Raw genomic sequence first — 133,525 nt, forward strand, 5'->3', positions numbered from 1 at the left:
AGATGAGTAAGACAGCAGACTAAAGGAGGAGAAATGTTAGTGGTCTGGAGTTGGAGAGATGGAAGTTCATATATTAATCCAATATAATCAGTGATATATTTGGACTAAAAATAAAAATTAAAAAATTCTCCCAGTAGCACCTTAGAGACCAACTAAGTTTGTCATAGGTATGAGCTTTCATGTGCATGCACACCTCTTCAAATACACATCTGATGCATGCACACGAAAGCTCATACCTATGCCAAACTTAGTTGGTCTCTAAGGTGCTACTGGAAGGAAATTTTTTTTATTTTTTGTTTGGACTACGTCAGACCAACACGGCTACGTACCTGTAACTTAATATCTGTACTACTGCAGGCTTTTATTTAACTTAAGTCAGGTTTGCACCAGCACTGCAGCTTTATTTTAAATGGTTTGATCCTGCACTGCCACTTGCTAGAAAAACCATTTGGGGAGAAGTGATGCTGCTCATTTGGGGAGAAGCGTTTTCTAGGCTACTAAACTATTGGTTTATTCCACTGAGTTGTATGGGATATCACTGTATAGTCTGTGGCCTCACCTATAGCCTCAGCTACAAACCAACACAAGACCAAAGCAAGGCCCTACATCTTTTTGGCTAGCTGCAGCATTTCCATTCTTCTGGGGCTTCTCCCAGCCTGCAGGATTTCACAGTAAGGACCGCTAAAGACCTCCAAGTCCCAGGCCCCTTTCAGGTAACTACCGTAGGATGCAGGCAGGGCTCTTTGTATTCTACAAACCTATGCAAAATGTAGAATTTGGCACTCAATACAACAGTCAGCATCCCAAGAAGCTTAGTTTTTGCCTTTACTGTATTGGGTTGAACAGGTTTCTAGTCTTGGCTGCAAAAATACATCAGAGGGGGAATTCAGCTTAGCTCTCAAGAGAATTTTCATTACCTTGAAACTTCCCAGAACCAGCAGATTATGCAAAATAGATGCACATTTGCTTTATCTGCATAACAGATTACAGAATTCACCTTTTCTTGATACAAAACTTTTGATGTTTTGTGTTTGCTTTAAATAAAACAAACCCTAGGGCTACATCATCCAGGCCCGTTGTTTTTAAAATGTGGAATCCATCCATACGATTTTTATTCAATTCTTAATACCTTAATATTGCTTCTGTCAGGTGCCTGGACTACTGATCTCCTGTTGAGTTTTATCTTCAGATATCAAGATGACAAATACATTTAATGCCTCCGCTTTTGCTGCATCATGTGTTCCTAGGCTTATAACAATTCAGTACCGTATGTGCCTCACAATGTCTTTGGTAGCTACTGTTTGGTAGCTGTCATTTCTAATGTGTTTAAAATACCTTGCTTTTTACTATTTGTGCATTTCTTTGTGTTCCTGTTAGATCTTTGATTCTTCATCATTTCAACAAAAGCCTACTGTTAGACAAGAGCAGCCTCTGGAGGAAATGATATTATGTTAAAATAACTGACTTGCCACTGCAAAAAGTGGCTTAATCTTCATGTTTGCAAACTTCTAAAACAATTATTTAAAAGGTGAGATCTTTGACAGTGCTAAGAACAAGCAATCAAATACCAACCTACAAAATTTGCTTCTTCCACACCCAGGCAACAACAGGATACTACACAAATTACTCCTGAGTATTACCACTGCTGCACAGTATTGAAGTTAGCTCTGCTGAGGTGATGAAATAATGAACCTGGATAACCATTCACTCTTTTCTTCATCTACTCACTCCAATTAACTTAAAAATTTATGCTTCCAATGTCAAGGTTAAAGGTAAAGGGACCCCTGACCATTAGGTCCAGTCATGACCGACTATGGGGTTGCAGCGCTCATCTCGCGTTATTGGCCGAGGGAGCCAGCGTACAGCTTCCAGGTCATGCGGCCAGCATGACAAATCCGCTTATGGCGAACCAGAGCAGCACATGGAAACGCCGTTTACCTTCCCACTGTAGTGGTACCTATTTATCTACTTGCATTTTGACGTGCTTTCGAACTGCTAGGTTTGCAGAAGCTGGGGCCGAGCAATGGGAGCTCACCCCGTCACGGGGATTTGAACCGCCGACCTTCTGATCAGCAAGCCCTAGGCTCTGTGGTTTAACCCACAGCACTAGCAAGGCAATGCACACCTTTCACTGCTGAAAAAAGAAAAAATGCATTTACAGACGTGCAGCTGAGTGGGAATTTATATTGGTAAGTGGCTATTATATACTGGCCACAGAACATAGCTAACAGAAGCATGTCATCTTATTAAATTTTCCTTGAACGTTTCCGAGCACAGTTCAAAGTGTTGGTGCTGACCTTTAAAGCCCTAAATGGCCTCGGTCCAGTATACCTGAAGGAGCGTCTCCACCCCCATCGTTCTGCCCGGACACTGAGGTCCAGCACTGAGGGCCTTCTGGTGGTTCCCTTGTTGCGAGAAGCCGAGTTGCAGGGAACCAGGCAGAGGGCCTTCTCGGTAGTGGCGCCCGCCCTGTGGAACGCCCTCCCATCAGATGTCAAAGAAAAAAACAGCTACCAGATTTTTAGAAGACATCTGAAGGCAGCCCTGTTTAGGGAGGCTTTTAATGTTTAATAGTTACAGGTAGGTAGCCGTGTTGGTCTGAGTCGAAGCAAAATAAAAAAATTCCTTCAGTAGCACCTTAAAGACCAACTAAGTTTATATTTTGGTATGAGCTTTCGTGTGCATGCACACTTCTTCAGATACACTCAGATACACTTCTTCAGATACACTCTGTGTATCTGAAGAAGTGTGCATGCACACGAAAGCTCATACCAAAATATAAACTTAGTTGGTCTTTAAGGTGCTACTGAAGGAATGTTTAATAGATTATTTTATTTCATTTTTCTGTTGTAAGCCGTCCAGAGTGGCTGGGGAAACCCAGCCAGATGGGCGGGGTATAAATTTATTATTATTATTATTATTATTATTATTATTATTATTATTATTATTATTATTGAAGAGGGAAAGACTTTCCATTTCTCATGGTCAGATCTGATCTGTAATGCAGATGTATTGCATGTCACATGGGTACTCTCTGGGTGTCAGGCTTCTGTTTTGTATCTGGATCTTCCATCTGAGTGGTGACCCCCACCGGTTACTGGAGTCGAATGTTACAAAAGTCAGTAAAAATGCGATACACAGAGAGGGTTGGGCTAGATTTTATTTCAGGTTTACTTTGTGCTACCAGCCTTCTTTGGCAGAGGACAGCAGCATTCATGAGTGTGATACCAACCAGTCAATGCACAACGCAACACACAGCGACAAAAAATGCTGCCAGTGACAACACGTACTATGTGGCCTGCTCAGCTCGCACCAAGCCTGCCTGATTGAGAAACTGGTTCATAGGCAGGAGGTAGCCAATGGGTGGCATTTATCTCTTTATGTGCTCTTGGGAAAACAGGAGGACTTACAGGCCAGAGATCTCTGCTTCTCAGATCTCCCTTTGAGCCTTAGCCCTTTGGCGGGGATTTCCCATTTGCTCTTGGACAGGTTTTCACATTATTCCAGTCAGGGAAGTCTAAAGCTACCCCATCCCAAACATGTGGGAATGGCTCTTCTGCTGTTGGATAACAAAGCTGACTAGCAGCTTCTCATGCGCATGGCGAAAAGGGATACTCCAAGGCATCAGAAGTAAAATCCTCCTTCCACAAGTAACTTAGTCATAACCTGTCCCCCAGTACATCCGCATTTGCCAGTTACGGACACAGCTGTAGGCAGTGGTGTTTCAACCTGCTCTCCGGATTCGTTTCAGGATTGATACCTAACCCTTGGAATGTGAGCTGTGGGTCGCACAACAGCTGCAATCCCCAGTACAATCCCCAAGGAGGGGGAAGGGCCATGGCTCTGTCGTAGCACAACTGCTTTGCATTCAGAAGGTCCCAGGTTCAATCCCTGGCATCTCCAGGCGGGACCGGGAATGTTCCCTACCTGAACACCTGAGGAGCCACTGCCGGTCAGCAATTACAATACTGAACTAGATGGACCAATGAACTGACTCAGCATAAGGCAGCTTCCTGTGCTCCTAATGCACCTTCATCCAAATGTGGCATGGTTGCACTCAGGGCCCACTGAAGCAGACACCCCTTGTTCCTTCCAATGCCAACTCCACCATCACCAACACCACAGCACCCCCTGCAGGAGTAGCATGGAAACCACCTCGGGGAGATCTGTAACTCCTTGGTTTGCGCAGGGGGGAAGGAGCACTTCATCTTATTCTACAGTGAGTCAGGATGTGCATTCCTCTCCTTCAAAACTGCCATCTAAACCGGATCCAGTCACGGAGGGTGGATTGTAATATTGCCGGGGATTCAAGGTGCTTTCAGTCTGCTCGCCGGATAAACCAGATCTCATTGCGGCGGTTAGGGACGCCAGGGTTCTGGTATGCAGCCACCAAGTAGGTTTCGCGAAGCACATTTTCTGTGGAGCCCAGCAACTCCCAGAGAAGGTGAATCTCCCGTAGGATTGTTTCTTCTGTAGTGGTCCCATAAAACACCCTTTACACAAGGTGAACAACAAAACAATTGCCCATAAAGATCTAGTGCTGTAACTGTTTCTCTGCTCACCCATCCCTCTATCCTTCATTATACAGGGCTCCTAATCTTGGAGGCTGGGGGAATTGGAGAGAGCCAGCTTTCTTTCCCGTCTGCATTATAGGATCTCAGAACATCTGTTCTCACTTAGCCACTTTCTTCCCTGCCATGCATTCCCTTTCTCCCAGCTAGGATAAGAACGCTTCCTTCCTTCCTTCCTTCCTTCCTTCCTTCCTTCCTTCCTTCCTTCCTTCCTTCCTTCCTTCCTTCCTTCCTCTATTTAGAGACCTGTGGCACATGAAACATATTCCTAGAATGCATGAGTCAGAGCCCACCTGGAGATAACCCGAAGTGGTGCTCTCTCTTGTATCTGGATGTCGGGGTCCAAGGGGAGAGGGGGGTTAGGTTGAAATTCTTCAGGGAGGTAATAGGCAGTCATGACTTCTTGAAGCAATTCCGTGCCTTCCTTGTTCAGGTGGATCTCGTTGAGCACTGGCACTGTCATCCCCAAATGGCGGCCTAGATAAAAACACACATAAAGACACCAGAGAGTGAAAGAGGAGGATCTGCAGAAACCCAACTCTGGCCTTTCCAGGTCCAGCGGGTTTAGCTGCTGCAGGCTTCCATGTCCCTGCCACGATGACGCTTGCTTCCACATACCTAGGGAGTTCTCCTTGCAGATGTACCGTATTAGTTTCATGAAACCCATAGAGATGCTTTGCTCATATTTAGGTTCTCCTCTGGTAATGCATGCCCATTTCCCAGCTGGGTACTGTCGTTCCTCGTACGCTAGCTCCTCACACTGAACCAAGAAGGAAAAAGAGTTAGTGAGAGCTAGGCACTCAAACAACACAGGGTGGGAATTACGTACTGAAAAAGCTTTGGCACTAGAGGAAAGGGAAGAGGAACTCCCAGTCCATCCTGTGCAAATGAAGTGTTGCATCTCCACTGCCAAATATTAACTAAATTTATATTCCGCTTTCCCTCCAAAAAGCTCAAGGCAGCATACATTGTTCTCCCCACTTTCCGTTTAGACTAACAACCACCCTGTGAGCTAGGTTAGGCTCAAAGTGAGGTTATTGGCAGAGTGGGACTTTGAACCAGGTCTCCCCAGCTTTAGTTCAATATTCTGCACCACTCTGGTTCTTTGCATGGAATAGCCAAACAGAAAGGCTGATAGTGTAGGCCAGATACATCTCAATGTTGTTAAGCAAAAACTGGCATTTACAAAGAGAATAGAGATTTCTCCTTTGTGACAGGTTGTAATACCTTCCAAGTTTTTGGTGTGTTTTTTTTTAGAATCAGCTGCCTTAAAGCACACTCAACACAGCATAAGGTATTAGGATGCTTTTCATTAAATTAATCATTATTGCTTCTCTAAACCACTACAGATAATTGGGAAATTCTTCAAAATATATTTGTCAGGATAATAAACAGTTTATGTCCTATCTACAGAATATACGTTAATAAAAGGTGTCACTGTTTTAACTAATTGTTGCTGAATTAATAATAGCATTAACCTGGAGCTCCACAGCATTGAAAATTGCTTAAATAGTTATTTTGTCAGTTATCACTAGGGTAGGTTTATTATCCCAGCTGTTCCACTAAGACACAAAGCTCATCATTTTATCTTAAGAACATTGTAAAAACAGAGCTCGTAACCACAAGTATAACACAGCCCTAAAGGGTGCAATCTACCCAGGCAAACTAAACAAAAATTACTAAAGACACAAAAATGAATGATTAATGATTAATGTAAGGGTTTTTAAAAAGCAGGAGCCGGTAAATCTGTATGTTTATATTATAGGAGTCAAGTTTGCTAGCTCAAAGGAAAGTGAGAAGGGAGAAAATCCATCAATGCAGGTGGGAAAGAAAGAAAACAACAACTGTATATCCAACTCCTTTTGGTGCAGAAAAAATATAGAAAACAAAACAATGCCTTCAGCAGTCCCAGGAACTATCCTGCACATCTTTGGAGCAACAGCTCTATAGACACATTGGAATGTTTCAGAAGACAGAAGATTCAACTTTTCTAAGGCTTGCATGCAGTTTTGGGTTGGAACAGGACAGAGGGGGGATGAAGTGACTCTTCCATAAAGCATTTGCATGGAATTATTATAGCTAACCAGAAATGAAGAAGAAAACGACAAAGAAAACCCTTCAGAGACCTTACTTCAGGTAGTAAATGTAGACAGTGGCACAATTTAACATCAAAGGCTAGCAGTAGTATAATTGCATCAAAGCTGATAAATACCACTTATATGGCCCTTATTTATGGTCATACAAACTCAGTTCAGATGTAATGACAAACCATGGTTTGATGCTGGTTTGGGATCTTGGAATGAGGCAAACGTTGGTCTGTGAAATGACATGTTTTTGCATTTGGATGAAAACAGGAAAATATGGTTTGACACAAATTAGAAGCTTCTGCTTTTAATCTCACCTTGCGTATGAAGGAATGAGAGAACCCAGAGGGAACACCTACTCATTGTCATAATAATGATTATTGGTTTGTTATTACATCTGAATTGAGTAAAAATGAATATTGGAAAATACCTTATATTTGAAGGATCTAGGTTACTTGCAGGAGCTTGAGGCCACACTCCCACCTCTATGTGCCTGAAAGTCAAGCTGCACTTCAGGAAATGGATGCAGTTTTCTCACGAAAACTGAAAGATGACCTTGCTTTCTGACCTCATACAAATACAGGTCCAAAGAATCAAACAAAAGACAAGGAAGTGCTTGTAGATTGACAAATATAGACTTACTGCTCCTTCAACAACCAGGGGGAAAACAAAAACTACTTAAAAGTAATTCTCCCTCACATGATATTAAAAACAACAGAAGACACTGCAGAAGACCAGGTGGATTGAATTCAATATAGACATCTGTATTGAAGAATCCCAAGGCAGTGCATGCTTTTGTTCCTGTTAGTACTGATATGCAGAGGCTGAGCTAACGTTATGACAATAGGAAGATAATACTAGCAAGATGCCCATCACTGCAATTGGCAGTGGTGGGTGAACAAAAAAGAGGGAGTGTTTGGGAAGGGCACTATGTGAGGGGTAGGCCAGGAGTGGCTAACCTTGTTCAGCTTGAGAAACTCTCTCCAATGGCCACATGCCCAGCGCACAGGCACACACACTCACAACTCAGCAGAAGAGTAGCTGACACAGGCAGGCTGGTGCACATACATTCAGGCAGAAGCATATATTCAGCAAAAAGGTGGGCAGGTAATCAAGTACCCATATCCAAGGAACTTGCCCGAAGGCAGCAACCACCACCACGCCCATGGGCATTTTCTTCACCCACTTCTTCCCTGCAGGGGAGAGGAGATCTGCTATGGTGCTTCCTGCACTATCGTGCCAATGCCCAACAAAAAGCTACGTCTCCAACAATAATGTCACGATTTTGGGGTTGGGGGAAGTAAGCTGTATGTGAGATCCTTCTGACCCCTGAATCCAGCAAGTGTTAAAATATAAACCCTGTGTTGAGGTGATAGCCTGGTGACGGGCTGTTAAGGGAAACAAAGGAAAGGGGCTCTGCGTGAGATGGCAAGTGGGTGAGGCCCCTCCCACAGCTCCTGGTAAGTTAGCAGGACACAGCTAGAGTTTGGAGTTGAGAGTGAAGTGATGCCACCCAAAAAGAAAAGAGTGAAGTGATGCGACCTAGAGGAAAAGCAGCAAGCTGGAGAGATGAGCCAGAGCAATGCTTGAGAGCATGTTGGATTTCTGTTTGGATCCAAGGGGAGAAACAAGAGGCTTTTGCAGTGTTAATGCTGTGAACTGTGCTATCGCAGGCTCAGGCTGTATATAAGTGTAAATAAACCATGTATCATAAAGACGCCAAAGTCTCCACTGTGCCTCATTTGAAAAGGAGACATGAACCCTAGGTGAGCACCTGGAACCCTGGGAACCTGGCACACTAATTTCCTAGAGCTGGCAAAGTGCTCTGCTTGCATTCTGTTGCTCTGTGCTTTGGCTGCTCTTGAGAATGATAGTTAGAGATCTGTATCTCTTCATCAGACACTGGCTGTGCACACACTATAAAGCGCATTCAAAACACATTATTTCCCCTGTAGTTTAACCTAGTTTTCACAATTCCCAGCCACCCTTAACAAACTACCGGTGCCAAGAATTGTTTGAGGGAAAGAATGTGATTTGAATGTCCTTCAAAGGTGTAGCGTGCAAACAGCCATTGGTGCAAAACTACAGGAAGCTCCTGTTGACCTACTTATGCTAATCACTGTGCCATCACCAGCTGTGGTGCGTTCAGCAGAAATCAAGTTATTGTTCCTCTTTGCAGCCTGCCAAGGACATTACAGGCAGCTTTCAACTACATTAATAGTGCACCTGAATGCTGAAACATGCAGTCAGGAGGAGATGTTTTTGGGGTGTTTTTATAAGCCCTGATTCACAGGAAATTGCCAAAAAGTATCTGAAGGCACTTGGGGAAGAACAACAAAGGCAAACAACAACTGAAACTTTTTTAAAGGTGGAGGGTAATTTTGGGTGGTGGGGTTTTTAAGTCACCACTGATTTGCTGCCAAATTGTCAGGAGGTCCCGGTGAGCCATCCCAAAATCTGTGGTAGCCACCCCTGCTATACAGTATGACTACATCTTACACCCATTTAACTTGCACGATTTCAACCATATGCAGTTGAAGACAGGCCTGCCTGGGGTTATCCAGCTCATAAAAAGCCTTTAAACTCTCTGCCTTGCTTGGGAGGAAAGGCCTGGTCAGAGCACCAGTTCTGGGATGCTTGCTTGAGATGTTGTGGGGCCAACTGAGTGGCCATGAGAACTGGCACAAGCATCCCAGAGCCCATGCCTTGAGACTTGCCCAACAAGCAAGGCAAAGAGCTTAAAAACTCTTCCCGTGGTGGGTTACCCTGTGTGAAGGGCTTGTAGAGGATTCTCTCTCCTTCCCCATAACCCACTAGCCACGAGGGCAGGGTTGGTTCCAATGGTTTGGGTACTGTATATGTGGTTTCTCTTTATACACAGAACCTTTAGAAGCAACCCACCTGCGTAAGATTTGACCATACCATATGCACTTACTTAGGAACAAGTCAACTGAATTCAATGAGGCCTACTACTAAGTAGACAAGTATGGAATTCCAGGAAGACAGGTTTTGTACAAGTTCAAAGACGGCAAAAACTTGCATCGGAGTGCTGGGAGAGTCACAGATGCTATTCTGAAGAATGTTGGAGAGGGGAGGGACATATTACATGACTTATACGCTCTTTTCTCCACAATATAACACAAAGCTATGTCAGCCAGGTATATACACATACATTATTTTATTTATGAACAAGTCTGTATATGTGAGAGTGCTCACCTTCTCATGCTGTGATAAAGTAGCGTAGGGCACCGGCTCTCGCGTCTGGTTATGGCGCGCCATTTGCATTATTGGACCTGCCATCTCTAGCAAAACAGAGTGAAGTAGTGGGGAATTCACTTTAAGACTGAAAAATATCTTTAGAAGTTAAAAAAACAAACCCTGTAGAAACCTACATTTTTAAAACAAGCAACCCTCATTAGTATCTATAGGGTACACTATAGATCTAAACATGTAAAAAGGAGACATAACAGCATGGAGAGCCACCAGTAATCTAGCTCCCTACTTTCCAACCAGGCAAGGCCTCTCCCTCCTCCAGTTGCCACTACAGGACTATTCAAGAACCATATTCTCCTACAGGGAGGAGAGAGGTTGATTTTTTTAAAAAAATCATCTGCTTCTTGCAGCTTGTCTTGGTTGTTGTATTATATAGTTTCGATTGATGCCGGTTGTTTTAATGGTGGTATCCAATACACTTGTTCTGTTCACACAAGGTTTTTTGTTTGTACAACGGAACTCCTCCCCTTCTTCTTCCCGGACCCTCCTCAAATCATCTCCAGAAGGCTGGAGGAAAAATCCCAGAACAGATTTAAGGAGCATGTGAGGATAAAATCGGTCTGAAGGGCCCTCCAACCAGTGGTGGAGGAAGGGGGCTGCGATAGGAGCAGGCCACCCCAGGTGTCACCACTGAGGGGAGGTGACAAAATGCTGGGCGGCACTTACTGCGGGGCCTACAGCGCGCCTGAGCCACGCGTCTCTCCTGGGAGAGACAAAATGGCTTGGGCGTGTGCAGGCTCCGCCCTGCCCAAACGGTCTGCCAGCTTGCCTCCCCTCAGCTATAGGGTGGCTGAGTGGGAGGAGGCAAGCAGACTCCAGAGGCCTCGTGGTGCACCCCGCCCCTGGGTGCGCCGCCCCAGGTGCCCAAGCAGCTTCTTCCGCCACTGCCTCCAACCCTCAGGGTGTTGGGGGTGGGTGTCTGCAAGGGAGAGGAAAAGAAAACACCATTGCATGAGTGGAAGTTTGTTGCACTAGTAGAACAGCAGCACTGGAGGCAACCCACAATTTGTGTGGAGAGCCCATGTACACATACAGTCTTTTAAGGACAAGGAGAACTTTAACTTTTTAGTTTAGAGGAGAAACTGGATTTGCACAACGCTGAGTGTCTTGTGTCAATCACAGAGCCACCTGTTGCTCCTCCTTCCCAGAGTCAGGCTGTGCACAGCACTGATTGGTTCACTTGCCTGTGTCACAAAGCACCCTGCTCTCCTCTACTGCAGCACATTTCAAAATGTAAATAATTTGTTTTAAAAGCCCTTTTTTTAAAAAAAAAGCACCAAACAAAGCATTAGAGCAGATAAGCATGAAAGCTGCTTGGGACCTGTCCACACCAGAGTTTACTATGTGCTTGCAACTGTTGGCATTCCCATTTAAATTGCATAGCCCCCTAAAACACTACCAATCTCAATGGTTTTCCTCTGTAAATTTGGGTTTACCTGATATGGGGATAATCCATTAAAATGGGAGAAATTGGGCTCCAAATCACCTCACTTAGAGATGCAGGCTATTTGTTCTGCTCTTTTGGGGTGGGTGGATCAGTCATCACTTTCTGCTATTCACCTTTTCAAGGCTTTCATTTTTTTCCCCCAAGTGTGTGATGAGACTTTATAATTGCTTGGCTGCAAGTATGCCCTTACTTGGCAAAACAGAAGCAATAAATTAGAAGTTGGGAACAAACAGAAAAATGGAGTGCCTACTGGTATGAACAGGATAGACTGAAAGGGCTCCTAACATACAAATTCAAATACATGTGGCTATCATGTCTAATTCAAATGATGGTGGGAGTGGATTAACAGCTAAATAAAGCTCAAATGTGGACAAGCCCTTGGTGTGTGTGCATGCATGCTAGAGAACAAAAAATGAAATGCGGAAACAGTTTTGAACTAGACTGCTAGAGGCTGTGCATGTGAAGGCAGAAGGTCAAAGGCAAGTAGAAGCAGACCTCGCCTTGCAGATTAAAAATCTACTTCCTCCTCTCTTTGGAGGTGCAGCCTAAAATTGCAACTGGAATGCAAATTCATACCTTGGGGGAGAGACACTTGGTGAGTGCTGGCTACTGTCTCCCAATGAGAAAACAGCCTGTTCTGTTCCTCCCCATCTATTGGTTCATCCTCTTCATCAAGGACCTCATCATCCAGTTCATTCAGTTCCTCAAGTGTAATACGAGCCATAGTAACACTGTAGCTCCTGCAAAAAATGCAACAGAAAATTCTATACAGTACCTTGAGCAGTTTGAGTAATGTCATCACTGCATCTAGAGGGGAAGTGCTATAGGCACAGGATACCATTTTCTTGAGTGCTCTTAAGACATTTCCCATTGCCACAAAGGTTTGGGGCAACCTAGGGTTGTATTCAACGAAGTTGTCCTGCCCATCTTCCCACTGACATGCAAATTTATTTATTGGACAGGTTTAAAAAACGAAACACAATGGGAGCAGTGCGGGGCAAGGGGAGGGAAGTCACAAAAATATGATTTCCCATGTGTGACCAGTTTTCAGACATACTGATTTTGGAAGTAAAATAAAAAAATTCCTTCAGTAGCACCTTAAAGACCAACTAAGTTTTTATTTTGGTATGAGCTTTCGTGTGCATGCACACTTCTTCAGATGGTATCTGAAGAAGTGTGCATGCACACGAAAGCTCATACCAAAATAAAAACTTAGTTGGTCTTTAAGGTGCTACTGAAGGAATTTTTTTATTTTACTTCGATCCAGACCAACACGGCTACCTACCTGTAACCTGATTTTGGAAGTGTTTACATGCAAGTAAGTTACATATGAACTTATGCTGTCTACTCAGGAGTAATTACCATTAATTCCATGAGAATAACTCAAATATTATCAAATTGCAGCCTTTCATTCTCTTATTGAATAGAAAAAGTATTTAAGATTCAATGACCAAAGAAGCCCCCAGTATTCAATACAATATGTGAATAAATTATTTATATACTGCTGTAGTTTATCTATGTAGATGGTTTATCGTTGAAATGCCTCCCAACAAAATATTAAAAACACAACAAAACATCAACCATTACAAACTTCCCTGTAGAAGGTTGCCTTCAGATGTCTTCTAAAAGTTGTGTAGTTCCTTACTTGACATCTGATGGGAGAGCGTTCCACAGGGAAGGTGCCACTGCCGAGAAGACTCTCTGCCTAGTTCCTTGTAACTTTACTTCTCAGCGCTGGACCTCTGTGTCCGGGCTGAATAATGGGGGTGGAGATGTTCCTTCAGATGTACAGGCCAAGGCTGTATATGGCTTCACATGGAGCAATCATATGCATGTTTAGTTTGAAATGTTCTGCTGACTGCTGTTCATACTCCCAGGTAAGCAAAGGATGTTGAGGTTTTTTCACTGTGTGAGTACGTGCATCTGGTCATAGAATCATAGAATCGTAGAGTTGGAAGAGACCACAAGGGCCATCCAGTCCAACCCCCTGCCAAGCAGGAAACACCATCAAAGCATTCTTGACATATGCCTGTCAAGCCTCTGCTTAAAGACCTCCAAAGAAGGAGACTCCACCACACTCCTTGGCAGCAAATTCCACTGCCAAACAGCTCTTACTGTCAGGAAGTTCTTCCTAATGTTTAGGTGGAATCTTATTTCTTGAAGTTTGAATCCATTGCTCCGTGTCCGCTTCTCTGGAGCAGCAGAAAACAATATTTCTCCCTCCTCCATATGACATCCTTTCATATATTTGAACATGGCTATCATATCACCCCTTAACCTTCTCTTCTCCAGGCTAAACATACCCAGCTCCCTAAGCCGTTCCTCATAAGGCATCGTTTCCAGGTCTTTGACCATTTTGGTTGCCCTCTTCTGGACACGTTCCAGCTTGTCAGTATCCTTCTTGAACTGTGGTGCCCACATAACAATTAAGAGCCGACAACATGCCCAGAAAGTGATTCAGCAATCTCCAGGGCTGGATAATTTGCCTAGTGATAGATAGAGCCTTAGCAACAGCTTGGTGATTGGGTCAGTAACCCTATTAGACTAAGGGTGAATTTGTGGGTTTTTGTGGAGAGTTGGTGGTGTGTTTCTGATGTGGTTATTGTGTTGTAGAGAGATAGAGAGAAGTACTGATCTATGTACTGTTTGTTGTTTTGTTCTTGTAAATAAAGCTGTATATAGTTACACAGTACTAGTGGCAGTGAGTTCCTGTGTTCCTGAAACTTGCCTTCATCTTGCAACCAAGAAGTTTCCGCTGTGCCTGCGCTACTCTGCTGAGTTCAACTGGTATAGTTGGCTTTTAAGCCAGGTTCAGCCTTGCCGGTCTTTAACAAAGGATTGCACCCTTAATGATCCTTAATTTATTTACATGTAACGTGCAAGTAGCTTCCTAAAGTAGTATTTCATGGGTCTACTCAAGGAACAAGGCATTAATATGTATACTGTGCATAACAATTTCCCATCATTTCATGTCTATTTTACTTGTATGTAGTAAACAATGATAAAATTTTTGAAACTGCTTGGCTAGACTATTAATGCATTCAGCCATTGCCACTAGTTAATTTATGAAATGGAAAATGAGGTAGAAAAATAATTATCCGTTTTGGTTTCAAGCCAGTTTGCTAGTGGAGTTTGTATGTACAGTACAGTATGTGCTACAAACAAACATAAATGAAATATATTTATATTTTACTTGAATAACTCATCTCATATACAGTAGACGTTATCTGTCATTCACACTGGGTTGCATCAGAACGAGGTTATTTGCACTTAGGTACCATTAAAAGAATGTTAAAAGTTAGACATCTCTTAAATTCTCATTACTTCAATAGGACTCAAATACAACTACTCTGGCTCCAACCCGCTGTTAGGAATTCTTTAGCATTTATAACTGTACACTTCTCCAAATTATTTTGAAACTTCTACAGCTATTGCCACCTCATAATAAACCATATTTTAAAAACAAATTGTTACTGTGTCATCACAGATTTATTAGTATCTTGTCATCACAGCATCCTAACCAGTAACTACACCCAGTCAAAGCAAGGATCCTTGAGGAACCTCCCTTTAGAATTTACTACAGTATTATACCTATTTATTTTTAAAATTCAGATAATGACCAATAAAAGGTCACCCTTTCTCTGCTTTGACCCTTAAGATAAGGTTTTCTTCACTTTACTCTGAGCTCCTACGGTTAGGTATAGCTTCATTAGAAAAGTTATCTTGCCTAATGGTCTGTATAAAACAGTAGATCCAAGATCCACCTTTTGCCCACTTGTGTCTTGAGAGTCAGACAACAGTGCACCATTGAAAGAAATGGAGCAGAGTTACAGTATAGGAAGGTATTAGTCAGAAATACAACTGGCACCATATTTTCCCTGGTATCCATCACCTTCATCATCAATAGGAAGATTCAGGAGATGCAGCTTTCATTTGCAGTCTAGCAATGCAGTGATGGGGAAAACACCTGTTGAATTTCCAGCCATGTGGCAACTACAGGTAAAAATGGGAAGGTTTTTTTTTTTTTACTGACATGCCATCAAAAGGGCAGGCTGTTCTGTCAAGATAGGGGGACTGGAACTGGAGATGGGTGCAGGGTCACAAAGCCTGAGGTGCAAGTAGATGGGTTGTACTGATTGGGATATGGAGCATAAAAAGAAGGTGGGGGTTGGGAAGACATGCAAGAGAGCTTCTCTTGGGCAACAGCTGGAGCCTATGCAGGTGTATATGTTGGGGACAGTGTTTTCTTCTTTTAAAATATTTTTTTAAATTCATATTACGTTGAGACACTATGCAGCAAAAACCATTATACATCTAATATCCTTGCTTTGCATGCAAAACAAAAACAAAAAACCACAATCCCAAATAAAATAAGGAAAAAATAAAACCAAGAAGGAAATGACCTACAAACGGGGTGGGGTGGGGCAGAGTAACAAAAGCACTATAATACCATGAATTAAAAGCACTGTCATGTGTTTCAGAAACACATAAAAGGCCCACCTCTCAATAAATTTGTTTCCTTAGAATCATAAAATTGCATAGTTGGAAGGGACCACGAGCCTCATCTAGCCCAACCCCTTTATTTAGCATTGCGTTTATTTCCTATGTAGCTTTTTGTAGTGTGTTTTCTAGCAGATTTAAAAAACCCTGTGTTATTGCATTGCTGATTACCTTTCTTATCATTCTATTTTTTTATATCCCACCTTTCCCCCGACTCAAGGCGGCTTACAGATAGAATCTGCTAAAAAAGAAACGCGGGGGAAGAAACTAAAAAACAACCACCCCTCTCTAAAAAGCAATTGAATACGTTGAAAAAACAACGCCACGGGACTCCCGCATTCGCAATTTCCTCCACTCTGTGCACCGCACGGGACCCGTGTTTCGAACTCGGGAGCGTCTGAACAATTCAAGTAAGCCAATGAAGGAGTGAACAATAATATATGAACGAAAGAATGAGGCGAAAGAAGCCGCTCCTGAGGGGACGAAGACCGCAGGCAACTGCCACCCTCAGGAATGGCAGCCAGACGGTGGGAGGGGGAGAACCTGACCCTTAAACTCCGCCCCCGCCCAAACCGCCAATCAACTTCAGGGGAAGAAGCGCGCGCAGCTCCCAAGCCAGGAATAGAGGAGGGGGTCTCAGGCCCACTCCCCTATTGGGTAGGGGAAAGGAGAAGGAAAAGGGGGGCGAAGCCCTTACCTGTCACTTCCTGCTTTCTCCGGCCGACCCGGAAGCTATTCCTGCCCGCCGAATGAAAAAGAGGCGGGAGGCCGAGCGCTAGTCGAGTCCCTGTGTGGGGTGGGGGTGGGAGGAAGGGAAGGGCAAAGGGGCGGGGCTCCGGGTGACGTCTGCGAGGCGGCTTTTCCACCCACCTCCTCTCAACCGCACAACTTTCAAGGGGAAAGGACTTAGGGGTGGTTCTCCTCCAACCGCGATTTCCGGTTTCCATTTGCAGCGGGTGGAAGGCTTCAATGTTCGTGCGGGACAAAAGCGGCGGAATCATAGAATGGTTAGGAGACGGACCCCCAAGGGTCCTCTAGCCCAGGCACCCCCAACCTGCGGCCCTCCAGATTTTTGGCCTACAACTCCCATGATCCCTAGGTAACAGGACCAGTGGTCAGGGATGATGGGAATTGTAGTCCAAAAATCTGGGTGCCTGCTCTACTCCAACCCCCCTGCAAGAAGTTTAAATGATGGATGTGTTTTTGATTATTATTATTTTTAAGTCAGGTGCGGGAACGTACGGAAGCCGAGTCGAACCATTGGTCCGTGGGCATGTCAGTATTTTCGAAAGGCGCGGACGCGGTTAGGGCTTTCGAGCGAGGATTCCTCCCAGCCCCGCCTGGAGATGCGAGGATCGAACCAGAGACCTTCTGCACGCAACACAGTTGCTTTACTAGTGAACCACGCAGGGTTCCCAGGTGTGAGTTTCCTTTCTCCTTGCAGTTATTCGAAGTAAGCGCCGCATCTGTCTCGGAAAGCGGCGCAAATGACCTCAGTCAATGGAGGATGTTTCCCACGTGCAACTGGCACGCGTCCCGTCGGGCTCCTGTGTTTGTTTTCCACTGCTTCGGGAGGAGTAGAACATTAGGTTGAGATACAGGAAGCGAAGTACGGCATTGCCTACTGATTTTCTACCTGTTGCCTACACCTTGAAAGCCCCAGTGCTGCATTTTACCGGAAAGCCATTTTAAAGGCTAAAAGAAACAGAATTGTAGAGTTGGAAGGACCATTTAGTCCAACCCACACTGTTGTTTTTTAGTGGAGTGGGGGGAGTGCAGAATCATTTATCACTCAGCAGGACTACACCTCAATGTATTCCTTCCAGTAGCACCTTAGAGTCCAGCTAAGTTTGTTATTGGTATGAGCTTTCCATCTGAAGAAGTGTGCATGCACATGAAAGCTCATACCAATAACAAACTTAGTTGGTCTCTAAGGTGCTACTGGAAGGAATTTTTAAATTTTGTTTCAACTACAGCAGGCAAACACGGCTACCTACCTGTAACACCTCAATGCATGAAAACTGTGTTTGTGCAGTTATGGAATGCTTTCTCCAACCTTACCATTGTTGCCACAAGGTCATTTTTGTTTTCCTAGGCATTAAGGCAACACCGATTATTTCATATTGTACAGTACTGGTAGGTCTGTTTCTAATATGTTTTAAGTCGTATCATTGTCTTCTTTGGGTTGACTCCTTTAAGTAGAGAGCAGTGCGTAAATTTTATAAGCATAAATCTACTGCATGCTGCTGGTGGGTCAGAACCTTGTCCCCCACCCCACCCCGTGGGCCAAGTTGAGCAGGGGTGGGTGGGTGGGGCTGCCCACATGTCAATCACTTTATATTACCATAGCATCAGGTGGTCCGTTTTTTGCTTGCGTGGTTTGAACTAAAATAAAAAAATTCCTTCCTTCCTTCTAGCACCTTAAAGACCAACTAAGTTTTTATTTTGGTATGAGCTTTCGTGTGCATGCACACAGTGGTTTGAACTGTGTGGGTTTAAATATCTGCTGGTGCTTCAGAGCGCCATGTATGGCACTATCCAAGCACCAATACAAGGCTGGTTTATTTATTTTTAACATTTGTGTAACCCTTTAATTAAAAGACCACAGTGCTTTCAAAGAGGCATGTATGGCTCTGTAGAAGCATCAACTATAAGCTGCATTAGATGCCATACAAGCCCTGGGCTTTGCAGGTGCTGCTGACCAGTGGTGCCTCCAAACCCCCCTTTTGACCTAGCCATGTCTTCACTTACATCATACATGACATCAGATGTGAGGCAGGTGGGTGTGACTTGCTTCAAAATGGCATTGCAGGTCAAATAGGCCTGATTTCCCCACCCAGATGAACGAATGGTCTGACTTGGTGTAAGAGACCTTTGTGCATTCAAACCACACTTATTTTGAATAAGAGGCGAGGTGATGTGCTCTTTTAACACCCCACCCACCCCAATAACGTTTCTGACCCTGTACAACAATTCATGCTCATTTCTGAGAGACAACGGCTCTCCCCCCCTAGTTTCATTGCCACTGTCGTCGCACGTGGCCAGATGTAAAACCCAAGGTGGAAGTGTTTCGACAGCAAGATCTGCTCCGGAGACGCTTGGCAAAAATGGCTTCTGTGATCGTTTTTAATTATTAAATTAAAACAACAACAATCGGAAGTAAATCATGGGTAGTAACACAGGGCTAGTGGCAGGTCATTCCTGCAGTTATTTCCATTGCTCTGCACTACAGTGGCTCATGCTAAGGCAGACACAGGCGATGCCAGAGGCTAGAGTGGGAACAAGACTTGTGGAGTGGAGTGTATACATACCGAATCTCTGTGAAGTAGATGCCTGTCTCTTTGTGTCCCTTTAAGTAAGTGGGCAGAGTGTATGTATGGACTAGATGAATGGGAGAGAGAGGGGGGGGGTGATTCCAGCCCTGTCTACTGCTGTCATGAGGTCCTGAATAAATGCAGCCCTCGAGGGAGCAAAGAGGTTTTCCACCTCTGCTTTGGTTAGGCAAAGTTAATCCCCCACAAAATTGGCTAACTAGCCATCATATTTCCATGTCCCATCCTGTCTGCTGCTGCAGTACAACCCCCAGACACAAGAATACTCATTTGGCAAAAGCCTAGCCCTAGAAGGCTGCAGGGGGTGGGGTGGAGACAGATGGGGGACATATACTGTGAAAAAATAGATGGTACTGGGGACTATCTGGGTCAGGCACCGAAGGAATGAGCAAGCCAGCTTGAGAGCATGGACGAGAGCATCTCAGCAATGCTACCTGGTGGAAAGGATGCGCACTAAGGGAGAGGCTGAGACTCTGTGCCCAAAGTTCAGCAAGGCAGCGGGTCAAGCAAGAGATACTGGAACTTGATTCTGTGCAATCGGTAAAACACAGCTTGCAAACATGGGGGTGGATGCATTCACCAAAGCTGCTATTCCACAGCAGGTGAAGGAGGGAACTCCCCTATCCGGTCTGGCAATGGTCCCATGTGGGTTAGCGTTTTCCAATGACAGGACACACTTCTCTTCCATTGTAGTGATATCGACACAAGAGGCAATAATGAGCATTCTAACATGTGAGGATGTTACAGATGAAGTATCCAAAACGGCGATCAACTTGAGATGTAGTATCGGTACGGTGAAGCAGTCAACATTTGAGACGGGGTGCGGTGTCAATAATGTGGTAGGTTCAGTTAGAGGTGACCAAGGAAGTGTGAGAAGGGAGATCCACACTGCTTGCACTGAGGCCTCTCGTCTCAGCCCGAAGACCCTGGGAATCCTAAAAAAGTAAACCCAGTTTCACTTGCATATTCCAATCTTGTATTCGTTAAGACCAAGAGCTTGTGTTAAAACATGAAAACTAATCAGCAAGTGTTCAGATTTCTCTCAATACGGTACGGCATGTTTGCCTTGGGAGATGCAAACTACACCAGTCATGTTGCAGAAGTAATAATTAAGGCACCCCACAGTGATGATTCAGAAGTTAAGAGGGGGAAATCCTTGCCTCACACTTGATTTCCAGCTTACCCAGGGGAAGTTCGCAAATGCTTCAGACACATACATACTTCCAGATCTGTGACCTGGTTTGCATGTAACGCTAAGCCAAACCATGGCTTGACATGAACACGTGAGTGTGTGGGCTCCCGGAGAGAAGAATGTTCCCACTTTGCTCCTCCTCTAGTCCTGCTGCTGTGAGGACAAAGCATCAGCTCAGGTTCAGATGATGCACTAAACCAAGCCATGGTTTACTTCTCAGCAGCAGCATGGCCAGAAGAACAAAATGGCCTAGATCTGCTCTCTGGGAGCTTGCATGATTGATGAGCCAAAGTTTGGCTTAGAATCATAGAATCATAGAGTTGGAAGAGACCACAAGGGCCATCCAGTCCAACCCCCTGCCAAGCAGGAAACACCATCAAAGCATTCTTGACATATGCCTGTCAATCCTCTGCTTAAAGACCTCCAAAGAAGGAGACTCTACCACACTTCTTGGCAGCAAATTCCACTGTCGAACAGCTCTTACTGTCAGGAAGTTCTTCCTAATGAATTAGGTGCGAACTGAACTACTATGTTTCCTCCTGCACTTAATCCAGACTATATCCCTTACACATTTTGACACGTTATGCTTATCACCTTAGCTGATCTAACTCTCTTTCCCTGCACCTGAATATTTTTTGTGTGTGTCCAGTGACAGAAGGAGTGAAAATAACCTGTAGCTAATGCTATTTTGGGAACATAGCAAATGGTGCTCTCACCTGGAAGGAATCCTCACTGGATTTATTCAGGTAGTTCAGTGATGCTGCCCGTTTCATGCTAAAAAAATAAAAAAAATAAAGATGTTTCCATAGCACTGGCTCCAGGCATACACTTTTCATTGATCTGTGAATACTTTGGGCAAGAAATCCTGACGAAACTTTTCCCACTCTATGTCTTAGAGATACAGAGACTATCCCTTTGCCATATGTCAAATTAGATATTAGTGTCCTCAACATGCTGATGATACCCAGCTCCGACTCAGGAGATGCTGTGCAAGCCCTAGCCCAGTGCCTGGACTCAGCGGTGGGCTGGATAAGTGCCAAAAAACTGAGTCTGAACTCTTCCAAAATAGAGGCGCTGTGGGTGAGCAGTTCCTGAGTCCACCAAACTGGAAAGGTGCCGACTTTGGGTAGGGTCAGACAACTCTTGAAAAGGTAGGTTGGGGGGCACTCCTGGATCAATCTCTATCAATAAATTCTCAAAGTGACCTCCATAGCTAGAGGTGCCCTTTACCAGCTTCCTTTCCCAGATGAAAGGAAGTTTGGAGTAGATACTTTTCTCATGCAACGTAAAGTGTCTTTCACCAAAGGGTAATGCAAGGTGGTACAGCCATTAAAAATGACTGGAGATGGTTCAGTTGAACATTTCCAAGCCTGGGACAACGTCTCGGCCTTGCATGTTCCCTCCTGCACCCCTACTCATGCACAGTGATTCTCTCTCTCCTCTCCTTGTTTGAGGCAATCCACAGTTTACCATTCAATCCTAACCAGCAAACTATGGTACAGCCAATTTAAAAAGTTAAGGTTCTGCAGTCTTTAAGAAAGCAGGGTGTGCAGGTCTAGAGATGGCAGCTACTGTGTTTCTCCAAAAATAATACACGGTCTTATATTTATTTTTCCTTTAAAAAAACCACTGTCTTATTTTCAGGGGATGTCTTATTTTCTTCCTCCTCCTGCTGCGGCTGGCATTGCTGCTGCGCCTATCACTATGTCTTATTTTCAGGGTATGGCTTATATTTCTTGAATGCTTAAAAATCCTGCTACGGCTTATTTTATGGCTACGGCTTATTTTCGGAGAAACAGGGTAGCTAGAAGCAACAGCCACAGTAAGTTTATCTTACCATGGATTTTTGTTACCTTCTCTGAGAGCCTTTTACGAAAAAGGGCGCAGTACAAATGCCTTGGACGCGGGTGGAGCTGTGGGTTAAACCACAGAGCCTAGGGCTTGCCAATCAGAAGGTCAGCAGTTTGGATCCCCGCGACGGGGTGAGCTCCCGTTGCTCTGTCCCTGCTACTGCCAACCTAGCAGTTTGAAAGCACGCAGTGCAAGTAGATAAATAGGTACCGCTCCGGCGGGAAGGTAAACCCAGAAGCGGCTTAGTCATGCTGGCCACATGACCTGGAAGCTGTACGCCAGCTCCCTCGGTCAGTAAAGCGAGATGAGCGCCGCAACCCCAGAGTCATCCGCGACTGGATCTAACGGTCAGAGGTCCCTTTACCTTTACTTAAATGCTTTAAGCAAACAAATATGCAAGCCTCTTACTTGGTGTTCCTTGGCTCCAGCGGGCCATTCCCCTGCAGTTTCTTGACCAGCATTTCACTGCTTCTCCTTATTACATCCCGAATCTTCCCTAGAGAACCGCTGCGTCGAAGGGCACCAGTGCCATCCTGGACAGGAAGACAACAAATGGCAACAATTGGTGAGATGGCGCGTGAACAGTGATCCGTCCAGAGAGCAGAAGGAAACGGCTCCATGTGATTTGGAGTCAGAACTTAACGGCAACCTGTTAGTACAGAGGTAGAGGAGCTCTCCCTTTTCCTGTCTGGCAACAATAGTGCCAGTATTTGGTGGCCTACACCAAAACTAGCCTATGCAAATGCACATCAGATTTGGAGGTATATACAGTGGAACCTTGGTTCTTGAATGGCTTAGTTGACAAACAAATCGGCTCTGGAATGCCGGAAACCCGGAAGTAAGTGTTCCAGTTTTTGAACATTTTTCAGAAGCCGAAAGTCCAACATGGCTTCTGCTTAAGTGCAGGAAGCTCCTGCAGCCAATCGGAAGCCCCGCCTTGTTTTTCGAACGGTTTCAGGAGTCGAACGGACTTCCAGAACGGATTAACTTCGAGAACCAAGGTACATTCTAAGCAGAGGTGGGACACCCATGCATTGTGGGTGGGACACCCAGCACGGCCCATAGTCAGGGGTGACAGGAATAACAGGGCCACACATTTCCCATCTCTGATTTGAAGAAAAGCATGGTAGAGGTTTTCTGGGACTGTCCCAACTTCAGGTTGCAATTGGGGGCTGCACATGTGAACACTTCCCCGTGAAAGGGGAGAAAACTAGTAAAAGATTTGGCCTGGTTTTCCCCTTCACATCCTATTCCATGTTTTCATTCTGGGGGGGGGGGGAATAAATTGATTTCCCCACCAGCAACCTGATACAGCAAAATGTTGTACTTGTTGGTGCAGAACTCACAGTCACTTACGGACCCATTGTTAAAACCGTGTTTATGGAAGACAATCTTACTCGGCTACGAGTGATCGCCAAAGAAGGAAGAAGAAGAAGACAGCACAATGCAAAAAAACGCTGGGTGTGTAAAACTGAACTTCGCTTGCATACTGAAGAGCACACTCTTTTTAAGAGAGTTCCTTCTTCCCAACAGACAAATGCATCATTTGCACACAACAGAGGCTGGCATATGCTCTCGCTGCCATGAATCCACGCCTAGATAAACACAAACAATGGGCATTGTCCACATATAGGCCTGGGAACAAACGGGAAAGCAGTGCGTGTCTTGTGTGTGAGTGAGAGACATTTATTGAAGTTATGGCCGAGTTGCGAAAATTAACATGGGCATTGTTTGACATGACCACCCAGCTATCGCAGCATCGCTAAGTCCTCACAGCCATGCATAGCCACTGTGTGAGCAAGAAATTACGCCCACCGCTGCTCTCAATTTCTCTCGTGCAAAACAGATTCAGTGATGGGAACGGTCAGCAAAATAAATGTTACCTAGAAGGTCTTATTCTGGAATGGTATGTTACTTAAAACAGAATTGTTGTCATGGCTGTTACAATTTACTACCTGCCCTTCATCCTAACGTGTCCCAGGGCAGGTTACAATTAAAACACAACATCACCATATAGACCACATCTCTAATGTGAGCACTTTGTGCCAGGAAAGATGGTCACTCAGAACATCCACACATGTAGAAAAAGGAACACACACACACACACACACACACACACACACACACACACATCAAAGACGTTGGAGGGAATATAGTAAAGTTTAGATCGTCACATGCTCAGAAGCTACAGTCCTCCTCCCATGCAGCTAGAACTACGAAGCCACGTTCTTGAGAGGGTGTCATGCAGGAAATAGGTGTGTGTTGCACGCTGAAGGAAGACTATTAGAAGAGGCATGCTGGAGCACACCAACGGTCTATCTAGTCTGTTTTCTATAAAGGCTAGCCAAATGTTTCCGTGGGGCAGGACACTGATTTATTACTATTGGGGGCGGGGGGGGGGAGAGGGCAAGAGGCTGTTGCCTGCCATTTTCCTTTTACCCTATGGGCAATCAGCACTGTCAAAACCACCAAGTCATACTTGCTGCATGCAAAGATCCAGGCAAACATCTCTACATTTTCCACTCCTGTGAGAGTCAAGATTACTTTCTTCGGTGAAAGTTTGTGACTCACTGACTGGAATCCAAACTTCAAACCAGTTCAGCAAGAAGCTGCAGGATATGAATAGCCTTGATCTTCTAGATCAGGCATCCCCAAACTGCGGCCCTCCAGATGTTTTGGCCTACAACTCCCATGATCCCTAGCTAACAGGACCAGTGGTCAGGAATGATGGGAATTGTAGTCCGAAAACAGCTGGAGGCACAAGGTTGGGAAACACTGATCTAGATCACTGGTGTGGCCATGTGGCTGGAAGATTCAAGGACGAAGAAACATTTAAACATTTCAGCATAGCTGCCAAGTTTTCCCTTTTCTCGCGAGGAAGCCTATTCAGCATAAGGGAAAATCCCTTTAAAAAAGGGATAACTTGGCAGCTATGCATTTCAGTCTAGTATAGTACAGTACAGTATAGTGTCGTTTTATTTACTTGGTTGGTTTGTAGAATACGGATAGACATCTTTTCAAAGTCACCACTGCTAGTTGTTGTTTCTGTTTGTATTACTTATCAGGGGGGGGGGGGGAATGGTGTGGCACAAGCAATTTTTTATTCTGAATGTGTACCCCCGAGAAAAAGGTTTGAGAACCACGGATCTAGATCTATTAGTCATGGAAATATATATATTTCCAAAGGTCTCCTGCCTCTTAATAGTCCCTATTCCGAACCTAATTTCTCTACCCCAAATTAACCCTTGTAATGGTCCTGATTTTCATGCATTTGTGTCCTTGATTTGCCTGGTAACTAGAGTGGTAACCAGAAAATATGTCCATTGTTTGCCAGCTGAAAGCAGAATTAATTAGATCTCTTAATGAAGGAGGTTGGGGAAGGGGGCAGAATTCTAGCCTCATTTTAATGCAAGAGACTAAATATCAAGCTTGCTTGGTGGGGGAGGGAAGCCAGCAGTTCTTTCCTGCTAGCCCCCCCCCCGCCCCGCCCCCAAGCTCACAATCCGCACCTCTGGGAAGTGGGAACAAAGCCTATGGGAAATGGTTCTAAGAGCTATCTATGTTTAGCCTAGAGGAGAGACAGTTAAGGAGTGACATGATAGCTGTCTTCAAACATCTGAAGATATGTCATGCGGAAGGTGGAGCAGGCTTGTTCTCCCTTGCCCAGAGGGCAGGACTGTAATTGCTGGGTGAAAAGTAGACTTCAGCTGAACAGCAGGTGAAAATTCCTAATGGCCTTTTCAACTCCATGACTCCCACTTCTCCCTCCCATGTCCCACTTTGCATCTGTTACATCTGCAAGCACAGAGGGACCACCGTCTGTATGCTTCCTCGGTGGTGGCAATGCTGCCACCTGAAATGGGTGACTTGGGAGCCGTTTACCCCTTTCACCAGGTCCCTGACAGCACTGCGCAAGGGGGCAGTGGGAAATTACAAAGGCAGCTCTGAGCCGCCTGGTGCAGAATCTGTAGATCCATGTTTTCCAACCTTGGGTCTCCAGCTGTTTTTGGACTACAACTCCCATCATCCCTGACCACTGGTCCTGCTAGCTAAGGATGATGGGAGTTGTAGTCCAAAAACAGCTGGAGACCCCAGGTTGGGAAACACTGCTGTAGATAGTGATTCAAGGAGAGGTGGCTCTCGTGTAGGAAGTGGCCGTTACACAATCTGGTCAAACCACTGTATTGTTGCAACTTAGGGCCCTGACGTAATTTAAGAATACTGACCCAAGATGTGCAGAAATGTAGTTTGCGGTTGCCCTAAGACAGGGGTTGCCAACACGGCGCCCACGGGCAGCAGGGCATCGTGTGGCATCTGCAAAAGGTCCCAGTAAATATCCCCTCAAAAATCCACAACGCACTGTTCCTGCGCAGTTCTTGTTTGCACTGCTTCCTCTCCTACAGTGAATGTGCCCCCTTAAATATGCCTATGTTACAAGATTGGACATCAACCCTCCCTTCCGTTCTAAACACAGGAGAGGTGCAAAAAATGTCTGTTATCGAGTATTGGCTGATGCAAGTGCCTTTTCCCCACTGATGGTGAGGGGGAAGACGCCTGCAAAATTTGGTGTACCTGTCTCTCGACTCTTCACTGTGTGGCAGCCATTTTGTGTTATGCCACAACCGCCATTTTGTGTCATGTCACAAACGCACCTGCGTGGCAGCCATTTTGCGGAATCTCATTTTTAATTACGTGTTTTTTATTTTTGCATTTTTATGCCGTGAACCGTCCTGAGATCCTCGGATGAAGGGAAGTATTCGAATTTAACAATAAAATAAATACTGTAAAAGAAACTGGTTCTCACAACACTTTCTCAAATTACCAAACGTGTCCAATGGCCCAAAAAGTTTGGCAACCCCCGGCCTACGTTCTGCTGCAAGTATGGCATGGAAGAGATGCATGAAGATGCCCTAGCACAGGGATGGGAATCTTCAGGTGCTTCTAAACACCATCCCTGGCCATGCTGGCTGGGACTGATGGGCATTGACTCAGCATCATTTTGAGGGCCACATACTTTACAACCCTGCTGTAGCTTATAGGAGGCTCCACAGCAGAGTTTATGCCACAGAATGTTTTCCCCCCCTGGCTATGGACACCTGCTAGGCTGCACTGCAGATTCTCTGGAAAGCTGGATCTTTTGTTGAAGTCTTCACCAACTATGTAACTTAGTGTGGACATCAACACCTATAAATGCCAAAGGAGGTGTTTGTGGGCTGGGTCAGGACCATAGCTGCCAAGTCTCCCGTATTCCCCGGGAAATCCCCATTTTCTAGCTGTTCCTAGCTGAAAAAATGGATTTTTTTGTTTTCCCCCGGTTTATTCTGTCGCGGCGCCCATTTTGGAACTGGGCGGAGCATGCTCAGAAGCGACTTTTGATACTGCTCTGCCCAGTTCCAAAATGGCTGCAGTGCGACTTCTGGCGCGACGGCCATTTTGGAACTGGGCAAAGCAGCATCAAAAGTCGCTTCTGAGCATGCTCCGCCCAGTTCCAAAATGGCGGCAGCACTACTTCCGGTCTGCTACTTCCGGCTGCTCCCTTATTTCTCCGACAGCAACTTGGCAGGTATGGTCAGGACTTGATACCACTCATGGGAACTTTTTTGTGTGAGTATTAACACACAGAGTAGCAGGCTATAGTTTGGATAGTTGTTGGAAGGTCTGGAAACAAATGGGAGTAGGTGCTGGAGTTGTGAAAAAACAGTTATCTTGGTCAGATCCTTACCTTCAGAAGGCAGTGATCTACCAACCCCCCCACTCCCTCACTCATGTACTTTCCCGCTAAATAGATCTGTTAGGTTGGTCCAGTCCTATAAACTGGATTCCAAACTCTCTGCAGAATATTCCCACAAATTTGGGCACTCCCACTGGCTTTATTGCCCACAGCCATTCAGCCAGTAACTCCCAGGCACCCCCTCCAATTGTTTCAGGAGGGGAAGGCCCCTGCTATAGAGAGGGCAAAGGAAGCTCAGGAAAGATGCAACCCGTTTCTTGACCTGCTATGCCACAGCAAACGAATCTTTCTTTTCGTTGCCATTGTAGAGGGTGAATGGTCCCCATGGTTGTACAAGAAGAGGTATTGTTTTTTGCTATAAGTACACTCCGTGACCATTACTTGTAAGTTCCTGGAGTTCTGTAACATTTCATGGGGGGCTCAGTTTTGTCCCAATTATTTGGAATTGGTTTCAGTCTTTCTTCTGCAGCTGTGTTTGGCCTTGAGAATACCCATGTATATACATCAGATGCTGGGGGAAACCAGGAGAAGCAAAGTGCTACATAGGCTGGCACAGCTAACATTTCATTGAGGAAAGGGGGCTGGAGGGTCTTGACACCAGAGTTTTGCCCTGCTCAAGGAAACTCTAGTCTAGCACAATTCTCATGCGACACAGGAGGCATGGGACCGTTCATCGGCACATTTAAGGATTTACACACAAGAGCTGATCTTTTCCAGCTTTATAGCCCAAGAGAAGTCAGGTGTTTGTTTTTTGCCCACAAGAGTTCCATCTGGCTTTTACATGCAAACCTCTTAAGTACTCGGATTAGAAGCACATAATTTCATTAAATCCTTCCGCAATGTTTGAGCTAGCTGCCAGTGTAGCTCACGTTAGCTTCATGTTGATTTTCCATCTCTGCTCTACTGAACTAACAATTGTATGCCTCTCGACTCAGAAGTGAGGTCCACCGGGTTCAAGTGGGTTATACCCACTTAGCATGCACTTGGAACGCTACTGAAAGCTGCAATCCTATGCTCACTTACTTAGGAGCAAGTCCCATTGAGGTCAATGGCATTGTACTTCTGAGTAGAAGTAGGATTACACTGTGAGGCTACGGGGAAATTGGCGAAGTTTATTATATATTATTTGTATCCATGTAGCAGGTGGCTTCAAAAGATGATTAGACAAAATCATGGAGGATAAATCTATCAATAGCTACTAGATGCAATAGCTATGATCTGTCTCCACAGCAGGAGGCAGTAATCCTTCTGAATACCAATTGCTGGTAAAAAAAAAAAAACAGGAAGAGAGAGTGCCCTTGTGTTTGGGTCCTGCTTGTCGGTTTCCCACAGGAATCTGACTGGCCACTGTGAAAACAGGATGCTGGACTAGATGGGCCATTGGCCTGAATCAAAAGGATGCTTCAGATTTCCTTAGGGTTGCCAGACTCAAGGACAGGACTTCTGTGCCTTCAATTGCCCTGCTCTCTTTTGATTCTGGAAACCTTTAAGAGAAACCAGCAGACCCGTTGCTTGGAAATTAAACAAAGGGTCTGCTGGTTTCTCTTTAAGGTTTCCAGACTCAAAAGAGAGCAGGGCAATTAAAGGCACAGAAGTCCTGTCCGAGTCTGGCAACCCTAGATTTCCTCCTAGGTACTATATGGGTCACCTTATGAGTTGAGCTAAGGGGACCATTTCCATGGGATGGCAAGCCAACCAGATGTTGGCATCAAACAGGAATATGTATTAAGCAGAGAATAAAGAATTGGGATTCATCTGAAAAGGGACAGAATTGAAAGCAGAACAGGAACTTCAGAGCTTCCCACAATCACAGGTATGTTCAAGCAAAGGTCACACAGGGATCATCCACACTTACGTACCTTTTGCCACACGCTTTCTAGGCCCAGGTCCACGCTATAAAGTGCATGATTTCTTTGTTTGATATAAAGTCCATTTCTTTGTTTTTGCCCTGGCACTTTTACCATGAAAACCCGCTCTTTATTGCCAAAATGGAACAAACGGCAATTCAGTTCCGATTTAGTGGTAAAGAGCATGCATTTGCAGGGAAAGCACCAGGGCAAAACACACACAAAACACACACTGTGCCTAGAAACACAGCACAAAAGGAAGTCTGGATGAGCCCAAAATCTCAGTTCTGTTCTAACATAATATAACTGCATTCCTAAAGAATTGTTAACTGCAACTTACTTGCCTTAGACCTAATTAAAGACAAAAACAAACCCGGGCTTTTCTTATGCCCTTATGATGCCAGCTACTTTTAAAGGTCAACATTATCAGCCTCTGGAATACTAGATATAAACATAGTAAATAAAATCAAGAATGCTTGTTCTTTAGGCAGTGGCAGTCAAATGTGTTGCACATCCCCAAGATTTCCCCGCCGTTTCACCTACCAAAATGCAAAAAATTCTACACTCCCACCCCCCAAATTGGCTTGCCAATTTTAATGTTTTTGATAGGATATTTCACATATGATGCTTCTCCCATCATCACAACTCTGTGGTAGGAAAAACTTTCCTGGTTGAACCCTACCATCAACCTTAGGTCAAGAGAATATACAACTTTACTTCTTTACCATGCCTTGTGTTTTTAGAAGAGCAGACAAGAAATGTTTTACTGATGAGCTGATCCAACTCGGTGTTCCCATCACGAACATTATTAAAAAATGCAACTAATATATCCCAGTTCTCCTAAGGGAGGAAGACTCATTCTTTTTTCCTTTGGCGGGTGAAGCGTTTGGGTGCCTGAAAACATTTGAGCAGCTTTGCTTTGCTTTATACACCCCAAATATTTTTGCTTTCTTGCGCTGCTGGTGTACAGTGATGCCCGGGAAGCCACAAGGACAGGCAGGGTAAACTTGGAGGCAGAGAGAGAGAGAGAGAGAATATAGTGCAGGAAAGTGGGAATGAAACCAGGTCCACTGCTGAATTGCACGCATGCTGCTGTCCTGCAGCAACAATTCATATTTTATTATCCCTATAAATGCCTGAAGCAGCATTTTCCCTTCGAGGTGTAGATTCTCAGACCCACTGAACCTCAGGCTGTATGGGTAAGCAATAATTCTGAACAACAACAAAAAACAGGTCTTCTTAAAGCTCCCGTTTCCCCCTTCTGTTTGACTTTGTACACGGTGGCTACCGCACAGGGAATTAGCAAATCCTTTCCACTCAGTTGCTTCATAATAGTCAGTCAATCAGTCAGTGTCACACACACACACACACACACACACACACACACACACACACTTCATTCATACTTTACACATGTACCTAAGGCCAGTTTGCTGCCTGCTTTTTACAACGGAGCATTTGCAGCGCGTGGAAGCCTATAAAGATTTGCCCTCGGAGGAAAGAGACAGCAATGCTCTTAAAAGAATGAGAAGCGTGGCGGCACGACGAAGAGAGTCACAGAGAAGAAGGGGATCAGGTCCTTCTGCCTTTAATTGGAGGTAAATCAGTTCACAACATTAAAGGAAAGCACCGAGTATGCGCCAAAGGCAGAAAGTAGAACACACTTTTAGCCCCCCCCAGCTAGTGCTATTTTTTTTAAAGGCTTGTGGAGAGCCCCAGTGCAAGGCAAAACGCAGAGCTGGGCAGAGAACTGATTATGGCTCCATCGCTCTAAGGGGAGGCCATGGAAGCAGCTTCCCAGGACGGGCTCCAGAGGCAACTTCCCAGCATCCTGGGACAGACTTCACCTCCCCACTGGGTGCAGGGCAGAACCACAACCATGTGTAAAAGAAGCATCAATAGGTTCTTAGCAACGGCAGCCTGCGCTGCCTCTGGGTGGGTTGGTTACACCTCTCCCTACCGGCTCCCTTTGTGGGGAGGCAACTTGCCCCAGACATGCATTACGCTGCCCCTTTTCAGAAGCAGGCAGGCAAAAAAGCAAAAAAAGTTCTGCTGTGGCTGCAAAGGACTTCCCAAAAGGAGCCCCGAGAGGCATTTAGGCCCAAGAGCCTTCAAACTGCCCTGCCACACAGCTCCAGCCGAGAGCATCCTTTCCAGGTCAGGCTCTCCCTCGACCTGCATCCTGCCTCCAGCAGCTCCAGAAAGAACAGCACAGGTGAATGACCACATACTCTTGTGATTCAGTTCCAGCCCTCTACGGTTATGGGCAGCTGGAGCGAAAAGGGTGCATATGCCTTACCTAACACCTAGCCCTAATTCTAATTTATAAACGTTATCTAGTCGCAGTCTTCTTTTAATGCCAGCTATACTCACGAGAACAGCAAATCACATCAAAAACAGCCACAAAAGCTATGCATGGGTAGGAGAGCTGAAGGGGGGAAAAAATCCCCTCGCACCTGCATGCCTTGGAGGAGGATCAAAGCGCCTGACTCCCCTTCAGAAAAATAAAGGAGTTATATGTTCAGCACCAGTGCAAGTGATGAATTAACAGTCTCCCTTAGAAACCAGAGCCCAGGAAATTCCAGCGCCCAGATTTCCCTCCTGGCATTGCATCAGGGGTGAAGAACTTCAGCCTGTGGGGCAAATACGGCCTGCCAGGCTTTCCCACTTGGCCAATCGGCTTCCCCCTCAAGTCCTACTCCCCACCTTCTCCACAACCCCATTTCCACTGCTTTCTCAGATGCTCGCTGCAGATTGGTTGAGCAGCGCAAGTGGGAGGGGGATTGCAGGGAAGTTAGGTTTCAACCACCCCTCCCCACACAACCCTGTTGCTCGTCTGTGTGAAACAGCTGAGAAGCGGGGGAACCAGGCCCACTGAGCTGGCAACGTAAAAGGGAGCTTGCTCTCTCCCTGCAACACTCGCCGAGTGTGTGGAAATGCATGAATGCTGTGTGTGTGTGTGTGTGTGTGTGTGTGTGTGTCCTTGCTCTGTCCAATTTGGATTTGGCCCTGACTGATACTGGCCATGTAGGTTTCCATGATGTAATATGGGCCAAAAAAATAAAATAAATGCTCTGCATGCAAAGGGGACTTCTCTCCAACACTTCCCCAGACTTTGCTTTCTACTCAACAAATCCCTTCCAGTATTCTCTCCAACAATGTGCCCTTTTCCCACAGTCTACATTTAAACCCCCACTTCATTAAAAAATGAAAAAATAAATTCCGGCAACACACTGCAAGTCCCGCTGTATGCCCCAGTTCCCAAGGGAACTCTCTCTCTCCTCCTCTTCCTCCTCCTCACCCCAAATGGCTCTCTCAGCTCTCTACAAAGCTACATCCTCATGCATTCAGTGGCATGTCTGCCACCAAGGCTGAAATCTTACCTACCTGGGAACAAGTGCCAATGCACAGTGAGACGCGCTTCCAAATAATAAACATGTAGGACTGCATGTCTCTCCCACACTTCCACTGTACACTTCCATGCCCCAACCCGAAATTCCCTTCCCCATCCCTTAAAATATGCCCCATCACTATTGCCGCCTTAAAACCGAGGCCTTTTATTTCTGCCTGCCTCTGCTCCTTGCTGTCTTGCATGCAAGAGCCTTAGATCTCAGCCTTGTAGAAAAGGATGTGCAGTTCCAACCCTCTCTCCCACTTGCCTAGCCAGGCTTCTAAAATAAGCAGCAGCTACAATTGCTACTAACACACCCATTTGGTGTGGGTTTCAGGGTGGATTTTTGTGTGTGTGTGTGTGTGTGTGTGTGTGTGTGTGTGTGTGTTTGTGTGTGACATTTGGCTGGGACCTTGCGATCTCCAGTGTCAAACCACAGCAAGGTTAAAACTTTTACATTCATGGCAATAAATTAAAGAGATGCAAAAAGGCAGTTCCGTTTTGCCACCCCACCCACCGCACAACAAGAGGAGCGGCAATGAACCAGAGGCAGTTAAGTCACCCTTGTCTGCGATTATCCCTCCTGTTGTGAGGAAATGTTCCTGAGTTCAGAGTCCTAGAGAGGCTGTTTCTTCTGAAATGCAGGCGTCTTGTAGTGCTAGACTGGCAGGGGAAGTCCAGACCAAAAGTCTAATCAGAGGGGGCCAGTACTGGGTAGGCCATGAAAATGCCAGCCATGACTGTTGCAGCCCCTCTAGCCTGCCCTCCTCCAATGTCTCCATGCCATACAGGAGGCGGACTATGCCCAGCTCATTTAAAATAAGGTCCTCATTAGGAAGTCACATCTTATGCTTCTGCCTCTCACACTTTTGCCCTGGCATGTCCATCAGTATTTTTATTTTCATACAATGTGCCCCATTTCTCTTTCTTTACCCTGCAAGAATAGGCTAAGAGGATCCATCAGCAAGGAGAATGGACACGAGCCTGAAGCTTCTTCCATCTCCACCTGGACAGGCCCAATCCCTATGAGAAGGTGGCTGCAAGGTCTTTACCTGCGGGCATACAAATGCCATTTAGGCATCTCGGACATGACCAGATGAACAGGAAAGGAAAACAGAGCACGGAACAAGGATGGGGGTTATTGGACTACAACTCCCATCATCCCTGACCCCTGGCCCATGAAGGCTGGGGAATGCAACAACATCAGGAGGGCCACACACTCCTCATCCCTGTCACAGAGTACAATTGCCCATCTCCCTAACTTTTCCAGCCATCCAAAGCTAGGGGTGAGAAACACACATATCCCAATGTCTAACCCACCATCTGCTCTGGCTTCAATGGAAAGGGGAGGGGGAAGGTGGGGTGGGGGGAGAGCTAAAATGGGAAGCAGAAAAATCTGAGTTATGCTAGAAGGCAAGGAGATGCATGGTGGGAGATGGCGGAAAGAAGCCAGGAGGAGGAGGAGGGCAGAGAGATGGGCAGCAAGGACCTCTTCAGACTGGAGAAGACCTTCGTTGAGGGTCCCCGTTAAGCCACAGGAAAGAGAACGGAGGAAGTCACAAGGAGTTCTGCCAAAGTCCTGCACTGGTGGAGGGGAAGGGGTAGGGCAAAATGGCGGATTCGTGAAGTTTCTTCCTGCTCTCTCTTGCCGGTTGACATGGTAGCGGTAGAAACAGGGTGCAGCCAGCTGGACGTTCCTCTGCGGGTGCCGTTCCACTCCTCGGTGCCCGCCGGGTTGGGGTTGGGGACTGCTGTGGAGTCCTTGCCAAGGAGAGCAGGAACGGTGGAAGGAGTGGGGGGGGGAGTTTGGCGGCTTGGAGGAAGAAAGCCAGAAGGGGTGGCACACAAACATCCGGGCGATTGTAGTGAAGGGGTGGGGTGGGGTTTGTGTGTGTGGTGGTGGGGAAGGAGTCTCAGGAGGCATTTAAGCCTAGTGCACAGAGAGGAGAAAGACAAAAATTTACAAGGCCATAGTGAGGATGCACAACAACCCCAAACGAAAAGAAGATACAAGCCAACGGGAGGGAAGGGAGATACAAGCCAACGGTACAAGCATGGGGAGCAAACGACTGCAGGCTGGTGGGGGGGGGGGGGGAATCACACAGCTGCCCTTTATTGGTGGATGAGGTGCAAGGGATTTCCTTGGGCAGCATGTGATTGGCTAAAGGGTGCTTTGAAATACTCACGGCATAGGGCTTTGCTTAGTCATGGGACCTCGGGGGAGTAACCAGGCCCTTTGCCAACCCTGCCATCCTCTGAAAGTTTTGGACTACAACACCCATCAGCCAGTATTGTAGTCCAAAACATTCAGAGGATGGCAGGGTTGGAGAAGACAGCCTAGTCAGTGCAAGGAAGAGCACTAGATCGCAGTTGCATAAATGAAGTCTCCCTCAGTCTTTCCGACATCTTTTGCTATTGCCAGCCTAATATTGAAGGGTGGGAGGGTTTAGAGGGGAAAGGAAAGGAGGGGGAGTGGCAATTACGAAAGGACATATTCCGTTTCTCAAAGAAAGTTCGTCCTGAGAATTCTGGGAAGCAGTCTAGGGCACACGCTCGGCTCATGAGGGATGGTGGGCAGGCTCGCAAAGCCTCACATTTGTTCCACGTAAACCGAGCACGTAATTTCAGTGAGCACGTTTTAGGAGGCAACTGGTGGCAGTGGGAAGTTCCCTGTCTTCCGGAAGAGTTTGCCTCACTGATCGTCTCAGCGAGGAATTCAAGGAAGCTCAATTCTCCCCGGAGTACAGTTTGAACTGAAAAGAAGTATGGCAGTAGCAGGGCTTGGTGCCTTATCTCAGTCAGTCAGTCAGTCAGTTGTTTTTAAGACTCTGGGGAATTTGGGCAGCTGCAAGTTTCAGCCCTTTTCTGGAGTGGCTCCTTAGGCTCTCCACCAATAGCTCTCAGATGACCCTGCCTCCATTCAGCTGGAGAAGGAAGTTCTATCTGATCTTACCTTCCAAGTTCCGGACTGCAGAATCCGGGACCGGCAGCCATTTGACACCGGAAGTTGCGTCAACGTAACTTCCGGTGTCGACTTGCCCTTCTATGGGCACCAAAATGGCCGGCGGCGGCTTCGAAATTCGCTTGTACGCATGTCAGGAAGTGCGCTGACGCAACTTCCGGTGTCGCTCCGCCCATCTATGGGTACCAAAAATGGCCGCCGCCAACACCGGAGGTCGCGTCTACGCACTTCCGGACATGCGTAGATGTGACTTTTGAAGCTAGTGGCGGCCATTTTTGGTGCCCATAGAAGGGCAAACAGGAAAGAAAAAAAATGGCCGCCAGCAGGAGAAAATAACGGAGAAAAACGGGAGACAAAGTGATACGGGGGACCACCGGGAAAATGTAAGTAAAAAAGGGGTTTTCCCGGGGAAAACGGGGTACTTGGCAGCTATGTATCTGATCCATGTCACTGGCAATCCTTTAAGGCTCAAGCAAGCTGATCCACCATCTCGAGCATTTAAAGCAGGGTTTCCCAAACTTGGGTCTTCCATTGTTTTTGGACTGCAGTTCCCATCATCCCTGAACGCTGGTCCTGCTAGCTAGGGATGATGGGAGTTGTAGTCTAGGAACAGCTGGAGACTCATGTTTGGGAAACCCCGGCCTAAAGAAACATGCAATGAGCGAGGGGAGGGTTTGTAGCATAAGGGTGTGGCCTGCGCAGCAAGAAGAGCGTTCAAGAATATAGAAATACTACTGCAATGCAGGCTCACAGTACAGACATGACTACAGAGGAAACCAGCACCTGAATTACCGACTCTTCCTCGGGGATGAAGCCCACCCTAAGCCCTGGAGATAGCTATATAAAAGATGGGGAGGGGGATAGGCAGTCCTTTCTTCCAGGAGGTGGAATAGATCAGAACAGCCTTCCCCAAGCTGATGCCCTCCAGAAGTTGCTGTACTGGAGTCCTTGTCATCCCCAATGTTTAGCCATGCAGGCTGAGGTTGATGGGAGTTGGGAGTCTGACAACGTCTGGGGGGGCACCAGGTTGGGGAAGCCAGCCTCAGAACAAAGGGTAGCCCCAGTCATAGCTTGCAAGGGACACTAGCCTAGGAATGAAGACAAACGCAACATTTGAAGAGCAGAAGGAAGTGGTTTGAAAGCGCCCTTTCCAGGCTAAATACAAAACGTACCGCTGAAAAGCTGGTGCCCAAGTTGTGGAGGAACTGGTCCTCATGACATTCTATTTATTTATTTATTATTTATTATTTAATTTATATACCACCTTCATCTTCCAGGGATCTCAAAATTCATCCACCCACCTCTGCCTACAATTCCTGGAACGGTTTTGGAACTCTTTTTTTAAAATATTGGTTTGTGGGTTTTTTTTTGTTAAACGAAGAATACATAAATGTATATATGGCAAGGTGGGTGGGGAGAGAGGAAGATGAGAACTTTTGCTAATTCTTCCTTCCACTTGCAACCCCCTGTATTTCCTGAAAATCTGCGGTGGAATCTCCGGACCAAAATGGTGCTGGAGGATACAGGGCTAAGGGGGGGATTGGCAAACAATTAACCCCCCCCCACCCAGTCCAGTGGAAGCCTCCACCAGATCGCAAGACCCCCTGCATTTGAGGAGGTGGTAGGCTCTCCCTCTGCATGAAGTCTGAGAAGAAGGGAAGGCTGATCAGGTGTTCGTTCAGCTAGCTAGACTGTACGTCCACAATGCAAGCTGCAAATCACAAAGCTAGAATCGCATGGTGGGTGGAGGGGGCCTGTGACTGCTCTTAAAATACCACGTCTGTCTTCACTCCAAGAGGGAAGTGTCATTCTCTGAGAAAGTAAAGAACGAGGACTTAGGGTTAGGGAGTTCTATGCACTCCTTCCCCCCAAGTTTCTATGGGGTCCTCACATTCTCTTACGGTTTTTGTTCACGTACTGCCTTTTAGGTACAATCCACAATCAAGATTGCAAGACACCTTGGCGCTGATTGGCTGTCATGGCAATTTGCCTGCGATAGATGGGTGGGGGGGATGGAGAGGCACATGCAAGCAAGCGAACAGCTGCAGAGAGGATGGAGAGTTAGTGAGCGATGGAGAGAGTGCAAGTTAAATGTAACCAAAGCATTAAAACAATGGGTTGGCAAGTCCCCTCCTCGTCCTTTATCTAGGTCAAATTCCTTGCTGCTAAACTGCATCTTATGGAGAAACCCAAAGGAACAAACAAACATGCTTAAAGGCTGCATCAAGGCAATCTTCGCATCCTCACACACCTTCCCCAACTCAAGAGTGGGGACGAAACGCACTTCTCCCTGAGCCAAGGAGAGACAACACGTCTAAGAACCAGTCTTCAAGGGGGGAAAGGGGAACCCAAAACCAAAACCAGGGAAAGAGTCAAGATGCTTTTCGTCAAGGCTCATATTCTTCCACCAAAACTCACTCGTTACATGGACATAGTAATGTTGCCACTAGCTGAAATCTCTTAGGATCCTGCTACTCGCCGGAGACGATGTCCCACCAGTCCGCCCAGCCCCAAGGCTCCCAAACACTCTGCTAGGAAACAGGCTGCGTATAGGAAGAAGCCAACTCTTCTCGTTGATAAAAGACCAATCCAGGGGTCAACAAAGGAGGAGGAGGAGGGCAGAGAAGGAGGGTACCTGCTCTAACTCATACTCGCCTACAGAAAATGCAGTTGTCGTGCGTGTGTGGCCTCTTGCAACTTTGAGGTAGATTCATTCCAGTGCCTCTTGGCATGTCCTTCAGATGCTGTGCGCACGCACACACGCACGCACACACACGCACACACACACGCCATACCCCATAAACATCCATTTTCCTGGAGGGCGGCAGCCCTAGGACCCTAACCGAACCAAAGCCCCTTAAGCTCTTCCTCCGAGAGTGATGCCATTTTATGGGAAGCAAAACAACCTTCTCTCCCTCCCCGCCCCTTGTCCCTCCAACAGATCAGGGGAGAGCAGCACCGTAGGATGTTAGTAGAGGAGATCAAAGCACCTACGATCAGTGGCTTGTGCTCTTTCCTCCGCCCACCACCCACCTGAAAAACTGGGGACGGGAGATACTAAGTTCCGAGTTTCAGTGGGGAGAACTAAGGCGGAAAGAGCTCCCTCCCTGAGTCTGGCTACCCGGCAATAAGAGGAGCAGGCAGGGAGCATGCAAGAGGATGGATGGAGGTGGGCATGCCACGACAGGCCATCAGCTCCCCGAGATGGCAGGGGCAGCAATTGGCGGACAAAAAAGAAACAACAGCTCTGGCTAGAGTTTGCTGCCCTCTGCCTCTCTCGGCCGGGCTAGGCAGGTCTTGATGGTGGACTTGTACTTACCCCATTCCATTCCACGCCCATACTCACTTCCTCGCTACCATCTGTGGCGCTCTCATACTTGACGCTGCCCCCCAGGCTGTCTCGGCTCCTCCGCCTCTCGGAGCCGTCGCCCTCTTTCAGAATCTCTACCACCTTGGTCTGGTTAATGGGGTCAATGCCCTGCAAGGGGACAAGCACAAAACAGAGAGACAAGGGGGGTTTGGGGGTGGGCAGAGCCCCTCAAACATTTCCTAGAGACGTACAACACTGCCTTGCTTCCTGGCTATTAACACGCCAAAAGGTCATGTGTGTTTATTTTTTTTCCTGGTGGCAATTTTGCGTGGAGACAGGAAGGTGTTCAGGAAGGGAATTGGAAAGAATATAGAGCTGCCCTTTCGCTTCCTGGATCCCACCACTGTACGCATGCCAAATTCTGCACCAAGACACTGGCCACGTCTGCAGAATCAGATCTTGGCTTCCTAAGCCAAAATATGGCTGAGCAGCACACAGCCCCTTTATTCCCGCTTCGTTCCTCCCTTCGCATGAGTGAGTAACTCGACTTTTCAGTTAACATCTGAACTAAGAAACTATAGTTAATGGCTTCAACACAAGTTGGGACATTAATTTAACTTTAAATTATGGCTTCATAGTCTGGCTTGCTTGGAAGCCGCTAATCATGAACGGTCTTCAACTAAACTATCCCGTCAGTGCAAGGATTACCACTACCACTGCAGGATTCTTCTCCCCTCTGCATCTCCTCCTTCTAGTGCACCATGTACCACCCCCCCAAAAAAAATCTGCTCCAGAGTACTGGGGGAACCCCTAGAACAGATTCAGGGCATTTAAAGAGGTGCAGGGGAAGGAGATGGATAAAGTCCCATTGCCCAAGCAGAAATCCTTGCAGCTTTTGAACTATCTACTTAGTGCTATGCTGAATACAACCCCATCTCCCACCTCGGTTTAGATGTACTGGGAAGCTATAGCTGACTAAGTCTTCCTGGCTTGCTCGTTGGCTTGTGTGAAGGGAGGGGAAGAGGACGAACAGAGGAGGAGCAAAGGTGGCTTCATGCACCTTCTGTATATCTTGACTTTCTAGGAACGTACAAAAACAGTCCTCCAGGATCAGACCAAAGGTCACGAGGTCGCCTACATGGCACTTGCAGGCACCCATGTGCCGCGCAGGGTTTTTTGGGTGCCCTCAAGGTCTGCTCCCCAGTCCTTCCGCTCATTGAAAATTCTACTGCAGCTAATAGAATTTGTACCCACGACTGTTGCTCTGGTTTGCAAATGTGCCCGGGGGCCCAGAATGTTTGGTGACCCTGAAGTCCAATCCTATCTCCTATAGTGACCAAACAGATATCCCTGGAAAACCCACAAGCAGGAAAAGAGGGAAATAGCTTTCGTCTACTATTTCCCCCAGGAAGCTAAGCTGAGATTTGGTTTTGTGAACATGGCTGTTGCACGGCTTGTATGGATTGCGCGCGCACACGCACGCACACACACACACACACAATCAAGCAATTATGCATATATTTTCCCAACATACATCTTTCCCCTCAACTTTTGTTATTCAGGGGTGGGGCATGGAGCAATGGAACAGTAACAAAACTCTCTTCCTCCATCACTACATAAGCTTCACCAGACATTGCCCACACTTCCATAGCCATAACGGCTAAAAACTTGCATTTTTTAAAAAATAAAATGAAGCCCAATGTTCTCCGGATGCTAAATTCCACATTCATCTAAATGATCCAGTTGTGAAATACACTGAGCTTAGCTCAGCTCCTGGCAACAAAGGACTAGGGCATCAGGATGAGGCCATCAAAAACATCCAAAATAAACCCGGATAAAAATAAATATATATATACAAGGAGTTCCTGAAACTCTTCCATTTCATCCCTTCAAGCAACTATGTGGCCTGGGCAAAATTCTATATAAATTCATTGCAGTCCAACCAGCTGGACAGATCTACAATAATGTTCTAAAGCTCATTTTCTGATTAAGCAGAACTTGTCCAAACGAGTCATCAAGCACTTGACAGGCAATCAATGCATTTAGGCAATCGAATCTTGGACTGAGATATGAACGAGCTCCGTGCACCCGCACACAGCTGTTCTACTCCTTCAAGTAAGGATGCCACAGTTAGCTTCCCATTATGTCCAAACTAGGAACTATGGCTAATGGCTTCCCAACAAGCCAACATTGCAAAGCCATGAACCGTAGCTTCATGTTCTGGCTTGGTTTTGGAAGCCATTAACCATCGTTCCCTGTACAGACATAAAGGGAAATTATGGATAATTACAATTACCCGATTTGCTTTCCTGTAAGGAAGCAAAGCAGCTGCTTACAATTGCATGAAGCTCATTCATACTGTGGCTTAATAAGACAAGATTTTATTGCTTGAACCCAGAGAATGTCAAGGAAATTATTTCTGCTGGATTCTATAACCTGCTGCGATTTCTTTTGCTGATGAAGTGGAAGGATCCTGGGAAAAAAAAAAACATATCGAGCTGCGACATTCCAGCAAAAGCCACACTGACAAACAACTGGCCACACCACCTCAATCAACACCAGCATGGAATTTTATAAGGGCAATTTACATATTTGATGATAGCCAGTGGTTTAGGCTCCACCGTATAAGCCTTAAATTGCCTGGCAAATCTAAAAATCAGATGAAACACTCATCTTTCGCTTTCTTCTCCCTAGAGTTCCCTTTACACACGAAGTTGTCTGTGGGGTGGGTGTTGGCCTTACCTGTCTCCGGGATCGCACTGCACACTCTTCCAGTGTTTCCGCAGCCTCTAGCTTCCCCTGACGCCTGTACAGTGCGCCCAGGTTTCGCAGAGTGGTGTTCACTGTGGGGCTAAGGAGAAAGAGAAACACTGAAGCCAGCTGTCCTTGTTTACCATGGCAATATCTTGAATACTGAGCCGCCCTTGTCTACACCATAGCTGTCAAGTTCTCCCCCTTTTTTAAGGGAAATTCCCTTATGCTGAATAGGCCTCCTCGCGAGAAAAGGGAAAACTTGACAGCTATGGTCTACACACCTCCCACTTCCCATGACACTGAGATTGCTTGGCTGAACGGTTAAAGGTAAAGGTAAAGGGACCCCTGACCATTAGGTCCAGTCGTGACCGATTCGATAAATACGACCTATTTATCTACTTGCATTTTGATGTGCTTTCGAACTGCTAGGTTGGCAGGAGCTGGGACCGAGCAACGGGAGCTCACCGTCGCAGGGATTTGAACCGCCGACCTTCTGATCGGCAAGCCCTAGGCTCTGTGGTTTAACCCATGGTTAAAGGTAAAGGGACCCCTGACCATTAGGTCCAGTCGTGACCGATTCTGGGGTTGCGGCGCTCATCTCACATTATTGGCCAAGGGAGCCGGCGTACAGCTTCCAGGTCGTGTGGCCAGCATGACAAAGCCGCTTCTGGGGAACCAGAGCAGCACACGGAAACACCATTTACCTTCCCGCTGTAGTGGTACCTATATATCTACTTGCACTCTGACGTGCTTTCAAACTGCTAGGTTGGCAGGAGCTGGGACCGAGCAACGGGAGCTCACCCCGTCGCAGGGATTCGAACCGCCGACCTTCTGATCAGCAAGCCCTTAGACTCTGTGGTTTAACCCACGGTTACTACCCAGCAATTACACAGAAAACCACCGCACAAGGAAAGAGGTACTTGCCCCTTGCTATGAGGCCCTAAATGGGCATATTCATATTAGCAGCAGAAGTAGAAAGCTAAAAAACAAATAAAACGGGTGGGATCCGAAACTACAGGAGGCTTTTGGATCCAGTGGGTACTTCTGCTAAAGGAAAAGAAGTGACTCTTGCTGATTTGCCCCCTTCCTCCCCACCTCAATACGACTTTGCATCCTGTTCTAAAGTGTCCCCCAAGAAGGTGCTGTGAAGGCGGGGCGGGGGGAGAACAGGAAAATAACAACCTCCCATTAGTAAAGCCACCCACTGGATCAAAAGCCGTAACAGGAGCACTTGGGCAACAATTCCATTCAACTCGCGGCTTCCGGTTTGTTTATGGAGGGAAATTGCGGCGCAGAACGGATTGTCTGCCTAAAAGACTACCGTTACCGGGCTACTGGGGCGACAGAAGTGCGTGCCAGGGTTAGACACCCCCCCTTAAAAAGCCCCACGGACAAGGGGGGTCTTGAGGGGACCAGCTGAGCGAGAAGCTGCTTGAGTTCTCTCACGGTGCTATCGCAGCTCCAAAAAGTCGAAACCACGAATTGCCACCTGAAGCAGCAGACTTTCTGAATTAAGGTACTTATTGCCAAACTTTCTGATTTCAAAACTGAAGAATTGGTGTTTAAGTTTAATTCGGCAAAGACAGAACCTAAAAAGGAAGTCAACTTCTGAAAGACAGACCCTGCAGCATGGACTGGTGAATGAGATCAAAGGCATTTGGAAACACATCCATCTGTTGTTACTTTTTAAGCTGCGCTTAGTTAACTTTTAGCGATCCATTTCTCTGTTGGATACAAAGAATCGAGCTGTTGTCTTCTTCAACTCTTAAACGGAACTTATATGAATGGACTGGAGCAGGGGTCAGCAACCTTTTTCAGCTGTGGGCCGGTCCACTGTCCCTCAGACCATGTGGTGGGCTGGACTGTATTTTGAAAAATATATATGAACGAATTCCTATGCATTTTAAATAAAAGGACACATTCTACTCATGTAAAAACACGCTGATTCCTGGACCGTCTGTGGACCGGATTGAGAAGGCGATTGGGCCATATCCAGCCCACGGGCCTTAGGTTGCCTACCCCTGGACTGGAGTATCCTCAGTTTTTATGAATGGCAAAGCTACTTTTATGAATGAAAGTGGTTTAAAGACTGGGGGGGAAATTAAAATAAATTTAAAAGGACCCTGGATATTGCAAAAAAACCTACTGAAGTTCAACAGGATAACACTCTTCCATAACTGAGAGAAATCTCAGGGAGGAAGAGTGCCTGGGAGAGTGGGAGCAGGGACGGAAAAAATACTATAAATGAGCAGGGCCATATATTGGAATTACAACTGAGGAGAGTATTATATTTTGGATTATAAATACCATTCGGATTACGAATAACATTTGGATTAGAAATACAATTTGGATTACAATTTTAATTTTCATCTGAAGAATATTGGATCCCAGGCAACAGTTGGAGAACTTTGGAATATAATATACTATGAGAGTTCTTAAAAGCATCAACCATCACTAAAGGAAACAAACCAGAAGTGGAAGCTGGGGGAAGCCCAGGAGGGGAGGGAAGAAGTGATGTAACACAATTGCTATTGATATGAGATGTATGTAATGATAGAAAAAGAAAAGCTAATAAAAAATTAATTAAAAAAAAGTAACAATTCCATTCAACCCTTTGAGTCGCAGAAGGGGTGGGAGGTTTTCACTGGTAGCACCAGTGTTGTGGAAAACTCTTCCCGATAAAATATGAAGCCCCATCAGTATTGGCGTACCACCGGCTCCTCTCCAAACAAGGGACCTCCTGTTTCGATTGCTGTTTTATTGTTGTATTGTTTTAATGGACCTGCACATTTTCATTGGGGATTATTAATACATATTTAATATTTTGATGAAATTGTTCTATTGTGCTCTTCAGTTATGTGTGTTTATTTATCTATAACTAAGCTTAATACTTTTAAATCACTTAGAAGCCACCTTGGCAAGTAAGCGGCATATTAACTAATAATTGAAATAACAGTAACAAATAACTCCTGAAAACAACTTACCTGCTGACTTTGCATGCCTTGTACCAGCCACCATACTCTGCATAAGCAATGTTTTCTCTGTGCTTGCTCTGGAAAGAGGGATTGGGGAGGGGGGGGAGGAGAGAGAAAAGAGAAGACTTTGTTAGAATAGTTAAAGCACCAGTGCACAAAAGACCATGGCTAGTTTGTTTGCCTCTGCTTGCATGCCTAGCAGGGATAAAAATATATAAGCTTGTTTGGTCCCAGTTACCTTGCCGCCATGTCAGCTCCAATATTGGTATGCTTTGAGATTATATACATATAGACCACTACCATTTAGAACAGGTGTGAAGAGCCTTTGGCCTGCCTGGATTACAACTCTCATCAGCCCCAGCAAGCAACACTGCCCAATGGCCAGGGATGATAGGAATTGTAGTTCAGCAACATTTTGAAGGGCCAAAGGTTCCGCACTTCCGGGTTTAGAATGACACCACTGTCCCCTAAAAACTGGAGAATGAAATAACAGATTCTGGGAAGACTCAAGTATGTAATTAAGGCAGCTCTGCAAAGATACCAAAGACAGCTTTGATCATAAAAAAAAGGAATTTAGTGAGCTTGCTTGTCTATTACAGGCTTAAGCTAAGTAGCACAGGGCTTGCTACATTTTTTTTTTTAAAAAAAAGGGGGCGGCTGTCCCAGCTTATGCATAGAAAAACATATTGTTAAGGTGGACATGGAGCAATAGATTCAAGCTACAAGAAAGAAGATTCCACCTAAACATTAGGAAGAACTTCCTGACAGTAAGAGCTGTTCGGCAGTGGAATTTGCTGCCAAGGAGTGTGGTGGAGTCTCCTTCTTTGGAGGTCTTGACAGCCACATGTCAGGAATGCTTTGATGGTGTTTCCTGCTTTGCAGGGGGTTGGACTGGATGGCCCTTGTGGTCTCTTCCAACTCTATGATTCTATATCTGTTTCAGCCAAAAGAGATGAAATGGTGACGCAATGCCTGGGACTTTGGAGTTCACAGGTCTGCAAACAAGGACACAAGCCTAAGTACATAAAGATGCTGGCACAGCAAAAGGTAGTGTAAGAGATCTTGTAAGAGCTTAATAAAAGTTAATTCCCTTAACAAGCAACTAAAATCCTTATTAAGCAGAAGAAAGAGCCAGTCTCACATTTCTCTTCAAATACCTGAAGAGGGCAAAGACTTGTTATCTGCTGCCCCAGAAGGCAGGGCTAGCTAGATCTGATGGGCTGAAAGTTACAGGAGGGGGAGATTTGGATTCGACATTAAGAGATGCTTCTTGAAGGTAAGTACAGTTCCAATTATGTGTGTGTGTGCCTTTTCCCTTTCAGTTTCTGAATTTCCCGAACAGAGCAAGGGATTCGGCTAGGTCAGGCCCAAACAACCGTCTCCGACTCTACAGTTTCTCAGAGCGCTACTTGAATGTGTGGCCAGAAACTGAAAGCCACTTTGTCTGGTCCGCTCCCTCTCCCAGGAACAAAATTCCTGTCTTCTAACAACTTCCCACCGGAACTGTGCCCAACCGTTTTATTTATTTTTTAACCATTTTTCTGGGGGTGTCAGCCAAGGAACAGTAGGCCGATTCAGGCATTAAGTTCCCTAGGCTTAGAAAAACTTCCTATTGGTTAAAAAAAGTACCATAGTTGCTTTTAAATCACTTTGGAAGAGTTCCCCCTCCAGAAAATTCCCTGGCAGGCCTGCTATCTGGGGGATTCCTAAACGGTCATGCCTCAGGCTAATGCTGACAAGGCTTTAAGCCCTGCATTTGTGTGTGTGGGGGGGGGGAGTAGCTTAATGCATGCCAGGGCTCCATTCCAGCAAGGCTGGGTGACAAGCAATCCTGTTTCGAGCCCTGTGTTACCAGGTCAAAGCGAGAGGACTTGGTAGTCCTCAGTAAAGGTAAAGGTAAAGGGACCCCTGACCATTAGGTCCAGTCGTGACCGACTCTGGGGTTGCGTGCTCATCTCGCATTATTGGCCGAGGGAGCCGGCGTATAGCTTCCAGGTCATGTGGCCAGCATGACAAAGCCACTTCTGGCAAACCAGAGCAGCACATGGAAACGCCGTTTACCTTCCCGCTGTAGCGGTTCCTATTTATCTACTTGCATTTTGACGTGCTTTCGAACTGCTAGGTTGGCAGAAGCTGGGACCAAGCAACGGGAGCTCACCCCGTCACAGGGATTCGAACCGCCGACCTTCTGATCAGCAAGCCCTAGGCTCAGTGGTTTAACCACAGCGCCACCTGGGTCCCTCAGTAGGGCTATTCAAAATGTGGGCTCCTCATTACGGAGACAAACAGGATGTCCAGAACAGGGTTTTAATTGTGCTGCGTTTCACCCAAGTCTAAAAATCGCAATTAGGTTGCTATGGGGAGCTGCATTACTGCCACTGTGAAGGGTGAGGACTCTGCTTCTGCCCTCCTTAAGAAGGTACTGTATTCAATTCAAACCTTTGGCCCTCCAATGACGTTCTGAAGATGGCAGTCTAGGGTAGCAGGAGACCATCAATGGCTATTAACCTCTAGCACAGGCTCCCACAGCTTTTCCATATAAACTGTGCTGGATGTCTCAGGCACTTCTGACCTACTTCAAGCACAATAGCTCCGATGGACACCAGTGCCCCACATAGCTGCATCATTCTGTACAAAGACCTGGCAGACTTAGCAGCCAAGAACGGTCCATCCAGAATATTTTTTGTTTTTGTTTTAAAGGGCAATATGAATTTAGTTGTTCCTACCCAGGGGCTACCCCACAAATGGGAGACTTTTGACCCTCCGGTGTTGTTGGACTACAATTCCCATCCCATCATCCTTGACCACTGGGCATGGCACCTTAGATTGATGAAAGCAGGCGTTCAATAACATCTTGATGGCCACAGTTTCCCGCCCCTCCCTTAGCCTGTTCCTTAGCGGCGTTCCCTTAGTATTACAATGAAGACTATCTATTCCCACCTCCCAGGATCAGTATGCACATTCACTTGGGAGCAAGTGATCCCACAGTATTCAAGGAAGCCTGCTTTGAGAAAACATGCACGAGGCTGATCTGTATGGATGAAGCAATGTTACGTGGATAAAAATAAGACAAAAGAAAAATGGGGAAAAAAAGGAATGCTCTAGCAAGATGGGTTTAATGCTTTTTAATAGCATGGCAAAGAAACCGAGAGTGCCAGTAAAATATGACATCATGGGGAATGGAAACCAAGTACAATACTGAAGAGGAGCTGCTTAGTCCAACAACAACATATGATCTCACTCCTCTGCATTGGTTGCAAAAATCTTCTGTTTTGCCATTCTGGAAAGCTTCAGTTCACTTCTGCATTCAAAGAAAAGCTTATTTAGCTTATCTGTTAAAAGCTTTTAACTGGAAAGTCCCCAGGTCACTGACTGTCCCCAAGTCAGCCACTGACTTACTCTTGACTGCCCCTTCTCAATCTGCTCCCCCCCCCAAACGCTATGGGGATACTGTTTTGACCTGCCCAGAAAGGTTGGTGATTACTGTGATAGCATGTATAACTTTGAACATAAATGGGCTGGGAGACACTTCTGAAATACTAAGTATTATTCAGAAAGTTTTCCCTAGAAAGCAAGATGAATGTTGGTATCTGTTTAGATATACAGGTGTTTTTAAGAGCCGTAGCTCAGTGGCAGAAGATCTGCTTTGCATGCCGAAGGTCTCAAGTTCAATCCCCAGCATCTCTAAGTAAGGCTGCGAGTGCCCCCTGTATGCAACTCTGGAGGACCAAAGGTCTGATTCTGTATAAGGCAGCTTCCTATGTTCCCACAAACGACAGAACCTTTACACATATCCCTTTGCTGTCCGTTTTGACCCACTTTGTGTCTTCCAATTCTCACTCTTTTTAAGAGGCAATGGGGCTTGCTACTTACAGACCTCTGCTTGTAATGCCGAGTACTGCAATGTGCGGAGAGGGGTGCTTGCAAACATGCAGGGCCACATGGCGGGCATGTACCAGGAAGTCTCTATCAGTCACAGTTCACATGGGTTGTCCACAATCAGCTTTATTTGATTTACAATTTTCATTCCTATTTGGGGACAGACCCCAGCTCCGTGACAAGAGCATATCCTTTGCCTGCAGAAGGATCCACATTCAATGCTGGAACCTCTAGTTAAAAGGATCAAGTAGCAGGTGATGGGGAAAATCTCAGTGATGGAGCACTTGATTCACCTGCAGAAGGCCCAGGTTTCAACTGCTGACATCTCCAGGTAGGGCTTGGAAGATTCCCTGTCCGAAACCCTGGAGAGACAATACAGAGCTAGATGCACCCAATGTCTGACCCAGAATAAGGCAGCATCCTATGATCCTATGATGGAGAGCCATTGCCCATCAGACGAGAACACAGATGAACCAATAGGAAGCTCCCTAGTCACAAGAATGCTTCAAGTGTGAACTGGGCCTTAGTGACTTGCTTAACTAGATTCTTGCTGCATTAAGGAACTGGGGAGGGAAATGGTCTGAGCCTGATTGCTCCACCTTTTTCCAGCTGCTCCCCGCTCAACGCGCTGGAGTGAAACTCTGCTAGAGGAGGCCAAAGCAGCCACAGTAGTGAAAGGGCAGTCCACTGAAGGAAGACCATGCAGGAAAGAGTCAGGTGGGATTAGAGTACCAAGGCTCCAGGTTTGGGAACAAAACCTGCCCCACTCATTTGGTTCCTGTCCGGAACTGAAGAAGGCATGGAATATTTAAATCATGTTCACAAGTACTTGACAGGGAAGTGTTGCATTGCAGTGTTTTTTCAAGCATGTGATGAGAAACAGAAAAGGAAATAAAATTACATGGGATTAAAAGGATCAGCAGACAGATCGCCGATAGGGCAATGAAGAGGACCTAAATCTGTACCCTTAGCTTCTTGATAAAGATTCTGGTTAACAGAAGAGGCAGTTTGGCCAGTGGTGACCAGTTGGCTCATTTGAGCCCATGATCCAGGTGAAATCCAATTAAAAGATGCCCAGCTGGGGTTTTTTTCCAGGGGAAAATTTGTCCCAAGTGGCTCTTGATTTCAGCCACTTCCTGACATGAGATCATAGCAGGGTCAGATTTTGTTAGCCAACAATATTCAAGGCAGCACATAAACACACAGTTGTGACTTCGAGATCATCCAGTAAGAGCAGCAAAAATTCTTCAGCGAAGAAAGGCTGGCTCAGAACCTGAGAAACAGCACCCTTCTCACTCATTCTAAGCCATTCTATTCCACAGGAGGACATTCGGCAAGCTTGGTAGTGATAAGAGTGCCAATACCCTACTTATTTTTTGTTGTGACATGGCTCATGTTCAAGTGAAACAGCCCGAGACACTAAAGCCCGGGAAGCAGGCATCGGCCATCAGGTCAGGTTTGTAAAAATGGGAGAGAAATTAAGAAAAAGAAAACCAGGAGGGTTTTGCTCAACTGAATTCCAGCATGGAAAGTGCGATGGAGCTTTTGTATTCCTGCTTGTGAAGTTCTGTGCTGTGTTCAGCACCTTAGCCCAGAATGTTTCAGAAGCATGTGAAGTCTTTGCAATTTATCTAGTTTCCAAAGCAGCCATGAGTTCACTGCACCATGAGCTGGAACATGTCCCCTAAGTATCTTGGGCTTGCTGCAGCTCTAATAGGCAGTGGTTTCCCCACACATCCTGGTTTCTAAGACTGGGAAATCTAAAGCAGAAGGTGATGGTGCAGAAGACTATAGCGTCTTCCTATTACCCTTCCTCTTAAGCCTTGGGGCTGAAGGAGCTACTTTTTCCTGATCAGTCAACTGGGCTTTCCAAATGACCAAAATTCTGAGGCTTGAGATTTATTTTTCTAAAAAACATTCTGGTTCTGCAGTCTGCGGCCCAGAAACCTGCTGAAATCCCTTCATCTTCCACTCTCCAGTTCGTCCTAAGGAGTGCACTATAACAAAGAGAAAACATGCAAGGCACAGGAAAAACAGGGCAATCATTTCCAACTCTCCTGCCCCAGAAAGCTGCTATGTAGTCTGAGTAGCAACCCCTTATTCCTACTGCCCCCGTGACACATTAACACTCTACAACCCAACAAAACACGCTGCACTCAGCCCTCCTCTGCAGCTACCAGTCAGCAGGTTTGGCACCATCAGAGAGATCCACTCTTAAGGCAAAGAGAGGATGCTGCAATTTCTGGAGCTCTTCCCAATGCAGGACAGAAGAACAGGAGAAACTCAGGTGTGCTCTCACCCACCAGAATAAATGTTCTCGCACTCACCTTGCTCATCTCCTCTCTTTCTTCCGCATGCATCCATATCGGCTTGTGCTCGTCTGCAGGATAAAATACAAAAGGGGTTAAAGCAAAGCAAAGCAAAGCAAAACAAAACACCCTGTTGGTATTTCAAAAGGAATGCTACTCTGTCCCATGGTACAGTCGAGAAAGGAAGAAGCTTAAACTTTTGGATCTGTTTGCTTATTTTCTTTGGAGGAAATGGTTTTTGTCAGCCGGGCCATGAAAATAAATAGGCAATGCAAAGAGTACTGTTGGAGGAGGGGAGAGGCACCTAGGCTCCAGCCTGCGCCAGTGGCGTTGAGGGAGGGGGGCACAAGGGCGGCTGCCCCAGGCACAAACTTGTTAGGGGCGCAAAATGTCAACACCTAGTGCTGTCTCAATACGGCTGTGCACTTCCGGCACTGGGCTCCTTTGAAAATGGTTTCCCCATATGAACCAGGAAGTGACCTCTTCCAGACAATGGAACGACTCTTTTCTTATCTCCGTGGCTGCGATTTCCTGGGTGGCATGGACGCAGTTTGGCAGTTGAATATGCATGCGTACTCCCTCCCACCATGTGGTCCTGGGCACAGGCAACCCACGATACACCACTGGCCTGCACACCCCCACCAAGCTCCTCCTATAAATCCTGGCTGCCCTCCTCGCTCTTTGCTGTCCGTACCATCCACAGAGCCAAATTCCTTCACATGGGCCCGGGTGAGGATCTCCTTGTAGAGGACCTCTGCTTCCTTATATTTGCCTTGTTTCAGGTAACAGGAGGCCTGGTAAAGAGGACAGGAATGACAATCTTTAAAATGCAGCACAGGCAGCCGCCGATCCTCATGCGCAATACCCACCCCACCCCCTTTTCACCACCCAGTGGACTCACCAAATTGTTCTTTGTTTTGGCCACATTTGGGTCGTCAGGCCCCAGGCGCGACTCATAAATCTCCAATGCCCGGCAGTAGTAATATTCTACCTCTTCATACTTTCCCTGATTCTGGCAGAGCAAAGCCAAGTTATTTAACTGTTTGGCCACATCCGGATGATCTTTGCCTAGAACCTGAAAAGGAGGCAAACAAACAGAAAAGGCTAGTTAAGAAGAAAAGAAGCAAATCTGGGAATATGGCAGGATCCTTTTACTTCTGTGGGGGTGGGGAGTGGTCCATGGAAAGTCATTTGGAGCTTCAGCTCTGGCAGAAATAGCTCCTTCTGTATCATATTTGACACCTGCCTCTCCCTAGGCATTGTTCTGAATCCACGTGGACCCACGCTTTGCATGCAGAAGGTGCCAGTTTCAATCCCTGGCATCTCCAGGTAGGGCAGGGAAAGATGCCTGCATGAAACCCTGGAGAGCTGCTGCCGGTCAGTGCAGACAATACTAAGCTAGACAGACCATTCTAGACTGACTCGGGAAACTTCCTATCTAACACACATGCTCCCCTTTCCTGAGTAGCATTGAAGACGGTTGCAGACACTCAGGCCCTTTCTTCTCCAGAGGGGAGGGAATTTACCTTTTCCCGGATTTCCAGTGCTCGCTTGCATAATGGTTCTGCCTCCTTGTATTTCCCCCTTTTGCCGTAGAGAACAGCCAAGTTATTCAGGGTTGCTGCAACCTGTAGAGAAACATAAGCAGATCTACATTAGAGCCATGGAAGAACTATAGAAAGCAGAAAGAAAGAAAGAAAGAAAGAAAGAAAGAAAGAAAGAAAGAAAGAAAGGACCTATTAAGCAAGATTCCTTTAAACACCAGTATCTTGCAATAATAATAATAATAATAATAATAATAATAATAATAATAATAATAATTTATTATTTATACTCCGCCCATCTGGCTGGGTTTCCCCAGCCACTCTGGGCAGCTTACAACAGAAAAATGAAATAAAATAATCTATTAAACAGTAAAAGCTTCCCTAAACAGGGCTGCCTTCAAATGTCTTCTAAAAATCTGGTAGCAGGATTTCTCTTTGACATCTGGTGGGAGGGCGTTCCACAGGGCGGGCGCCACTATCGAGAAGGCCCTTTGCCTAGTTCCCTGCAACTTGGCTTCTCGCAGCGAGAGAACCGCCAGAAGGCCCTCGGAGCTGGACCTCAGTGTCCGGGCAGAATGATGGAGGTGGAGACGCTCCTTCAGGTATACTGGACCGAGGCCATTTAGGGCTTTAAAGGTCAGCACCAACACTTTGAACTGTGCTCGGAAACATACTGGGAGCCAATGTAGATCTTTCAAGACCGGTGTTATGTGGTCTCGGCGGCCGCTCCCAGTCACCAGTCTAGCTGCCGCATTCTGGATTAGTTGTAGTTTCCGGGTAGCCCCACGTAGAGCGCATTGCAGTAGTCCAAGTGGGAGATAACTTGCAACCATCCATGGCAAAGATGGTCCAATATTTTTACAGCAGAATGGCCTAGTTCAGGGACTAATTCGCTCACCTTACTTGTCTGATCTCCTTGTTCGGCTTTTGCAGTAAAAAGAACCCCCCTCTTGAGTTATCTAGCCCTGACTTTGCCACCAAACCCTTCCGAAGGGTCAGCTGACCATGTAACGTGACACTCCTGCAAGTCCCCTTGGCCACATGACTGGCTTACAACTCCCCCCCCCCCTGCCCAGAACTTCCTTCCCATCAAAGTCCGGGGAAACGGCTACTTACTGCAGGGTGGTCCTTGCCAAGCGTCTTCTCCCTGATGGACAGCGCATCGTTCAGAAGGTGAGCTGCCTCCTTGTATTTGTTCTGATCCCTGCAGCACAAAGTGAGGCACATATTGAGCAATACCGGAGGGACAGAGATCGTATCACACAAGACCCAGGGAGGTTCTTCCTCCTTCGCCACACAACTTTCCACAGTTAAGTTCACAGCACTGAGTTTCACTGTCCTGGACAACTGTTCCGTAGTCACACAAGGGGGGGGGGGAAACCAAGAAAGCCCTGTTCCTTCCAAAGCAAGTGAGTGAAAAATGGCAAAAACAGGATATTTATTGGGACTTTTGTGTGACTTTTGCAGCTGCTGTTAAAGTTGCAAAACAATGATGCACGGGACGGTGCAATGGAGAACTTCTGAAACAACAATGGGGTGCTAGCTCTGCCCAAGGCATGATGGAGAACAGCAACAACCGGGACAAGATAGGCATAACATTTTACAAGGACAGGAAGAAACATCACGGACGGAATAATTGCCACACACAGGAAGAACAAGGATATAGTTTGGATGCTTCACCTGTAGCTTTATAAATCATTTAATGTGTCAATACAAAGGGAAGTCGTTAAAATGGCACTTGTTGTATTTTGACTGGCGTGTAATTGAAATTAGTAAGTGTCAGGGATGGAGTGACTACTCGAGTAACGACCTTCCACATGCTTGTCTTTCAGACGTTTTTATTGGTGCACATTATTTACAGTGTAACGAACTACTGATTCCATGTCTACCCGCTCGAGTCAGATTCCTGCACTGCCCCTCTCCGTGTTCTGGACCAGCATAAAAGCCTCGGAACTGAGAAGCGCCTCCCTTTCCTCCTCCTCCTCAATTCCAGCGTCGGGGGGACGGGTCTTCTTTCTGGCTCATTCCTGTCCTCTCTGTCCGCCTCCCTTTCTTCCTGCCTATGGAGGAGGGGCTCTTGGATGCTGCCAGAGCCCTGGCACTCCCTCTCCGTTTCCTGACTCCCTCCATCAGACCCTTCGCTCTCATGACTGCTGGGAGACGGGCTGCTTCGGATGAAAGGGGGTGGTTCTCTATAAGCCCTCCCCCTTACAGTAAGATTTTGTAATGCAGAAATAAAGTAAATCATCAAACCATCAATTCTAGCATGTGGGGGCCCGCCTAAATTCTATAATTTGCCATCTGAATGACTAGTATTAATAATTGTATTATAATTTGGCATTGTTATAGTGAGGCTATTGGATTATTGTAATTGAAAACTAATAAAAATTGTTATTTTAAAAAAAGTGAGTGTCCGCCATTCCCCTCCTCCTCTCACCTGTATACTAAGGCCAAGATGTTGAGCATAGTGGCCACGTCAGGGTGGTCGTGGCCCGAAGTCTTCTCCAAGTCCTCCAGCGCCTGCTTGCAGAGGGGAACAGCCACTTCGTAGCGTCCCTGGGAAGCGTACTGGATCACCAGGTTGTGGAGTGTGCGCAGGCGCGCTGGGATCTCGTAGCCACCTTGCTGGGCGGCTGCCGCTGCACTGCTGTGCGGATGAGGCACTGCAAACGTAAGATCGCATTAATCGAGGATAGAGGAGGCAGCTCGCAATGCCATGAGGGCTATGACCCATTCCTACTGGCTAAGCACTGTCTCAAACCAACTGCTGGAAGATAGGTACAAAAAGGTAGCTTTATGACTCTTCCTTTCATCCGTCCTCTGTGCACAGTTGCCCCGGCACATGCTCACTTGACCGCTTTGATCTGCCGAACCAGCACTTTTATAAGTGCTGCATAATGCTTGTTTTGCACTTGCAAGGAATCTATTATACACTCAGGAACTCCCTGCCCATTGATATTAGGCAGGCGCCTTTGCTGTATTGTTCTTAGCGTCTGCAAAAAAACCTCTTCGCTTAGGCAAGCATACCCAGACACATGCAATTTTGACATGTGTTTTAAAATGGGATTTTTTTCTATTATACACATTTTAAACAAACGAACAAACTGCTGGCTTTCCTTGCATTTTGAAAGCTTGTTTTTAAACACCTGATCTTAATGCAAATTTTATATCGTCTTACGCAACCACTGCTTAATGGTTTTGATGAGGAAGTGGTATGCAAATCCTGCTGGTTAAATAAATGAATAATAAAATAAGGGAAGAATGCAACCTACACCCTTGGCCCTGGTCCTCTTCCTCATTTGGAAACAAGTCATCCAAGGAATCTTTTGTGGAATCGCCTTCTTTCTCCTCCTGAGACATTGATGGGGGGAAAGAAACAAAGAAAAAAAAGGGGAAAGGAAAGCATGAGTGCTTAATATTTCGCTTAAGTAATTAAGCTTAAGCTTAACCAAGCAAGCCCACTCAAAGGTTCTCTTCCCCAGCAAGAGAAGACCAACCTAGTTACTGTAGCTGGGGCAAGCTGCGTCTATCTCATTCACCCAGACAAACTCAAATTGCTAGCTGCTCTATCATCAGGACCTCTTGGAAAGACCATCGCTACGAGACTTTCATGCAGAAAGAGCTCAACGTCGAGACACAGGCATCTTCCCCCACCCCAAAATGTTCCGGGCGCTCACCGATGGGGACACATCCTCATCGTATTTCTTCAGCTGGTTCATGAACTCAAGGTGCTTCTTTTCCTCCTCAAGCTGCGCCACTGTTTGCTCGCTGCGCTGCAGCTTCTGCTGGGTGTTTGCTAACTCGTCCCGCAGCCACTGGTTCTCCTGGCATAGCCGGCGCACCTGGGCCCGCAGCTTCTGCTTCTCAGATTCCACCGCGTTCAGGTGGTTTGACAAAGCCATCATCACCTGGCCCCAAGGGAAGCAAGAAGAGACATTCACCTTTGCCTAACGCAGAGGTGGGGAAAACCTTTCTCGACCCTGAAAGGCTGCGTTTCCTTCAGGGTAACCTTTGGGTGGTGGGGACAGGGGGCAAATAACAGTGGGAGGCGGAGCCAGAGGCAAAAGTGGGTGGAGCAATGGCTGTAAATGTGACCGTTGTACAGCATGCTAGCTTCTAAGCACACCCACCCGCCAATACACACACCCCTCTCTTGCTTGGCTGGAGGGAAGAGAGTCATTATCAGAGCTCAGGGACATATTCTAGCCAGGCAAAAACACATGGCCATGAACAGTTCAGAGGACCAGTTAAAGAGGCCCGAAGGGGCGCATGTGGGTCCCTTCACAGGCCTGAGTCTCCACACCCCTGGCCTGGCCTAATGCGAGAATAGTGCCCCCCTGCGAGGTCCCTCGTCAATGGCAGTTTCCATGTTGCTCTATCCAAAAGCCTCTTGGCTGGCCTGACTTAAAGTTCCCCATCTCAGTAAAAAGAAAAAGAAAAACTACTACAGGAGATTCCAAAGCCTGCAGGAAGTATAAGTCAGAGTGAAAGGTGCCCAGCTGATCACCTAGCCCAAGTCCTTGCCTCAGATTAAAATATGCAATGCTTGGGTTCAACAAGTTGGGATGATCGTCCGTCATGGAAACTTTGAGGTTCCGATTGGACTAGTTCTATGATTCGATGAAGCTGTGGTCTTGGGGGGGGGGGAGGGCGCAAATATGGCCCCTTAAGGAGAAGCAAGGCTGCTGTGTAAGACTGATGTGTAAGAGGAAAGTGGTGGTGGTGGGGGGGGAGAGACAAAGTTGGAACCGTACACAAGACAACCATGCCAGGCAGGCCACTCCAGCTGCTTGCCCAGCTGTATTCTTCCAAGACAAAGCAGAGGGTTGTGGGACAGGGGTGGCTAACTTGGAAGTCCAGCAAAATGTGGAGGGCCTGTCCACCTCTTTGGGTCCCTTATTTGTCAAGGAGGAAGGGATGGGCAGAGAGCCCAGGGCAGAGGAATAATAATTCCTAATCTCCATTTCCCGTAATTTATGCAGATTAGCTGAGTATCAGGTTTGCCTCTCTGAGGGCTGTGCTAAAACTGTTACGATTTTGCATCTATAGAAGCTGATCCGTTGACTTTTATATGCTGGTGTACATACATGTTTAATGAATGAGTAATAAAAATCTGAATGAATGTATACTTGGCTTATTTTGCAAAAGTTACCACTTTTGCTAAATCATGGGGAGCAGAAAGGATCCACTTTAAGCAAGGAACAGAAATCCAGAAAACACACACACACACACACACACACACACACACACACACACACACACCTGCCCTGCAAAGTCAAGACTTCAGCAACTTCACCAGAATTTCACACAAAGTTTCAAGCCTATCCTGACAACCAGAAGGCTAGAAACTTGCATTCTTAAAAAAAAGAAAAGCTACAAAAGCTTATACATGTTGAATTTTATGCCCAAAGCTGCCATTATCCTGTACAAGAGTGGCAGAGTCCTGCCTACACTCAAACATGTTTGGCAAGCATGATTTCACAGAGCCAGCCAAGGCAATTGTATTTGACAACCTTTTTAAACAATGATTTCCCATACAGTCATACCTTGGAAGTCGAACAGAGTCCCATTCTGGAAGTCCATTCGACTTCCAAAACGTTTGGAAACCAAAGCGCAGCGTCCGACTGGCTGCAGGAAGCTCCCGGAAGCTGCGGAAGCCCCGTCAGACGTTTGGCTTCCAAAAATAGTTCTCAAACCGGAAGAGTCACTTCCAGGTTTGCGGCATTCGGGAACCAAAACATTTGAGAACTAAGCTGTTCCAAAATCAAGGTACAACTGTATTTCCCTTACTTTGATGGACCCATATGCCACTCCAAGACACCCCAATGGGCTGCCCCTTACCTGAGCCTCTCCGAGTCCCAGCTCAATCATCTCCACTGACTTGCGCAGCAGGTTGGCCTTCTCATGCACTAAGTTGGCTTCCTCGTCCTTCTTCAGACACTTGATGGTCTCTAGCAGGCTGTGCAAGATCGAGTTGTGCTCATTCTTCAGGGCTTCCAGCCCCTGCATCACTAGTTTGGTGTTGGAGATGATCTCCTCTTGGCTGAGCTTGTCCATCTTCTCTTCTCTGGGATATACCATCGTGGACATAGTCATTCGCAGCTACGATCCCCACCTACGGAAGGAAACAAGGCTGCTCACTTGGACAGGTCAGATCCTGAAACGTTTAAAGCAACAGCTGCACACAGCTGATCCCATAGAGAGAGAGAGAGGTCTTATTCCCACTTAGCCTTATCACCTGGAGAGAGAGAGAGAGAGAGAAGGAAATTCCCACAACACCTCGCGGCTCTGTGTCCTTGCATAAAGAAGAACACGGCATGTCATTGGTAGGCGCAACTTGGGTACGGTTGATGGCGACGTCAAAGCTGCTACCACCCCCACACCCTTGGGAATAAAGAAAGCTGATTTAGCTGCCATTTAAGAGCACAGGAGGAAGCACAGAGAGCACACCTCCAGCCCCAGAGGTCACATAAATCCAGCACGGAACGGGATGAAATAGGGACACATAGATTACAGTATGGCCACCGAAAGAGAATGAGACATTAAGTTGCTATTTCTTTCTCCTCACAACGGAAAGCCTCAACAGCTCAAGAAATGCAAGTGTATCTTCCAGAGAACTAGGAGGACATAATGTTTTGACGGTCTGATTCCGGACTCAACTCCATAGAAGAAAACAACGGGGAATCCCACTCTCAGAACTGACGAGGAGGGTTCTGGAGTAAGTGGGGGAAAGGAAGAAGAGAAGGTGCTGTATAATTGCTCACAGCTCCTCCAAGCATGTTGACAAGTCAAGCCTTCCTAATTTCCGACCTGAGACTCTGGGAACGAGGTTTTCTCTATGCATCCCTCTCCCACCCACACCCCCTCCTTTGCATTTCCACGGCTGAGTTTTCCCAGGATCCAGCTCTCGAAACGGCACTGTACAAATTGCTAGCCATTGCAGACAGGCGAGAAGAAAGAAGGCGCCGCCAATGCTTTCTTGAAACCTGCAGCGGGGCTGAAACAAACGAGCCAGAAACATACAGCTTTGACAGCGAAAAAGCCGCCCGCCCTCACTAACGCGTACATACACATTTGCCATCCGGCAGTGCAAAGCTAAGCGAAAGTTTCCCTAGGAAAAACGAGAGAGAGTTGCAGATTATACAGAGCCGACATTTCTCCCCAGCCATACGGAAACTTTTCCTGTTTTGTTGTTGTTGAAAAGAAGACGCCAAGATCCGGTTACTGCTCCTTTGCCAAGCAGTTGTTGTTGTTGTTTAGTCGTTTAGTCGTGTCCGACTCTTCGTGACCCCATGGACCATAGCACGCCAGGCACTCCTGTCTTCCACTGCCTCCCGCAGTTTGGTCAAACTCATGTTGGTAGCTTCGAGAATACTGTCCAACCATCTTGTCCTCTGACGTCCCCTTCTCCTAGTGCCCTCAATCTTTCCCAACATCAGGGTCTTTTCCAAGGATTCTTCTCTTCTCATGAGGTGGCCAAAGTATTGGAGCCTCAGCTTCACGATCTGTCCTTCCAGGGAGCACTCAGGGCTGATTTCCTTAAGAATGGATAGGTTTGATCTTCTTGCAGTCCATGGGACTCTCAAGAGTCTCCTCCAGCACCATAATTCAAAAGCATCAATTCTTCGGCGATCAGCCTTCTTTATGGTCCAGCTCTCACTTCCATACATCACTACTGGAAAAACCATAGCTTTAACTATACGGACCTTTGTCGGCAAGGTGATGTCTCTGCTTTTTAAGATGCTGTCTAGGTTTGTCATTGCTTTTCTCCCAAGAAGCAGGCGTCTTTTAATTTCGTGACTGCTGTCACCATCTGCAGTGATCAAGGAGCCCAAGAAGGTAAAATCTCTCACTGCCTCCATTTCTTCCCCTTCTATTTGCCAGGAGGTGATGGGACCAGTGGCCATGATCTTGGTTTTTTTGATGTTGAGCTTCAGACCATATTTTGCGCTCTCCTCTTTTACCCTCATTAAAAGGTTCTTTAATTCCTCCTCGCTTTCTGCCATCAAGGTTGTGTCATCTGCATATCTGAGGTTGTTGATATTTCTTCCGGCAATCTTAATTCCGGCTTGGGATTCATCTAGTCCAGCCTTTCGCATGATGAATTCTGCATATAAGTTAAATAAGCAGGGAGACAATATACAACCTTGTCGTACTCCTTTCCCAATTTTGAACCACTCAGTTGTTCCATATCCAGTTCTAACTGTAGCTTCTTGTCCCACATAGAGATTTCTCAGGAGACAGATGAGGTGATCAGGCACTCCCATTTCTTTAAGAACTTGCCATAGTTTGCTGTGGTCGACACAGTCAAAGGCTTTTGCATAGTCAATGAAGCAGAAGTAGACGTTTTTCTGGAACTCTCTAGCTTTCTCCATAATCCAGCGCATGTTTGCTATTTGGTCTCTGGTTCCTCTGCCCTTTCGAAATCCAGCTTGCACTTCTGGGAGTTCTCGGTCCACATACTGCCTAAGCCTGCCTTGTAGAATTTTAAGCATAACCTTGCTAGCGTGTGAAATGAGCGCAATTGTGCGGTAGTTGGAGCATTCTTTGGCACTGCCCTTCTTTGGAATTGGGATGTAGACTGATCTTCTCCAATCCTCTGGCCATTGCTGAGTTTTCCAAACTTGCTGGCATATTGGGTGTAGCACCTTAACAGCATCATCTTTTAAAATTTTAAATAGTTCAGCTGGAATATCATCACTTCCACTGGCCTTGTTATTAGCAATGCTTTCTAAGGCCCATTTGACTTCACTCTCCAAGATGTCTGGCTCAAGGTCAGCAACCACACTACCTGGGGTGTACGAAACCTCCATGTCTTTCTGGTATAATTCCTCTGTGTATTCTTGCCACCTCTTCTTGATGTCTTCTGCTTCTGTTAGGTCCTTACCACTTTTGTCCTTGATTATGGTAATCTTTGTACGAAATGTTCCTTTCATATCTCCAATTTTCTTGAACAGATCTCTGGTTTTCCCCATTCTATTGTTTTCCTCTATTTTTTTGCATTGCTCATTTAAGAAGACCCTCTTGTCTCTCCTTGCTGTTTTTTGGAAATCTGCATTCAGTTTCCTGTATCTTTCCCTATCTCCCTTGCATTTTGCTTGCCTCCTCTCCTCCGCTATTTGTAAGGCCTCGTTGGACAGCCATTTTGCTTTCTTGCATTTCCTTTTCCTTGGGATGGTTTTCGTTGCTGCCTCCTGTATAATGTTACGAGCCTCCATCCATAGTTCTTCAGGCACTCTGTCCACCAAATCTAAATCCTTAAACCTGTTCCTCACTTCCACTGTGTATTCATAAGGGATTTGATTCAGATTGTATCTTACTGGCCCAGTGGTTTTTCCTACTTTCTTCAGTTTAAGCTGGAATTTTGCTATAAGAAGCTGATGATCTGAGTTACAGTCAGCTCCAGGTCTTGTTTTTGCTGATTGTATAGAGCTTCTCCATCTTTGGCTGCAGAGAATATAATCAATCTGATTTCGATGCTGCCCATTTGGTGATATCCATGTGTAGAGTCGTCTCTTGTGTTGTTGGAAGAGAGTGTTTGTGATGACCAGCTTGTTCTCTTGACAGAACTCTATTAGCCTTTGCCCTGCTTCATTTTGAACTCCAAGGCCAAACTTGCCAGTTGTTCCTTTTATCTCTTGATTCCCTACTTTAGCATTCCAATCCCCTGTAATGAGAAGAACATCCTTCTTTGGTGTCATTTCTAGAAGGTGTTGTAGGTCTTCATAGAATTGGTCAATTTCACTTTCTTCAGCTCCGGTAGTTGGTGCATAAACTTGGATTACTGTGATGTTAAAAGGTCTGCCTTGGATTCGTATCGAGATCATTCTGTCATTTTTGAGATTGCATCCCATTACAGCTTTTGCCACTCTTTTGTTGCCAGTTACCTGGGCTCAAATCCTCTCTCAAAAAGATGCGCAGCAGCAATCCGATCTGCTCCACCCGCCCACCCAGCCGGCAGGTCTCCTTCCTTACGCCATGGACCCAGAGGCTTCCACAGGAAGGGGGCTTACCTCATCGGAGCAGCTGTTGCCGGTGGCAGCGCTTGCTGCAGAGACAAGACGGAAACCTGGGCTTGTGTGACCCTCCTTGGCAAGAGGCCAGGCTCTTACGCTACCCAGACAAGGCGGAGTAAGAGAGGGAGAGGAGAGAGGGAGGAGGCTATCAGCAGATCTGCCTTTGTTCTCAGTCTGGTTCCACCTCTCTCTCTCTCTCTCTCTCTCTCTGGGTGTGGGTGTTCTCCCTGGGATCTTTGCTAGGCAATTGTCCCGCCTCCCTGTGTTTGCCCAGAAAGTCCCACTAAAAGAAACCACCCAGTGCCAGGGCAATGGGTGTCTCTCTCCCAGTACAGCTGCCCTTGATCCCTGCTGCTCCCAAGGTGGGAAAAGGTCCGACCCTCAAACCTAGGTCCTCCTCGCAGCCATACAGACCGGGAGCAGGAAGAACAAAGAAGGAAGGGAAGGGGGAAGAGGAAAGAGTGGCGAGAGCCCTAGTTTGCTTTTCCAAGTCAGAAAGGGGGACTGAGAGCGAAGGAGGGATGCTCAGGCTGCTACAGGGGGGGGGGGAGAGAAAAGCAGGATATGTATGTTCTACCAGCAGGGTGACCAGGGTGTACAGTTTTTTGCTGGAAGGGGAAAGGGCAAAGAAGAGAAAACATTTTTGTGCTATGGTGGGGAGCCTATTTTTGTAAACTACTTTGAGGTTTTGGCATTATTTATTTATTTGGCCAGCGGTTTATACATTTTTCTAAAATAAAATAAATACAAGGGGAAGAATGCAGTTATCACACTTTCGTTGTAACGGGTGGATGGGAGGGTTGGGGATGCTGTTGGCATTTCGGTGCTATTTAAGCGGTAAGCTGTGTGGAGCATATCATAAACAGCTAATAAAAACAACTTTAAAAAGTAAGGAGTACAGTATCCTCAAGGTCTGCCCCAAGTAAGAAGCTCCCCCCCTTTCCAAATTCAGACCTACAGCACCTTCAGCTCCACACATTAAAGCTTAATATGGTCCCCTTTAAAAATAAAAATAAAATAAAAAGATTTTTAATTTCAAGTAATAAAACATACCCATCCAAGGAAAGGAGAGCTTAGAAGTAGTACTGAAAGGAAAGGAAAACAGCAGCTGAGGGTTGTACTTTTAGATGTTCCAAGAAAGGCAATCAAATGAAAGTATCTTTCCATAAGGTTCCATGAGCAGAAAGATGAAAACTATGTGTGATTGTCTTAACAAAGTCATTAAAGGGCTACTAAGTTGTATAGAAAGTGTGAGTCTCCTCCCCAACTCTGATTGTTATTCCTTTTGTGAAATGGTTAATATGTTCATAAGCAAGATGTTCCATACTTGTGAAACCCAGGCTTCAGAAATAATTGCATTTCAAGTTCTCTCATTTTTTGCAATCACTGATCTAGCATACCGTAGTTACAGGTAGGTAGCCGTGTTGGTCTGAGTCGAAACAAAATTTAAAAATTGCTTCAGTAGCACCATAAAGACCAACTAAGTTTTTATTTTGGTATGAGCTTTCGTGTATCTGAAGAAGTGTGCATGCACACGAAAGCTCATACCAAAATAAAAACTTAGTTGGTCTTTATGGTGCTACTGAACGAATTTTTTAATTTTGATCTAGCATGGTCCCTTATTTTTAGGGTACTGGGAAGCTTTCTAAACACAGTTCGCAATCCTGTCAATACAAAGCATTTTTGTTGAGCACAATCTAGTCCAGGCATCCCCAAACTTCGGCCCTCCAGATGTTTTGGACTACAATTCCTATCTTCCCCGACCACTGGTCCTGTTAGCTAGGGATCATGGGAGTTGTAGGCCAAAACATCTGGAGGGCCGCAGTTTGGGGTTGCTGGATCTAGTCCCAAGGATGTTTAAAGAGCCAAACTCTGCAGCTTAACTGAGTTGTGCATTATTATATAGATCATAAAGATTACAGAATTATAGAGTCCAACCCCCTGCAATGCTGAAATCTTTTGCGCAATGTGGGGCTCAAACCCACAACCCTGAAATTAAGAGTCCCATGCTCTACTGAGCTATCTCACATCTGCAAACGTCTACAGTAGAACTTTTCCACATATCCAAGACAAAGAGAGGGGCTCCCCAGCACACTTAACTATGAAGATATCTAGGCAAAAGTGCATGTGTATGTGTACCTTAAACTTGCACTTCAGCTTTCTCCATAAACAGAGCCAGAAGGGATCACAAAATAATTCACAAAACAGGTAAAACAAAAATGTGTAATCAGAGAGGAGGAGAAAATACAACTAGAGTAAATTGAAATATCATCAGGTAATCACACAGAATGCCTGTCTATGTTAAAAGACATCTAACTTTCCTTCGAAAAAACTGGAAGGCCTGGCCTGGGCAGGCTATCTTAGGGAGGATGTTCCAGAACTGTTGGGGCCACCACCAAGGAGGCTCGGCTGTGTGTCTTTGCTATTTCCACCTCTTGGACAGATGGGATAGACAGGAGCAGGAAGGTGTGTAAGAGAAGACAGAATTAAGAGAAGGAAATACAAAAGAAAAAGTACAAATGCTACAGGACTCTACAGAAGGATGGAAACAGAAGATTCCATCCTCACCCTCTTACTGCAACAGACTAGGCCCTCTTCATAAGTCACTCTAAACAATAGTTAAAATTAAACTACTGTATGGTTTAACGCGACCAAGAGACACGCTGGTGCGGACTGCTCAAAAGTTATTGAATAGTTCCTCCCCTGGCAAGGAAACAAACCAAGAGTTTGTTCACGTGTAATGCAAAGCCAGCCTCTGGTTTGCTTCCTCCGCAGGCACGACAAATGGTTAGCAGGGGGAGGAGATACTGGGAACTGCTAAGCAGTGTGCCCTAGTGCACTGTTAGTCACGTTAAGTCATAGTTTAATTTTAACAATGTTTTAATACGATGCATAAACCATTTGTCTTCTCTGATTTTTGTAATGTATTTTCAGAAACGTATTCTTTTCCCTCCTAGCTCCAACAACTTTACCTCCTCGCTTTCTGCTGTGGGTACTTTCTTTGGCCTACCTCAGGGGTCAGCAGACTATATTTTTTGGGGGGTGGGGTGGGAAATGAACGAATTCCTATGCCCCACAAATAACCCAGAGATGCATTTTAAATAAAAGGACACATTCTACTCATGTAAAAACATGCTGATTCCCGGACCGTCTGCGGGCCGGATTTAGAAGGCGATTGGGCCGGATCCAGCCCCCGGGCCTTAGTTTGCCTACCCATGGCCTACCTGTTCTGCAGCCTTGTTGCAGTCACTGTACTCCAACACCCAACTTCTCTTTTCACGTAAGACTGGCAGGAATTAATTCCCCTTGCAGAAACAAGACATTTGACTTTTCCCCTGACTCCCGGCTATCTGGTAATAGAAGCCAATGCACAACACAAAAATTCCCAAGGATAGTAAGAGAATAACATCTCGCTTCTAGCTTTGGGGAAATCTGAAGATAAGCTTCAAGCTGGAACCTGCTCAGTAGCAAGCTGTGTCCATGACAGAAGGCCTTAGAACAGGGGGCAGCAACCTTCTTTTTCAGCCATGGACAGGTCCACCGTCTCTCAGACCATGTGGTACGCCGGACTATATTGGGGGGGGGGAGGGAATTAACGAAGTTCTATGCCCCACAAAAAACCCAGAGATGCATTTTAAATAAAAGGACACATTCTACTCATGTAAAAACATGCTAATTCCCGGACTGTCTGCGGGCCGGATTTAGAAGGTGATTGGGCCGGATCCAGGCCCCAGGCCTTAGTCTGCCTATCCCTGCCTTAGAAGGAGCAGAATATTTTCCTTTCTCTTTTAGCCTGTCTGGAAGGAACTTTTTTAATATATAAAATTAATTTAATGGTCCTTTTATATTCACTTCTATAGCAGTTTCCCTTTTTTATCTCCTTCCTTTCTAGTCCTGGTTTATTTCAAATAATAATAATAATAAATCTTAACCTTATACAGTGGTACCTCGGTTTATGAACACAATTGGTTCCAGAAGTCTGTTCATAAACTGAAGCGAACTTTCCCATTGAAAATAATGGAAATTGGATTAAACCATTCCAGACGGGTCCGCGGAGTACTCAACCTGAAGCGTTCTTAACCTGAAGCATGGGTGTAATTGGTTCTGGAAGTCTGTTCATAAACTGAAGCATTCATAAACTGAAGCAAACTTTCCCATTGAAAGTAATGGAAAGTGAATTAATCCATTCCAGATGGGTCCGTGGCGTTCGTAAACCGAAAATTCGTAAACCGAGGTGTTCATAAACCGAGGTTCCACTGTATCTCACTTTATAATTTCCTTCAACACCTCCTGTGGCTCTTTTCCCTCGGAGGAGGGAGACTTTTCTTCTCTCCCTTGATTTTTCCTGTCTCCCACGCACCTTTACTCAGCATGCACGGAGTAGCTGGTGCTAGCGTTGGTCCAACCCAAATGCTATGGCATGGCCAGAGAACAGGACAGGCAGGTGAAGTGGGAAGGAGGCCCACCTGAAGGTGGTCCAGGGCCCATTGGCGCCTTCCCTGCCCCCTTAATCTCAAAAGTACCATACTTTTCCGTGTATAACACGCCCCCGTGTATAAAACGCCACCCATTTTGGGGGACTCAAAATTAAGAAAATAGGGGGGAATTGCCCAGAGTTGTTGAGCTTTTCTTGGGGAGGACTGACCACAGTTGTTGAGCTTTTTTGGGGGGGAGGGGGTTGCAGAAAACCACTCACCCGCCTGACCAACACTTCCTATCGGACGCGACCACTTGCAGCCGGCAGCCGCAAATCGACAAAAACCGTTGTGGCGGCAACGAATCACCCGCACTACCGCCGCTGACAACCTCCTGCTCGTGGAGTCAGCCAATCACCAGTCACCACTCTGCACTACCCATGTACCTCGATTTACGAATGACTCCACAACTGAATTTTTCAACTTACGAATGGGGCAAATGGCCGCACGCTTATGAATTTCTCGACATCCGAATGGAAACCGCGACGGTTTTAGGTAGGGTTTTTTCAACTTATGAATTTTTAGATGGGGTTGCTTCGACTTACGAATTTTTCCATTTCCAATGCATTCCTATGGGAAATCATGTTTCCAATGGCGCTTTTCGACTTACAGATTTTTCGACCTACAAAGGTGCCTTCGAAACGGATTAAATTCGTAAGTTGAGGCACCACTGTATAAGGCGACCCCAAAAAAATATAGTCTAATCTAATACATGGAAAAATACGGTATTTTTCTTGAGGCTGGGTACACCAGCGAGGTCATTCCCACAGCACTGAATAAGCGATAAGTGGCACAGGAATAAAACACAGATGCTATATATATGCAGCTTTGTTATCCATGAAAACCTTTCAATGAAAATATTTTTTAAAGTGGCACAGAACCAGCTTGTTGTTGTTTAGTCGTTTAGTCGTGTCCGACTCTTCGTGACCCCATGGACCAGAGCACGCCAGGCACTCCTGTCTTCCACTGCCTCCCGCAGTTTGGTCAAACTCATGTTCGTAGCTTCGAGAACATTGTCCAACCATGTCATCCGCTGTTGTCCCCTTCTTCTAGTGCCAGAACCAGCTAAACACCCTTTAATTGGATCCCCAGATCCAATCAAACCCACTTTGGTTACCAATTTTGTATCAAAAACACTCGCCCCCAGGGAGAACAAACCAGGAAATTTGACGCTTCTATAACAACTTCTGCTTTCTTCTCATCTCGGATGTTTCCCAAGGTTACAAAAATAAATACTTGGGGGGGGGGGGAGCACCAGAATAGCAGGCAGATGGTCACCCTCCCCTATCCAAATGGGCTTGTCACAGCAATACTGTGGCCATTTAGTCATGCCTACTAAATCCTCAGGCATCTCCGGTTTGAATAAGCTCATCAATACTTACTTCTAGCAAAGACAACAGATGAGTTCCTACATAGCTCTGCGCCCTGCGGCTAGCAATTCTGGGATTTGACTCATCATAGCTGTAAGGTGTGGGATGGAAAAGGTTTGCACAAAGCAGCTCTATCAGCTCTCCTAAACTAGACGCTCCATAAAAACTCCTGGGTTCTCTGGCTCTGTGCTTCCAGATATAAATTGGCCAGGGAAGGCAAGCCGGGGGGGGGGGGAATGGTAAGTTGTACACTGGGAATCTAGTGACATACTCATTGTCCTTTAAATAATCTTTCTTTTGCTATATGGAAGGGGGAAGCATTTCACGTAGGCAAGCTAAGAGGCAGAGGGTGTGTGTTTGAAGTTGGAGGGGGGGGGAACCCACCATGATATCCCATGAACAAAACACTTATAAGATCAGCATCACAGTCTTAAACGTACAACTGCCTCCAACTCATTTGCCTGGCTCACAAAATACCGGGGGTGGGGGGTGGGATGCGTGGCTGCAAAGGGGCGGCAAAGTTATCTCAGGTCTCCTCTCTGAATTTTCCACTCTGGTGAAACCAACAACTGCTAAAACTCTGCCCTGTAAGAGATTCAACTACAGTACTTTGTCTTACAAGGCTGAAGCGCCCATCCAGGGAGGCTGCCTGTTGCATCTCTGCACGATTTGCTGCTCTGGACCTGCCTCCTTCAAACCACTGTCCTCTGAGGGAAGCCGCTTCTGCTGCCGCATCTCTGCATTAGGAGTGAGGGGATAATTAACCACCCTCAGAGGTTGCCTGTTGCATCTCTGTGCAAGTCATTGCTCTGGGCGTGTCTTATACATCCAGGGGGCGTGTCCAGAGCAAGTGAAGTGGAGAAAGGCAAGGGGTAGGCTTTTCTGAGGGCAGGTATTCCTTACTCTTCCTCCTAACAAGCTTTATGTTTAGAGCGTGGAAGCGCGATGTCCATTGAGTTTTAACCACCACCACCCCGCTCTCCAGCCTGATCTCTAGCTTAAAAAAACCTGCTGGATCATCTAATTAATGATGGATCTCCTTTATCCATGGAGATAACATCGGCCAAACTATGTTCATTTGCTTATCCAGCCTTGCAACATTCACTCCTCAATAAACATTTTGCGCCAACAAGTACTCTAAAGGGCAAAGTACACCCCTTCCCAGCAGTGTTATATTTCTAGAAAAAGGGGTGCTGGAACTCATCGTGAATGCCTCCCTTGTTCTCTTATAATGGCAATGGCACCCACCTGAGAGGTGCGGGAACTGAGTTCCAGCTGAAAAAAAGCCCTGCTTCTAAGGAAGGAGATTAAAACATGCATCTAAGTGGCTTCAGAATGCTTTGCTTACTGAAATGTGACAGGGATGGAATCTACACACATATAAAAACTACTCTGAAAAGGCTTTTTTAAAAGTGTTTTTAAAAAAGGCATTGAATTTTCTATAAGGCTCACAATCGCCATCTAGTGTCACATTGTATATTGCACTTTAAACACACTTAAAACCTTTTATTGGCTGCTGCAGAGCTGCATAATGCTTCTAATACATTTCCTCATGCACCAGGAGAGCAATCCATTGGGAACAGGCAACATGAAACATTCCCAATTCACAACCTGTCCAGAAATCAACCCACACAATCAGGCTGGTCATAACAGGGAAAACCCACGAGCCCTTGACCACTAGTTACTTGGAAATAGTTTATTCAGCATCCATTTCCCTCACTGGAAGACGGGAGTCTCTTACCTTTCCCCAGGACTACAGCTTACAAGAGGGATGGGGAACTTGTGGCCTTCAGATGTTGCAGAATTGCAACTCCCACTATACTAGGCCACTTGTCATGCTGGCTGGGGCTGATGGGAACAGGAATTCAACAACATCTGGAGGGCCAACGGCTCCTCACCTCTGCTTTTGAGAGCTAGAATTCCTGCACTGCAGAGGGTTGGGCTAGATGAGCTTCGTGGTCCCTTCCAACTCTATGATTCAAGATTCAAGTATAGATGGTGGGGGGGAACAGGGGAAAATATTAGATTGTGTCCACATTTCTTCAAACAGCTACTGCTTCTAAGACATATGGATTTCAACTTTATACTGGGAATGTGGTTAGCTTCTGCAAAATCCACAAGCGCTCCTCCATTCTTGTCTCTGATACATTAGGATCTTGCTTACTAAGGGATGAGACAATAAATATGTCAGCCTTCTAGGTACAGTTGTTGTAAAATAGTAGTTATCATAGCACTTTTCATCTGCAACATGCTTTGCCATTTTTATGTATGCCCATCTCACAATTCTGCAGGGGAGCTCAGTATCCCTCCCATTTTATGAATGGGGAAGTGAGCCTGAGAAACAGCGACTTGCCCAAGAGGCCATGCAAAGTCTGAAGCAGATTGGCATCTGAACCCTGGAGCTTCCAGACTGAAATCAAACCCACCGTCTATTGCAGCGCACTGGACTTCAGGCTCTGTAAGATGACTAGCATGCACTAATCCTGTACCTTATTCTGCATTCCCAGAGGCTGATGCAGAAGTGCCGAGTCCCACCGCACCGGATAATCGAGTTTTATCTTCCGAGAAACTACAGCAGGTTTAACCAAGGCGCCAGCAATAAATGGACAAGTACTTTAAGAGAGGAGGGAGAACGCCCTTGGGTTGATGTGCCTCCCTAGCGCATCGCCAAATCCCCAACACTGGTAGGCCACATCTATAATTCACACTGAAAACCAAGCTTTGCCTTCCACCTATTAGCTCAGAGTTGTTGCTCTCCAGGAGCTTCACGCCAGCTGCTGCCCTCTGCTTTGTCTTGCGATGCAGGCAGCACAACCCCACCCCACCCCACCCTGCATTACTCGCCAATAGAGCTGCTGAAATGGTCCTTGTTAAACATGGGCTTCAGCTTCCTGCTCTCGCCCAGAGGGGCTCCATCTGAATACAAATAAACAAAATAAAATAAGCTTGCCGTTTTTACCAGTAAGAACGGACAGCACTCTGATCTTTGTCCTTCAGCTCCCGAAAGTGGAACACCCCCCCCCCAAACCCAACAGAGCAACTTACGCTGCGAAGAAGCCGGTTTCCACAGAAGCCTCCTCGGGCCAAGTGATGCTACAGAAACTGCACGGCGTTAGTTATTAGCAGTACACACAGAGAGAGACAGCAGCATTTGATGCTCTGAGTTCCCTCTCCACCAGAGGCAGAGTTACTATGCAGTTTGGTGGTGACCCACCCACTGCAGCAGCAGCAGCAGCAGAGATGCAGCCAGACTGCCGAGGAGCAAATGCTCTCCTGCAAGCACAGAAAGATTCACACCTGAGACATTGGTCCATAGGAAGTGATGGAAATACAAAGGAACACATCCTGCAGCCAGAGCAAGCGAGCTCTTCAATACTGTACGGCGCACCCTGATTTCTTCTCACCCACCAGTAAGTTGCAGGCTTACTGTACTGCCATTATGTTGGGCTACTGCTCAGAGCTCCTTGGAGGAACAATGAGATCATAGAATCATAGAATCATAGAGTTGGAAGAGACCACAAGGGCCATCCAGTCCAACCCCCTGCCAAGCAGGAAACCTTGGCAGCAAATTCCACTGCCGAACAGCTCTTACTGTCAGGAAGTTCTTCCTAATGTTTAGGTGGAATCTTCTTTCTTGTAGTTTGAATCCATTGCTCCGTGTCCGCTTCTCTGGAGCAGCAGAAAACAATCTTTCTCCCTCCTCCATATGACATCCTTTCATATATTTGAACATGGCTATCATATCACCCCTTAACCTTCTCTTCTCCAGGCTAAACATACCCAGCTCCCTAAGCCGTTCCTCATAAGGCATCGTTTCCAGGCCTTTGACCATTTTGGTTGCCCTCCTCTGGACACGTTCCAGCTTGTCAGTTTCCTTCTTGAACTGTGGTGCCCAGAACTGGACACAGTATTCCAGGTGAGGTCTGACCAGAGCGAAATACAGTGGTACTATTACTTCCCTAGATCTAGATGCTATACTCCTATTGATGCAGCCCAGAATTGCATTGGCTTTTTTAGCTGCTGCCTCACACTGCTGACTCATGTCAAGTTTGTGGTCTACCAAGACTCCTAGATCCTTTTCACATGTACTGCTCTCAAGCCAGGAGATTCTGGGCATGGTGTGAGAGCACATGATGCAGCCACCCTGCTGAAGCTAAAGCAGTTCTTCCTACTAAGGGTTCAGGATCACAGCCTTACTAAGCAGTCAGGCTATCCCAATTCTGAACACATTTTCCTGGAAGTAAGTGCTGCTGATTTCAATGCAACTTACCGATGGAGGGGGGTCATAGCTGTACCTAACTACTCCATACTTGCAGCAAAACAAACCTACAAACAAGAGCGGCTTCTGCTAAGCATCTAAAACATAATGGGTGGCCTTCCAATATCCAGGGAATAGCATGTCTTCATTTGAACCTTCCTGCCCATGTTGATCTTCAAAAAACAAAGGTCCAGATTTAGAAAATCGTGGACCACCAAGGTTAACAAAAAGAAACAAGGCCTGTTTTAGGGACTGTACTCCTGACTGGAAAGCCTTTGTCCAGGATAATCCATTAAAGGCTCATTCTTGATGGCCTTTGGTGGAGGACTAGATCAAGATTTGAGGAGATTCTCTCTAGTTCTACTCATTGATTTTATAGCCATATATATTTTCAAGACACTGTTAGGCGCCTTGTGGTGTTATAAGAAAAAAAAACTGCTCCTTTTCCTTCATGGGGTATCCAAGAGCCCGTATAGAGTCCTTAAATAGGTTCACTATCAGAAGGAGAAAATAACACAGGCCAACCAGAGAATATTGAGAAGCATAGCAGCTTAATAAGCCTGATCTTTATTAAACTATTGCAACAGGGTCCCCCACTCACCCCACGAAGGGAGGGAGGAGAGGAACCCTGAGCAATGGTGTGCAAGTCCTTATATAGACTTTTGAAATTGCCCATCCTGTAGCTTAAGACCCCCCCCCCCAAGCATCATACATACATCACAGAAGGAGGCGGTCTCCAACAGAAATACATCACAGGGGGCGGTCTACCACAGAAATCCTGTTTGTTAGGATACCTGACAATGGTCACTGATTGCTCCACCTGGGCAGCCTGGCCATTCCTTCTGAGATCCTAAATACTTTGTTCCTGAATCCAGGCTCACCCTATTCATACACAAATACGCCCTTAAGACAGGATTTGAGCAAAGAATGGCTTTCCCATTTTCTTCCTCACTGCAGAGAATGTTTGAGGTCACTGGAAAAGTCAAAATGGTTTCAGGATTGCTCTCCTGTACTATTTCAGATGTGGTTTATATTCTTATGCACATGTTTGCCTTGTAAATTTATGAACATAAGATTTATATATATATGAGACCTTAGAATTCCTATAACACCATTTGTCAGGGGGTTGTTGTGGCTACTCTCGAGTAAAGACGCTCCAGTCCGCGCTGTCTTTAAGAGTCTTATTGTGCATACTATTTACAGTGCAGAGATAAGCAGAAAACATGACCACCTAGTCACTTTCAGAACCCGGCAATGGCTTCCGTCTGCTTCTGGGCCAGCATAAAAGCCTGGGCACCCCGAAACGCTGCCCCTTAGCCCTACGTGTAGGCATGCGCCTCAATTCAGGCCCCAGAAGAAGACGTCTCCCCTCTTGCTGGCTGGGGCGGCGCCTGGGCTCCGGCGTCTCGCTGAGCCCCTCGTCCGCTGTCCCTCGACCAGAGCAGTGCCAAGGCTGTGACGCGTCTCTGAGCCCTTCCTGCCCGCTCTGTTCCCCAGAGCGTAGCCAGGGCTCGGACGCCTCACTGAGCCCTCCCTCCATTCCTCATTCCCTCCTCCTGACTATCGCTGGGTGAAATGCTGGTCAGGATGGGGGGGGGGAGGTTCCCTGTAGGGAGTCCCCCTGACAACTATGTTCCTAAATCATGAGTCAAAATAGAAAAGTATAGCCTACAGTGAAGCACCAGGCCCATCTTTTAATGGCATGTCAAGACACACCACCCTTGTCAACTGCTACCCTCCAACATGCCTGTCTTCAAAGGGAAGACAGGCATGCCAGGCTCCCTAATACATATTTACCCCATCTGAGTTAACAGGAGAGCCAAAACGTTAAAACAGGTACTGGGTGGGGCTGGTGCAAGATAAGCACTTACCATAAAACTCAAGTACAAGGCAGCCTTGTCTCCTGCTTTCTATCAAGAGAGAAGAAAAACAAGGCTTTTCACTCCATGGCTAGGTAAATATTAACTCTGCTCTCCCGTTCCAAGGTGGTTTAATTATAGCCGCACCCAATGGAGATCTGTGGTCGCTTACAGCCACTGGGACTCTGTGAAGCCGCATGGAAGACGTCATGGGATATTAAATGTTAAACAGGGCGGCTTGCTGAGCGAAATGAAAATCGGCATGCAGAAGGAAAGAGTGAATAGAGGAAGCACTTCATACAGCTTGAACAGAACTATACTTGTCTAATAAGAACGTAAGGAGAGTCTGCCGGATCAGGCCAATGGCCCATCTTGTCCAGCATCCAGTAGCCTGTGGGAAACCAGGGAGCAGACCATGAGTACTGTACAAAGCACACTCGCCCTTCATGTGGTTTCCAGCAACTGGTATTCAGAAGCATTGCTGCCTGCAGTTGTGGAGCTGCAACACTGCCATCATAGCTAGTTTTCATGGATAACCCTGTATCAAGGTGGCAGGGCTTCCTTAAAAAGAAATAAAGCAAACCGCAATATTTTTCTTCTTGCGTAACGATTAACTGCATGGCTATCAAAATTCACATTGTTAAATAAAAATTGGCCCTCTGCTCATCCAGGAAGCCAACTCCAATATTTGGACCACATAAGTGAAACTTTCCCCTATGAAAATAATAGTGTCATTTTAATTTTTCTATATACCCTGGCTCCTACTTTTCAGTCAAAATTCACTCAAGAGGCTTCTAACAATTAAGGGCTATCACAAAATAATACATGACCCCGGAGGGGGGGGGAGGGAGACTGGTAGAAAGAGGAGAAAGATGGAGGGTGTTTGGGACAAATCTCACTTCAGGTTTCTATGTTTCCTGCATTTAGTGTGTCCCACTTGCCTTGCCATGCCTTGCTTGATTAGTTTATTCATCCATTTTAAAATATCCTGGACACTCACAATCAAGAGTTTGATTGGGTTCTGCCTCCCTCACCCCAACACACACTTTACTGTTTTTGGATGTCACGCTAAACCAGAGTTTAGTGTCACAAGAATGAACCAATTAACCTTGGGCACAAAGTCTTGGGCTCTAGGCATCCTGCCCCATTAAGAAAAGCCTGTCTGGAGCTACTGCCCATAACATGAACTCGGCTTAGTACCAACAATTGTCCAGGGGCAAAGTTTTCTTTAAAAGGGATCCCCCCCAAAAAAAATCCCATTCCTTTCTGAACTTTTAAAACCCTCTAAAGTCAAGGTTATTCCATCATGAAATAAAGATTATTTTTAATTATGTAGAATAAGGTTGTATATGTTTAATTTTTTGGGTAAATAAATTCCATTAATCCATTCACAATGTCATGCTCTTCCAGAGGTTTTTGTAAGATTATTGGGCAGTTTCTCTGCCTACAAGATATCATCACAGATGCTTGGTTTACTTTTGCAGTTCTCAAAACTGAATTTGACTCAACAGAGATCACATGCTTCTTATTCACAGCAAAAATGTTATAACATGAACAGAGTTGAGAAAAAGACCTTAATCCTATTGTTCTACAAACCTATGAATACAGAAACAACCCCTTCAGTGCTAAGTTTTAAGAAATTCAGTGAATAGAATAGAAACAATATTTTTCTGATTGTTTGGAGTGGACAGTATTTAAGTTTTTCATGTGTAGGCTGGGCTGACAGTCTAAGTTTCTTAAAATATATATATTTTGTTTTTGTTTAGCCAAATTAGTTAACAAATATTGATGTTTGTTTAAGCAAATAACATATGCTGTAATGTTATTGTTTCAGTTGAATAAATCTATTTAAATTGTTATTATTAAGGTAATGATTATTTTTCTCCTTCCTAAGTACAACAGTAAAGTTGTCCAAATATGAATGATTAACCTATTAAACTGGGGATAAAAAACTAATATGAAAAGTTGTTATTCTAAAAATCTTCATCTACTTGCATATTAAAGTTATACCAGCAAGAATTAGTCTTTATGTAGAAAACTGTGATTTAAATCAAGCCTTACTGACTAGTGATTTAAATCAAATCCCCCCTGCCGCAAACTCCGTCTTTCCTCACCCCTGGTAGGGATAGGTTCCTCAGCAAGACAGCCTGGCCCCGCGTGGGTCTGTGAGCGTGGGAAGCACCGGGTAACTTGGGGATGTGGAGGCGGGGCGGGGGCGCGAAACTAGAGAACTCCGATTATAACTCTGATTAGAAACCTGCCTCAGCTAAGGAACTTCGTCAAAACTCCGCCTCCGCCATGCTGCACCACACCCGGAGGGAAATGTGGGGGTGGGGATCGCCGGAGGGATCCTTGCACCACGGCACCAGATAAGCTTAAGACGGCCCTGAAGGTAGCCCACCTAGGAGAAAGAACACTCTGATCCTAAACCTCCACTATGTTGCAGGATATCTTCAGGAGCAAAAAAAGGCTAAAGAGTAAACCCCTACACCAGGCACCCCCAAACTTCGGCCCTCCAGATGTTTTGGACTACAATTCCCATCATCCCTGACCACTGGTCCTGTTAGCTAGGGATCATGGGAGTTGTAGGCCAAAACATCTGGAGGGCCGCAGTTTGGGGGTGCCTGCCCTACACAAATCTGGAGTGGAGTCCCTAAGACGGTTGGATGGCGCCTTGCATGACTTCTTTGGGCAACTCCTGCAACCAAGCTGATGCCAAATGTATTGCTCTGCTTTCCTTTTGACCGTATCATTCTGCAGGAGGGACTCTGTCCCAGATTTTATCTTGTGAACAGACCTGGTGAAGGGTGGTATATAGATCTAATAAAATAATCCTATATAATAAAGTCCAAGTGTCCCTGCGTCCAGTTGTCCCGTGTGTCCCTGGGTTACTGCACATGGGCCCCAGGGACACAGGGATTGGACAGCAGAGACTGGACGCACACACGCGTGCTCTCCCCCCCCCCCACCTACCGTTTCCCTGCGGCTGTCAACCGCCGCTCCTGGCTGGACTGAGCGTTGGTGGGGGGGGGAGCGAGAACGTGTGTGCGTCCAGCAAGGACAGGTCCCGGGGTTCGGAGAAGCGCTGCGCAAGCGCTTCTCCGAACCCCGGGATGCCTCCTTCCTGTCCGCAGCTTGGGGAGAGGAACGGAGGAGGAGAAAGCAGCGCTTTCTTCTCCTCCGTTCCTGTCCTCCTGCCGCCGTCAGCAAGGACAGGTCCCAGGGTTCGGAGAAGCGCTGCGCAAGCGCTTCTCCGAACCCCAGGATGTTCTAGCGCCCGTTATTGAACGGGCTGAAATACACTAGTAATAAATAATCAGTGAGGCCGAGTGGGGGTCTTGATGTTTGTGCAGCCCAGGACCTCCATACACACTGTCCAGACCTGCACCCCAGAGAAGTCACTTCAGTGCTGAGAACACAGCATTTTGATTTTACCCACGGAGTTGCCCTCCATTGCATCTTGAGACAAATGCCAACAACATTTACTCTTTGAACAAGAGACACATGCAGGTTTTAAATCCTTGGCTTCTCATACCCATGGCTGTTTCAAGACAATCTCATACGAACTCTGGTCTTCGGATGCAAGCAATCTACTTCGGCCACTTCACAAATACTGATTTCTCCCCCCTTCTCACTATGAAGCACTGCTCCTATGTCAACAGATAGCACAAGCGAAAATCCCTCTGCTTCCTCTCTCAAGATCTTTCTTGACACAGTCTATTAGGAGAGTTCGAAACAGGGGTGGCTGTGTTCAGACCAATGCTGCGAATCCCCCAGAGGTACAAAGGGCTAATTTGTTGTTAGTGTCTGAGTTGAACATTTTCCACACATCAATACCCCTGCTGACAGTGCAGATCTCACAGGCCCAGATGCAGATAATATGCCTCCACTCCATACAGAATAACAGAGGTACTGTTTTAGGTAGGAATTGGCGTGAAGATGCTACTATCGCAGAGTAAACCTACATCAAATTAGACCTATTAAAACATTCAAGTCTGTTTACAGCAAAGCAATCTATACAACTGACACTCACACATCCAAAAAAAAACCCCACATCAGGAACACGTCCTTTAACAGTGATATTCTTCTGGTGTAATTTTATTTAAAGGTAAAGGGACCCCTGACCATTAGGTCCAGTCGTGACCGACTCTGGGGTTGCGCGCTCATCTCGCATTATTGGCCGAGGGAGCCGGCGTACAGCTTCCAGGTCATGTGGCCAGCGTGACAAAGCCGCTTCTGGCAAACCAGAGCAGCACATGGAAACGCCGTTTACCTTCCCGCTGTAGCGGTTCCTATTTATCTACTTGCATTTTGACATGCTTTCGAACTGCTAGGTTGGCAGGAGCTGGGACCGAGCAACGGGAGCTCACCCCGTCACAGGGATTCGAACCTCCGACCTTGTGGTCAGCAAGCCCTAGGCTCAGTGGTTTAACCACAGCGCCACCTGGGTCCCATAGTAATTTTATTTAAGCAAGCACAAATACAGAGACAGAGCCAAAGCGGAAGGATATATACCAGAGGATTCTTGCATGACAATCTGCAGGAGTCTGCAGCAATTTGCAATAGCCAGCAATATATGAAGTGGGGGCAGCTTTTCAGCTGCAATGAGGACAACCCTACTGTGGCATGCCCCCATTCAGTTGCCTACCGTTCTTCAGGGAGCTAGTTAAGGCAACAGGATATTGCTATACAAGCTGCAGAGATCCACAGTTTTGAAAGGCAAAGGCACAGCAGCTGGATTGGCAAGCAATACAAAGGAACAACAAACAAGGAAGAACCAAGAGATATAATTAGTCGGAAGAGCAGCAGCCCAGGTCTAATACACGTTAGCAGCAGCTAGTGAAATACGTTATGGAAGGCAATACACAATAGTCACCAAGGAGCGGCATCTTTTCTGGTGGCCGCCCATGGAAGGCAGAGAAACAACATGCTGCTTGTCAATGGCCAGCAGCACCCTGTGATTATGTCAGTGGCCATGTTGGGTGCTGCTGGCCAGCAAAACAAAGCAGCAACAGGATGATCAGTGCATTTCTTCCTACACACACACACACACACACACACACATTTATTTTTTAAAGTCCCTCAACCAGCTGCTGCCACAAAACTGGGAGGCAGGAAAGCAATAGGTGAGCTCTGTGATTTCCCACCCCCACCCCAACGCACACATTATTTTTAAACTTTGCCTACTGCTCCAGGTGGCTGGCCAGCAGCAAAATAAAAACAAATTAAGAGTGGATGCTGAACTTTCTCCTACACGACTCCACACAATGCACACTTTCCAAAAACTACTCCATAGCTAGAGCAGCTGTTTAAATTCCTGGAGAACAGGCGAAGTTCCAGCAGACTGGAGGAGGGCAAATGTTGTCCCTATTTTCAAAAAGGGGGAAAGAGAGGACCCAAACAATTACCGCCCAGTCAGCCTGACATCAATACCAGGAAAGATTCTAGAGCAGATCATCAAGCAAACAGTCTGTGAGCACCTAGAAAGAAACTCTGCGATCACTAAAAGTCAGCATGGGTTTCTGAAAAATAGGTCATGTCAGACTAATCTGATCTCATTTTTTGACAGAATTACAAGCCTGGTAGATGAAGGGAACGCTGTGGGTGTAGCCTATCTTGATTTCAGCAAGGGCCTTGACAAGGTGCCCCATGATATTCTTGTAAAGAAGCTGGTAAAATGTGGGCTAGACAATGCTACCATTCAGTGGATTTGTAACTGGCTTACTGACCGAACCCAAAGGGTGCTCATCAATGGCTCCTCCTCATCCTGGAGAGTAGTGACTAGTGGGGTGCCACAGGGTTCTGTCTTGGGCCCAATCTTATTCAACATCTTTATCAATGACTTAGATGATGGGCTTGAGGGCATCCTGAGCAAGTTTGCAGACGACACCAAATTGGGAGGGGTGGCTAATACCCCAGAGGACAGGATCACACTTCAAAATGACTTTAACAGATTAGACAACTGGGCCAAAGCAAACAAGATGGATTTTAACAAGGAGAAATGTAAGGTACTACACTTGGGCAAAAAAAAAAAAATGAAAGGCACAAATACAGGATGGGTGATACCTGACTTGAGAGCAGTACATGTGAAAAGGCTCTAGGAGTCTTGGTAGACCACAAACTTAACATGAATCAGCAGTGTGATGCAGCAGCTAAAAAAGCCAATGCAATTCTGGGCTGCATCAATAGGAGTATAGCATCTAGATCAAGGGAAGTAATAGTACCACTGTATTCTGCTCTGGTCAGACCTCACCTGGAGTACTGTGTCCAGTTCTGAGCACCACAGTTCAAGAAGGATACTGACAAGCTGGAACATGTCCAGAAGAGGGCAACCAAAATGGTCAAAGGCCTGGAAACTATGCCTTATGAGGAACGGCTTAGGGAGCTGGGTATGTTTAGCCTGGAGAAGAGAAGGTTAAGGGGTGATATGATAGCCATGTTCAAATATATGAAAGGATGTCATATGGAGGAGGGAGAAAGATTGTTTTCTGCCGCTCCAGAGAAGCGTACACGGAGCAATGGATTCAAACTTCAAGAAAGAAGATTCCACCTAAACATTAGGAAGAACTTCCTGACAGTAAGAGCTGTTCGGCAGTGGAATTTGCTGCCAAGGAGTGTGGTGGAGTCTCCTTCTTTGGAGGTCTTTAAGCAGAGGCTTGACAGGCATATGTCAAGAATGCTTTGATGGTGTTTCCTGCTTGGCTGGGGGTTGGACTGGATGGCCCTTGTGGTCTCTTCCAACTCTATGATTCTATGATTGTTGCTCAATGAGACCAGTGGGCAGTAAAGCAAAGAGGACGCAAATGGGCCCGGCACGTCTCTCCCCCTGCCTTTCAATAAGCCCTTCCATGGGCAGTAAAGCAAAAAGAAGACAAATGGGCACAACCATACTTAGTTCCCCCCTTTTCAAAAAGTCCAAGGGCTGATGGGAGTTGTAGTTCATCTGGAGAGCACCAGGCTGGCAAAGGGTGAGCTAGTGTCCATGGAAAGATTTTTCTCTGTAGAGTGTTACTTTGTTTTGTTCTCTCCCCTTTCTAAGATCACTTCTCCTTCAGTCTCCTTTTGTACCTCCCCTAGCAACTGCCCAGGCCTCCTTGGGAAGGTCGCCTTTTGCAAACATGAATTTACAGCAGTCTGATTGCTTTGTGCTTGTGCAACCATTTAACCAGCAGACTAGAGAGTGCCTCCAATGATGAAGCTGCCACTGTATATGAAAGCACTTTCCCAAACTCCCCACAGCTGAATCATCCCTTTTTCCTACTGAATTAAATGTTAGAACTCCACTCTTCTAGCCAACAGGGCTCATGTTTAGCGTGTGGGAGACTTGAAACTGGGTACTGTTGCCTAGCACATCTGTAAGGATTTCTGAAACTAGGAAATATAAAATGCAATTCAGTGTCTGCACACAGAAGTGAGCCTCACTGAGTTACTCCCGGGTAAATGCATACAGAATTGCAGCTTATGGGACAGTCTCTCCTTCATCAACTTCGGGAAGGACTAGAGATTCTAGTTTTTATCGCTTATTATTAATATTATGTTGGGGAGCTGCCCAGAGTGGCTGGGGAAACCCAGTCAAATGAGCAGGGTATAAATATTAAATTATTACTAAATTATTCTTTTACAACTTCAGCACCACTAACCTCTGCATTCTCCGCACTCCGAAAGACGGCGTTTTCCTGAACCTTCATTCAGCACCAAACTACTTGCACTTTAATCCTTTTAATTACATGCCATTGTACCTGGTACGTGCTCAAGACAATTTAGCCATGGATAATCTTAGTATATAGCCCTATCGTTGCTTCTTAGTATAGGAAGATTAAGACCCGGACAAATTAATTGCTCTCAAATAAGACAGGATAGTTTCTTCAGGGAGAAAGATCCTTAGGCAATGACCAGTCATCTAGTTGGAGAAAGGAGAGGGAATACTCATTTTTGAAGGAGGGAACACAAGCAAGTTACTCTAGGGCTGGAGATCTAAAGGAAAATGGGCTCCATGTCGTAGTCAAGGAATTGCACTCAAGCCAAGGGAAGATCAGCTTGGCCCCATCTATTTGTTAGAAAAGGAACAACTGCAAAGTGCTTGCCAGTAATGACAGGGTGGAAGGCAGGGAGGCCAACAGCAAGTGGAGCCAGAGACATTGGTAGGCACAGCCAATGGATTCTAGTTTTGTACCCATCTTCCTCCTTAGAATCATAGAATCAGAGTTGGAAGAGACCACAAGGGCCATCCAGTCCAACCCCCTGCCAAGCAGGAAACTGATCCTTGCTAAGATCAACAACAGCAACATTGACACTAAGGGAGAAGCTGATTGCTTGTGCTACCCCTGGACTGCTTAGAACAGGGATGGCCAAATTTGGCCCTCCAGCTGTTTTGGGGCTACCACTCCCATCATTCCTAGTTAACAGGACCAGTGGTCAGGGATGGTGGGAATTGTAATCCCAAAACAGCTGGAGGGTCAAGTTTGGCCATCACTAGCTTAGAGGAAAGAAGTCAGCCAAGTTGGGACTGACTGAAGGCAAACTGAAATTGGCATGCTACCGTAGCCTCCACTGGGGCTTGCCTTCCCTTCTTTGCAAGAAAGAGCATCCAGCTCCCACTGCCAGTTGTCCCTGGGACTACAGAACCAGGGTAAAGGACACTCTGGTCCCATCCGGCAGCCACAAAAACACCAGCAAGGGGAAGATCAGCTGGGCCTGAACTGAATATAGATACCCATACATAGCTTACGACTTCATTCTGGCCTTGAAGAACTAATCTCTATCTTTTTCTTACACTCCTCTTTTCTTGTGCATCTTGTTTTTTCAGTAGCGAGCCTGATGAGAGCCTGTTTCTTATGCCTTTCTGAGCTGCTTTGGAGACAATTATCTGAAGAGCAGGAATGGGAAGAATGTAAGGAATAACCTAACAAACCCTTCCCAGTGGGATATTCAGTGTGATGAGCACTTGGTTAATTTTGCTTTTACTGTAAATCAGAAGTTACTTATAGATGTACTTTTAACTACTAGTAGACGACAGTTAGAAACACATACAGGATTATTCCTTTGTTTGAGGTTGGGGTTTAAAAGTTTGCCCTGTGTCAGACAAGATTGAAGGCTGCTGTCCAATTGATTAAAACATGCCTATATTGAACATGTCTTGATTCGTTGTCCAAACCATTTATCGTTACTGTCCAAGAAAAGTTAGCTTGGGAATGTTTTCGAATAGATCACATGAAAGTAGAAATCGGTATAATGCAAAATGACAGTGGATCTATGATTAAGTCATAGCCAGCGTCATTTCACTGTGCTCAAAGTGCTTCATGTTCTTTTCTTTTTTTACACAGAAAAGGTGTTCTGCACACACAAATTCTCCAACCTACAGTTTTAATCTGAGATAAAAGAATAGAACTATCCTAAATAGGATAGATTGGCACGTGTGCTGGAACAACTGCATCAAGGTAAGTATTTCGATCACTACAACAATAATGTTTTTGGATGTGTACAAAGTGTCTAAGAATTGTCAAGCAACTTCTGCTACATTCATCCTTTGTCTGAGAAACATGAACTCTTCATACATATTGCTAACATGTGTTTATGAAGCTTACTCCAAGACAGATCATTGACCCAGCTAGACAACTACCAGCCATGCTAAGGCTGCCACCCTAGGCAATTCTTAAGTCTGACTTCAGGCTAAACACATAGCATTGTGCTGCAAGAGGACCAACTTCCTTAGACCCTTTGAAGGAAGTGCCAGCAATTTGACCTGAGGTCCTTCTGCACCCGGTTTGCATGTGCTCTGTTACTGATCCTCTCTCCAAAAACTACAAAGCAAGGAAGACAGGCAACCACCTTGCTATCTTTCCTATTGCTAAGTGAAATGTGAAATGTTTTCCCTGTGTGCTTTTGCAATACAGTACCAGGTTTCTGGGGTTTTTAAAAATTAAAAACGCACACAGAAAAAGACATGATACCAAAATAATACTCTTTAAAAAGGAGGGGGAAATACATACGCCAGCAGGGCAAAGACTTAACAAGACCTGATGTCCATGTTACAAAGGCAAAAAGAGGCCAACAAACTGCAAAATATCCAGATGTTAATATACCACCCCATAAGTGAACAAAAGTGTTATGTTTTGTGTGGTTGGGGTTTTTTTAGGGCAAAATGTCATGTCTTTTGAAGCCATTCACCAACTGTTAAATGGCTTCAGGTGAACATCATTTAGGGACAATTCATATTCTGCAATACTAGATTTTGTTTAAAATTGGGCTCCTTCATCTTTATTTGTACTCCCTGAAGCAACCTTTTGAAAATATTGTTGAATTACCAAAGCACAAACAGGACATTGATTTTGCCATCAAATGGTACATTTATCACTTCATCAGTAAATATAAGCAACCAAGCACTATCCTTTCAGAAAATAAATTCCGGCTGCCAAACTGTTCTCCCTGTCTTTCCTAGCCAAGTATCATCTTCTGATTAGAAGTTTAAAAACAATAGAGGCAGTGCTTTTTTTCCTAGGGGGACACAGGGGAACGATATAAAATGGAGATTTTCTTGAGTCGAAATGAGAGTAGCCCTAAACGTTTATTTTTAAATAGAAAAAAACACTCAATAGAGGCACCAACACAAAGCACTTACTCTTTAGGACAGTGAAGGGCAACCTTTTGAACTTGGTATGTCAAAATTCGCCAAAAAACCGAGCATAACTTGGGTGGTGTGTCACTTCAGAAAAAAAACCCCATAATTTCACGATATTTATAGTTTAAATAACAAAAATGTATAATTGAAAAACTAATTATTTAACCAAACCAAAAACCCCTTATTTATCAGAAAGTGCCCAGATTTGTTAAGCTTTTTTGGGGGAGCTGCTAACCAAAGTTTTGGAGGTTTTTTTGGGGTGTGTGTGCAAAAGTTGCTTTGCTTTTTTGGGGTGGATGCCCCAAAGCTGCTGTGCTTTTTTTGGGGGGGGGGGAGAGAACAGAAATAAATGACGAATAATACCTTCGCTGGAACTAACATGCAGCACCAACATAGTCTGCCAAAGCGCAAAAAAAACCCAGCACAGAACGGGTTAAAAACCGAACACTGTTACACCCAATCATAGTCTGCCAAAGCGCCAGGAAAAAACAGCACAGAAAGGGTTAAAAACCAATCTCTGGCTACCAGCAACAACAACAACAAAAAAGGATTCGGGTTTTAACAGTGGAGATAAGCTGTAGCGGAGACAAGCTCTAGCGGAGACAAGCTGTAGGAGGAGCGGGAGAACAAATGGGGGAAAACAAAACAAAACAGCGTGACTGGGCCGAGGGGGCGCGTGCCAGCAGTGAGGGCTCTGCGTGTCACGTCTGACACGCGTGTCATAGGTTCGCCATCACTGCTTTAGGAGAAGCATGAGCCAGGTGAGGGTGAAGCATCACCACCTGGCTGGCCACAGTGTGAGGCTCTTAATCATGTGGCCCTTTGGCACAACTGATCGTGATTCATGTTCAATATATCTATCTGCAGAAATTCTAAATACACTAAAAAGCTGTGGTAGATGGATGTTCCCAGTGCAGATCCAGTGCACCTAATAATTTAGAGAGAAGACTTGTTCAAGTAAAGCGAGACCAACTAGTTCACTCAGACATGCAACACACGTAGCTAGGTACATCTAACTCTGCCAAGCATTGCAGCAGTAACTCAGGTCACATTTTGCTTCCCCAACATAGAATTTGGGGAGCTGTAGTTTGTTAAGGGTGCTGGGAATTGCAGCTCTGCGAGGGATAAACAAGTTTCCAGGATTGTTTGGGGAAAGCCATATGCTATAAATGTGCTTGAATGTATGTTGCGGGTGTGACCTCAGTCCTTTGAAAAAGAAATGCCTAAAGTCGCATCAAATAATCCATTAAATTCCCTGTTGCATGAGGCCACAGCCCACAGCCGCACGGTGAGATAGCATCATGATTATAAATAGCAGGTCAGTGCCACATACACAGCAGACCTTGAAACTAAGAACAAGCATGCCAGCTCCTCCCATAGTTTCCCAGAGCTGGTTTCAGAGTTCAAAACAGCATCAGACATCTGAATGATTAACAAGAGGATGACAGGAACCCAGCAGCCTATTTAGGTGGGAGTTGAGGAAAAAGCACAAGGCAACAGAGAGCCCAGACAGTCCTAAATTCTTTGTAAAAACGGGACAGGAATTGGAAAGTGGTAGCACCATGACAGAATGTTGCATCAGAGGACTTTTAACCACATCCCAGCTAAGCAAAACATGCCACATGTATTAAATAGTTCTCTGGCATTAAAAAAAGAAGACGAAAAGAAAATGGGTAAGGAAGACTCTTGTGAGAATGAAACATCCTTGCTCCACGGTTCCTAAAGAAAGGCAGAACTCGGTAGCCGCGGCTGCTCCCAAATCAGGAATCTCAAACCCATCGTCGGCTAAGGCAGCTGCCACTCTTCATTGCATAATCCTAAACATGTTTATGGGAAGTACAAGACCCTCTGACTTTAGTGTGACGTATGACTGCAGCCAAGTCAGTCCGATTTTACGCAAATAAATCCACGCTGATAGGGGCAGCCTTGAATCATGAGGAGGAGATAACACCACAACAGAGAATAAACGGCCGCAATAAAAGAAATAAGCCTTGTGGCTCCCACTGCCAAAGCAAACCTGGTATCTGCCCCAGCAGCTGCAATGAACCAATTTTCCTGGTCAGGTCAGGAAGCAACTTGTGATCAGTGAAGACTAAGCCCAAATAGGAGATTGAGATAGGGAGAAAAGCCTTTTCCCCTGGCAGCCTACACAACTGCTGTCAGTAAAGGAGTGGCAGGAATCCTGGGCATCTGCCCTTCTATCTTCTATTAGCCTGGAGCAGAGTCTTTTGCTTTGCCAGCACAGCAGAGAGCCACAGCCCTACAGAAGCCAAAAACAAACAAACTGCAACAACCTTTTGCAAGTGAGTCAGGCATGAGCCATTGGCAACGAGGGGAAGAAAGAACACGACAGACGCATCTGAGATACCGCCAGCTTGGAAATCGGGGCTGAAGCAGTGACAGGGCTCGATCCCAGCAACCGTGTTTCACGGCCAGCACTCAACCTTGGAACGTAGGGACAGACAGCAGTGCTCCTGAGCATGTGCAAAGTTTGATCGCCTTGCCCCTAAGGTTGGTGGGTGGGGGGGAGAAGGTGAAAGCAGACTACCCTTCTGAGGCCTACCCCCCCCCTTTGGGGCAGGACCACCCTGCTGCCAAGAGAGCAACAATAACACTCTGCCAGAGACTGGAAGGGGGCATATCATCCATTATGAAAACCAATCGCCGTATTCCAAAGAGGCAGAAAGAAAGGCAACGAAAGCTCCTACCTGCTGCTTTTTCAGGGACAGCCTCGTAGGATGGATGGCTAGCCACGCATGCGCAAATGGCTCGCGCTATCACTCCCTCGCCGCCGCTCCCCCCCCTCCGCCCGTCCAACGAGGCGGCGCCGCCGGCCGTTCCCGACTGGAAGGAAAAACAATCCTCATTCTAAGCTCCTCCCAATCCTGCCGCGGCCCCTTTAAATCCAACATGGCGCAGGACGCGCTTGGGGAGATCCTCCCTATCTCTATGGGCGTGGGGAGGGGGCGGGGCGTTTTCAGTCAGGTGACCGCGAAGACCCCCCCCCCAACCCGTCAAGCCTCGCCAGTTGAGTTTCGTTCGCAGAAACGAGGGAAAGGAGGAGTCTCTGCCCTGTGTTGTCCATTCAGACGTTCGCTTCGTTGCTTTGTCCCCCTATTTCCAAGGCCTTTCCAAATCCCTTCACTTTTTAATTTTTAAAATAATTTTTTTATTTATACTTTTCAAATTTATACATTTCATTAGTTTTACAATCAATACAGTATTTCAAAATTTGACTTCCTTCCCCCTCTTTCTGCGGCTCCTAAAATTTATTTTTTTAATATCTTCTTCATATCCAAATTCATTTAACTTGCTCATTAACTTGCTCAGAGTAAATATACACTCTTATAAAACTGCAGGTTATTACATTAATCCTGCCAATGTTTTTAACTGTTTGCCATTTATCTGTAAATATTCAATAAACCATTTCCATTATTTTATAAAAAAAGTTTGTTTACTTGATTTCTTATACTTCTGGTAAGTTTTGCCATTTCTGCAAATTCCGTAAGTTTTTGTATCCACCCTTTCCTGAGACTTTTGCTTCTTTCCACTTTTGGGCAAGTAACATTCTTGCTGCTGTAGTAGCATACATAAATACAGTAAATTTCTATACAATTTAGGTAGTTCTGTCCCCATAATGCCCATAACTTTAAAAAAAAGAAATGAAAAATGATGTTATTTATTTATTTATTTTATTTATTTATTTATATTATTATTATTATTATTATTTATAATGATTTATTTTCAAGAATGCAAAGCAAGGATGTAAGGAAAATGAAATAAACCACCACGGCAAGAGGAGCTGGTGAATAAGCAATAAGCGTTCTCACATAGTTTTCCAAAATTATCTCCCTTGAATGAAAAGGGCACTCTACCCCTTCACTAGATTGATAATCATATAGTTTTATTATTTTAATAATATTTTTAAAATAATGACAATAATGTACTACTCTTGCACGTATGTATATGGAGCTTGAGGCGGTGTGTGTGGTTCTTTCCGTCTTAGCTTACCCTCACAACAGCCAGGTGAGATACCGTAGGCCAGGCAGAGAGAGAGAGAGAGATAATGGAGATATTGTAATGGAGGTACAAAAATTTGGATCACTATAAAAGATGCAGAAGGAAAGACCCACAAAGGGGAAGAGGGAAGTCCAGGAGATTCTTTGGAATCTTGTTCTTATATAGTATGTTGTTGTGTGAATGTAAATTTTAATATGTGTTAGGGAATTTTATAGGGGGGGGGCACCCAAACGAGGCTTCATTTGGGAATCAAGATTGGCACTGTTATAAGGGGCAGGGTAAGAGGAATTTGCCCCCATGCATTACGAGACTACCAATGTACAGAGAGGGGACAGTTTAGCCAGAGAGAAGCCATTTTCTTGACTTCATGGTTCAAAAGTCAAGAGAAGCCTATTCTGCCGTATCAAGGTAAATTAATCCCCTGCTGACCCAGACAGTTCCTCCAGACCTCTTGGAAAACACACGCACCCTTTTACATAACCCATTGCTAAATCCTGTCTCACACCCACATGGAAACTTGCATAATCGCACCTCCAGCCAGATAACCAAAAACGATAACGATCACCCATTCTCGGAACTTCCACCCTCCCAAATCCCCGCCTGAGGTGCCCTCCCTTGTACTTTTCATGACCCAGATTCAGCTGAACCATGGACCTTTTTAAGATATATATATTTATCCCTAATAAACTATTCCGTTGTTCCTTTAGTAATGTTATGGTGTCCTCTATCATGTTACCCGATGCATCTCCCTATTCTCTACTCTGTATGAAACTGTATCTATTTACGAAACCGCAATAATATAACCTTGCACTGATACCTTGAACCTTTCTATCAAATTGTACCTGTTTAAAAAATCCTGCCATCCTGAAGAATTAATTGTTTGACTCTACTATTTGCAAAGGTTTCCACTTATGCACCCTTCTAAGCTTTTAGTTCGTTGTCCTTGATAAAATGTTATAAGCTGTCAAACATCGCTCTGAACTGTGAACGTTTTACCGCTGTTAGAATTGTATCCTCTCTGTGTATTATTAGTTACTGTATAATATCTTCTTCTTCTTTAACTTTAAGTGTAGTCTTTTCTCTCTATTGCAAACGTTGAATATTTGTATAAACTTTGTTGCAAGTTAATAGGCACCTCTGTGGCACAACATATTTTACGGACTGTTTCCACTTCTTCTTGATACCACACTGCCACCTAGCCAGTCTAAAAGAGCACGACTCAAATACACACTTTCAGTGAGAACAACAATTTTATTTGATAAACAGGTGTTATCAACAATCTTCCCACATCCGCAGAGTCTTCCTGTCAAACAATAAGGAGACATGCATAATCATTACCTGGACTATCACCATGATATCTTACATCAAGAATTCCATCAACCCCTTTGTCCTCTCGCGATTACCCCCTCCCAGAACCCATTTCCCCACCTTTTATGCAATTCTGTACTATTGGAAATGAAACCTATAAATTTGTGAAGCTTCCTTTGTTCGGGGTCCCTTCACTTCAACTTGCTTGTGTGGACGGATCGCTATTGCAATAGCTTTATTATTTAATTAATAAAGTACCTTGCTTCGTACGTCCTGGTTTGGCCTCTGTTATTTGGTAGGCAGGAGACGCTCAAACTTCGTCTGCCTGCCAGGATACCTGGACTCTTCCTGGGTCAAGGATCCACTTAATTCTAGGACCGTGTAGCTCTGCAAATTTTTACAACAGTTTGGCGACCACTTCGGGGACCCAGTTTTGCCTTGAGCTCCGGGTTCACTGAGGAAGGGGAGCCCAGCGCGCCCTTGCCTCTTTTGCAGGGGGGTAAACCAACCTCAGGACCCGAGGCGCTTGGTAGTAATTGAGAGTCCAAGCGGGACCCCCAGGACGAAGCAACGTTTAAAGGGACAAGGCTGTTTTTCTTCAGGAACCAGTGGGAAGCTGGAGACAACGGGATTCGACTGAAAGGATCGGTCGTGAGTATTAAAAGGGGACACGCGGTGGGCTGATTACTGCAGCAACTACAATTCTAAAACTTCACTCTTCACTGTTCTCTCCTTTTCTGTTTCTTATCTTGGGCTCTAGTTGCAGCTAAGCTGTAAAGGCATAAGGGATAAAGAAGAATTAGAGCCTTTGGGATCCGTCCTTTCGTTAAACGAAATACCCAGAAGGACGGACCCAGCTCGCTCCTGCCAATCTGCGCAGGAGTTCTGAGCAATCTACCCAACCTTTTTTCCGTATTCCTCTGCTCTTAATCTTCGGGTGAAGCCGCCCCTAGACACCCCCGATCCCCACCGGGAAGTGACGGGGTTGTTCTAGATCGCAAGGTCACCCGTTCTTTTCAAAAAACCTTCCTTCCAAGGCTAACCACCCGGCATTGCGTGGGCAAGCGTCCAGGGCAGGTAGTCTTTCTATTAGATTGTAAGAGGCAGGAAAGTTGCTGCAGGACCCTAGGCAATTGATGACCAGAAGGGGGTCCTTAGGTATCTAGCTGCACCAGGCCGCCTAGTAGTTAGTGCACGCGAACGGCAGGCAGGAACACCACAAGGACGTGGGGGTGAGTCATAGACTCGGGAAGTTAAGAGTGTCCAGGAACAGGGTCGGGGACCCAGAACTGCAGTATAAAGAGCCAGAATAAACATGGGTGCGCATAATTCAAAGGAATTCCTGTCCCAGACTCCCAGCCGTGGCAAAGCTCAATGGAAGCTTCGCCAAAGTGGGGACTCTGAGGATGAAAGCCCATTACAATTCATATTCGAACATTGGCATGAATTACCTGGGGTGGAAAAACTTGACAAAAATCGGCTAAAAAGACTCTGTCAGAAAGACTGGATCCGCGTCACTGCGGACCATCCAGAGGGGGAAAAATGGATCCCGAGAGGTTCCCTTAATGCCCAGCGAATCTCTGCACTAAGAATAACACTGGAAGACCAATACCCCTTGCAAATTCGATATCTCAACTTATTTGAAAAGGCAAAAATCCTTCTTAAAGGGACTGAAGGTCCAACAGCCCCACAAATGCCAGTAATAACGGAAAGGAGTTCAAGACCCCCACCGTACCAGGAAACAATTATAGAAGAGCCGGTAGACCAGCTCTGCAGCCCTGCCGAAGCCCCGGCACCATCTCCTTCTAACGCAAACAGACAACGGGAGGCTGAGGTCCAAGACTCCCGGAGTGCAGTGGAGGGCGGATCTGTAACTCCTGCCATGCCTAGTCTAAGTCCAGCACCTCAGGGCAACCTCGAAGCCCGAATTCCTGCTGAAGTACCCCCCCAGCTAAGTCCTGTTGCTAGCAGAACTCGTAGTCGTGACCCAGAAACCAATTTAGTGGAGCAACTAGTGACAGTTTTATCGGAATTAAAGGGATCGTCCACAAAGGAAAGAGACCCCATAGAAAAGGAACCAGAGGCTACCGAGAAAACCCAGGGACAATATCCCTTAAGGTCAGTCCCAGTTTCAGATGGGACGAACTTCGTCTATTCCCATGTTCCCTTTTTAACCTCAGACCTACTGAATTGGGCTCAGCAGATGTCGACCTTAAAAGACAATCCTGACATGTGCTATCGTAAAATTGCCATTATTTTTTCTACTCATAATCCCTCCTGGGCAGACGTACACATGCTCCTGAATGGTCTTTTTAATGAGCCCGAACGGGAGGAGATTTTAGAGAAAGCAACAGAAGCCCTAAAATTACCTGATGTCCAACTCAATAAACCTGCAGGGATCGAGCCTCTAACTGCAGCCCAACTTAGAACCGAACCAGAATGGGACTATAACACCACGCCTGGGATTTGGTATCTGAAGGCGTTTCGAAAAGCCATCTTACATGGGATAAGGCTCGCGGGAAAAAAATCTACAAATTGGACTAAGATCAGGGAGGTAACCCAAGAACCTGATGAAACTCCCACCGCCTTCTATACCAGGCTAATAACCGCCTTTCGAACATGGGGGGGGATCGATCCTGATACCCCAGACAACCAAGTAGTGGTGAAAAGCTTCTTTAAAGACCAAGCTTGTCCAGACATCAGAAAATTCCTCTCCCTCCAAGTAGCCTATGAAGGGAAACCCATGAGTGAGATCCTCGGGCTTGCGAAAACCATTTATGATGGAAGGGATGAGAAAAAGAAAAAGGAGGCAAGGAAGGAAAAGGAGGACGATGCTAGAGTCCTCGCCTTGGCTTTGAGTGCAGCCAGTACCGCATATAACCCCCAACCTAGTTACCCCTTCAGAAATTCAAAGGCTCCCACACAACCTAGAGGGATGAACGCACATGCAAATCGACAAGCCTCTCCTTACCAAAGGGCTAACAATGTCCAGCATCGAGAGACCACCTCTCAATGCTTTTTCTGCAATCAAATAGGGCATTTCAAGCGAAATTGTCCATTATTCTTAAATACCGTGGCACCAAAACCAGCTCTAGGGATGGGATCCAATGCAGCACAAAACCCTAACCCGATAGCGCCAAACCCTTTCCAGAATCAGCGCCCATTCCAACTACCGCTGGAATTTAACCAGGAGCAAATGCAACCCACTCTTAATTCAGAGACTAACCAATGACAATTAAACGGGGATCCTTCAAACCTTGCCCTGGTATGCCCGACAATTGCCTTATCAGCCCATGACCCCATATGCACAATCACCATAGATGGCCATGAGTATCAGTGTTTACTAGATACAGGGGCAACTTTCTCAACTTTAAACGACAGTCATCTGAGGTCCAGTCAGCAAAAACAACGTATAATGGGCATTGATGGGATCCCCAGGACATGCGCTCTTTCAGAGCCAGCGAAAGTAACGATAGGGCCCCTGACTGCTGAGCACTCATTTCTACTGACCCCGAGCCCTGTCAACCTACTAGGGCGAGACCTACTATGTAAATTACAGGCAACTATAACTTGCAGCACTGAGGGTATCTACCTCCACATGCCAGAAGAGGCGGCAGTCTCCTTTCAAGGCATTTTAAAGGAAGAAAACCTGACTGATTTAGAAATACCAACCCCTCTGATTGACAAGGTACCAGTTCACCTATGGGGAAATACTAATACCTCTGTGGGACTCTTAAAATCGGCAGATCCCGTTGTTATTAAATACCGCACTGATGTCCCATACCCCTCCATCAAACAGTACCCCTTGCCGCAGGAGGCAATAGAAGGATTGAGGCCAATGATACAGGATTTTATGGATCAAGGCATCCTTGTTCCCTGCGTCAGCCCATGCAATAGTCCACTCCTGCCGGTACGCAAGCCATCACCCCCGGGTGCCCCAGTTAAATACAGGCTTGTCCAAGACCTCAGAATTATCAACAACTTTGTGATACCCCGCCACGCCATCACCGCCAACCCTAATACAATTTTGACCGGAATCCCACCAGATAGTACATATTTCAGTGTCATTGATTTATGCTCCGCCTTCTTTTCCATAAGAGTGCATGAGAAAAGCCAATTTCTGTTCGCCTTTACGTGGGAAAAAGGACAGCTGACTTGGACTAGACTCCCACAGGGATATGTAGAGAGCCCAACAATTTTTGCTTGTGCATTGCATAGGGACCTACAAGACCTCTCCTTTCCTGCTGGCTCCTCCCTTTTAATATATGTAGATGACTTGATAATTTGCTCCACCTCCGCAACTAATTGCCACATGGACACCGTCCATCTACTAACCGCCCTTGCCGACAAGGGCCACAAGGTCTCACCAAAAAAACTACAATATTGCCAAACTGAAGTAAAATACTTGGGCCACATAATTGGCCACGGAACAAGAGCTTTGACAACTGAAAGAGTAGATGCTATAGCTAAGGTTCCCCTGCCAAAGACCAAGAAACAGCTCCGCGGGTTTCTAGGAATGAGCGGATTTTGCAGGTCATGGATCCCAGGGTATGGAGAATTAACCAAACCCCTTGTAAAGATGACTAATAAGGACGAACCAGAACCCCTTGAATGGTCCAAAGAAAGCCTACAAAATTTTGAAACTATCAAAAGGGAACTGAGGTCCGCTCCAGCCTTAGGATTGCCAGACTACCGTCTCCCCTTTTCGCTGTTCGTGCATGAACAGAAAGGGGTAGCCTCCGGAGTTCTGACACAAACCTTCAGAGGCCAGGAACGTCCTGTCGCCTACTACAGTATTCAATTAGACCCGGTAGCTAAGGGGACTGTAGGTTGCCTCAGGGCAATTGCTGCCGCTGCGGAATTAGTGGACAGAGCCCTAGAAATCGTTCAAAATCAAGAACTAATCCTAAATGTACCACATGCTGTAGCCACCTTGTTAAACTTACGAAACTGTCAACATTTTAGTAACGAACGACTAAATCAGTACGAAGCTGCCCTGCTCACACCATCCAACGTGCGCATTAAAAGAGTCAATACCCTAAATCCAGCCACCCTACTGCCTCTGCCCGACGACGGGACCCCCCATCACGATTGCACCTTAGCAGTCCGCTTGGCCGAAAGGCCACGGGAAGATTTAGACCACCTTCCCTTGGAAAACCCAGATATCTCAATCTTTACAGATGGAAGTTCCAAGGTCGTGGCTGGAACAAGACAAACTGGGTACGCTGTGGTAACACACGACACCATCCTAGAAGCTGCACCTATAAACCCGCGCTACAGTGCGCAGGCAGCTGAGCTTATTGCCCTTATCAGAGCTTGCGAATTGAGTGAAGGCAAGCGCGTAAATATCTATACTGATTCCAAATATTGTTTCGGACTGGTACACGCTACGGGTACCCTCTGGAAACAGAGGGGATTCCTAACAGCTGCAGGAACACAAATCTCTCACGCACCGCTAGTGAAAAGACTAATGGACTCCATACATTTCCCGAAGGCCATCTCAGTAATACACTGCAAAGCACACACAAATGGCACGGACTTTGTCTCCTTAGGGAATAGTATTGCGGACGCCGCTGCCCAGAAGGCAGCGGCCATGAGAGGGGAAATGTATGAAAATGAATTTCAAGCCATCTTAGTTCCAGCCGATGTAGACTTCAATCGAATGTATCGCACCGCTAGTGTAGAAGAAATAAGCTCATGGCAACAACTGGGGGCACACCAAAGGGACAATGCGTGGGTTTTGCCGGACGGACGTCTAGCAATGCCTAAAGCCTGGGTACCCCGCCACCTCCGGGTTTTACACAATTTCACACACTGGGGAGCAAACCGCCTAGCAGACAGCATCCTTAGGCATTGGTATGCCCCAGGTGCACACCAATTTGCGAAGGCAGTATCCAAAAATTGCACCATCTGCGCCGGATTCAACCCAAAACAAGAACCACGCAAACCACCAGGGTCTAGACCTTGGGCATATATACCCTTTGAAAGCCTACAACTAGATTTTGCAGAACTCCCGAACTGTATGGGGTTTAAACAATTACTTGTCATAACAGACCGACTTTCAGGTTGGCCAGAAGCTTTTCCATGCAAACGAGCAAATGCTCAAACCGTTGCCAAAATCCTCATGCAGGAAATAATTCCCAGATACGGAGTTCCACGTCGATTAGACTCTGACCGTGGGACACATTTCGCTGCAGAGGTAGTTCAGTCTGTCACCAAGGCATTTGGAATTAAATGGGAACTCCACACCCCGTACCATCCGGCCTCTTCAGGTCAGACGGAGCGGATGAATGGACTTATAAAAACCCAATTGGGAAAAATCTGTAAGGCTACCGGGCTAAAATGGATAAATGCTCTTCCGTTAGTCCTACATAATATTCGTAGCCAGCCGAGAGGACTCTTGAAACTATCTCCCTATGAACTCCTGTTCGCCAGACCCTCCCCGACTCATACCACCCAACTCCCCGTCTCTGAGCTAGAGACTGGGGAAAACGAACTGACTGTATATGTTACACAATTACAACGACAACTAAAGAAACTACACCATTATGCAGCGACCTGTCAGAATGTTCCCCTTGATGTCGATGCTCACTCCTTCACGCCTGGACAGTGGATTTGGGTTAAAACTTACAGGCGAGCCACCTTACAACCCCAGTGGGAAGGACCCTACCAGATTCTCCTGACGACCCCAACTGCAATCAAGGTCTCTGAACGTTCTGCCTGGATTCATCACACCTTCTGTAAGTCCGCACCAAACCCCAACGACCTGGGTGACGTTGCAAGGACCTCCCCATCTTCCATCAACTCCACCGAAGACACCGTCCCACTCGACAATCCCGCGCCAGCCATCGAATCCCCCCAAGACCCTCCCGAGGAACCCACCTCGATCCCAATAACAGCCAAGGAAGGTGACCAAGGAGACCTGGAGAAGTGGATGTCAAAGATCCTTGTAGTACCTGAACCAGACGACCCAGATCATCCACCCATACGAATGCAGTTCCGGAAACAGAAATGCCACGACACCGGGAGCGGGACCTGAAACCCCAGTTTTTGTTTTACCTTCCCTTTCTCATACCACCTTCCCAAAACCCAACCCAGTTTTCCCACCCTCCTCCCTTATCTTTCTCAAACCCAAAAACCACCACCCCCTCCCTTCCCTAACTGTATCGTGTCTGTCGAGTTCTTTCTTTATTTTTATACAGATTTTCGCCTCTGCCAACCCGTGAGATGGACCGGACCCTGCTCCTGGGATACTGTCTCGCCTTCATCACCTACGTCGCAGCCCAGCAGCTCAATTGTGGAGAAAATCCTTCTGAGTTCTTCTTCCTGGATCATCGGACCGTCGACTCCTCTGACCCTACTTCCTTGAACAACCTTGGAGACTTCAAATTCTGCCTTCCCGGAACTAAGAGGTGGCTACCACATGCCTTTCGACCCCAACTGCGAGGCACCCAAACCTGGGAATTACTTATAAGGTCTGCCTCCTTCTCTATATTGGGACGTGCTTTCTTTACCCTTGACCATTCCTGGAACCGGTTAACTTGCCACAATGGAACTTCTCATCAGACCCAATGGGGCACCACTATTAAGACTTTTGACCCCGCAGAACAAGGACAAGGACTTTGGGGGGAATACACGGACTCTATGCATTATGACTTTTGGACTTATGGATTCATGTGTACCAATCCATCCACTGCTACGACCATTCAAGGTATCTGCGTTCGAAAATTTTGTTGTATATGGGACATAGGGACGGCATCAACCTGGGAAGGAAATAGGTATGTCGAGGGATGGTTACACTCAGTTGGAGGTGGGGCTAGTACGGAATGGGACCATGTAGGACCCCAGAAATGCGGGGGAGTCTCAACTGACCTACACTTACTCCACCGACAGGACCCTTTACAGCCCCTCGGCACTGCCCCTAGAAACGTCAACCTTACAGGACTTCCCTTGCCCCCGCGCATTTCCGATATCTCTGCATGGCAAAGTAATACGTACGTCCAGCTCCTTCAGCGGGCCGCCCATGCCACGAATTTAACTGACTGCTGGATCTGCACCCATATCCCATCCCACATAGAGCAGGGAGTGCCTTTCGTTGCAAACCCCCTCACCCTCCAACAGTATAAGAGTACCTACCTCCTGAACCGGAACCTTACTTTCTTAAAGCCCACTTCACAGTATATATACCTGAGTGGTGAGTCCCAAGGACCCATTTGTAGAGAATTTACAGGAACTGGAAGCCATGTGGGTTCTAGCAAATGCCCCGTTACGATCTTAATAAACCCCGGAGAGGACCTCACCTTAGTCAGGAATCACACGCATTCCCGTTCTTACCCTGATCTCAAGTCTGCCCTGACAGCCGTCTTGTTCCCGTTCATTCAAGAATCACCCATTGACGGTCTCATAGAAGCCTTTAGCACCGGACGAATTGGGAAACCCCTCAGCGGGCTATTCTGGCTCTGTTCCTCCCGAGGTTATACGTGGGTCAGTATTCACATGAGAGGATCCTGCTTCCTCGGCCACATACACCCAGGGTTCCGGGTAACCCAGGACTTACCTACCGGCCGCTTGAGAAACAGGAGGTCCCCGACTACCCCGTTAAAACCTAAGGCAAAGGCAGAGACCTGGCTCCGCGCAGTGTTCCCAGCCTATGGGGCTTTCTCGAACCATATGGACATCTTAAAACTAACGGATATTTTGTTGCGGTTCATCAATGAATCTGAGGCCGCCACGCTAGCAGTGTTAACAGAACTCACTCAGGTCCGATCCCTCTCTATTCAGAACCGCTTGGCTCTTGATCTCCTCCTGTCAGCGCAGGGCGGGACCTGTAAGCTCATCGGGGCGGAGTGCTGTATGTATGTATCCGATCAGACCCTGAATATAACAGCACACCTCCGAGCCATCGATTCCCTAACAAAAGATCTCCACGAGGTGCAGAATGAAGGGGTCTCAGACTGGGATATCTGGTCGTGGCTTCCCAATGCCTCCTGGCTCAGGGAAATCGTGAAAGGCACCCTTTTTCTAGCTCTATCTTTGATCCTCCTCCTTACCTCCCTTTGCTGTTGCCTCCAATGTTTCCCGGCTATGTTAACTCCCCGCAGACAAAAGCCCTCCCCAACCTCCTTTCAAGCTCCGTTATGTCCTTCCCCTGAGTTCCCCGAGATAGTACCGATGTTCCACCTTGGGAGTGGGGAGTACATTACCCCGGTGTGCGGAAATAATTTTTAATTACTTAAAAATTAATCCGCAGAGAGGGGAAATGTTATAAGGGGCAGGGTAAGAGGAATTTGCCCCCATGCATTACGAGACTACCAATGTACAGAGAGGGGACAGTTTAGCCAGAGAGAAGCCATTTTCTTGACTTCATGGTTCAAAAGTCAAGAGAAGCCTATTCTGCCGTATCAAGGTAAATTAATCCCCTGCTGACCCAGACAGTTCCTCCAGACCTCTTGGAAAACACACGCACCCTTTTACATAACCCATTGCTAAATCCTGTCTCACACCCACATGGAAACTTGCATAATCGCACCTCCAGCCAGATAACCAAAAACGATAACGATCACCCATTCTCGGAACTTCCACCCTCCCAAATCCCCGCCTGAGGTGCCCTCCCTTGTACTTTTCATGACCCAGATTCAGCTGAACCATGGACCTTTTTAAGATATATATATTTATCCCTAATAAACTATTCCGTTGTTCCTTTAGTAATGTTATGGTGTCCTCTATCATGTTACCCAATGCATCTCCCTATTCTCTACTCTGTATGAAACTGTATCTATTTACGAAACCGCAATAATATAACCTTGCACTGATACCTTGAACCTTTCTATCAAATTGTACCTGTTTAAAAAATCCTGCCATCCTGAAGAATTAATTGTTTGACTCTACTATTTGCAAAGGTTTCCACTTATGCACCCTTCTAAGCTTTTAGTTCGTTGTCCTTGATAAAATGTTATAAGCTGTCAAACATCGCTCTGAACTGTGAACGTTTTACCGCTGTTAGAATTGTATCCTCTCTGTGTATTATTAGTTACTGTATAATATCTTCTTCTTCTTTAACTTTAAGTGTAGTCTTTTCTCTCTATTGCAAACGTTGAATATTTGTATAAACTTTGTTGCAAGTTAATAGGCACCTCTGTGGCACAACATATTTTACGGACTGTTTCCACTTCTTCTTGATACCACACTGCCACCTAGCCAGTCTAAAAGAGCACGACTCAAATACACACTTTCAGTGAGAACAACAATTTTATTTGATAAACAGGTGTTATCAACAATCTTCCCACATCCGCAGAGTCTTCCTGTCAAACAATAAGGAGACATGCATAATCATTACCTGGACTATCACCATGATATCTTACATCAAGAATTCCATCAACCCCTTTGTCCTCTCGCGATTACCCCCTCCCAGAACCCATTTCCCCACCTTTTATGCAATTCTGTACTATTGGAAATGAAACCTATAAATTTGTGAAGCTTCCTTTGTTCGGGGTCCCTTCACTTCAACTTGCTTGTGTGGACGGATCGCTATTGCAATAGCTTTATTATTTAATTAATAAAGTACCTTGCTTCGTACGTCCTGGTTTGGCCTCTGTTATTTGGTAGGCAGGAGACGCTCAAACTTCGTCTGCCTGCCAGGATACCTGGACTCTTCCTGGGTCAAGGATCCACTTAATTCTAGGACCGTGTAGCTCTGCAAATTTTTACAACAGCACTAATGCCCTCAAGGGGACCCCATTTGATCCTACAACACCACTCTAGTATCGCACCAACACGAACCCCTCAAGATCAAGCCCTGAGTAATAAAGGCTCCCTTTCCTACCCTTTCTCTGTTGCCTGAGACTCTATGTAACCATATTTCTTTATGAATGAATACAGTGTATCTTTATTTCTAAATGAAACCTCCTTTTTGCGACTCTGGCCAAGGGCTCTCAGGGATGCAGGGAACAGCCATAATCCCTTAAGCAAGAGGTCAGGTAGCCAGGGTGGTGCTCCTCTGCATATCCATAATCCATTCAGGTACCATCTCCTGCCATTCCCAACCCTCCGAAGCCAGAGGCAATACACACAACTGGACCCATTGTTTCCCCCCACCAGGTACTCAAGGATCCCTTCCCAGATACTTACTGGTACTTGCTTAACAATGTCCTGGGACATCCTTATGCTAATCCTGCTTACCTCCTGTTTACCTGTATGCTAATGCCCCTTGCACCTTCCCCTTTTCTGACGTTTTACCCTGTCACAAGTGATGTATGTATGATGCTTTCGATGTGCATTATGGGATGGTGGTGGGAAGTTTTAAAAGTTCTTGCAGCCCTGTTCACAGTGTTCAGTCTGGCATTGAACCTGCTGCGCAGTAATAAACCTTGCTGTTTGCTCCGGATCATGGCTGGACTCCTTCCTTTTATACTCCGCAACGACCACAGGCCCTTGCCTGATGAGCTGGGTGGCTGAGCATTCTCGCACCCAGAATTTTGCCCTAACAATATGGAAAATCAAATAAATTTAGAAAAGAGAGAGAGTATGCTTCCTGGCTGTGGGTGGTGGTGGGGTTGAACCTGGGCCTCCTTAGCCCTAACCTAGGCATGCTAACAACTGCGGTACACCACGCAGTCTCTCCAGGATCAGTTACAGGTAGGTAGCTGTGTTGGTCTGAGTAGTCAAAACAAAAAAAATCCTTCCAGTAGCAAACTTAGTTGGTCTCTAAGGTGCTACTGGAAGGAATTTTTTAATTTTGTTTCTCCAGGATCAGCCCTCAAGACCTTGCCAATCATCCTGAAAAGTTGCTTCTTGGGCTTGTCGGTTTCATCCCAAGCCATAGCTGCCAAGTTATCCCTTTTTTAAAGGGATTTTCCCTTATGCTGAATAGGCTTCCTCGCGAGTAAAGGGAAAACTTGGCAGCTATGTCCCAAGCCTCGTAACCTTTCCGAGGTAGCAGCATTCATCAGGTGAATGCTTTCCTTGCACGGAGCTGGGGGAAAGTTTCGCCTTCAGAGTTTCTGCCTGCGTGTCCAGCAGCTTTAAAAGCGCAGGAGCTCAGCTGCGTGATATGCAACTTTGGCAATCCAAGTCTCCTACATGAAAAAATGAAGCAAGAGACATCATTCAGAGCCTAGCTTTTCATTAGGTTTATAGAGCGATTGAAGTGTTACCTTTACGTACCGTACTATTGTGTTGTTGTTGTTATTTGCAAAATAATAAGTGTGAAACAAGGATTTCTGAGTCCTGTCCGCAGCAGTATTAAAGCAGTACTAAAGTGGCCCTCCAGATGCTGTTGGACTACAACTCCCAGCCTCCTTCACGCGGAACCTGCAGCCCAACCAGCACCTGCAGGACCCCGTTCTTCCCCACCCCTTTTATGGATTCTCGACCCCTCCTACGTCAAAGCTCCGCCCAGGACCGGCGCGCGCATGCTCCGTGGGCTCCGGAAGGCAGAATGGAGGCGCAGGACTAGGGACCTAAGTCCGGGTGAGTGGAGGCGGCCTTAATGTCTTCTCATTCCCGGTGTCACGTTGAGCATGGCCATAATGCCTGCCTGAAAAACATTCCGTTCCGGGGTGGGATATAGTTTCCTGGAAAGCTTTGTTAGTTAGACCCCTGCAGCTGCCGGAGACGTTTCTCTGCAAAAGCCCTTGGAAGTTTTCTTGGAAGTAAGGGCTGCTGAAACCAGACTGGGTTAGGATCGGGGTCCAGTGGTGCAAGCCCGGCCTATACATACGGTACCTACTCGGAGGTAAGACCCGTTAAACTCAACGGGACTTACGACCAGGCAAGTGTGGGCGGAGAGGACTGCCGCCTAGGTGCGTTTCTTGCAATTAAGGCTGCTGTCCGGTTACTCAGAGTAGTCCCATTTAAATTAATGGACCTAACTTAGCCATTTTCATTGACTTCAATGGGAGGGATGGCTCAGTCAGTAGAGCACGAGACTTTATCTATACTATGAGAAAAAACTTGGCTGAATTGCTACCCTACGCATCTCAGAACAGTGTTTTTCCTTTAATCATCAGGTAGAATTCGAGGGGAATAATAAAGACTTGTGATGCTCCCCTCTCCCCCAGATGAGGCAATTACTGTTCCTGTGCTGTCCTAGAAACTGTTTGCTAACAGTGTTATTCAGAAGGAACCATTGAGTTCAGTGAGGGTTTCTCAAGTGGGTCTAGGATTGCAGCCTAAGAATGGGAGTGCAAGCACTATGACACTCTTCCCATCACCACTGATAAATTTTCATGTGATTCAAAGCAATTTCACACACACTGCATGTTGATTACATCCTGTTTTATACATTGAAGTGCTTTCCTTAGAGAGAAACCTCACAATTTGCCGTACAACACCAGGGATAATGCTTTGGAACAGGCATCCCCAAACTTCGGCGCTCCAGATGTTTTTGACTACAGTTCCCATCACCCCTGACCACTGGTCCTGTTAATTAGGGATCATGGGAGTTGTAGGCCAAAACATCTAGATGGCTGCAATTTGGGGATGCCTGCTTTGGAATAAGATGGATCCAAGATTCTCCCCAGTTCTAGTTATCTCTGTTTTGGTGACATAATGTGTACAGCAAGCATAGGGAACCTGTGGCCTCCAGACATTGGACTATAACTCCCACCATCCCTGCTGAATTTGACACCATCTGAATGGCCACAGGTTCCCCCTTCTTGGAGTAGTGCCAATTAGTACCTGGGAAAGCTGGGTTTAGATCAGGGGTCAGCAAACTTCTTCAGCAGGGGACCGGTCCACTGTCCCTCAGACCTTGTGGGGGGCTGGACTATATTTTGAAAAAAATATGAACGAATTCCTATGCCTCACAAATAACCCAGAGATGCATTTTAAATAAAAGGACACATTCTACTAATGTAAAAACATACTGATTCCCGGACCGTCCGTGGGCCAGATTTAGAAGGTGATTGGGCTGCATCCGGCCCCTGGGCCTTAGTTAGGAGACCCCTGGTTTAGATCCTGTATCACTAAGTGACCTTGGGCCAATCACCACCTCTCCCCCTAAAGAAGAGTGGATTGGATTTTATTATTTTTACAGAACAAATAAAATAATAAATGGTTGTTTTCAGCTTCCCCCCTGGAAGTAGTGGCACTTATCCCAGCAAAGCTTCCTGTCTCTTTTGTGTTAATGATTTTTATTTCTTATGCAGGGCCGGCTCTAGGTAGACCCCCGGTGGTGCGGTGCGCCAGGGCGCCCGACCTCCTTGAGACTGTCCTGTTCTTATGTCACTTCATGTGTATCCGTCAACTAATAATACTTCTGTTCTTCCCCACCTCTGCAGCAGGAACAGGTGTTACTGATAATGGCTGTATCTCGCTTGATCCGGAGCTTTGGGTCCCTGCTGTTGTCCTCAAGCCCTCGTCTCCCCCAGGTACAGAAGCCACATTGATCAATTCCTTATCTTTTTCCACTGTGCGTGTATTATTGCATGCACTGTGTATATAGAATGTCCTCTCTCTAGATAGAATTTTGCCGTGGACCTTGCAGTGCAATTAAACTTTCTTGTTTTCCTGACACCGGGGCCTTAAATTAAGCTTGGAATTATCAGGGCTCAGCCTAGAAACCAATTCCATTTTTGTTGTTGCTGTTTGTTTTAGGATTTGATCAAATGACACACGCAGGTATAATAAGGAAAAATTCTTATGAGCATTTGTTTTCTGCTCTACTGAGTAATGACAACCAATACCCCTCCCCCCAAAAAAAATCTGAAAGTAGGGATAACAGTGTTTGGCTTGGATGTTGTGACATCTAATAATAATAATAATAATAATAATAATAATCTCAGTCCCAGCCCCCCTTCCACTGTAGAAATGTTAAGCACCTGCCTGCTGTGCACCACAAACTTTTAAAGTGTTTTTGACTCTGTGTTTTGCCGGAATCCCGCAACAACTGCTGCATTTTTAACATGTTGCAGCGGGAGAATTTTTCAGATCTTTGCTGATAAGATTGCCACTGCATTTTAAGGCCGCAATTCCAAAGCACACAATAGACAGCGAAGGATTGCAAGATTATGGGCTAGATTGGGGTTGCCAACCTTTTAAAGACCATGGGCACATTCAGACAGAAAATGGACACAGAACAAGCCTTAAAGCACATAGAGCTGAAAGAGGAAGTGGGGGGGGGCACTCTTCCAACTTCCTCCTTCAGCTCTATGTACTTTACAAAGGAGGAAAAGAGAGTCATTCTCACCACCTCAGGACCGAGGGGGCAGTGATTGTGGAGGACAAAGATGTTTTGTGGGCATTAAGGGAGACTTCTGGCGTAGATCTAATTCAAACACACCCTGAACATAGGAATCAGGGTAGAAAATTCAGTTCATGATGCTTGATTTCCACCTTTCCTAGATACCTGCACCTCCCAAGCCCACCTGCCTTGCTGGCCTTGTCCACGCATACCGTGAAATCAACACCTCTGCTGTTGTATCTACCAACAATCCACTGTGGAAATGCAGGATCAAGTATACCACAAAGCCCATCGGCATGAAAAAGACAGGAGGGCGAGACCACACAGGTATGTCTGCAGCCCCTCACAGCTGGACTGCACTCAAGTGAGCGAAGGCAATCTCCTCTGTCAGGAGAGACCAAGTAGGAAAAAAAGCCAAGTCTTCTGGTGCCATTCTCCTATGGCAAGGGAATTTATTTTTAAAAAACAACAACACAGTTTTTATTTTAAATCTTTAGACTACATTAAGGCACGTGTGGGCAACCTTTCTTCTGTTGAGGGCCATATTCTCTCAAGGACAACTTGTTAGGGGCCGAATACTGGCAGCAAGATGGGAATATGCTAACTAGGCTTTAGGAAGGAGGTAGGAGGACTCTAGGACCGTGCCAGAGCCCTCACTCCTTCTCAAAACCAGACGCATCATTGGGAAGGCAGTGGAAGTCCAACAATGACTCTGAGAATGAGATGCTGGATTAGATGGGCTATTGGCCTGATCCAATCTGGACACCTTTTGGTTTCTGTTTCTAATCCTCAAATTAATTCCTGCTTCCCCCCACCCCACCAAGTATGTATCAACCACCATGAGGACTAAAAACTTGCTTTTTCAAACCTGGAAGCTTTTAGTCTTGTTTCAGGTTTTACCTTTAGCCAAGACCTGATTTCTGACCACTTTCATAGAAGTAGGGGGGTTGCTGGGAAGCTTGGTCCAGTATTTTTATCTCTTCATTTGACTGCAATGTGTGATGCTTAATGAGCTCCGTGTCCGTCACAAGGTCGTATCCGGGTGCATAGAATTGGAGGCGGGCATAAGCAGCGCTACCGCATGATTGATTTCCGAAGGTTGAATTATGAAGCTGGACAAGAGCCTGGTTTCTTTGAGGAGAAAGTGGTTCAGGTGCGGTATGACCCATGCAGGTGAGTAGCAGTCACATGGCCTGGAGACTACGGGTTGCTGTTTTTCTTTTTGATACTTGGGAATGAGGCTGACAGCTTGAGCTGACCATGCCCTCTTTGTGTCTCTTTGTTATTGCCCACGGCAGATCTGCAGACATAGCTCTTGTGGCTGGAGGGAAGAGAAGGAGGTGGATCATTGCGACAGAAAACATGCAGGCTGGTGACATTCTCAAAACTTCAGGACAAATTGGCAGGATGGCAGGTAAATCTGGAGTATGGTGTCCTGTTCTGGGTGCCACGTTTTAAGAAGGACATTGACCAGCTGGGTAACGCAGGTGGCGAGGGCTCTGAAAAAAAACAAGGCCCACAAATAGTTCTTAGGCCCACGAATAGTTCTTAAGAGCTGACTAGGAGAAGAAAAGGTTTCAGAGGAGATAGGGTAGCTATCTTTAAATATTTGAAGGGCTGTTTTGCAGAAGACGGGAGCAGGCTCAATCTCTGTTGTTCCAGCGCGTAGGGCTGGAACTAATGTGTGGAAATTGCAGGGAAGCAGATTTCCTAACAATAATAACTGATAGTGGGACAGGCGGTGGATCCATCTGCACCATACATTTAAAGTAGTATAATCTCACTTTAATGGTTACGGCTTCCACCAAAGAATCCTGGGAACTGTAGTTTTTTAAGGGTGCCTAAAGTTATTAAAAAGCAGAGACATCACCTTGCTGACAAAGGTCCGTATAGTTAAAGCTATGGTTTTCCCAGTAGTGATGTATGGAAGTGAGAGCTGGACCATGAAGAAGGCTGATCGCCAAAGAATTTATGCTTTTGAATTATGGTGCTGGAGGAGACTCTTGAGAGTCCCATGGACTGCAAGAAAATCAAACCTATCCATTCTGAAGGAAATCAGCCCTGTGTGCTCACTGGAAGGACAGATTGTGAAGCTGAGGCTCCAATACTTTGGCCACCTCATGAGAAGAGAAGACTCCCTGGAAAAGACCCTGGAAAAGACCCTTCTTCAGATACACTTCCGTTTCAGTGTATCTGAAGAAGTGTGCATGCACACGAAAGCTCATACCAATGACAAACTTAGTTGGTCTCTAAGGTGCTACTGGAAGGGCCTTTTGAGTGGTGGCACCAATATTGTGCACGACATTCCTTGTGCTTGTCCATCTGCCGAAGGAGGACAGACTGAGGCCGCGCACTGGGCTCACCCCTCGAGTTCTGTATGCTGCCTTGGGCCATAGTTCTACTAGGAGTTTTTGTGCCTTGGCTGTTTTCGGTGTGAATATGGTGGGGGGATTTATTTATTTATTTGTCTTTCAGTGTCGGCTAACGAAGGAGATGCCTATCCAGTTGGGGCTCTGCCAGTAGGGACCCTGATCAACAATTTAGAGAGCCATCCTGGGAAAGGAGCCCAGTATATTCGAGCAGCAGGTCAGCACCAGATCGAGGGCAGAAACAACTTTGAGGGAGGTAGCAAACCTGGGCAGGTGGTCAGAATCAAGACAGTCGCCTCCTTTTCTTCCCTTCCTTTTCAACTAAAGGAGGAGGTTAAATCTGTTGGAACAAACGGAGTCCGTGTCCCAAAAGAATCTTATCTTGCCTCCTTCCACACACACTCCCCCATTTTTGGAGGAGCTGCCCCCTTTTTATTCTTATTTAAGGATTTATAAACTGCTTCACAACAAAATGTTTCTACAACACTGAGCTAGGGATGATGGGAGTTGTAGTCGCAAAACAGCTGGAGGGCCGAGTTTGGGGGTGCCTGCTTTATGATGAACTTCTTACTGATTTATTCTCTGTATGTTGTTGTGGTTTTTTTTGTGGCCAGCAGTTTATAAAGAAGCTTATGGGGAATTCGCTTCCTTGCTGCTTCCAGTAAATGTGAGCTGGGCTGTTCCTTGAGTCAAAGCATACTGAAGCCCCGCTGATGCCTTGTTCTTGCTTCCAGGCACCTGTGGCGTGATACTAAGGAAGGTGAACGAAACAGTCATCATCCAGTTGCCCTCCAAGAGGCAAATGCAGGTAAACAATTTGGGTATATATGCCACCGCATGGCAGATGGCATCTGCTCGCTGACCCATCTGTATGGCAGCCTTCTTCAGCCTGGTGCCCACCAGATGTTTTGGACTACAATTCCTATCGGACCCGGCTGGCGTTGCCGGTGGTCAAGTGGGAGTTGTAGTCCAAGATAATACGGATGCCCCAGGTTGTATTGGAACACCGGTTTGGGCCTTCTGTGCTGAACCAAGTTGTCGAGATCCAGCAGCATGTAAAAATTGAGGGTATAATGACGCGTGAAGCTTCTAACGTTATCATTGCTCAGTCTACACTTTCCCGCATAGGTCCACCACAACCACAACACCTTTACTGGCATATATAAAACAATAGAATCATACAAACCATCTATATAGAGAATGATTCAAAGGCTCTGATATCCTACCCCCCTCTCTTTCTGTCCCCCCCCCCCCCGTTCCTCTAAGGGGATTGCATATTGAACAGAGCAGGCTTAAGACTCTTGGAATTCTGCATTGTTCATAACGTTGTCATCTTAAATGGACTGAACAACTTCCCTGACGACGATGAATTTACTTTCTTTTTTTAAAAAAGAACAATTTATTAAATTTTCCAAATAAACACATTAAACACATTACACAAAACAAAACATTCAAAAACAAATACAACACACACATTTTTTCTCTTTTTAACAGTTATTTTCATTTCTCTCATTCCCAATGCTCTGCCGAGCTTGACTTCCCTCCCTCCCCTCATTTGGTTTTCTTTCCAACTCTTATCTCGCAGTTCCTTATTCCTGTTTAAAGTCATTTCGTAGGATTTATTTCAGTCCTGCAAGTGTCTTTAAACTTCTACAGTTCTTTTCCATATAGTCCACAAATTTACTCCAATCTTTTTGGAACTTTGTCTCCCCCTGGTTTCGGATCCTGCTAGTCAGTCTTGCTAGTTCCGCATAGTCTATCATTTTTGTCTGCCACTCGACGATGAATTTACTTTCACCTCGCTTAGGGGTCGCAGTGTAATCGATTATTGTATTTGCTCTCCCGCATAGGTGATGCAGACACATGAGGCTGAGCCCCGAGTTTTGCAGGTTTTGTACGAGTTAGGCAATGGGTCTATTGAGGTTCTTCACCCCTGGTTTTCATTCCTGCTCCATAACCTCTCTCACTCTTACAGGTGATGGAGACCTGCATGGCAACCGTGGGCCGAGTCTCCAACGTGGACCACAACAAGCGGATCATCGGGAAGGCTGGTCGGAACCGGTGGTTAGGGAAGCGGCCCAAGAGTGGCCTGTGGCATCGCAAAGGGGGGTGGGCGGGCCGCAAGATCAGGCCCCTCCCACCCATGAAGAGCTATGTCAACATCCCATCGGCATCTGCACATGTTTGATGCCCGTGTCTATGTTGTCAATGATTCTGAAGTATTCTCTCAATAAAGGATGTCCTCTCTGACATGTAAACTCAGCTAAGGATGTACATCCCTTCTTGTTGTTGTCTGTAAATTTATTTACCGTTTATATGCCAAAATGGCCTCTAGGCAGTTGTTACTATTATTTATTAGATTTATATACACAAGATGTCAGGGCAAGATGCTGATGATAACAGCAGTTGATTTTTAAATTTGTACCCTGCCCATCTGACACGGTTGTCCCAGCTACTCTGGGCAGTTTCCAGCATAAATAAAAACGCAATAAAACATTAAAAACTTTTAAGAGGATCTGAACCCTTTAAACATTAAAACATAAAAAATACAGGATAAAGCACCAATAAATAGTTAAAACAAAAACACCATAATAACACCCACACACGAACGTTTAAAAGGCTGTAGAAAGTTAGGCAACCCAAGGCCTGGTTGAAGAGGAACATTTTTGCCTGATGATGCCAGGTCAACCTCCCTGGGGAGAACATTCCACAAACAGGGAGCCACTCCAGATTATAGATTACAACTATAAAATCAGTACAATTGCAGTGGGGCAGGCATCCCCAAACTGCGGCCCTCCAGATGTTTTGGCCTACAACTCCCATGATCCCTAGCTAAGAGAACCAGTGGTCAGGGATGATGGGAATTGTAGTCCAAAACATCTGGAGGGCCGAAGTTTGGGGAGGCCTGCAGTGGGGCATTAAAACACCCTCAATTAAAATATATAACAAAGCAGGATTTAATAGCATAACAATTTTAAGAGTTAAAATAATATCGGAAATTTGTTCAGGGGACTGCTTGCCCGAACAAGTGTGTCTTCAAGAGCGCTCAGAATGCCAATACTGATGTCTCATATTTCAGCAGGGACTAAATGAAAAAGACTGCCTTTGTGATACCATAAACTGATAGTCGACCAGCTATGGCAAAACTGTCTGGGGATTGTTGAAAGACTACCATAAATCCCACTGGAGAGAACAGTTTACTGGGGTTGACACACTAGACATAATCCTAGTCAGAATCGGGAGGATCTGAACCCATTAAAATCTGTGTGCTTAGGTATACAGTACTGTACATGATTCAGTACAGATAAGATAAGATATCTTTATTGTCATTGTCCCCTTGCGGGAACAACGAAATTACTCGGTTGCTAGATCCACTCAGATAAAGCATTCTGCATAATCCAAAATTACAAAACCTAATTAAAAACAGTAAATATAATACAAATAACAAATAAAATAAGATGACTTCAAAGTCCAGGCATTCCATTTAAGGCCAAAATCGCTCTAGAGAATAAACTGTTCCTGAGACGGCTCGTTCTTGCCTGCATAGTTCTATATCTCCGTCCCGATGGCAGGAGCTGAAAGAAATGGTGACCAGGGTGCGTTGGATCTCTTGATATGTCTAGTGCTTTTCTATGGCACCTGGTGGTGTAGATTTGTTCTAAGGTGAAGAGTGAGCAGCCAATAATGCTCTCTGCTGTTTTAATAATTCTACACAGCCCTGCTCTATCCTGAGAAGTACAGCTTCCGTACCACACACATAAACCGTACGTGAGCACGCTCTGTATGGCACAGTGATAGAAGGCAAGCAGCAGCTTTGGTGGAAGATTTTTTTCCCCTTAATATTCTCAAAAAATACAGTCTCTGCTGCGCCTTCTTCACAAGCCCCCTTGTATTAACACTCCAGGACAGATCCTCCTGTAACTTGATGCCTAGAAATCTAAACGTTGTTGCCCGCTCTACACAAATTCCGTCAATCAAAAGTGGCTGGACCTTGTTCCTCTGTCTCCTAAAGTCCACCACAAGCTCATTTGTTTTCTTTGTATTTATGAGCAAGTTATTAACTCTGCAGAATCCAATTGTTACGGTAATGTGGGCAGATTGCAATGCAGTACAGTACTAACAAACCGTGGTAGAGCAATGCCTGCATTAGGATTAACTAAAACGTCATCCCCAAAATAACAAGCATGCTTTCACGTTCTCCGGACCAGAAGCCTTATGGCTAGAGGTTCAGCAAAACATAAGGGGTGGGTAGGGAAGGTGGAGAAGAGAATCTGGGCATGATTCAGGAGTAAAAGCCTGCATTTGTTGAGAGTCTTGAGATGCAATTAAAATGTTGCGAATCTGAGATAAGACACACATGCAGTGGATGTGTGGATCTGGGTTATGCTTGGAGTAAAAGTCACACAGAAGCAGAGACAGTAAGTTCCAAATCTTACTGCTGCAGAAGTAACAGACACAGCAAACAGCTCTGGGTGAAGTTATACACATAAAAGAAAGTTTAAGCTTGCAGGCTTTTCAGATACATTTTTACAGATGCATACAGATACAGGGTATGGGACGTGGGTGGTGCTGTAGTCGAAGACAATCAGAAGGTTGGCGGTTTGGATCCCCGCAACGGGGTGAGCTCCTGTTGCTTGGTCCCTGCTCTTGCCAACCTAGCAGTTCAAAAGCACGTCAAAGTGCAAGTAGATAAATAGGTACCACTCCGGCGGAAAGGTAAACGGCGTTTCTGTGCACTGCTCTGGTTTGCCAGAAGCAGCTTAGTCATGCTGGCCACACATGACCCGGAAGCTGTACACCGGCTCCCTTGGCCAGTAAAGCAAGATGAGCGTCACAACCCCAGAATCGTCCACGACTGGACCTGATGGTCAGGGGTCTCTTTACCTTTACCTTTACAGATACAGGGTATCTCCATTGCTGCAATTCTAAGGCTTCAACCGCATCACTAGCACCAGCTAAACTAGCTGACATACATTAATCACATAGGTAGTGCTCAGAGCGATGACCACAGCAAATGGCTCATTTGACCTTGCACCTGTGATTACCTCGGTCATGGGGTGAATTAGGCTGAAGGAAATTTACCCCTTTCTATGCCCAGCTGCTCCAGCAAATGTTAGACTGAATTAGGCTGCAATGCTATACCCATTTACCTGGGATAAAGCCTTGTGGAAATCAGTGGGACTCACCATTGAGTAGACCCATATAGAATTGCAGTATCAAGTCTCTGCGAGATGCAAAATGAATTTCATGATGCAGAGAGGCTGCAGAATAGCAATGGCAATTCTGCATGTTCAAAAATATAAAACTTAGCCTTAATACCTGTGGCATCTATCTTACCTGTTCCCAGTATGTTCCCAGCTGTGCTCCATGGGGGCTGTTCCTCAGTGAGTACACAGAGGATTGCAGTCTTAAAACCACTTAGCAGGGAGCAAATCTCATTGAACTTAATGGGATTTGCATATGAGCAGAAATGTACAATATATAGGACTGCCCTGTAGGCACCCCTCATACGGTTGACACACCTCAGGTGAGGCATGACATCTTTTACTATGGTAAAATATTTTTATTGCCCATTCCAGGGATGGGGACTCACTGAAGTGACACATGTGTTCACAAGCATCCTTCCTCTTCTTTGGCGATCACTCGTAGCCGAGTGAGATTGTCTTCCATAAACACAGTTTTAACAATGGGTCCGTAAGTGACTGTGGAGGCCAATTCTGGATCCACACGTCCTTCCACAGTGGGGACATTGGTTCCCAGGCGGGAGTTGATCACAGTGCGGATTTGCCAAGCGTGCCTTCCTCTTAGCATGTTTCTCCCTTGTGTCCTGAGATCGAGTTTCTTCAAAGCCCATGACACCTTTGGTAAAGGCTGTTCTCCAACTGGAGCGCTCGCAGGCCAGTGTTTCCCAGTTGTCAGTGTTTATACTACATTTTTAAAGATTTGCCTCGAGACAGTCTTTGTTGACCACCAGCATTAAAATTACCCTTTACAAGCATCCACATGTTTGCACACTCATGCAAAAAATAATAATATATATATCCAACTGATTTATAATCCCAGATGCTTTAGAAAGCCTGGTGTGGGTTTCAGTTCTGTTTTTAGCCCATTGTATTGCAGGGCTTTAAACTTCCTGTATTTGTTTTTTAATTTAGTGGTTGCTTATTTTTTAATTAATATTATAGTTTTATCTTTTTTGGCCAACCAGCTTTTGAGAAGTTCGCCTCCCTCTTGCAATCAGGAGGCATATAAATTTCATGAAGCAAATAATTAAAGAATATAAGCAAAGGGGGGATGCATAAATAATACTCTTTAATCCAACAAAGCAAAAAATAAAAATAAAATAAAGGGTGGGGGTGGGAATAAAAAGAGATATTTTGTTCCATCTGTTGTCTGCAATGAGACGCTCCGCGAAAGTAATAAGTTTGGCTCGCGACGGCAGCCGTAGCCCGTCAGTGGGAAGGCGGGACACGAGCAGGAAAGGCGGAAGAGGTGAGGCAGCTGGTAGGCTGGATAAAATAAGGGAGACTGCCGACGAGGCTCGCCCGCCCAAGGGGTTGCGGGGTGGCGGCGGTTGTTGTTTTGCGTGTGTGTATTAATGTTGTGATGGGTTTTGTGGGGTGGGGTTGCGAGTGAGATTATTTTATAATATCGAGGCTTCCGGCAGTATCGAACCGGCAGCTGTCGAGCGTCCAAGGCTCGCGCGCCTCCTAAGTTCCATGGGGACCCCGCCCCCTGCCATCGCTTCAGGAGACCTCGTGGGGAGCTGGGGCGAGGTGGCCGAGCCCGATCTGAAGCTGCAGCGCAGCGCAGTGTTACCACATATATATGATAACATATATATCATGCAGCACAGTGTCGTTTTATCTTGTATCTATCTATGCTTTATCATTATTTTATTTATGTATTAAATATGTAGATACACACATAGAGCCTCGCGATAAGGTTTGCAGCTGGCCCAGTAATAAATCGAAATATCAAAAGGAGTCCACTTCATGGGATACAACCTTTGTGGGACTGTGCGCAGGCTCAAGCCATGATAGATTTGGAAGTCTCTATGGTGCTATTTCACCTTTCTCTCTCTGCTGCAAACATAGCTGCTCCTCTGGATGGCATCGTAACGGTACTTTTTGAGTGCTTTTTAACTGGAAACTGATCTCAACTGAAAAGTGTTTGGGTAGAATATACTAGACGGGATAGATTGGCAAGATCCCACACTGGCACGTGCTAGCTAGCACATTTGCGCAGCCCTATGGCAGCAGTGGTTTTCAAACTATAATTTTTGTGGGGGTGGGGGTGGGGGTCCCTGGTATTCCTCAAGAAGGACATGTTTAACAGGTTTGTTAAAGGATATCCATCCTACTGACTTTGAACTGTGATGTGAAGCTGCAAGGAGGATTCTTCTTTAATAAAGATGTGGTCTTCATAACTCCTTAAATAAAAATGTAGTTTAGGTGCATAATCTTTCATAGACTACAGTATTCTAAACAAAACAAAAAAAAAACCCCACCCTTCCAGTAGCACCTTAGAGACCAACTAAGTTTGTCATCCGGACCCAGGTGGCGCTGTGGGTTAAACCACAGAGTCTAGGGCTTGCTGATCAGAAGGTCGGCGGTTTGAATCCCTGCAACGGGGTGGGCTCGGTCCCAGCTTCTGCCCACCTAGCAGTTCGAAAGCACATCAAAGTGGGAAGGTAAACGGCGTTTCCGTGTGCTGCTCTGGTTCGCCAGAAGCAGCGTTGTCATGCTGGCCATATGACTCGGAAGCTGTCTGCGGACAAACGCCGGTTCCCTCGGCCTATAGAGCGAGATGAGCGCTGCAACCCCAGAGTCGGTCACGACTGGACCTGATGGTCAGGGGCCCCTTTACCTTTTTTTAAGTTTGTCATTGGTATGAGCTTTCGTGTGCATGCACACTTCTTCAGATACACTGAAAGAAAGCTCATACCTATGACAAACTTAGTTGGTCTCTAAGGTGCTATTGGAAGGATTTTTTTTTATTTTGTTTTGACTGCGTCAGACCAACACGGCTACCTACCTGTATACAGTATTCTGTGTGGTTTGTAATAGTCTTCAGATGGAGTGTAGAAGTTGTAGACTCAATTAGGTTGGATTGTGCTATATCTCCACCTGTACAACTAGATCACTGAAATGAAACAGTAACCGGCAGTCTCCCTTTCAAAATATATAAGCTAGCAAGTTATTCACATCTGTCTCCAGGATAGATACTTGTCCAAGATAGGTTGCTTATAAGTGGGGAAAATAGATATAAGAGTACAAGACCGCAAGCACTGAATAATTGGAGGGAGAACACATGCTTAAATTCCAGTGCAGCATTAGGTCACGTCACACCTCATTAGATTACAACAGCTTTCACTTTTGTGCTGTTTTGTCAGTGAGTTATTTTTGCCCAGCTTCATCTATGGTCACGATGTCTGTACTGAACTAAAGTTTCTCTATAGAGAAGTATACTTCAGTCGGATTGCCATTAGGAGACAATAAAGTTCTATAGGTCTTCTTGAAACCCTTTGGTGCGGGACAGCTTGTCCATATTCCAGAATGCTATCTTTAGAAATAAATAATTAGTGCAAACTGTTGTAGGTGCCTAAGTTAGACTTGGAGCACGTTCACTGTCAGGCTTCCTGACATTCACAAAATATGCTGGCCCTGGTTGAAGTTCTTTGAAGGGGCAGCCCAAGTTGGCATGAGTGGATATAAGAACATAAAAATAGCCCAACTGGATCAGGCAAGTGACTCATCTCATCCATCATTTTGTTCTCACAAACCCAAAGCAGGATATTGGCGCAACAGCACTCTCCGCATGTGCGATTGTCAGCAACTGGCATTCAGAAGCATACTGCGTCTGACAATGTAGTAGAACCTACTACTACTAGTAACCATTGATAGTTACATCCTCTATAAATTTGTCTTATTCTCTTTTTCACCCATCCCAGTTGGTATCCATTGTTACCTTTGGCCACAGTGAATTCCATAGTTTAACTATGCACTGTGTGAAGAAGTTCTTTTCTTTTGTCTGTCCTGAATCTTCCCATGTTCAGCTTCATTGCATGGCCCCGAGTTCTAGTATTCTGAGATCCAGTAGAAAGAAAGGTAACTCCAACAAGGATCTCAGCTATTTGCCAAGTTTGAGGAATGTGTCATCTTCCTGGGGTAGTATTTTCTAACAGCGCACTGAACATGCCATAGTTGTGTCTCAAAGCAATGTTCCTGTATTTTGGGCTATCTTACTCAATGTTTCTATAGTCCTCTATTTAGAGGTGCTTCCAGAGGACGTGACCTGCTTCTCTCTGTACTGGCAGATGCTTTCCCTGTCATGGTGATTGAGAGGCAAAATGGAAATGTGTTAGTGCATCTCGGACCCAAGATTCAGACCTATCCTGAGGAGTTAATCCGGCAGCGCTGTGGTCCCAATGGGCACCTTGAATACCTGATTCGCTGGAACTGCCTCAGCCTGGAAAATGGTACAGGAAGTAGACCTGGCACCTGTTCAGCAGAGAGCGGCATGGAGAATTTCCTGATGTGGATGTCGGCAGATGATGCCTATGCCAACTGCCCAACCCTCTTAGGCAAGAGGACACCCAAGGAAGAGAGTTCGCGCAGAATATTCCCTCCCGATGTCATGTTGGATGAAGCATCTCTTTCGGAGATGAAGGCCGATGTCAGGAACTTAGTGCAGCGGGCTGCTTGGCAAATGGCCAGCACCACAGTCCCTCAGTCCTCCATCCTGAACACCATTCAAGTGCTCAGTGCTTATGCCAGCATTGGCTCATTGATGGGGGTCTTCAAGGAAACGGGTGCCCTCAGTCTGCTGATGAAGATGCTGTGTAACGAGGAGGAGCAGGTCCGTCGCAGCGCAGGCAAGATCCTGAGGGCTCTGGCTTCACATGATGCAGGTGATGTTGGATTTTGTTTTGAGTAGTCATTACTTTAGTGCCGGTCTAATGTAAACACTGTCTGTTTAAGAGAAACAGGTGCAAGCGTTTCTCTTAATTGCTCACAGGCGTGGGCTCTGGTTTTTTTGTATATAAGGCTCTGCCAGAAAGCCTTCCTCATCTCTTTGCTAGATCTTGCAGTTTGATACATCTCGTTATGGATCACTCTCTGTTTGTTCTTAGTTTAAGAGATCCCTTTAGTTAAACCTTAGTATAATTACTTTGTTTGCTGATAGTTCTCGGGTAGTTTAATGAGAGTTTTGTGGGAGGTTTTTTGTGGGAAGGTTTTGGATGTGGGAGAAAGTATTTATCTTTAAGTTTAAAGCCTTTAGAGTCAGTTTGTTTTTCCGATGAAGAAACCCAACAGTTTGTTTTTCATCTGTATGCTTTGACAAGCATACAGCTAGTAAGGGGTTTCACACTCTTGGTGGTGTTTTGCTTAGCCAGGTCAACTTCTAACTGCGCATACTCTGCGTGAAGCATACTTTAAGGGGCCACTGGTAACTGGGTGATTTGTGTTTAGTACCCAGTCATTCCCAATATTATTTTTACTTTATATATTACATTCCAAAAGGTGAGACCCAGAAGCTTTGTTCTTTTTTAGGGACTGTCTCCAGCTATGATGCATTTCCTGTTTAAGGGCCAGACTAGCCCTTCGTATTTAAAATGCAGGGTTTTTAAAAATGCAACTAGCATCAGGTGGTATGTGTGTGCTGATAATTATCAAGATTGGAGCATGCATGAACGGGTATTTAATCCTTTCCTCCTATGCAGCAGTCCTGAAGGAAAGCCCTATTCGCAAGTTGGTGTTTGCAGACTCTTATTGGTGTCAAGGGTGGGATGGGGGAGAGGTTCCTCCTAATGGAAATACAAATTTTAGACAAGGGATATTCATCAGTCCACAGAAGGAGCCAAAAGAGTTAAATTCCCTCCCTGCTTGCTCTGATCCCATTAATTATCAACCTCGCCAGGTGATGCTACATGTCTGGTTTGGACCTAAGGCTTCTAAAGTATCTTAAGACATGTTCTTTCGTCAGTTGCATTAAATGACAGTGCCTAGCCAATGCTATCCTCATCCCCCTACCGATGTAAACAGACACTATCCCCTCCCCCCCTTAATATCCTAGGAGAATTGTTTCTTGTTGGGCCTTGGTTAATACTTCTAATAAGTGGTTGAATTACCCAAAAAATATAGGGTGACTGTCGGTTATGATTCTCAAAGCCATATTTGGGCACCAACTTTATTTTAAACGATGAGACGTCCGTTTGCATTTGATGAACGCACCTCAAAGTAGCAAAATGGGACATCCCAGCCTTTTCCTGCCAGGAACCTGGTATGCACATTCCTGCCTTGAGCATGAAGAGCTGCCCTGGGTGGGCAGAAGCATTTTGCCAGTCCCACTATTCCGTACTTTGGCTTAGGGTAAGGTGTAAACCAGGCCATTAACTGCTTCCTGCTTCCTCTTAGCTTTCTGACTTAGTTTCTTGTCAAGAATTAATCCCCTGAGCCTCATTCTGTAAACTGCTCCCTGGAATTGCCTCGTTTTATGCCCTGAGCTGGCATGTATTCCTGCTGTGTATGTCTGTGTTCTGTGTGAAAGAACCGACTCCCATCTTGCTGTGGAGCTGGCGTTCTGTGACCAAGAAGATGCGTTAGTACATATGCAAAGGAAGCACCATAGTAGATACTGTCTCTCTGGTTTCAGGGAGCCGAGCCTATGTCCTCTTGTCCCTGAGCCGGCAGGATGGCATTGAACAACACATGGACTTTGACAGCCGCTATACCCTCTTGGAGCTGTTTGCAGAAACAACATCCTCAGAAGAGCACTGCATGTCCTTTGAGGGGATTCCCCTTCCACAGGTATTAACTGAACTAGATGGGGCTGCTTCCAGTTCAGGTCTGGAGGTCTATTCGAGGGGTGTGTGGGCGAGATAATTGTGAAGTGACCTGGAGAGCAGTATTTGTTTATTTATTAAAGGCAGGGGGACAGGTGGACGGAGGAACCCCCCCTCCATTACTTTATTTATAGCCTGTCTTATTTGCACGTTCAAGGTGCCTCACAAAATCAGCCTTGCAAAAAAGCATCGCCAACCCTGAATATGTTTTGGCCTGCAGTTCCGGGCCGTCACAGCCTGTGGTCAAGGCTGATGAGAGTTAAAAGTCCAAAATAATTTGGAGAGCTGGGAAAGGCTGATTTAAGTCAAGGCACTTTAAATAATGGTCTCAATCAGCAAGGAAGAAAAGACCGCTTTAAATAATGGATGTGAATCCAGTTTACAGGGCTATTTTTTCATAGTTTTGCCCCGTTGGTGGTGCAGATTTGACCATGAAAACCATGCTGATTTATGCATAATAGAGCATCATTTACATTTTAATAGAATAATAGAATATTAGAATAATAGAATAATAATTTATTGGCCAAGTACTAACATACTTGGAATTTTGTTTCGGCTACATTGCAGGTAAAAGTACTTTATACAAAGTGTGCAGAGCACTATTTCAAGATCACCAGCGGAGTGACTTCAGAACAGGTTGAGGTGGTTGTTGGTGCCTCTGGCGCCGACGGAATGGCACTAGTTGATAATGCTTGACTTTTGAACCTGCTATAAAACTGATTCAGGTCGTTTGCCAATTTTTGGACCCTCTGGGGCAGAAGATGTTCTCTTATATTCAGTAATGTTCTGTAAATTCTTCCAAAGAGTAGCTGAGTCCCTGTTTGAGAATAGAGTCTGAATGATAGGTTCCTTTTGACACTTTAATCTCCTTCGTCAGTGCATTCCTAGCTTGGTTGTACAAAAATCTGTATCCTTTTATTCTTACAACCAGGCCTTGCGTCGCTTCGTCACGTGTGTATAGCATCTTGCATGCATTTGTTTTCTACCTTTAGAAGGAATGTCTTATAAACATTACCCTGTAGCATCTTTCTTGTAACCAGCAAACCATGTAAAACAGGAGTGGCCAACCTTTTTCAGCCTGAGGGCTACATTCCCTCATAGACAACCTTCCACGGACCACATGCCAGTTGCAGGAGGGTCTAGAAGCGAACGTGGGCAGGGCACTTGCTTTATGTGGCAGACTTCAGAACAGCCATGCAACAGCCAAAGATTTCCCTCCTTCCCTCCAGGCAAGCAGGAGGGATGTGCAAAGTTCAAGGACACTGTTCAGCCAGACATGAGAGGAGGCAGGCTGAGCTCAAGGGTGTGAACAGTGTGCTAGAGGTTGTATTTTTATGATGTGAACTGCCCTGTGATCTATGGATGAAGGACGGTGTGCAAATTTTAATAATGATAATAATAATAAGGATAATGGAGGTTGTAAGTTGGCATGGAAAGAGCTGAAGTCCATAAGTACAGTGTCTTACATGGTTTAACCTGGCTACCATGATATTCTTTGTCCTGGTGTTCAGATGGAACACTCGTACCAGTTGGGTGATGCACCTGTTGGTTAAAGCAGTCGTGGTCCTACTAGTTCAAATCAAATAAATGGGAAATATACTGCTAGTTTAAAAAGTTTACATCCACTTATTCTGACCCACGTGTGAGGACATAACATGAGCAACTGGAAGAGCTGCTCGTTGCCTCCTATTTCATTTTATTGTGTGCTATTATATTCTATAATGGATTATTGAATATTATTTCATTGGATACGAGTTTATTTTATTTTTTGTATTGAATCAAATTGTTATAAGATGGGGGACCTTTGTTGCATGTTTTGTTGATTCTTCAGCTTTGGAAGCCTCCTTGTGAATAGCAATAGAGAAAGATGGTATGCAAATTAAACTTGAAATGAAAATGAAATATTCTTGATTGTTTGTGGGGGGGGGGGAATGGGAAACAGCATTTATTGGGAATAGATGTGTGATCTTCTTCCCTGCTCCAGATTCCAGGGAAGCTGCTGTTTTCTCTGGTGAAGCGCTACCTATGTGCCACCTCCCTCGTGGACAAACGCCATAGCGGCACAGACCCAGGAGGGGAGCATGCAACATCTGAGCCCTCCAGTACGTGCTCCAGGGACAGCAAAAGGCTGCAGCGCGAGTTTGACTTCAGCATGGCCATGGCCAGCCTTATTTCAGAGCTGGTGCAGGCCATGGGCTGGGATCGCGGTTGGCAGCTCCGGACTCTCAGCAGGAAGCCGCCTGGGGCAGTTCAGTCTATCTTCCAGCCCCAGGCTCCCAGTGGCGCCACTGTCCCACCAGCCGCTCGGCTCCCCCAGAAGGAGACCGGCACTTTCAAACTGCGCTCGGCCTTCCCCAGTCGCAACAGCTATGTGGAGTATGTGCAGGAGAAGCTGGTGCGGGGCATGCATGTGCGCATGTTGGAAGACTACGAGAAAGTCTGCGCGGGAGACGAAGGCGAGTTCCTCCAGAGCAATGACGGCACGCCACCGATCCAGGTATTGCTGGGTTTGGGGACAAAGCTGGGAGAGAGGAACTTCCTTGCCTTCAGAACCCAGGGGTTGCCGTAGGCTATGGAATTTTTGATGTTTTGGGATCTCATTGGGTTTCTAAAGCTATTCTGGCCTTGGTGGTATGAGCAGCAGAATCACCACTGGGTCAAGAGGAGGGTTTTGGTCTGACCGGGGGCCCTCTCTGTTGTTCAGCCCGGACCCTGAGGTCCAGCTCTGAGGGCCTTCTGGCAGTTCCCTCCTTGTGAGAAGTGAGGTTACAGAGAACCAGGCAAAGGAACTTCTTGATAGTGGCGTCCGCCCTGTGGAACGCCCTCCCATCAGATATCAAGGAAATAATAATAATAATAATAATAATAATAATAATAATAATACCGGTAATAATAATTTATTATTTATACCCCGCCCATCTGGCCGGGTCTCCCCAGCCACTCTGGGTGGCTTCCAACAGAAAAATACAACACGATAATCTATTAAACATTAAAAGCCTCCCTGAAATAAGCAACTACAGTCATACCTCGGTTTAAGTACGCTTTGGTTTGAGTACTTTCAGTTTAAGTACTCCGCGTGGACCCGTCTGGAACGGATTAATCCACTTTCTATTACTTTCAGTGGGAAAGTTCGCTTCAGCTTAAGTATGCTTAAATTGTGTATTTAAATTGAGGTAGCGGTGTACCTGACTTAGAAGACACCTGAAAACGGACCTGTATCAGGAAAATTTTTAATGTGTGATGTTTTACTGTGGTTTTAAAATTTGTTGGAAGCTGCCCAGAGTGGCTCGGGCAACCCTTTCAGATGGGGGTGGCATATAAATAATAAATGATTATGGCTGCTGAATAGTATAAGAGGCAAGGTCAAATGTCTTTGCTTGCAGGACAAGTAGGCTGAGTCTTCTTCTTTTTATGTCGGCCCCTGTTTGTTTCCAGGTTTACTGGGAGTCTCTGGGCCGCACATACTGGGTGCATTGGCACATGGTTGAGATCATTGGTTCCTCGGGGCATGCAGATGAGAAAGCCCAAGAAAAGTTAACCAGCCTTACAGCCTCTCTGAGACGGGACACAGGTAAGGCAGTGCTGGGATATTAGATGCATATTCCACCCAGCTCATCATTCATGGTTCTTATCTCTGTCTTTGGGCTGCGTTTTTTGCTGCTTGCGCTTTCTCTGTAGGCTGGCTTCAGTCTGTTCTTTCCCTGGCTCCCTTGAGTCCTGAATAGATGAAACGGACTGTTGAAAGGCTATTTCCCTCTCCCCTTCTCCATTTTTTAGAAGGGACCAAAGCTCAGTGATCAGAGCACATGCTTTGCTGTCAGGAGCTGGCTGGATGCTGAGCAGCGAGGTTGGAGGCTGACTTTAGGAGAAGGGATCAGTGATCTGGCTTAGCCTGTAACAACCAGGAGGCGAGAGGCAGAGGCGGGGAAGCTGCAGGATTGGAGAGTGCAGAATCGGTGCCGGAGGAGGGAGAGAGAGGTCAGGCTGGTGTAGAGTCAAGGGCTTCCACACCTCCTCCTGCTGCCCCCTCCTCTCCTGCTCCATTGCCTCCCTGGACCAGGAGAGGGCTGAAATGGGAGGAGAAGAAGCAGGTTACACACAGGCGTAGTCTCTGCTTCTTTGTGTGCAACTCGGGTGGGGAAGATACATAAGTGGAGGTTGAGGGGTGGTGCCTCTCTGTCGCGGCAACTGCCTCATCGGCTGCACATCTGGAGCAGCTGAGAGACGTCGGACTGATGGACATCCCTTTTCCTAACTTGTAGGTGTACTTTTGACAATAAAGAGTTAAATCCTCCGTCTCGGCATTCCTTGCCTGACAGCGCCAGCTCCAGGTTCATTTCCAATTAAAAGGGTCAGCTAGTAGGCCATCATCACCATCATCATCTTCATCATCATCATCATAGAATCATAGAATCATAGAGTTGGAAGAGACCACAAGGGCCATCCAGTCCAACCCCCTGCCAAGCAGGAAACGCCATCAAAGCATTCTTGACATATGGCTGTCAAGCCTCTGCTTAAAGACCTCCAAAGAAGGAGACTCCACCACACTCCTTGGCAGCAAATTCCACTGCCGAACAGCTCTTACTGTCAGGAAGTTCTTCCTAATGTTTAGGTGGAATCTTCTTTCTTGTAGTTTGAATCCGTTGCTCCGTGTCCGCTTCTCTGGAGCAGCAGAAAACTGCTCCATTTTATTTGTATGCCACCTTTCCATAGTTAAAAACAGTGCTCAAGGCGGCTTACAGCATCACACGATTTACATAATTACAAAAGTCATAAACAATAAATAAACCACATCAAAAAAATAATAAAACCAAATGGAAAACAATTTCCACATAAATCAAAATATAAAACTAAGAAAATAGCATTGATATCACAGTTTAAAATGACATAGGTAAAAAATAACAGCAATAATAATAATAATAATAATAATACTGGTAGCTCTGCCAGTCAAGTGTCAGGAATTCTGAGCAAGATGAACCAACGGTCTGGCTTGCTACAAAGCAGTTCCCCATGTTCCTTCCTATGTGTGACATCAGAGATTATTTCACTGGTTTTGAATTCACTGAAGCCTTGGACTCAAAGCTCATCTCACCCCTGAGCTCAGTGGATGGGCTTAGGACAGTTGCTAGGTCTAAGCCTCCCAACTGTACTATGGAGATGAGAATACTGGCTTACCTTGCACAAACATTTATTTTATTATGTTAATTTATTAAATCTATATCCCTCCCTTGCTCCCAAAAGAGCCTGAAAACTGCACTTGAAGGGTAACAATATAACAATAAATTCAGCTGGTTTCCCATTTTTTTCGTTACATTTCCTTTCTTTCCCCTTTGACCTGTCCATTAGCAGAGCCATCCTATTTCTACTTACCCGGGAGTAAGCCCTATTTAACTCAGCAAGACCTACTTCTGTGTAGACACACCTGTAGGAGTGTATGATAGTGTTAGAGGTTAAAGCTGCTTTGTGGGGTTGGGGAAAAATGGCTGCTTCTTCCACCTGGACCAGGCAAGGGGATTTTTGCTTTGAGGACAGCACTTAAAACGACGCTCTACATTGTTGGTGGGGATGTGACAAAATTTACAAATTCTGGGGGGAAGTCTATGAGGAATTGAAAAAGATGATAAGGATCACATTAAAAAAAAACCCGGAATATTTTTTATTAAGTTTGAAAATTTTCCAGAGGATAGAAAAAATATCTTTCTCTATGCTTGTGCAGCTGCAAGATTGCTAATAGGCCAAAAATGGAAAAATGAAGAGGCACCCACAATACAAGAATGGCAGTTAAAATTAGTGGATTTTATTAATTTGGATAGAATGACTGCGGCAATTAGGAATACGTCGAAACAAATGTCTATGAAGAAATGGGAATATGTAGAGGATTATTTTAAGGGAAAAAAAATTAAAACGGAGTTAGTGATCTGTTTAGCTTAGAGTGACACAGGGAAATTAAGAGGAAATTGTGATAAGAAAGAAACATATAATAGGTCTTTGTTTAGGAGAATAGTAACGCAAGAAATGGGGGAAATTTAAAGCTAAGCGATGTGTTAGAGTTTGGACGTTAATTTTATTTATATATAATGGTTTGATTTGTGAAGTGTGATATTGTTATGATGGGGAAACTGTATTGGTTTTCTTTTTTGTAATGTTTTTAAAGTGATTTAATAAAGTTTATTTAAAAATTTTTTAAAAAAAACTTTAAAAAAACGGCGACGCTCTCTTGAGAAGCCATAAAACACCCCTCTGTTATTTTGTGCTCACCTGCAAGCTAACCAGGCAACGTACCGTAAACCCTTTGGGGGCCTATACTCGGTGCCATACCTGACGGATCATATGAAGGAGAAATCTGAGACTCTGAGCCGGGCCGAATGGTGGGAGCTCCTCTTCTTTGTTAAGAAGCTGGAACAGCAGGAGCAGCAGGAAGTGGTCCAGATCATCCAACAGAACGAGAAGGTAAAGAGCTGGGAAGAACCAGTAGTGGGAGGTTCATTTAAGGCAGGAATGAGCCGGTTTCTGTTGCTACTTCCTGTTCCAGGATGAGAAGGTTCTGAGGTCTGGAGATGTAAGATGTCAGAAGGAACAATGTGTCATGTATGGTGGGGGTGTGAGAAAATAAAAAAGTTCCGGGGTAGTATTCTTGAAGAATTAAAAAAGATGTTTAAAACAACATTCGAGAAAAGACCAGAAGCGTTTCTTCTAGGTATAGTGACAAAAGGCATCCCAAATGATAAGAGGAAAAAATATTCTTATACACGACAGCTGCCGCCAGGATTCTAGTTGCAAAAAACTGGAAGGGAGACATAGTCCCCTCGGTAGCTGAATGGCAAATTAAATTTTGTGAGTTCATCGATCTCGCCAGAATGATGGCGGCAGTCAGATTACATTCAAAACAGAAACTAAGGAAAGAGTGGCAATGTGTAGAAGAATACATATTAAAACATTGTTCCAAAAGAAATTCATTGACATGCTTAGGCTGAGGTTCACAAAGTTAGGTTAAAAAGATGGAAAAGGTTCCATGTGGGCTATCATGCAAAGTGTACGGTTTTAATCACTACATTAAAAGATATAAAAAATAATTAAATGATGCCAAGCACGGGTGGAGGGAAGTCATAGGGACATAAAGGGAGAAAATGTATTATTGTACTGTATACGGATATATATTTACAGAATGTAAAGTAAAGAATGTCAAAAGATGTTTTCTTTTCTGAATGTAAGACTGTAAAAAATATTAATAGAGAGAGAGAGAGAATGTTCTGAGTCTCAAATAACCCATATCCCACCCTTCACTCCTGTCCCAGACCGACTTCCCTGGGCTGCATTTTTCCCAGATTGTATAAAACAATTCCAGGTTGCCCCAGACCAAAGGTCACCTTTCTTTTTGGAGCAGTTGACACATTTCCGATTTTGAGAAGAGTGCTGGGAGCATGTCAGGCACTGGTTACACCCAGAGGTTTCAAAACTGCCTTCAAAAAGCGGCCCCACATACAAAGCATTGCAGTAGTCCAGCCTGGAGGTTGCAAGAGCATGGATAACTGTGGCCAGGCTATCTCTGCCACTAAAGTGGGGCTGCAGCTGGCACACACTAGCTTTGATTGGTGGAAGGTGTGTTGGGCTATTGAGGATGTTTGGGTCTCTAGTGCAGGGGTCGGCAAACTAAGGCCCGCAGGCAGGATCAGGCCCAATTTCCTTCAGGATCCGGCCCGCGGACTGCCCATGGATCGGCGTGGGGATTCTGTTCATTCGGGCTGTGCCATTTCCCCCCCTGTGCCATTCCATTTCCCCCCTCTCCCTCTCACACACCATGGCGACGCCTCCTCCCTCCCTCCCTCCCTCCTCCTGGCTTCTCCCCGCCCTGCCTAGAGGAGGAAGGGGGCTGGGCTGAGCTGGCTGAGTGCCATTTTAAGCAGCCCCTCTCCGGAGTCAGCCCTTTCACGCCACTCATCTTCCCTCCGCTGCCACCGCCGCCCTGGTGCCCGTGTGGGCCAGAGAGTGGAGTAGACAAACTCACTCTGCCTTCTCATGAGAAGCAGCAGTAGCAGTGGTGGTGGCGACGGCAGTCCCAGGGAAGGTAAGTGCAGCGGTTGGGGCCGGGGCCGGGGCCGGGGGGTGGGGAGGAGGACTACTTGCCCCTCTTGCCTCTTCCTCCAGCTCCCCCCCCCCGCCGCTTCTCCGGCCCACCACAAGGTCTGAGGGACAGTGGACTGGCCCGCGGCTAAAAATTTTTGCCGACCCCTGCTCTAGTGTCAAGGCTGAATCAGTGATTACCCCCAAGTCTCTTGATTTTGTTTGCCTTTGTTCTGTTGTCCCTGGGAACATGGGCTGCAACGGGGTCTCTGTACATCAAATATTTCTCTCTGCATTTCTAGCTGCCAGAGCTAGACGAGGAAGGCCTGATCCCGCTGTCTGTGTCCGTAGAGCTAGCTCAGAAAGTGCTCCAGTTCCTGAGCAGGCGCTGCCAGGGCAACGCCCAAAGTGACCTGCGCAGCTCCCACGTCTATCTCAAGTATTCCTCCAGCGAAGGAGGGACAGAGGGGCAGGATGGCCAAAAGATGGATCTGGCCCCTGCGAAGTGTGGCGGCCTTTCCCAAGCTGTGGCGTCCAAAAAGATAGAGGAGGACTCGCTGCCTGCTGAAGCGCCTTCTGCAGCTCCATCCGTGGAAGAGAAAACAGACACCCAGCTGGTTCATGAGCTCCTCAGAGTGGAAGGACTTTCCTACCCAGACACACTGGATGAGAAGACCAAAGGTAAGTAATTGGCAGACACTGGGACTTAACTTTGCGTTCAAGAGACTTTGCCTTGGACTAAACTGGATGTAACAGCAGGAGCCGCCAAAAATGAGAGACTTGTATTGAGCTCCTCTTGCCCTCTCTAACGTTTGTGTAGTTGAGCTTGTCCCGTCCATGGCTGCCAAGTTCCGGCCTGAGAAATAAGGGACTGGACCGGAAGTAGCAGACCGGAAGTAGCGCTGCCGCCATTTTGGAACTGGGCGGAGCATGCTCAGAAGCTACTTTTGATGCTGCTCTGCCCTGTTCCAAAATGGCCGCCGCACCAGAAGTCGCGCTGCAGCCATTTTGGAACTGGGCAAAGCAGCATCAAAAGTCGCTTCTGAGCATGCTCCGTCCAGTTCCAAAATGGTCGCCACGCCAGAATAAACCGGGGAAAAACAAAAAAATCGTGGGAACAGCTGGAAAAACGGGGGTTTCCCGGGGAATACGGGAGACTTGGCAGCTATGGTCCTGTCACAACATTTTGTATTTCCCCATTCCTGCCCTGCATCATTGGCTGAGGAGGGCAGAAAAGCAGAACATAGCAGCACAAGGGAATTTTCTTATTAGGCTTCTGGAGTGAGGCCTACTTTCCCCCGTAGCAGCAGCAGCAACAGCCTTGTATTGCTTGTCAGGTCTAGCTCGGTGGTTCTTATCTTAACCAGTGGGAAGGCGGCGTGCAAGACTCATTTGCCCAACGTGGGGCTTGAACCCACAACCCCCCGAGAACACGGTCAAGTTTCTGGTTTGATAATTGCCTGGGTAGCTTCTTGTCATCACATCCGGTGGGAGGAAAAAAAAAAGGAATGCTAGGGAAAGCCTTTAGGGCCAAAAAGGGTTTGTGTGCTGTGGGTGACTTGAGGAGGAGCAAGCAAGCAGGTGCGAGGATGCGAGGATGAAACTGACTGAAGGACCGTTGTGCTGATAGATCTGTTGATCAGCTTTCTGCAGTGTGAAGCTGGTCGGGAAGAAGAGCACCATTGAGCAGCTCTCCAATGCCTTGGAAATGATCCAGAAGCCCAGCTGTGACGCCGAGCAGCAGATGGCCGGCCTCAGATTCGCCATCAGCATCTTGGAGGAGGAGCTTGAGCGAGAGAGGCAAGAGAAGCATGTCGTCAGGATGGAGTGTGAGGTCTCCAGAAGGTCAGTTCTGGTCTCCTCCTTCTTTCTGGTTCTGGGCATAGGAAGGAAGCTGAGTCAGGACATTCTTTCATCTAGCTCAGTAACATCTACACCAGCGTCGAGGCTCCCCTTTTTTTGGTCCCCAGCAACATTTGAAACCCACCCCCCAGCTGTGTTAGAAACTCAGATATATAGTCCCTACCAGAGAAGAATGACAAACCAAGCTGATGGACTATGCCAAGGTGGCAAAACTGACTGGAAAACTCACAAAAATCTTTATAAACGAGAGCATAGCTGCCAAGTCTCCCGTTTTCCCGGGAAATCCCTGTTTTTCCAGCTGTTCCTAGCTGAAAAAACAGATTTTTTTTGTTTTTCCCCGGTTTATTCTGGCGTGGCGGCCATTTTGGAGCTGGGCGGAGCATGCTCAGAAGCGACTTTTGATGCTGCTCTGCCCAGTTCCAAAATGGCTGCAGTGCGACTTCTGGCGCGGTGGCCATTTTGGAACTGGGCAGAGCAGCATCAAAAGTCACTTCTGAGCATGGCGGCAGCGCTACTTCCGGTCTGCTATTACTGGCCCGGTCCCTTATTTCTCTGACAGCAAATTGGCAGGTATGAAAGAGAGGGGGGAAATTTATAAGTTACTTAGGAGACCATTGTAAGCAGATGAAAACAAAAGCAGGGTTTTGATCTCACTTGTAGTGTAAAAATTACCATGGATAACATGGTTTTATATAAAAACTCGAGTAGTGATGAATAGGTAGCAGTAGAATAAGGTTGGCATCCCTTTGTACCATGAAATGTTTGAGTGGATAGAATTCTAAATAAACCACGAGGCCTGTTTGAGTGAAGCATTATGCAAGGGTGAGCTTCTGCATTTTCTTTGAGTGTGCTTCTCTTCAGATTTGTCGAACCGAGCTCTAGATCCTCAGTTACAGCTTTTTTTTCTGTTGTTGTTATTATTTATTTAATTTGCATCCCACCCTGCCTCCCGCCACGGAGCCCATGGGCAGCAAACAGATACAGGATTTAAAAAAGAAAAATGAAGCAAGCACATTCTAAAACAGTCTAAAAAGCAAATTACAATTAAAAATGTCACAGCTGAAACCATCCTAAAAACAATAACAATTAAAAAGACTTCTCCTTTCTTCAGCAGTCTGAAGGTTGCCAGGAAGAGTATTCTTCAGCCCACCAAATTCCTGGGAAAACAGGGATGTTTTCAAATTCCTCCTGAAATAATGACGGAGATAGGAACACTTCACTAGGGAGGGGGATTCCGCAACTGGGGAACCACCACTGAAAAGGCCCTGTCATGGGTCAGTACCACCTGGACAGCGCCTCTCCCTCCCAGAGGTGGCATCGCCAACAAGTTATTTATCGACAAGTTGTTTTCTGTTCAGTAGCAGGAAGTATTTGCCTTGCCTGGTTATGTGTGCTTGGGGCCTGGTCTCCAGCCGTCTGTTGAGGGGCCAGGCTCCTGCGATGACTTGCCCCTTCTGCTGCCCACAGGGAGAAAACGGGGAGGCTGCTGGTGGAGCTGCTAAGTCACGGAGCGGAGGAGAAGCTGGTGATGGTGTTGGCACTACAGATGCTGTGCAGGTTCATGGCCAAGTACGACTGGCGGGTCCTCTTTGCCCTCGGAGGGGGGCTGCGCTCCGTGCTACAGTGCATGCAGAAGCACTCCGCGTCTGCGTCGGTGCAGCAGGCTGGCTTAGCGGTACGTTTCCTGTCGTATACTGTATGGTTGGGGTGCAATGTCATTTCATGAATGTGCATTGCAGTGGTTTCCAGTTGCTGGTCTGCGGCACGTACCCTTCGACTGCCCAGTGCATTCCGTTTCTGGGTGCCATGCAGATCACGTGACTCGTGCAGATCACGTGACTTGTGTGGGAGCGCAGCCCAGAAGACGCGTGTCCCGTTTGGCCCTGGGACGTGTTTTGGAGGGCATCATGGCACCATTCACATAACACGACCAACTACAGAGATATCAGGCGGTTTCAAAAGTAGCGGGGGTGGAGGGAATCCATGGGTAGGCTGTTGAAAAACGGTGTCGCTAATTGGAAACTACTGGCCTACTGAATTTACAGTTCGCCGTTCCTCCAAGGAGAGAGGCTTAATTTTTGTGTGTGAAGCATTTTTAACCCCTCCCCTGGGACAAAGTCCTTTTCAAGGCGAATAAGCAGCAGGACAAAGTTAAAAACTGAAGAGCAGGTGCAGCGGCACGTCAGTATAAAGACATTCAGGGAGAAGCTAAATAAGAGCCTGCTGGATCAGGCCAGTGGCCCATCTGGTCCAGCATCCTGTTCTCACAGTGGTCAAATGGGTGTCTATGGGAAATTCACGAGCAGAGGGCAAGAGCACTTTCCATTCCTGTCATTTCCAGCAACAGGCATTCAGAGGTGTGCCGCCTCTGACCGTGGATGGAAGCCATTGACAGCCCTCCCCTACCTGAAGTGGTCCAATGCTCTTTTGAAGGCTTCTAGCACTGCCTGCCGTTGGGAGTGAGTTGCATGGTTTTTTAACTATGTGCTGCCTGAAGAAGGGCTTCCTTTTTATACCTGAAGGAGCGTCTTCACCCCCATCGTTCTGCCCAGACACTGAGGTCCAGTGCTGAGGGCCTTCTGGGGGTTCCCTCACTACGAGAAGCCAAGTTACAGAGAACCAGGCAGAGGGCCTTCTCGGTAGTGGCACCTCTCCTATGGGACGCCCCCCCCATCAGATGTCAAAGAGAAAAACAACTACCAGACTTTTAGAAGACATCTGAAGGCAGCCCTGTTTAGAGAAGCTTTTAATGTTTAATAGATTATAGTATTTTAAATCTTTTTTAAAAATAATCTTTATTCAATTTTAAAAACATACAAAACGAAGAAAATAGAACAAAAAAGGAAATTACAAAATCATAAAGAACAAATCATAGAAAAAATGCAGGGTAAAAATTAGAAAACAAAGAAATACATTTGCAAAAAATCAAATAAAGGTGAAAAGGAAATAAAGGTGAAAAAAGAAAAGAAAGAAAAGTTCACTTCCTGTTATTTACAATACGCGTTCCTTTGCATATTTTCTCTCCCTTGCTGTTCCTCTTACTCCACTCTATTACCATTTTTCTCTTTACTTATAGTTTTCTTTTCTCCTTTTAAATCTCTATTTTAAGCATTTCGCTAAGTTAACTTCTATATTTTCTTTTTCCAAGTAGTCTTGTACGTATTTCCATTCACCTATTATCTTTTGCCTCGGAACATTCCTAATTATTGCTGTTAATTTTGCCATCCTTAGATATTCAATTAGTTTTTCTTGCCATTCCTGTAAGATAGCTCCTTTCCATTTTGATGCAATTAATACCCTTGCCGCTGCGCATGCATAGAGCAGGAT

At 46.0% G+C, this 133,525-nt stretch overlaps 4 protein-coding genes across 17 annotated transcripts in view; 2 read left to right on the top strand and 2 right to left on the bottom strand.

The window, feature by feature from the left end:
- Window positions 1–284: 284 nt before the first annotated feature.
- LOC118083084 (heme-binding protein 1) lies at window positions 285–16,680 on the bottom strand. Of its 5 annotated transcripts, XM_060273052.1 has the most exons (6): window positions 12,668–13,502; window positions 11,952–12,431; window positions 9,872–9,957; window positions 5,190–5,331; window positions 4,865–5,048; window positions 2,695–4,493 (listed from the first exon to the last, which is right to left on the bottom strand). In XM_060273052.1, the coding sequence occupies exons 2-6, from the start codon at window positions 12,244–12,246 to the stop codon at window positions 4,319–4,321; spliced, it is 882 nt and encodes a 293-aa protein (XP_060129035.1). In that variant the 5' UTR covers window positions 12,247–12,431; window positions 12,668–13,502; the 3' UTR covers window positions 2,695–4,318. The 5 variants fall into 5 exon arrangements, with proteins under 5 accessions (XP_034967048.1, XP_060129036.1, XP_060129034.1 ...); XM_035111157.2 differs by lacking the exon at window positions 12,668–13,502 and adding an exon at window positions 16,573–16,680 and having other exon boundaries at window positions 285–4,493; window positions 4,865–5,331; window positions 11,952–12,115; XM_060273053.1 differs by having other exon boundaries at window positions 285–4,493; window positions 4,865–5,331; window positions 11,952–12,115; window positions 13,021–16,566.
- Window positions 16,681–18,983: 2,303 nt separating this feature from the next.
- KLC4 (kinesin light chain 4) lies at window positions 18,984–88,341 on the bottom strand. 7 transcript variants are annotated; one of them, XM_035111150.2, is made up of 16 exons: window positions 88,257–88,341; window positions 58,794–59,067; window positions 56,630–56,860; window positions 56,225–56,303; window positions 55,390–55,615; window positions 54,069–54,156; window positions 52,935–53,036; window positions 52,310–52,483; window positions 52,103–52,202; window positions 51,427–51,479; window positions 45,230–45,297; window positions 42,234–42,342; window positions 39,528–39,659; window positions 22,659–22,783; window positions 21,116–21,173; window positions 18,984–20,142 (listed from the first exon to the last, which is right to left on the bottom strand). In XM_035111150.2, the coding sequence occupies exons 2-16, from the start codon at window positions 59,046–59,048 to the stop codon at window positions 20,053–20,055; spliced, it is 1,890 nt and encodes a 629-aa protein (XP_034967041.1). In that variant the 5' UTR covers window positions 59,049–59,067; window positions 88,257–88,341; the 3' UTR covers window positions 18,984–20,052. The 7 variants fall into 7 exon arrangements, with proteins under 7 accessions (XP_034967041.1, XP_034967037.1, XP_034967038.1 ...); XM_035111146.2 differs by having other exon boundaries at window positions 39,501–39,659; XM_035111147.2 differs by lacking the exon at window positions 88,257–88,341 and adding an exon at window positions 74,943–76,215 and having other exon boundaries at window positions 39,501–39,659.
- A 14,940-nt stretch (window positions 88,342–103,281) lies between these two features.
- MRPL2 (mitochondrial ribosomal protein L2) lies at window positions 103,282–110,688 on the top strand. The gene is made up of 8 exons (XM_035111180.2): window positions 103,282–103,344; window positions 105,156–105,245; window positions 106,219–106,384; window positions 107,089–107,230; window positions 107,356–107,471; window positions 108,533–108,643; window positions 109,161–109,234; window positions 110,402–110,688. The coding sequence occupies exons 2-8, from the start codon at window positions 105,177–105,179 to the stop codon at window positions 110,612–110,614; spliced, it is 891 nt and encodes a 296-aa protein (XP_034967071.2). The 5' UTR covers window positions 103,282–103,344; window positions 105,156–105,176; the 3' UTR covers window positions 110,615–110,688.
- A 4,206-nt stretch (window positions 110,689–114,894) lies between these two features.
- Window positions 114,895–133,525, top strand: part of CUL7 (cullin 7) — a 38,185-nt gene continuing 19,554 nt past the window's right edge. Inside the window, exons 1-9 of one of the 4 annotated variants that reach the window (XM_060273054.1) lie at window positions 114,895–114,918; window positions 117,690–118,339; window positions 120,085–120,239; window positions 122,259–122,771; window positions 123,710–123,845; window positions 126,540–126,724; window positions 128,638–129,016; window positions 129,979–130,180; window positions 131,666–131,873. In XM_060273054.1, coding sequence (XP_060129037.1) covers window positions 117,760–118,339; window positions 120,085–120,239; window positions 122,259–122,771; window positions 123,710–123,845; window positions 126,540–126,724; window positions 128,638–129,016; window positions 129,979–130,180; window positions 131,666–131,873 — 2,358 coding nt within the window. In that variant the 5' untranslated portion in view covers window positions 114,895–114,918; window positions 117,690–117,759. The other 3 variants (XM_035111145.2, XM_035111142.2, XM_035111144.2) reach the window with 3 other exon arrangements.

The sequence above is a fragment of the Zootoca vivipara genome, chromosome 3 (assembly GCF_963506605.1).
Source record: "Zootoca vivipara chromosome 3, rZooViv1.1, whole genome shotgun sequence".
NCBI classification, from domain to species: Eukaryota; Metazoa; Chordata; class Lepidosauria; order Squamata; family Lacertidae; genus Zootoca; species Zootoca vivipara.

Coding starts and splice junctions, on each gene's coding strand:
- LOC118083084 (XM_060273051.1), bottom strand. CDS start 12,246: ATGGGAAATGTCTTAAGAGCACTCAAGAAAATGGTATCCTGTGCCTAT. Junction 9,958..11,951: donor CCAAGTGTCTCTCCCCCAAG/GTATGAATTTGC, acceptor CTGTTTTGCTAG/AGATGGCAGGTCCAATAATG. Junction 4,494..4,864: donor CCACTTCGGGTTATCTCCAG/GTGGGCTCTGAC, acceptor CCTTGTGTAAAG/GGTGTTTTATGGGACCACTA.
- KLC4 (XM_035111146.2), bottom strand. CDS start 59,048: ATGACTATGTCCACGATGGTATATCCCAGAGAAGAGAAGATGGACAAG. Junction 53,037..54,068: donor TTGGCAAGGACCACCCTGCA/GTAAGTAGCCGT, acceptor GTTTCTCTACAG/GTTGCAGCAACCCTGAATAA. Junction 51,480..52,102: donor GGAATTTGGCTCTGTGGATG/GTACGGACAGCA, acceptor TTTATCCTGCAG/ACGAGCACAAGCCGATATGG.
- MRPL2 (XM_035111180.2), top strand. CDS start 105,177: ATGGCTGTATCTCGCTTGATCCGGAGCTTTGGGTCCCTGCTGTTGTCC. Junction 105,246..106,218: donor CAAGCCCTCGTCTCCCCCAG/GTACAGAAGCCA, acceptor CACCTTTCCTAG/ATACCTGCACCTCCCAAGCC. Junction 109,235..110,401: donor CCTCCAAGAGGCAAATGCAG/GTAAACAATTTG, acceptor TCACTCTTACAG/GTGATGGAGACCTGCATGGC.